This window comes from Catharus ustulatus, chromosome 14, assembly GCF_009819885.2.
Source record: "Catharus ustulatus isolate bCatUst1 chromosome 14, bCatUst1.pri.v2, whole genome shotgun sequence".
NCBI lineage: Eukaryota > Metazoa > Chordata > Aves > Passeriformes > Turdidae > Catharus > Catharus ustulatus.
The window spans coordinates 6,669,667-6,791,562 of record NC_046234.1 but is presented as its reverse complement, the minus strand read 5'-3'; the positions used below and the strand labels follow the sequence as shown (position 1 = coordinate 6,791,562).

At 43.7% G+C, this 121,896-nt stretch overlaps 3 protein-coding genes and 1 long non-coding RNA gene across 9 annotated transcripts; 1 reads left to right on the top strand and 3 right to left on the bottom strand.

The window, feature by feature from the left end:
• Window positions 1–1,634: 1,634 nt before the first annotated feature.
• On the bottom strand, window positions 1,635–36,864 carry ABCB7 (ATP binding cassette subfamily B member 7). Its single transcript, XM_033072590.1, has 16 exons — window positions 36,691–36,864; window positions 30,902–30,979; window positions 29,328–29,414; window positions 24,498–24,617; window positions 17,137–17,269; window positions 16,047–16,315; window positions 14,796–14,884; window positions 14,224–14,311; window positions 13,424–13,598; window positions 11,922–12,079; window positions 11,225–11,388; window positions 10,930–11,059; window positions 10,254–10,425; window positions 6,667–6,770; window positions 5,040–5,147; window positions 1,635–2,610 (listed from the first exon to the last, which is right to left on the bottom strand). Exons 1-16 carry the CDS (start codon window positions 36,862–36,864, stop codon window positions 2,392–2,394), a joined length of 2,268 nt encoding a protein of 755 aa, XP_032928481.1. The 3' UTR covers window positions 1,635–2,391.
• Window positions 36,865–40,997: 4,133 nt separating this feature from the next.
• UPRT (uracil phosphoribosyltransferase homolog) lies at window positions 40,998–56,158 on the top strand. Of its 6 annotated transcripts, none has more exons than XM_033072751.1 (8): window positions 40,998–41,126; window positions 41,778–41,897; window positions 49,180–49,222; window positions 52,760–52,829; window positions 53,815–53,877; window positions 54,136–54,297; window positions 54,967–55,065; window positions 55,766–56,158. In XM_033072751.1, exons 1-8 carry the CDS (start codon window positions 41,062–41,064, stop codon window positions 55,870–55,872), a joined length of 729 nt encoding a protein of 242 aa, XP_032928642.1. In that variant the 5' UTR covers window positions 40,998–41,061; the 3' UTR covers window positions 55,873–56,158. The 6 variants fall into 6 exon arrangements, with proteins under 6 accessions (XP_032928642.1, XP_032928643.1, XP_032928644.1 ...); XM_033072752.1 differs by having other exon boundaries at window positions 41,102–41,126; window positions 41,819–41,897; XM_033072753.1 differs by lacking the exon at window positions 40,998–41,126 and adding an exon at window positions 41,203–41,484.
• Window positions 49,485–53,806, bottom strand: LOC117003102. The gene is made up of 2 exons (XR_004419456.1): window positions 53,655–53,806; window positions 49,485–50,793 (listed from the first exon to the last, which is right to left on the bottom strand). It is a non-coding gene; the product is annotated as an uncharacterized LOC117003102 (long non-coding RNA).
• Window positions 56,159–57,041: 883 nt separating the features above from the next.
• On the bottom strand, window positions 57,042–77,059 carry ZDHHC15 (zinc finger DHHC-type palmitoyltransferase 15). Its single transcript, XM_033072748.1, has 12 exons — window positions 76,918–77,059; window positions 74,011–74,037; window positions 71,834–71,928; window positions 71,037–71,157; window positions 69,860–69,929; window positions 69,475–69,507; window positions 68,285–68,405; window positions 67,013–67,145; window positions 65,793–65,919; window positions 65,146–65,255; window positions 63,940–64,021; window positions 57,042–63,023 (listed from the first exon to the last, which is right to left on the bottom strand). Exons 1-11 carry the CDS (start codon window positions 77,057–77,059, stop codon window positions 63,978–63,980), a joined length of 1,023 nt encoding a protein of 340 aa, XP_032928639.1. The 3' UTR covers window positions 57,042–63,023; window positions 63,940–63,977.
• Between the last annotated feature and the right edge of the window lie 44,837 nt (window positions 77,060–121,896).

Sequence of the window (121,896 nt, the reverse complement as noted above, 5' to 3'; positions counted from 1 at the left end):
AAGATTTTAATTCTTAAATTCAACATGAAGAATTACACCAGGATAGCTCATGCTAAAGAGATGGTGAAGTTCCCTGGAGAGACAAGGTCTAAAAGCACAACCCTGCTGTGGTGGGATGACCCTGGCTGGATGCTGGGGAGAGAACACAACAAAAGGCTCTTGGGATGAGGCAGGGACAGGGAGGCACCACTCAGCAATTACTGTCATGGGCAGAACAGGCTCCACGTGGGGAAATTAACTTCATTTACTGTGAATTAGAAATGTGAGCTGGGGAATGAGAAAATAAAATCTTAAAACACCTTCCCAGGCTCAACTTCACTTCAGAATTCCCCCTCTCCTTCCAAGCAGTGCAGGAGGGCTGTGGTCACTCCAGCACCTTGTCCCTGCTGCTCCTTCCTCCTCATTCTGTTCCCCTGCCCCAGTGTGTCTTTTCCAGGTGTCCTCTTGCACAGGGTGCAGTCATCAGGAAAAGGCTGCTCCAGTGTGGGTCCCCCATGGGTCACAGCAAACCTGCTCCACCACAGGTACCTCCCTCCACAGGTCCTGCCAGGAGCCTGATCCACTGTAGGCATCTCCCAGGGTCAGAGCCTCCTCCGGGAACATCCCCCTGGCTCCAGCATGGATCCTTCCCAGGCTGCAGGAGGATCTCTGCTCCATCATGGATCCTTTCCAGCCTGCAGGAGGATCTCTGCTCCATCCATGACTCCTTCCCAGGCTGCAGGAGGATCTCTGCTCCATCATGGATCCTTTCCAGGCTGCAGGAAGATCTCTGCTCCATCCAGGGCTCCTTCCCAGGCTGCAGGAGGATCTCTGCTCCATCCATGACTCCTTCCCAGGCTGCAGGAGGATCTCTGCTCCATCCAGGGCTCCTTCCCAGACTGCAGGAGGATCCCTGCTCCATCCAGGGCTCCTTTCCAGACTGCAGGAGGATCTCTGCTCCAGCATGACTCCTTCCCAGGCTGCAGGAGGATCTCTGCTCCATCCAGGGCTCCTTTCCAGACTGCAGGAAGATCTCTGCTCCATCATGGATCCTTTCCAGACTGCAGGAGGATCTCTGCTCCATCCTGACTCCTTCCCAGACTGCAGGAGGATCTCTGCTCCATCCATGACTCCTTCCCATGCTGCAGGAGGATCTCTGCTCCATCCATGACTCCTTCCCAGGCTGCAGGAGGATCTCTGCTCCATCATGGATCCTTCCCAGGCTGCAGGAGGATCTCTGCTCCATCATAGACCCCCATGGGCTGCAGGGAATCTCAATTCCAGTGCCTGGAGCTGCTCCTGCCCCTCCTTCCCTTCTCTCATGTCTGCAGGGCTGTTGCTCTCCCATTCCCACTCCTCTCTCTGGCTGCAGTTTCTCTTGCACTTACAAGGCTTTTCCTCCCTTCCCAAATCTGTGATCCCAGCAGTTCATTGCCCTGTTGGTGATGTGCTCAGCCTTGCCTCTGCTGGACACAGGGGAAGCTTCTGGCACCTTCTCCCTGCAGCCCCCACCCAAACCCAAGACAGTCACAGTGTCCTGCAGATCCCAAAGACTGAGATTTCTTCCCACTGGAGAAGTTTTGGCTGTTGAAATGAGGAGATTATTATAGCAATGCTTTATCCAGGTCACTTTCTCATACATTAATGAGATAATAGAAATTTATGGATGTCTTTATTGAATCTTAATTGCTCCCTAAGACCATGACTGAACTAGAAAGAGTGAGTGCATTCTGCTTTGACTACTACAGCAGATGCTGAGGATACAGAATCCTGAACTCAGATTTTTCACTTAAAAATACTGTTAGTTTTTCTTTAGAATAATACCAATCCATTTCCTGATAGTGCAGTATGAAAGGTGCTTCTGAAAGGTGAGAGGGGTAATTCCAATATTTAGTTTGCTACTAGAAGCCTAATATTTTGTTGAGACTGTTCTTATTTTTTACAAGGAAGATTTTAAACCAGAACACCACTGAAGAATTTAAAAGGCATCTTCCTCACTAGCAAATGAGTTCAAATTGGCTCAATTACAATTAAAACATGACGCATTTATCAGCCATCAATGATGAGAAATAATGTAAATCAAGGACAAGTCTGTTTACAATTTAATAATCCACATCAGGCGACTACCAAGAGAATTTACCAATGCTTAAAAATTGCCATAAATTACACCCTTGGTTGGGAAGTTTAAAGTTTTTGAAAAAGCTCAGCTCTTGCAGATGCCACTGAATATTAAGAGATTCCTAAAGATGCAAAAATAGAACTCCTTTGGTTGAAATTATGTCCCTCTGTGAAACTGTAAAATCCAAAAACTGAAAAACCCAGAAGTTTTTGAATGCTGACTTAAAAACAAGAGCTGTTTTTCACTGTATTCTTGTGCAATATTAACCTGCTATACAAGATCCAGGATCCTATTCAGCATGAACAGTTCCCACAGCCTTTCACACTGTTAATAATTTCTTCTTCCAGCTTCTTCCTTTCCTCCTCTTTGGATGTGTGGTTATTTCTCTCCTCCCAGTTTGGGTGGTTGTGACTGTGGAGCACTTTGCTGCTCTGTGTGTGCCACATCTCATAGTAGAGATTGCTGGGATTTGCCAGGAGCTCCGCGTGCTTGCCACGTTCTGCGACTTTACCCTGCAAAACAAGGGCAGGAAGTGAGAAATGCACATTCCCAGGTCTTCAGGAATAGGCCAGCCATGGACCCAGTGTCACAGTATGGATTAGAGCAGTTATTAAAGAGAAGGAGCTTGAGACAGCAAGGAAAGACTGAATGCACAAGTGCACTCAGCAGCTGAAAACAAGGAGCTGTGCTCTTACACTGCAGGTGCCTTTTGTCCATCTGGACAAAATCTAAAGCCCACCAGGATGGAAGGTTTTACTATCTAAACAGGAGGAGTTATCTAAAGTAAACATGGACCTCTATATGAGGAGCAAGGTGTTCAACACTCCTGCAAAGGTCTCATGAATGTACCAAACTAAATCTGTATTTGTCTTTGCTCGGTAACAATCACACATGAAGGAGCTAAAAGAGAAGAGCAGACAGAGAGGGGTTTGTATTAGACAAGCCAAGCACATCTAAGATCAAATCCTGAAAACAATTAGTGCAAACTGTGCTTTTATGGTGCTCTGTAGCTCGTGCCACTGCAACCACCACCATGAAAACTGTGTGAGCAGTTCAGTTCTCTGGGCTGCTCTCAGGAGCAGAGATGATTTACTGACTATCAGCATGGAAAGGAAGAGTGGGAGAGAAGAATTCCAACCCTACAGAGAAATACCACCACTCTTCAAAAAATCCAACTCATTTTTCCCTTTGAGAGACACATTCACTGATTTCAAATTAACTAATATATAATTCATTCTGCAACTACTTTTCCTTCTGGGAAAGGATGGCATTATACAGACAACCACATGGATTTGATACCAGTTCTAAATTCTGATCTACAATTAAATCTACCTCCTTGTGACATCTGATGGACAAGCTGGGAAAAAAATTGAGTCTTGGCACTTAGTAATTGTGCCAGTGGAATCTGAACAAACATATACTTGATCAACAGAACTGGAGAATTTACTTAAATCCTTTAAGTGATTAATTTGGAGTAGAGAACAGGTTTTGAATTATGGCCTTTTTTTATAACTCTTGACCAATCCTCAAAAATGGAACTTCTCAGCTCCACAGCATCAGAATCTGTATCATTACTCCAATGTTTACTCACTCAGGAATGATTCTGATTTTACCTCAGCAAAGGAGCTGGAATTGTGATTCCATGACCACTGCTAAGCAAAAGCAGCCACAATGACCCTGTCTCATCCCTGCTCCTGAGCCTTATTTATCTGGCTGCTAACACATCAATCCTGCTGGGATGGCAGCAGCACTGCCTCCCTCATGCACAATTCCATCCTTCAGCAAAGGGAGCACCCTGGCTCCTTCACAGTTCGAGGCTGTGCTTTTATTTTTGATTTAACAGTTACACTACAACACAAAACACGCTCTTAGGAAGCTGTGAAAACTTGCATGGAAAACAAAAAGCTGCCAATTGCCTTGTGACACGTTACAAAATGTTTGTGAGATGCTTTAACGTGCACTTGTAGGAAGGATACACCTTAGGAGAGGGTTTTTCAGCAAAAGCTGAAAAAACAAAGCAGATCCAAACCAAGTAAAAACTCCATGGAACACTGCAAGGGATTTATACCACTACTTCAACCTGAGATTTATATAAAGCTGAGTTTTGTGTAGTAAATGTCACTATTTCATAAGATATGGTTCTAATTGTCCATGAAATCATTGAATGTACTGTAAGAAAAATTTATTTGCTTTTACACGTGTGTTTTAAGTCATTAACGACACCTATGAGCACAAGCTTATAAATAGCAACTGATAAAAATGAATGCAGAGATAAATTTAACATCTATTATCAGCAGATTAGAGCACTGTACTTCCAGCATTATGAGTTAAAAGAATAATTATGAATTCATCATAAGGACATTTGTTTATTTTAAATCTCTTGCCAGATGTGGATAATAGAGAAAAAATGGACTTTGGATGAGTATGAGGTAACAGCTGAACACTGATATTAGGGAATCAAATGTTGAAACATGTTGGTTTTTTTCTTAGAAAAGAAGCCCACAGAAAGGGACCAATCACACTTTTCTACAGGTACAACAGAGAATGGTGCTCAGATTTTTAGCATAATTAGTTCTATCTGCATGGAAATGGAACATGCTGTCCTCTCTCTTTCCACTGAGAGGAAAAAATGGATGTATGTGAAAAACACACATTGAGCAATGAGAGTGAAGCATAAATTGGGGAGACACATTAGGAAACTTCAACTGACAGAAGCAAAAAATTAGATTAAAAACATGCAACAGTAAGGCATAAAAATAACAACATACAAGACAGTCACACATGCCAAGCTTGGGCTGGAGTTTTCAAACATGGTTCATTTCCAAAGAAAAAACTTGCAGCAGCTTGGTGGGAGTGTAACAATTCAAACTGGACACACAGAGTCCCCTAAACCAAAGCCTGACATGATGTGACAGTCACAGAGCACCAGGTGAGCCCTCACCTTATCCAGCACGATGATCTCATCTGCATCCACCACTGTGGACAACCTGTGGGCAATGAAAATGGACGTCCGGTGCTTCACCATGTCCCTCATGGCTTTGAGAATGTTCTGCAAGATTGGAATAGACACAAACTCTTACATGCTCCTGAGTGACATGAGGAGAAATAAAATGCTGCTGGAAATATGCAAATTACTGTAAATAAGTTTTGAAAATCATCTCTGGTACTGCTACAGCTTCCCAATAACAAACAGCCACGAGTATGTACAGGAGAAACAGAGAAGTCCCAAACATGAAATCATCTGTGGTTTTGCTAAAGCCTCAACCTGAAAAAAAAGCTTGTATTCACAGAAAAACACAGCTATCCCCAGGGACAAAGGAAGAGAAGTGTCACTTCATTTCAGGAAAAACTTCCCCATGGAGCCATGCTACACAAGCAGCAAACAGCAGTAAAAGCATCTGAAAATAAGAACTCCTCGTGGTCGCAATATTAATGCTTTCCCATGACTGTTAAAGAAAAAGATCTCTCTCAGTGTTATGCCAATGTGGAACAAAGGCAAAGCAATTCTGAGAATTATCAGTCCAGTGTTTCCTTTGTGAGCTCTATGCCACCTTCCAAACCACAGCCCTGTGCAAGGAGCAATGACCAGGAATTTGTGCCCTCACTATCATAGGTGAAGTGTCCACTTTATTTCCCTGAAATTTTTTGTCAGAAAACATTTCCATTCCCAGGCATACTCTTGTGGAAAAGCCTCATTTTCATCTGCTGTCTTCCAAGTGCATTTCTACTGTACTCATTTCTACTCTTGTGATTTGCTTATGACTCTTGCATAGATACAGCAAAACAAGAGAGGAACAATCTGAGAGCTGAGTGTGACGTGGACATTTCTGGCCCACAAGGAAACTAAGCTACTTTTCAGTGCTGTGCCATATGGATGTACAGCTCATCCTCTGGATTCTTTGCATCAGGAAAATGAAAGTAATTTAGTGATTACAGGTCAATAAATTCACTCAATAATCTGCATAAGTGAACAGAGCTGTAGCTTAGCTCATTTTTGATGACATTAGTGTGGGAAATTACTGCTGGTGCTGAGAGTTTTGTGCTTAAGCAAAGATGTTGTTCTGAAGTCTGATGCAGCTCCTGTCACTGTGTCAGCACATCCATGTCACAGCCCTCCCTGTGGAATGAACACCACAAATGAACACCAGCATTGCAGGTCACAGCTACCTCACCTGCATCTGCTGCACTACAAACAAGGGGGGTTTGTCCTGCATTAGGTGCCAGCTATTTAGAAGGCTTTTTTGATGGATGCTTTTCAGATGGCATCTAAACACCTCCTGAAGTGGATTGGAAAGCTTCACTTCATGGCCACCTGCACCAGCCTCAAATGGGATTTCCAGAGTGGAAACAAAATATTCCAGAGATAGCTGATATCTCTCACTATCTCCAGGTAATGGACTGAGCACCTCTGCTCTGCTCTTTAGGCCAACAGCTTACACACAGCAGCTCTTAATAATACTGAGAAAACACTTGAAAAAGAACAGAGTTCTGAGAGGTAAAGAACATGGAGAAGTCAGAATCAAATATCATTGCATCACTAAAATTTTAGAATTTTTATGCCAATTTACCTCTTCTGTAATTGAATCTAAAGATGATGTGGCTTCATCATAGAGAAAAATATGTGGCTCCTTTAACATGGCTCTTGCAATTGCAACTCTTTGCTTTTCTCCTCCTGAATGAGGGGGAAAGAGGGGAAAAAAAGAAAAAAGATAAGGTTACAACTGTGATAGTCTAAATTCAACAGCAGACATGATTTTTGAGAGTTGGTTGTTGGTTTTTTTCCTTTTTTTAATAGACATCATAGTCACTGCTGACAAATGTCTGACATGTTACATAAGATAGCACACAAGTTCCTGCTCCCTGGTAAATTTAGTGATTCAAGATTGCTCATCCTTTTGAAAAAAGGACAAGAACTATTTTGTATCTGCTCCAAAGCAAGAGTCTGACACAGGTGAGTAACAATGCTGTGCAGTTACTCACTCTGTACACCTGGGAGTAGGAGCCCATTCACTTGGCTAAGCTCTGCTCCATCCAGTAACTCTGCACACACAAATCCAGCTTTCTCTCACCACTGCTCTGCCCACACCTGCTGTATTGGATTTCAGGCATCTTGCTCACACATTGTGTCTCTCAGGTCTCTCCTTGATATTCATCCAACTTCCCACCCCATAATGGAAATTTCACTCAAGAGCAGTTAATATTGTACTGCAAACCACCTTCAGCCTGGTGGTTTCTGATTATAACCCAGTTTCAGACTAGTTTCCTTCCTAAACAATTCTTACAGCCAACATCTACTCAAGAATAACTCAGGGCAACTTTTACAGACAGGAAAACAGGTGCATTTGGAACTTAAATCTGCAGAACATTTGGTATGCGACGCAAACACGTCACATTTGTGCACTTGTCCTCCTTTGTTTTATTCAAGACTTCAAAACATTACATTTAATACCATTATATTCTTGTTAATGTTCCATTCCTATCAGGAGAGAACATGCTTTCATAAACCATTTAAAAGGCTGGTGGAAATGCTGCAGTTCACTTTTTAAACTGTCTTTGGCAGAACTCAGGAGCAATTAGAACTGTATGATTTACTCGTCTGTTTTAGTGTGCTCTCCCTCCCTCCCCTGGACAGCACCTTCAAATCTCACAGCTTGACAACATCCATGTTTGAAAGACATTTCAGAAAGCAGACCCCTCATATTTGCAGCAGATCCACCTGTCTCATGCTGCTCCCCATTCACAGTACAGCAGCACAGTAATTGTTCCATTCACACAGTCAGGGATTTGGGGCTGTTGCAGCTCTGCCTCTTACACATCTATTAAACACTGATGTGGGTTCTACTTGGAACAACGCAAACAACTTGTTTTTCATTCTTTATTCTTGATGAATCAAACCTTGAGAACAGTAAGAACTGCATGAAATGCTACATCACCATTTACATTGGCAAATCTGTCACTGCAGCTAAAATCCTGTTTTTCCATTGTGCACATAAACTCCTGGATTTTAGAGAGAACCATTTCAATTCACACAGCTTTTACTCACCCTATTCCTGCCACAAAGTAAAAGAACAAATCAGGACTTGGTGCTCTCCTTAGACTTGAAGAAGCCTCACTCAACTTAAAAACCCCACAAACTGATTCTGAAATTAATCCAATACATATCTTTATAAGAATTTAGGGAGCCAATCTACTATTGAGAGAAATATAGATTCCATTTAGCAGTAGCTTTTAACAGAGCCACTGAAGAACTCAGAACCTTCCATTTGGTATCTCCAATCCTTTGAACAACGACAACATCTCTGAGAGCACTGGCCTGAGACTCTGTACCCTGGCTGCACGCATTTCTGAAGCTTGTCTACTACTGGGATTTGTCAATACTCACCTAATTGTTGTAAATAAGAAATTGAAGCTGTTCTTTCAGTGGCAGATGCTTACAGCTCAAAGGAATTCCACTGTCTTGCTCCTGAGTGTTTTACACACTCTTTATTCTTTAAATACAAACAAAGCAGAACACAATTCCCTTACCTTTCTCACCACCACCTTTGTGGAAACAGTGGCAGATGGGTGCTTGTGACCATCCCAGTGGCAGCACAAACTGAAGGATGGAGGAAAGGCAGAACCCATTTTCAGAAAGGCTCTATTACAGGAGTCTCAAGGTCAGAGGGAAACTCCAACAAACTCACACACAATGCTCCAGACTCAGAAAGGGGACACAGAATCCTTTAGGTTGGAAAAGCCCCACAGGACCATGGAGCCCAACTGTTCCCCCAGTCACCACTGACCCATGTCCCCAGGTGTCACATCCACATGGCTGTTAAATCCCTCCAGACATGAGGAGTCCATAACTGCCCTGAGAAGCCTGATCAAACCTTCGAGTGAAGAAATTTTTCCTAAAATCCAATCTAAACCTCAACATAAGGTTAAGCCTTTGAGAAATCTGGTCTAGTGAAAGATGCTCCTGCTCTCAGCAGGAGGGTTGGTCTAGATCATTTTTAGAAGGTTCCCTCCAACTGAAACCATTCTATTCTTCTATAAACACCAAGACATTTCAAACCTATTGTCAGTCAAATCCTTTCTAGCAATTACAAGTGTGGGGAGACAGGCAGCACAAGACAAATCTTTCATTGTTAGCACGATTCTCTTCAGTTCTGCCAGTACCTATTTAGCACCTTCTATTCCCTCACCCAGATCTGTGCTTCACATATTTTATTTCCCTTCTAGGTCTCTGCATAATCCCCTTCTGCAGCATGCACACTTTCTCCTGCATGCACGTTCTGTACAGGCTGTACCCTCTGATCCCCTGTTTCAAAGGCACCAGGACTCCTGACTGCAGCAGCTACAGAGAAAGAAACACCCCTGAGAGCTGTCTGTGTCTGCACCCACTGCATCCCTCAGCATGAGCAGGGCCCAAAGCACACCAGGTTCCCAATTCTAGTCCACTACCCAAACAGATCATGAGAAAAATCATTTTTACTTAGATGCACCTCCAGCCTCACTTATAACTCATTTAACACTATCCCCTGAAAATACTTTCCTTTTAATGTCTTGCAGACTACAGCTGTCTTAAACTGCAGCCCTTCACATTAATATTTAGTCTTTGCAGGTAGGTATTTTGGGCTCCTCTCTACAAGGATATTGAGGGGCTGGAGAGTGTCCAGAGAAGGGAATGGAGCTGGGGAAGGCTCTGGAATTTAAGTTCTATGAGGAGCAGCTGAGGGAACTGTGGAGACTCAGTCTGGAGAAAAGGAGGCTCAGGGGGGACCTGCTGGCTCTGCACAACTCCCTGACAGGAGGGGGCAGCCAGGTGGGGATCAGACTCTGCTTCCAGGGAACAGGGACAGGAGGAGAGGAAGTGACCTCAATCTGTTCCACAGGAGGTTCAGGTTGGATGATAGGAAGGATTTCTTCACTGAAGGGTCATGAATGGGAACAGGCTGCCCAGGGCAGTGGTGGAGTCACCATCCCTGGAGGTGCTCCAAGAAGGAGTGGATATGGCACTTGGTGACATGGTTTAGTCAAAGGCTGGACTTGATCTTGGAGATCTTCTCCCACCTTAATGATTCTGTGCTATGAGCTAAATAAGCTAAAAGCAAACCTGAGGATTAAACTCTGCATGGAAGGCAGCAAAAGGGATACAAAGAAGCTGGGAGCCAACCTGAGAGCTTGAGTCCTCGCTCCCCAACCTGGGTGTTGTAGCCATTGGGCATCCTGAGGATGGCATCGTGGATCCCTGCCAGCTTGGCCACTGCATACACCTCCTCTGCTGTGGCCTCTGTGTTGCCATAGAGCAGGTTGTAGTAGATGGTGTTATGGAAGAGAACAGCATCCTGCATTTGTGGGAAGCACATTTGAAATAAGAAACCATGAACAACAGCTTCAAAACTGTCCCCAGCCCGTGAAAGAATCACTACAGGATGGGTTGTATTTTTCTTTCTGCAGCCTGAAGGTAAAAGTGGTTGGGGAAATTTCTTTTCCCAAAAAAAGGGATTAATATATTTTGTGTCCTAAATATGTATGTCATGCATACTTTCACCACTTTGCTAACTCATTACGGGTGGTAATCAACTATAAAGCTAAATCACTTAAAGCTGCAGGCAGTTTCTCATGGGGAGGCTTAAACACATTTCAGAAATTGGATCTATATGGTGATGCATATAAAAACATAATATTTCCTGGGGGGAAAAAAGTCTAGTTCCTTTGAAAGTCACCATGAAACACCATTGCATTAGGACTGGCCTTCACTGAACCAGTGCCAGATACTGAGAATTTCTATCACAATAGCCTGGAATTACTGTTCCAATGGACTGTCATGGAGAGGAAACATGGAATACCTGAGGCACAACTCCTATTGCCTTTCTCAGACTTTCCAAACTGACATCTTGGATGTTCTGTCCAGCCACATAAATATTTCCTTTCTGAGGTTCATAGAAACGAAATAATAACCTCACAATGGTGCTTTTCCTGGAATTGAAAAGAATTGAAGTTAATGTTATGTCCTGCTTTGCCATTTACAATCTCCAGTTGGAACTGATGTACACATAAAATTAATAAAAAGCAAACACAAGCAGCACCACATTTAAGAAACTAAATTCTGCATTGATTGGCATATTTAGTCCATTTACCCACCCTGACCCACTACCTCCTACAATGGCCACTTTCTTTCCTGCAGGGACTTCAAAGGACAGTCCAGAAAGGACTTTGTGCCCCTCCAGGTACTCAAAATGCACATTGTCAAAGGCGATGGAAGCAGTCTGGGGGGTGATCTGCAGGGCTGGAGCCATCTCCTTGTCCTAGAAAAAGAAGAGTTCCACTTTATCTGCTGCCCACAAATTATCTCCATCACTTCAACAAGCTCAACAGTCACTTTCCCACCCCATCTCAGAAAAAGGCAACAGACACTTCAGCTCAGATATGTGGAAAATAATCATAATTTGTTGCACAAGTGACATTGGTTTGCTCCTCCTTTTCCCCAAAGGAGGTAAAAATTCCTGCTGTAAACACTCTGCCTCATAACTTCTTTTGCAATATATTCTGCATCATTAATTACCAATAAAAATTCAAGCACAAGGCATGAATACTTAAATTAAAAATTCCCAATACAAACACAGCTTCTATGAGGCAATTTTTGCTTCTCTGCAAGAAAATGAAAATCAACTGCTATTGCAGTAACTGCACTCAAAGAGGAGGCAGAACAGCAACCTCACACACAACAACTCTTTCATGAATAGAAATTAAACCTGGAAGATCAGAACACAGTGAAATGATTGCCACAAACAGCCCTGTTAAATGTTCAGATACTTTAGGAAAATAAACTACTACTTACTTTAATTTTGGTATCTACACTGAGAAGTGTAAACAAGGTATTCATGTCTATCAGTGCTTGTCTTGTCTCTCTGTACACTGTTCCCAGGAAGTTTAGGGGCAGAGAAAGCTGGAACAGCAATCCATTCACCATTACCAGATCTCCAACAGAAAGGCTGCCTTAAGACAAAAGGGGTGTGAGAGAATAAGGAGACTTCAAGGATTTTCCTTTTAGGATGCAACAAAAGAAAGAATCAAGTCAATCAAACTTCATTTCTTTTATCCCAGATGTTTAAGTAAGAAACAAAACCCCAGAACCCCTTCCCAGATTTTATACAGGGGTGCCTGAAGCGAATGGAAATGTTTGTGAGGATTTCACTTTTAAAAAATATATAATAGCACTGGCAAATAAGGCACATAGAACAGCAGATTGTAAAATCCACAGAGAGGGGTAAGAAGTTAAAAGGGGAGGAAATAATACATGGAAGCACAAATCAGGAAAGACAATCATAAGTACAATTACAGACAAATCCAAATGATAGAATTTGTCATGATCAAGAGAGAGCTTTCATGCTGTATATACCACAGAGCTGCTAAAACACACTGAGAACCTCTGGGCAGCTCAGTGTCAAACAGGCTGATCAAGGCAAAACTCAGGATGTCACAGCAGCTAAAGGTAAATGGCAGGTCAGTTCAGCTGAAACAGCCCCAAAAAGATGATTTAAAGCCATATTTCTACCATCCTGCTTCAAGCTATTCTAAATCTTCCCAAGAACAGCTATAAACTGCACCTACTGACTGATCTGTTCAGAGTAACCCTTCCCTGCCCTGGCATCTTTAAAAAGGGCAAAGCAGATGCAAGAAAGAGCACATGGTATAAAGGTCTGCCCTTCAAACACTTCTGGATGTTAACAGTCTTTAAAGCATCATTATTTTTACCCTAAAACCACCTTGCTTTAGCAAAGCTTTATCCCAATTCTGTATTTGAAGCTTGTACTGTGTCTTCCTAATCAAGTAGGCTTTAATTTATGTAGTAAATTAGACAAGTATAGTACAGATGGAAGCAACTCTTTTAATAATGTGCCCTTATTAATGTAAGGAAAGTGAATTATTGGTAACAAAACTACTGCAGACAAAGCACAGGGGTCTATGTACACTGAGTCTTGCCAACATGGGAAGGAAGAAGGGCAAAAAGAAAAGGTCTTTGTAGAATGTCCACAGAAATATTTTTATCTATGGAAGTGCCTTTAAAAAACTTCCTGAAGTGACATTTTCTTGGGATCTTTCTTTAACTGCTGAACTTTAATAATGTTTTTGATAAAGTCATAGTATGATTGAAAGAATGATATAATGGAATTAATACTTCAAGAAGCAGAAATATATAGACAAAACTTAAGCAAAACACTCTCACCAAAACCTCTCTAAATGAACTATCACATCAACCCTCAGTTAATTAAATCTAACATCTCTGTTATAGATCAACTGAGGCAAGACTCATTTTAGGCTCACAGACAGGTGAGTTACCTGCAATAATGCCCTGGCTGGCAAGCACCATGATGGCTGTTAAACCCACACTAAATATAGCACTCTGGCCAAAGTTGAGGAGAGCCAAAGTAGAGGTAGTCTTCAGGGAGGCGTTTTCATAGGTCTTCAGGAACTCATCATACCGTTGGGCTTCGTATTTTTCATTATTGAAATACTGCAATATAAACAAGAATGGTCAATGTGACAGTGACAAACATGTGGGACTGCTGAAGTGGCTGTAAAATGCAGGATGAACACAGAGTGCACTGACACACACAGAGCTCAGCTCCAACAGTTTTAACAACTGAAGGAAAGAATCACAGAATATCCTGAGTTGGAAGGGAGCCACAAGGATCATCCTGTGCCCAGGACACCCCAACAATCCCACCCTGTGCCTGACAGCATAAACACTCCTGGAGCTCGGGCACCTCAGGGCTGTGCCCATTCCCTGGGAGCCTGTTCAGTGCCACACCACCCTCTGGGGGAGGAAACCTTTCCCCAACAACCAACCTAAACCTCCTCTTCAAGACTAAGTTTACTCTTTGCAGAAATTGATGGTCAAGATGATTCAGCCATGAAAAGAACTTCTCACTCTTTATTAACAAAGAGATTTTTTTCCAGCCCCCACTAACAACCTTCCTGCTACTCTGTCAATGCCACGCACTACTCTTCAAATGAATAATGCTTAAAAATATGCTCTTGCTCCAAATATGCAGCCCTTTAAAGATGAATCTTATGACTCACTTCCCTAAGGCTGACAGAAGGAAGACAAAGAGCCTGGTAGTAAAGACTGGCCTTACCTTCACAGTCTCATAATTCAGGAGCGAGTCAATGGCAGCGTTACCGGCATCATTGTCAGCTTTGTTCATTTCTATCCGAAACTTAGTCCTGGGAAAGGAAGCTTTGATCCAGTCACTGCTGCCTTTGGATTTTAGCCTTTTCTATTTTTCAAATCCTGCACTGCATAAGTGTATAACTCTAAACTCCATACAGAGTGTTAGTTAACTGTCTTCACATTTTGGTCAGACAAAACAATCCCTCTAGGCCTGAAATCCAAGGCCACCCTACAGCCTCAGGACCCAAAAAAATTTGGGGGTAAATTAATTCATTGCCTAAAGCTGTAATTGGAGGATTAACCCCTGATATGTAAATGGACCAAACTTTTAATTTTCTGAAAAACTCATGACCATTGTCCTCTCCAAGGCTTTTGACTGCCCAAGGTGCAGCTGTTTGAACACTTTTAATAAATCCCCACTTTATTCTCTTAATCTTGTCTAGCCTCTGTTCCAGGCAGCCACTTCAAGGCATCATCACAAGTTGAGAGTGAAGCAGCAGAGCACCCTGAGGGCTGAGAGGGTAGGGCCTGCCTTACCTCCACTGGGTGATTCCTATGGTGAATGCTGCGTAGGCTCCCAGTGTCCCCAGAGTGACCAAAGCAAACTCAGCACCACATTTGTAATACTGGAAGATTTAAAAAATTTAAAAAAAAGAATTATCATCTCTTTCAAACTTCACTGGTGTCTCAGCTAAGCTATCCTAATTTTAAGACAAGAAATGACGGTCCCTCCCAACACAATCCCTGCTCTGAACAGCTTAAGGCTAAATAAAGGCTTAAACTCAAAAGGAAAGCAGCAAGAAGGATTTAGATGAAAAGATTGGAGCCAATAACCAAGAGCTAGTAAATATAATACTGCAAAGTTATTTTTCACATTATAAACACAAATGCTGCTGATGCTTGTGCTGTTTTCACTAATAAGTTATTTGTTTGCATGCTTTTTCAGTGGATTTTGAAAGAAAGCTGAAGCCTGTAGAAGAAATAAATGGCCTTGCAAAACAACTTAGGAAGCGTTTTCTGTACTTCAGGGCACATCAGGAAAGAAAAGCCCTAAGGAGGGTTTGGCTGACAGCCAGCCTGGTCTGCAACTTCCACTGGTTAGAAAATGTAACCCAACATCAACAGGCATTTCACTGTTCCATTCAAACTTGATTAACTCCTTCTAAAAAGGCCAATAAACAGAACAAGATCCCTTTTTTTTTATTTAGTCTGAGATACAAAATCAAGATTGAGATTTTTGCACCCAAGTAACACCCAAAGATCCTGACTTCAAAGACAGAAAGTGTGATTTATTTTATAGAAGTTTAAATTTCAAGGTATTAAGCTTAAAACCTTCCAGGAGAAGCCTGTTTTCCAAAAGCTAATTTTCACTTTGAAGTTCTGGATAAGTCCAGATCAGTATTCAGGAAAGAACCAATAAATATTCCCTCCTCTATCCTGAATGCACTAAACCACAACATTTTTACTCTGTTTACTCACTATACACTTGGGTATATTTGACACTGTGTGCACAATTTACTTTTCTAATTTCATTTTCCCAACAATTCTGAAGAAAAACATTAAAAACTGTCCACATCAATGCAACTGGTTAAGAGAGGCTTTAAATGTGAAAATAATTTCATATAAGCTTATTTAAAGCAACTGCTATTTGAAAACTATGGCTTGCTCTCTTTTACAGTAGTTGCTTTCACCTTGTAAATTCAATTATTATTATTAATATTCAGCAGGCTTTGCTAAGAGCATCACTCCTAAATGAGACACTTCCAATGATGATTAAACCACACTTACCAGAATTCCACTGACCAGAGCCACTTCAAACATGGTGGGTCCCAGGTTAAACACTAAAGCACTGAGGACAAAGCTGATGCCCCTGGTGCCTCTGTCGATGGTTTTTGACAGTGCTCCCGTTTGCCTGCTTAGATGGAAGGCCAGATCCAGGTTGTGAAGGTGCAGGAAAACATTCCTGGCAATCCTCCTGATTGAATTCTGAGCTACTTTCCCAAATACTGCATTTCTTGCTTCATTAAATAATGCTGCCCCAGCTCTTGAGATACCATCTAAAAAGGGATGAAAAAGTTTACAGAACGAAAATAATTATATTTTCAACTTCCCTTCATGCATGAAATTGCACTAGACTCATTCTTTATATATTTTTAACAATTTTAGTTCAAAGGTAATTTATACTTAATTGGCCCAAGCTTTATGCAATTTTTCATTTATAAACCATTGTGCACACATTTAAATCAGTTTCTTTTGCAGCTGGTTGTAAGAAAGTGCAGAATTCATAATCAAGAATAATTTCTATAAGCATTATTTCAGTTTTTAATTGGAAAGCAGAAGCAAGGTCAGGGAACAGACAGCAACACAGAGTAACTGAAATTATTACAACACTCTGAGGGCTGGAGTCCCTCTGCTCTGGGGGCTCTGGCAGAGCTGGGGGTGTTCACCTGGAGAGGAGAAAACTCCAGGGAGACCCCAGGCCCCTTCCAGGACCTAAAGGGGCTCCAGGAGAGCTGGGGAGGAACAAGGGATGGAGGGACAGGACACAGGGAATGGCTTCCCACTGCCAGAGGGCAGGGTTAGGTGGGATATACAGCAGGAATTCTTCTCTGTGAGGGTGGGCAGGCCCTGGCACAGGGAGCCCAGAGAAGCTGTGGCTGCCCCTGGATGTGTCCAAGGCCGGGCTGAGCAGGGCTTGGAGCACCCTGGGATGGCGGGAGGTGTCCCTGCCCTTTAAGGTCCCTCCCAGCCCAAAGCACTCCAGGATTCTGTGATTCACACCCAGCTGTGATGCCCAGCAGTGCAACGGGCAGGAGCTGTGCTGAGCCCCTCCCTCCCTGCCCACCCTGAACTCCCAGCAGGAGTTGGGAACACTCACAGCCCACCAGGACAGCAGTCGCCAGCGTGGCCACAGTGCTCGGGGCATCGCCGAGGTTCAGCACGTTCCCTGACACCTGGTTGAGGTTGTCCACTGCATATTTAAACATGAAGGGAACCAAAATATTCATGGCCTGAAAGCAAGAGCACAACAATTAGGCCATTTGCATTAAAATATGTATGAAGCATGACTTTTTTTTTTTTTTTTTCATAAAATTGCTCTACTGTTATATTTAGTCCTTAAGCACTCAGTGCAGGTGAGCTGGCTCTTTATTTCAAGCACAATGTTCTCCATTGTAAAATCCTTGCTGCTGGGGCTGCAGGGTTACTTTGTCTCTCTCACTGTTTCCTTCTAAATGGGGATTTCTATCCTCATTTAAACACCAAACTACACAGCCAAGGCCCTTGAAGTGAGGCTGAGCTCTCAGGACAGCATGGCAAGCCCAGGAAATGAATCAAGCAGCAGCCACTGCACGGCACACACAGTGCTACTAAACTGTGTCATCATCTGGAGCTGTTTGCTCTTTGTGATGCTGACAGTATTCAGTGTGAAGAAGCTCTGTCACACAGGAAACCACTCACCTGCACTTTGCTAAACACTGGGTCACTGGGATGGATTAATCCAAAACCCCAGGGAAATCAAAGAAAAGAAACCAACCCCTCCTTTGTCTCTGTTAATACTCCCCTAAAATTTAAATAATGCTTCCCATTTACAACATCACTCCAAACATTAGCTTGGTATCAGCATTAACCCTGGGTTTGGCACAGCACAAAAGACATTCTGTACACTCTATAAGACTACAAATTAATGTACAAATGTGAGTTTTCAAACAAAAAAGTCACATCCACCACCTATCACCCAGTGTGTCAACAGTGGTGGCCCCTCAAGATGGGAACACCCAAAGAAATGTCTATTAAACACACCAACTTCAGCAGTTTTTTTATTTGCACAACTGTAGCACAAGAAAATATGGAAAATCTCACAGAAAACAACATTCCTGAGTCTTGTTAATGCACCATTGCTACATTGCTCACTTATGCCAATAAAAAGGCAATTTACAGACAAACTTCATAAAATTAATTAGAATTTCTTAATTCAAATTGCTCCTAGTTGTTAAGATTTGAAAATAAGGACATAACTATTTTAGCAGTTGGACAAATATGTTATGACCTACAATCTTACTCACAGCAGATGTTAAAATACTTTACAGCAAGTTGACTTTGCTTAAAGTTGAGCTTCTCTTTTTTAGTATTTGGAAAAAACTTGTGGGTAGATGACAAATTATTTCACATGAGAAGAAACAAAAAACAGAAACCAGATTGATACAGATATTTCAGTTCTCTCCACCAAATGTTTTGGATACCCACTTAGATCTCAATTGTATTTAGGGACATCTGTCAGAGCTGAAAGCCCAGGGAAAAAACTGCAAATTAACTGGACAAAACTAGATTTTGAGAAAAAAGAGTGATAAAGTCATTCTTAAGTTCAGTCCAAGGGGGAAGAATTAGACTTCCAGAAGTTCTAATGACTGTCCAGTATCCAATATTCCCAGTTTTACAAAGTATGGCAAATAGTGGAAGGTAGAAACTTCACCAGGCAGAGTAACTGGAGTTTTGAAAATATTTTTGTAAATTACAGATTTAAAGAACAAAAATGTGAACTAATTTTTTTAATCTGTGCTGTAATTTTTTAGACAGTGTTTTAGGCTAAAGATTTAAATGCAAATGAGGAAGGAATTAATCTTCTCTTCTTCCCCCATGTGTTCCCTATGAAATACATTATAAAAAACACCTCAAAATTCTCAACACAGCATAATTCAGGTAACTCCTGAGAGGAGATACAGGAGATCTGAGGGCACCTGGGTGAGGTTAGTGCTGGTTTGTTAGTGACTGAAAAGAGAACAGCTGAAAGTTCAGGTCCTACTTCAAACATTGAACTTGTCCAGAGCAGCCTGAGAGTCCTCCAGCCACATTTTCCCTTCTAACAGGAGGGAACTGTGGAAATCCCAAATCCCTCTCCCTTCTCCAGTATAACCAAACAATTCCACTTTGCCTTCAGAGATACTGAAACTCCATTTTGGGGTGGCATTTTGTTCTTAATAAAGATGAATTTACTGCCTTGTGTGTTCCAGTGACAACCAACATGACAAAGTGCAGGTTTTCCTGGGAAAGACCTCTCAGGAGAAAATAAGAATATTGTAATGCAGATGGTCTTCATTTGCTGCAGATTCTCACAAATCTCTCTGCAGGGATTTTATTCCTCACTAGACTGTGCTACACTACAGGTAGTTTTGAAATAGAACTACAGATATATTTAAAGTCCATTTAAAGAAAAGAGATGTATTCTTTAAACTGCTGTTCTCCACTCACAATTAATTTAACTGGTAACAGCCTACAATTTTGCAGAAATGTCTTCTTTTACATCAATATAATTCTTCCCAATAGAGTTTTAAATGAAATTTAAAGCCTGGTCTCAGGTTATAGTTGTTCTGACTCCTGGAGGGTAAAGCTTGAATAAGAACAAGGCAGCACAGGATTGCATTTCATTAGCAATCAAGACAGTCTGCTTTCCAGTACTTTAAAAAGAAAAAAGTTAATCTTACAAAGTTTATAGCAAGAGATGAGAGGCCATTATTAGAAACAGGCCTTTCCTACCCAATTTGTTAAGTCAATGAGATCACGTTCTGAGTAATGGAAACAAAATTTCATCCCTCTGCATAAATTCACAGTTCTCTCTTTGTATTTGCTGGCACAGAACAAAAAGCTTTAAGCACACCTTGGTAGACCATGAAAATCTACCATGAAAAACAATTGTCTTACACAATATATCTGTACAGGCTTCCCTCCTCTGCCTAATGCCTGAAAGCTTGATAACAATTCCCATTAAAAAGACTCTTTTAATATGAATTTGTACATTTTCTATTCCTGGGTTTGAATTAATAGCTTATCCTTGCTTGAATTTATTGGAAAGCAAATACAGCATCCCATGAAATCATCCCAACTCAATTGCCCCCATTTAACAGCAGGCTGCCCTAGAATGAATCATGAGTAAATGAGTTTAAACATTTTTTTAATGACTGCACTGTTTTAAGCTGACAGTGCAATATCATCTTTATTCCCCCATGGGACTACACCACTTTCAAGGCAAACAGCCTTATCTTTCATTTTGCTCTTCCCAGCACTTTTTGTTTAATAAAGATGATGAATTAATGACAGGCTGAGCCCAAACAAGATAAAACTGGTCCACAGTGAAGTGTTCTTTTGCCAGTGATTCAGTGAGAAATGCTGGCATGAAGATGACTGAATTTATCTCTGGACCAATATAAACATACACATCCAACAGTTCCATTTGTGGAGATACACACAGAAATCTCCATCCCTTGTGGAGGCAAGAAGCTCCAAAATGTGCTCCAGATGAGGGAAGAAGCACCTGGCCTCATGGCTTCTTCAAATTTAATGATGATCTGAACTACACTTTCTCCAGTAGAAAAAAAACCCAGAGCAATTTTAAATACTTTTCATTTGAAACTCCTCAAAAAGCTAGCAATTTCTAAAGGTTTATTGCAATTATCTAACTCCATCTGAGCCCCTAGAAAGAGCTCAAAGACCAGGATCACAGGACCATGCTTCACTGATCACACAGATATCGTTATCTTCGCAAGCAGCAGAATTTGCAATTCAACCCTTGTGTCCTGCCTCCTTAGCCAACCATTCCTGCTCTGAAACTTCCAGAATTAGCAGTCAGTGGAAAAGCAGAGAGTCTGAAAGAATTCTTTGGCTCATGAATAACACATGCCTGGTCTGTGACCAGGAGGCCAAAACCCATTGCAGGCTGACAGAGGTGACAAGTGATTTTGTCATATTCATGTGTTTAATCCAGCTCCTCAGAAGTTTGAGCACTTTTTTCCTTGTGCCACAGAAGAAAAATGGAAGAAACAGAAAAGTTAGGAAGCATTTGCTATACATTCACCAGTAGAGAAGCAAAAAAAGGGGGGAGAACATGGAAAAAGAAAATCCAAATACGCAGAAGCTGAGCAGGCTGAGCCATGTGTCTGAAATAAAAGATAATGCCCTGTGTACTCCTCTCACCTGCCTTCCCCTTGCATCCTTCACATTGTGTACACACATCTAGATAGCCTATAAATATTTAAGGTAAAAATTTAAAAGAGTGTCATAATAATACAACAAATCTTGCCAGGAAGAAAAGACCTCAGTAGCCCTGGAGCAGACTCCATCCTGTCATAAAAAGCCATACTAACAGCTCGCTTTGAAGGCTCACAATACCACAGGCAGTTATGTGGAGACAAAAAGGAACCAAAAATCACAATAATTTGTTCAATGACAAGCAACTGGGCTCCACAAAAGGAGTCAAGACAGATTGTAACTTCAGGCTCTTCAGTAGCTGCACACAAACTAGCTTTTGTTTTGAAAGTGAATTTTACTGAACTGGAAGATTTTAAGAGACAAATTATTTCTCAAGCAGCAAAACAAGGAGAAATGAACTCCAGCTGTTTTGTGGGTAAGTAACCAAATTAAATTGGGGGTGTATTGCTTAAAATTTTCCCCCACAGCTGAGAATTTCATAACCTACCTGTCCTCTATGATTCCTTGGAGTTTTCAGAATAAAACTGAAACCACCTTACAGCCTTGTATTTTAACTGGAAACCTAAGAAATCTAGAGATATAAAACCTGAAAATCTTTGGTCAAACTGAAGGAGTTGACCAAAAGGCTACAGGAGTGTTTCTTTTGGGGGAAGGTGATTTGCAGCAGCCACCATGACCATACAGTTCTCTATGCAAACCCCCTCAGAATGAGGGGCCTTTAGACAAAATCCACAATGAGGATGTAAATCCTTCAGACACAGAATTCACTTTGTTCCATAGCGAACAAAGAAATCAGGCCTGGACTGCAGTGAGGAGAAAAACATGCTGGTGTTCCTGTGCTGACACAATTATATAGCAGAAAAACTTTAACTAACAGCTTGTGTGGTCTATGGAGTGCATTGTAATTAACCTCACAAGCAACCAGAACAAAGGGCTCCCAAATGGGATAATGAGGAAACCACACACAATTACACATGGTGCAGGAAAGATACAGGTAAACTACTTTGTACTGCATTTTCTCCAGGACAAAGTCACCTTTTGTGTGCTCTGGAAGGGCAGCAGATGTTCAGGGCTCAAGGATGTGACAGACTCACTACAGCCCTGGAATAAATTATTGCACATCACTTGTGTCACACTGACACACACTTAGTATGTGTGAAGTATAAAGCAATTCAAGAGAAGTTTTTCCCATAAAGGAAGAGTGAGCACAGCTCTTAAAATGAGGGGCAACTCCTCAATTTGCAGTTATCCAACACAGCTTTGTAATGACAGAACAAAACAATGAACAGGAGCAAAGGACTGATAGAAGATATCCATGAAATTTTTCACCCCTGCCAGTTATAATATATATTTTCCACAGAGAGATTGTTGTGTGTTTTCCCAGTGAAATCCTTGTTTGCTCAAACAAACATTCTCACAAAACACTTCTGCTTTAAGAAGCATCTCGTAAACCCTGGACAAAGCTCAACAGGTTTTCTGCTTTTCTTCTGAGAGTCTGCTCTGGACATCAAGGCTTCTGGGCTGCCTTGTACAAATGTAAAGTGGGAAACTTAGGAGAACACATAAGAGATCCAAACACCCAGTTACTTTCCCAAAGAGCAGTTCAATTATTTTCTGATGGGGGAAACATCCCTCTCTACCAGTAGAAATACAATAGCTCTTTTTTACACCAAATACAGAACTATTTCCAAGAGTCAAGGCACCTGGTCATCAATTTTGTTTTCTTAGTATCCCAGAAAGGTGAAACATCAATAAAACTTCTCAAAGGCAAAGTACAGTGCTGCCACATGCAGGATTAGAGGCTGGATTCACATTCCTCATCTTATTAATATAACACTACAAATTAGGGACTCGGGGAGTGAGGAGAAGAAAAAAAAACTTCAAGTATTTAAAAATTGCCTTCAGATTATTATTTACATTATTAATAAGAGTCTTTAAAAAGGAAGTGAGTTAGAATAATTTTCATATCCACCTGGTAGATCTACATCACAAAAACTCAAGGCATCTGCATTTTGAGCAGAGTTTCCCCCAGTTTTAAAATGCAGTGGAAAGCATTGCTGTGTGTTTTGTCCAGGCACAAAAAGGGGAAGCTCACTTGCACAGTCCAGCCATATTCTGCATGTCATCACCTGCATTATCAGCAACATCCTGAACTGCAGCACAACCCAAATATCTGCTGGAGACAGTACCCACAAGTACCTGAGAGATAAAAACCTCTTGAGAAAGCACTGAAGACCAGCAATTCTCCTTCAGCTCACAGAAATGAGCACATTTCTCTCCCAAGCACTCCTCTTTTAACACCTACGGAGCTGAAATTTGTTTCTTCTCTCTTTTCATAACATGGCAATGGTGCTGAGTGCTAATATTAGCCTTATGTTGGTTAAAATTGCTGTACTTAAAAGCAACCCAGCTGAGCTGTATGTCTCAATGGAATTCACAAAACTTCCTCCCAGTATTTTGCAATCATATATTTCTTTTTTTTATTATTTAAAACAAAAGGAAGCTAACATTTCCTCCTCTCAACTATTTCTACAAGGTTTGCACAGAATTTGAGTTATATCCCCTTTTAATCTGCAGAACACTTTTGCATGTCAAAATTTTTGAAAGAACAAATTAACACTAATGTTGTTGCAGGTAAGAATATGGAAGATCCTTTCACATAATGAAAATAAGAGCAATTCTCTATTTCATAATCAAAGACTATATGAAAAATCATTTGAATGAAAGCAGGGTTGTTTAATACAAAAGGTTATACAGCTTCTCTAATATTAGGACACCAGAGGAGTCCCTGAAATAATTTATTCCTCTGTTATCTCAGAGAAATATTAACAGACTGGAGCTCAAATCCCCTTTCCACAGCACAGCAAGACCTGTGAATGGGCACCACCACATTGATCAAGTTCAGGGTTGAGAATGGGCACAGAGCCTTGAAGAAATCCTAACAGCATCACACAAGAAGAGAAGAACAGCCATTAACTCCAATTTCCTGTGATTTCTGAGGTAAATAATTACCAGCAATGGAAAATCCTGGGCTAAACTAATGAGATCAAGAGAAACAAAAACTCTGGTTGTCATCATCAGCTCCCTAAACACGCATGTGGGTATTACCTACAGATACTCTGTTCCAAAACCCAAGCTATATATGCTCCTGTGAAAAACCCACATATCTTGAGTGTAAAAGCCCTTAAATAAAAAAGAAAATAATTCCTTGTAGAGATGAACAACAACTGGGAGAGCAGAAGAAGTATCTTTTGCTACCTTGGCACTTGCCAGGAAGCCCAGGGAAATGGCGACCCTGGCGCGCAGGTCGGGCCGGTCCTTGGGCCACACGTAGGACAGCATGGCCCGGATGATCTTCTTGGCATCGATCTCCTTCAGCTGGGGAAAGGACAAACAAAAGCACTGCGTTACAAAGAGACCCTGGGAAGTCAAATAACTTTAAATAAGAAAGGATTTTAAACATTTGGATCATTTCTGTATTTTATTTGGTAGAAAACAGACACTTGACAATGTCTGAGACGATGAACATTGTCTGCCTATGAACATTTCAAGTTTTTAGGTTTATATCCATGACATGCTGTTAAAATGTTCCACATTCTCCAGAGTGCAAGTCTGGCTGGCTGCAACTTGAACACAGAAAGCCAGAAATCCCCATCTTGAAATACTTCACAGAACAAACAAACTGACCCTTCCTTTTATCTCCTCAAGACTGCTGCACAAAATTCAAGGGCTTGCTACTTCTTTTTTGGAAGATGTTTTAAAATAGCTTAGAAACAACAGGAGAGAAATGCAAAAAACAAATTAACAAATTAACAAAATAACTAAGGCAAGAAGGAAGCCTGAAAGGTCCACAATAAACCTAAATAGTTGGGAGAACATTTCCTGACACTGGATAATGGGACTTCACAAGGCAGAAGATGTATATGGCTTAACTGATTCTATCAATTTTAAATGAATTCTCTCAAAATAGGTTCTCCTCCAAATCTCAGATTTTGCTCTAAGTAAGAGCATAATCCATTTACCAAGACAGCTTGAAAAACATTACTTTTTCTGTTTGGGTTTAAGTTTTGTTTTGGGATTATTTTTCTGTTGTTGGGTTTGGTTGCTGTACTTTTTTACATAGGTTATTTTCCAGATGGACACATGTCTATCACTGACACTTCTGATTATCCCACTGAATTATCCCATCTCAGGCTAAATTATCTGCAGCCTAAACCACATTTCCTAATTGAGAACAAGAGGATGTGCAGCAACACAGAGCACAAGTATCAACAATTCATTTTTCTGTGCTGGCTACACTGGGGTTAACTCGAAAGACACGAGGGTTATCTAAGACAGAAAGGAGGGCAGCAAGGCAGCTAATCTCTCCATTTCAGGCAATATTTTGTAGTGGGGGAGAGGGAGGGAAACAAAAAGCTACTGCACACCTTTCAAAGATGACTCTCATGCCAGAAGTCAGTAGGAACGGTGAGTATTGTAATAAATCTTAGTGAGGATAAACCAAATTAGAAAAGAAATTCTCTGTTAAGGTCTGGGGTGAATAAGCGAGAAAGGAGAGGTCTGTTAAAAGGTAAAATTGCTGAGGCAACCAGGGAAGCCAATCCTATAAAGGTAAGCTTTGAAAAGCACCAGGAAATTAATCTCAGTTTTTCTAGTTACAGCTTCAAGCAAAACCAAGGCATTTTGTCACTAACTGCAAATGTATTGGAACATTACACAGGATAAGCACATTTCAAACTACTTTTAAAAAATGGATATATGGAAGATTTGTCAGTGGAGAGAGGATGCAAAAGTGCCTCTGTTGTGTCCTACCCACTTAAAAGATGGAGATATCTGCTGCAGCATATACATGAATCTTTTCATTTGAGCCAAGGATATGCATAAAAAGCAGTTCAAACACGTGGAAAATATCTTTGATCACCACTTACAGGTTAAAAGGAAGTTAAAAAAAATGGGTACCACATCAACACAAAAGATACAAAAGTGCAATCGAGCAGTTCTAATTATATGTTGCTATTGGCTAGGCAGACTTTGCACAGAAAAGCTATTAAAAGGAACAAAATATATTGGCTGCAAACAAGGAATCTATTTCCTTTTTTCATGGCTCTGAACGGTGACAGAAGTAAATCCATTTAGAAAAAAGTCAGGAGGCAGCCACTCATTTGCCAAAGGCCTTGCAAAGGAACAAGAAGAAATATCAAAGGATGCAAAATGCACACATATTACATCAAAGTTTACCATGAAATAAATGTTACTGTTGTACAGAAACATGAGTTAAAAATTGTTTAAATATGCAAGTGGCAACATTAAGAATTAAAATGAGCAATCTGTTCAATGGACTCAGGCCCTTTTTTGATTCTCTGAGGTACATAAAAAGGTTAAGAGATGAATTTATTTTACCTCCTTTTAAATGGCAGTAATGTTTTACATTTTCTTTCAAGGTCTATTTCTACAGAAATGTAAGGGAATGGGAAGAAAAATACTATAAATCAAATACAGCAGGGAGCAAAGAAGGAAAGCCTTTTCCTCTTTTTGAATGCAGCATGTTTTTCAAACACATGATGCAATACTGAAGATTATTTGCAAACAAACAACCACTGACTAAGTTCCCATCCCTTCTACCCATCCCATCCAGGTTCTGGACCTTTTAAAATACCTAAAAAAAGGGGAAAAAAAGAAAGCCATAATTCTTCTTCACCATCTCCATGGTTATTGAGTACTGCAAGGCATTCACTGGGCTGACCCTGTCACTTGGTGGATAAAGCCAGTGCCAGGATGATGAGCTGTCACAAGTGGGATGCAAGAAAGTGGAAGTTTGACTTGAATTTAAGCTGTCACTGTTGATGAAGAGAGACAGACACAGTTCTGGCTCCCTGTGTGCTCCCTCAGGGAGCTCTATCATCCCTTCTATTGTACCAGCACAAGTTTTTTTCCCCCTGCATGAGATTCTTCTTCCAATCACCAGCAAAAAAAACCCAAAGCTGGTAAAGACCAGTTCTGATCTCAGTACTCAGCACAGCAGCCGCTGCTGTAAGTAAAAGTTATTTTTGAATTTTAAAAAGTGTAAGTTTCTCTAGTAGTTACATGTGAGATGAAAGTAATGTGCCCTTCACTCTGTTCTCATCCTTAGGATTCAGTTCTGTACCTGCAGAAGCTGCTATAAAAAGGGCAATTTAAAATGTCACTCCCAGAGTCAGAACGAACAGCCTGGTTTGTCAGGAAAAATCTGGAATAGAGAAAGGTGTAATAGAGCTGACAGGTATCTCACCTGCAGTTCTCCTGGAAGTGTAATCCTAGGGGGAAAAATGTGGTAAATTTGTATGGTATTTTTACAAGTGCATGTATACATGAGATACAGGAACAGCTGAGTATTTCCTTCCCTTCAGTTTTGCTGAGAAATTCCTAGCAAACCCAAAGCTACCCTGGTTTTTTCCACTCTTCACACATTTCACCTCTTCCACAGCTGGTTCTTGCTGTTTTCTCCTGAACAGCTGGTATTTGTTTAGTTAGACAACAGCCTGAACTGACCATGTCCTGTATTAACCACTTTGCAGGTGCATTTATTGGAATAAAGAGGTTAAGGGATTGACTTATACAGGAATAGCTGCAAGTAGTGCCTGAAGGGAAAATGCCAATGGAATTTTACACTGCCAACAAATTAAAATAATATCATCTGGCATGAAAATCCTTGGATAACATATTGCTAGTGAGTTTTAACATTAAGGAACATCCAACATCCCTTAAGGCTACTTGTGTTGTGGTAAACAGAACCTTCCATTTCCTTTCTGACCAGAGATAACCCTGGAATTCAAATATGTGAAAAAGAGAAGGAGAATCAGTTAGGTTTGAAGTCTGTTTTGCCCAGGAAATCTCTGAAAAGAGCTTATACCTGTTGCAAGGAGAGTCTTAAAATGAGTCTGAAGTTAACATTACATGCAGAGCCACTGGTACCACTGAGTGGGGATGGCCAATTATTTTGTTTCCTCCTGTGCCTCATGCAGAAAAGATCACAGATGTTTTACTAAAACAAGCTGGCTACACCTCAGGATATGAAATTCCCTCTTACTATAAAACACACACCTCTCCTGACTTCTACCTGTAACACAAAGAGGTCTGGATTCAATGAAGGGACAACTCTCAGATGAAAACTTGAAAGAAAATCCTAAATTGAATTCTTCCATTTCTTTACAACTGAGGTTGTAGGAGAGACATCCTCAGAAGAGTTAAACCAGCAAAGCAGCCCTGAAAGACCTGGATTCTGAAACTGAAAATTCCGTTTGCCATCAATGTGCTCTTCACTAATTTTAGGGAAGATTCCACCCAGGTTTGAACAAGTTATAACCATTCACACAGAATGACTCTGCAAATACACAAAGCAGCAGAAATAAGTGTGCCCAGGAAATGAGAAGATGGGAGTTGTGTAAACTCAAGAGCATTGATTTGGCAATTTTAATCACACAGTTGATACTGCCCTGTTTTAACCAAAAGTTTGCCTCATCTTCTGATTGTAATCATTTGGGTCTAATAAAAGATCCTGCTTCTCCTTATACACCATCATCATTAATGTTCTTCCTGAATAGAAATACAGTCAAAATATACCAGATGCATTGCCATTAATTCCAAGTAAAAATACACACAGTTTAATTGCTCCTCTCCATTCCCATTTCAAGTGTGATTTTACCAACTGATGCAATAACCCATGAGCTGATTTCTACCATCCTGTCTGCCAAGTCACAGGGAAATATCAATCACAAACAAGATCAACAAACCAGTGAATGACAAGAAAACATATTTTCCATCAAAATAATCTATTCCAGGCCAACTTCAAGGGAGTGTGTAACAGTAAAATGGTGTTTTTCAAAAAGTAAATAAAGCCCTTCAACACCATTAGCACAAAGATTTGGTGATTTAAGAGCTAGCAAGTCTACATTGACAATTTAACAGTATCTACTACAATATTTATATATCTACCAAGAGAATTTTGGATGAATTGTTGCTTGAGGTCTTCAGTTTTCAGGTTTAGTTTTTTTTGGGGGGAAGATGACATTTTTTTAATTTAAAAAACAATAATAATTGAGCAAGTTTTACCCCTTCCTTTGGATCTGTGTGAAGCCCTCCACCAGCATGGCCATGCCAACACATCCTCTTCTCTATCAGCTGCCACCTGGGCAGGATCTGTGTGAAATGAAAAGTCAGTTTGAGAGAACCTCAGGAAACAGGCACATAAAAGCCAGCAAAGAGAACTACTGAACTGTTTTGCTTCCCTCATCACCAAACAGTTCAAACTTGTTTTAATAAAAGATCTTACCTCCCTCCAGAAACCTTGCCTTGCTTAAGAAAACAGTAATAAAAAAGGGATATAATAATCCTAGCAGCAAAGAGCAGGTTCCAAGCAGCCAGGAGGGCAATATAACAGATCCTTAAATACTGAAAATGAACTGAAGAACACAGAAAAACCTTGAGGTTTTGGGGGATAACCATACTGAGGCACATTAATATGTAAAGTGGAACACATTTAAGCAATAATACTCTGTCCATTCATGTAAGAGTAACTTTACTTGAGGGCAAAATAAATAGATAAATGTGCTTCACACTTGTCTTTCCCACCAGGATGGGAACAGGCACAAGTCATCCCATTCCAGAGGCCCTGCTGCAACCCATGTACAGGGGCAATTTGGAAAAGAACCTGCTTGTTAAAAAACAAATGCTCAGTTCTCTTAGAATGTGGCCAAGATTCCCTGGAGAAAATGACTGAATTTATTTTTGCATGTAGATGTACTAAAAAATAACAACTCACTACCACCAGGCATCTTTCCAAGTTCAAAGTGCCTGCCACAAACAATGGACCTGTTAAAGCCTTTCAGAAAAGAATCTGCTTTTTGTTTAAAAGATTTGTTACATGTTGACAACTTACAGGTTGAAGTTATGTAAAAGCTTCTCAGCAATCTTATTTTATGTGTGCTGGTTGATAGCAGACCCCAGGGTTTCCCAAATCAAAATGTCACTTCTCACATTTTAAAGAAAAACATTATTAAAAAAAAACAATCTAAGCAGATTTCATGCTTGGAAGTCACAAAGACCCTCAAAAGATTTTAGCTACTTAAGTCAGTTATGAGTGGTTATTATTTTATAATTACAAACAAAAAAGAAAAGCAAGACAAATAAATTTCTCAGCTTCATTCAAATAGGTGTGTTACTCAGAAATGTGTCAGGGAAAATTGCATCTTCCCTGTGTCTGCACTGGTTTTAAGGCAAGCAGACCTCACAGGAGTAAGAGCTGACATCCTGGCACTCAATGATGAAGAGATTCTACAACTTAAGCAGAATTTTGAAGGAATAAAGCCCTACATATTGAAGGAAAATGCAGATTGTCCTACCTGGCTGCTCCTTACCTGGCTCTTTTCTGTGCTTACTAAATGAATCTAAATATCACCACACAAAGCCTACACTTTTCAGAACTCTTTTTTGAAGTTATTGTGTTATCATTCGTTTGCAGAGATTCAAAAACACTTCTAGGGACAGAAATGTAAGTTGCCATTTAACTTCAGAACCGTAAATAGTGAAATTTAAAAAAATAAAAGTAACAGCAGTCTAAACTCAAAGATACCCCAAGGGTTTAAGTTTCTCACCACCTGCAAGTAGAAAGAACCATTTATACCCACCTCTGAATGCTCCAATAATGGCCTTGAATAATTTCCTCCCAGACTGTGCCATAATCTTTGCCTGCAGATTGGTGGAATCTGCAGAATAAAACAGGAGGGGGAAAAGAAATAAACGAGAAATGAAAACAGAGTCATGCAGAACATGCACTTCACATTCAGAGAATGTTCATCTAGTTTATGTAAACAAGCATAACACGAAAAAAAGGCAGATGGCTTTGTTTTTTAACAACTGACCACAGAAAAAGAAAATTGGTGGGGAGCAGCTGTAAAATAAATTACATTCACACATCAGAAATGCTCAGTGACAATGAACTGAATTTCCCTTCCCTGAATCCCCACTCTCATCAGACTTTGTTTCTTCTGTACAACAAAAGCCCAGTTTTCCCTTTCCTCTCATTTTAATTTTCTCCCAGGTTGTCTTCTGAATTCTTTCAAATAGTCTTTTGTCCTGTTTTTCATTAAGAAATGTTATTTTTATGCTTATAGGTTCTGCCATTCCCAATTCCTCTTAGCTCAGCTCATGCCATGCTTGTCTCCAGAAGGCAAATCAAAGCCACAGCTTTTGCCTGGAAAGCACTGGGACAGTGAGAAAGTGGAGCAGGGCTGGCAACAAGTTTTAGGTGATCAGGACACAAAATATCCAACATTCACAGATCCTTCAATGCACCTTAACCTGTAATACACAGCTGGCACCAACTGTACCATGCTCTACACGTTACCTTGCAAAGCAATCCATATTTTTATGTTTCAAAAGGCCAAAACAGTTTTAAAGAACAATTTCTTTTCCTCAGAAGGACTGGCTGGCAGTGCTACCCCATGGTAAAGCACAGAGACCTGCCCTGGTTAGCACTGATGGTTCCACATGGGCTCTGACACTCCAATCTTTCACTGCTCTGTTACAACATTAACCATATCCCTCACTCCATAAAACAATCACAACAACAGCAAAAGAGCTGCTCACCAGCCCACAGCAAAGGACACACAGAAAAAAAAAAAAAAAAAAATTTGATCATAAAAAGGGTAATTTTGACCTTGACAAACAGCAGCACCATTATATATCTTATACCTTGCCTTAAACAAGCTTTCCTTCCTAAGATCCATATCTCAAGGAATAATTTCATGAGTCATTTCAAAGAATATTAAAACCATTTCTCCACAAGTCATCACATGGACCTGCTATTCCAAACATTTCTATTATATGACATTACATACAAAGAGTGAACATCATAATTACACATTTTGCATTCAGCAGAGCTAACTGGTCTGGGTGAACCATCCTGAAATTTCCAAGACCTGGGTTAAACAAAGGAGTTGCATTTCTAAAGCATTTCCCTGTGGATTCACTCATAACTCCACAGCTTTGTGTCAGCACAGAGGATTCCATCTAAAGCAAGACACTTTTCAGGAATGGTGACAGTGTCACAAACAGAAAATATAATGGAAAATTATGATGTTTCAGCAGTATTGGAAAGTAGCTAATTACTGGTGCCCACAGCACATCATAAAAATGTTTTACTAAAATCCACCTCTTTTGACCTAGAGTTCTCAGAGTTCACTTCTGACTGAAATATGAAGCAAACAACATTACAGAAACAACTTCTACTGAAACACCAGCAGATTTGGTCTCAATTACTGCATTAGATTGATAGCCTGATTTCTTGCCTGAAGCTATGAACTGCCACGGGGTTAAGACAGCAAAAACATTAAAGGTTTTGCACAAGATACACAGAAAAACTTGTTCTTATTTTCAGTCTCGAGCCTGGAAGACTGAAGGTTTCAATCCTCTCTCAAGCTCCTGCTAAAAACAAATCTGAGCAAAGAAACAAAGAGTTAAACAAGGTGAACAATTTCCTCCACTGGTAATTCCTCTGACAGCAAAACTGCCCAAATGAGAGGGGCTGAAGCTTTCCCTGCCATCTCCACACATCCTGCAGGAACACCTGGGACTCTACTTTCTCTCACCAGGGCTCCCAAGACTAAGACTACAAAGAAAAGCCATCCTGGAATCTAGTCACAACACACAAAAGAAGCAGGTTATTGTTTTAAAGAACCAAGAGCAAGTCCTGCTCATTTCAGAATTTAAGAAATAATGTAGAGAACTCGAATTCTGGCATTTCCTAACTCCTAATGCCTGACTCTGCACCATTATGTTCTTTTAATGTATTTTTGGATATGATTTATAAACTCTAAAGGATGAAACAGATGTCTAGTACTGATTGCACATGGAAGTCATGTTGTTAAAGTGTCATGACTGTGGGTAGTAGTTTAAATACTACAAATGCAAACAAACAACAGGGATTAAACACATTTGTGCAAGGTCAAACCCACACTTAGAAGCTCTCTCTGGAATATGATACCTTGTGTTCCAGATATGTTGCACTCATCTCATGGGGATTTTTTTAAAAAAACTAACAGTAAAGCTAACTGAAGGTGGGATTCAAGTTTCTGTGCAGCATTTAAGTCCCACAGTTAATCCTGCTGAGTTTACAAGGCAAGAAAAACGATGAATAGGAAAGAGTGGAGAAAAATGAGAAAAAAAGGTGAAAATATTCTGGTATAAAGATAGGCTAAACTGTCACCAGTATGAATAACATAAACTTAACTGGAGCTACATTTAACAGGGCCAATGTGCAATTGCTCTGACACTTGGACGGATGTGTACAGAGCAAAGGAAGGGACCTCAAAGCTCATCCATAAAGACACCTTCCATCACACCAGGCTGCTCCAAGCCCATCCAAGCTGCCCTTGGACACTTCCAGGGATGGAGCATCCTTCCTCACAGCAATTTTAGTCACCCATTTTTATAGGCAGACAGATGGGATTGCTGCTCTGCTCAGCAGCAGCACCTCCTCTCTAACGGGATTTTGAAAATTCAGGGAATTTCAAACAGCCCCTAACAAAGCAGGTATTTGCCAGTGAGGATTGCTGACTGCCAGAGACTGTCCAGCTGCACCTTCAGAGTACAAAGAAGAGAATTTAGCAATGCACAAAAACACATTAAATAAACAATAAACACAGAACAGACCAAGCTTCAGGTGAAAATTAATAAATAAAAAAGCAAGGTAAAATACAAATATATGTAACAAAAATACCTGAAACTTCTCTTGCAACCCTTTCCAGAGCAAGGGATATTATTAAGTTATGCAGAAGAACAAGCTCTTTATCACTGGCAGCTGGAAGGGCAAGATAATGGAAGGGAAAAGTCTCTATTTTGTACCGTTACAGTTACAATAATGTTCACAGCCCTGCTCTCTACAACTGCCAAAGTTCTCCCCCACAGAAACTCCTCAGTGTATTTCTTTGCTTATAAAGATTCCTAGGAAAAGAATTATCCTTAGTTAAGGGTTGTTTGACCATTCCAGTAAAAAGCTATTTTCTTTCCATTTAGCTGATTTAACTAATTTTTAAATTTATTTAATTTCTATACTTACAATGAATAGAATTTGCCATTGCTTTTACTTTGGATACAGGCAAACTTCTAAAAAAAAAAAAAAAAAGCCCAAAAAACCAAAAGACAAACCCACAAGTTTCCCAGAAAAGAAACCAAAAAACAACAGCAATTGTTCAGTTACACATGAAAGTTTATCAAGCCAAGGTGCCAGCTCCTACTCAGCAGAGATTCCAAATTACAAACACAAGTTTTAACATGATGAACCCCTGCCTGCTCCAGCCACAGGAGGGTGAACTGAAGGAGCTGTGCTTATGGAAATACAAACTGATCTCAAATAGAAAAAAAAAAAAAGAGGCCTGATCCCAGTTCCACAATATTTATGAAATCTGTTTTTCCCCTCCATAAATTTAGCTTTTTTCCTCTCCAGGATACAAATGTTACATGGCTTAGTATTCAGAAAAGCAAGACTCTAATCAAAACTACTGAAAAATATTAAGTGTGAGGGGGGAAAATAAAGGTTTGAATCTGTGATGCAACAGCACCCAAACAACTCTACTGTATTTGACTGTCATGGTACCAAGTGCCATAAAAAATACATATATTATAATGAATATTTTATAAATACATACATGTATACATACAGTTAGGTTTACAATTAATTGTAAGCTTAAAAAACAATTACAATGGACATGAGAATATGAAGAGAGGAGAGCAAGTACCACATGAATGGAAAGCAGAGTAGAAGGATGACAGCCAAATCCTTTAAATCAACTTTTTAAACTTTGCTCTCAGAGCTTCTTCCTTCCTTTCATCCCATTTTTCCTCAAGAGTTAAGCTATGGCTATGTTTACCAGCCTGACCTGTAACAGGCACAACTCTGACTGACCCAGTCCTGCTGCCACAAACCTCTGCTGTTTGTGTAATTACACCAATTAAAGCAGAACTGTGTGAGGAGTTCATTCCCAGTTGGGGTTTTACCCCAGCAGTGAGGAGCTCTGGTGTAACTGAGCCACAGCAGCTGTGTCCCTCTGTAAAGTCCTCATTGTCAGGACAACACATCTTCCTCTGTCAGCAAATTTAATTAAATGTTTGAAAAGCCATGCCCCAAAATTTTGAAGGGCATTATAACCAAAAAGTCCAGAACACTTAAGTCTGAGCCTCCTGTCAGAGTTTTTGTTTAATAAAATAAATGCTCGTGCACTTCATGAATTCTAATTTTCAGCCAAATAGCACTTGATGTAAAAGTGAAAATTCATTACCAGATCATTAAGAATGCATTCACTGACCACTTTCTAACACAGAAGTGCCTAGAAACCAAAAAGCCAAAGAGATGAACACATTTATATATCCTACAGATGTAGTATTAGCGTTCCAGTTCAGGAAATCTAGTGCAAATCCACACTTAGTGACACATGGCAATTAGAACTGATCAGCAGGGACTGGCATTTCTCACATGAAAATAAAGTCATTCAAAAGGAAAGCAGGAAGATAATTAACACTTCTATTCATCACCATGATAACATTGCTGTTTGTTCCCTAACAACTGAAATACCTCTCCAGGAACAACAGACAATACTGAGTATTCAGGTATATTTTAATGTATGCAAGTACATGGGTAAAATATTTGATTTGCATCAACTTTAACACTCAGCCTCTCACACAGGTTTCAAAATTAAAACCTCCAAAATTTACTCTTGCAGTCCTGCTCATCTCATCTAATAATATAAAGTTTACTGTAGTCGCTGACAGAATTCTGCCTGTCAGGAAAAACTAATCGAGGCGGGTGACAAAAAAAAAGTTACTCATAAACAGCAGTAATCTGAGGCGATAAAAACGTTTATTACCAAACAGAATTACAAGCTGAGAGTTTATGAAAGCTCATTCCCTCAGTCTTTGGGATACACTTCCTTCAGCCACTTTGAAAAATCCACGTGAATAACTGAAAGCTGCACTTAGCTTGAGATTAAGTACTCAATACTTTACTTGTAATTAAAAACAATTCACTGGAACACATTACAGCCTTCCATAGCTGACAGAAAGTATTCCAACTCCAATTACCTGCCAGCGGGAATTATTCGCTGTACAGGCATTTAGCACCCGTTCAAACCGATGCTTTTAACGCTTGTCCCCACAGAGACCCCACGACACCGCCGGCCCCTCCGCGCGGGTCGCGGCCTCCGGGAGCCCCCGGTGCCCCCGCGTCCCCCGGGAGCCGATACCGGCAAGGCAAGGACGAACCGGGCGGTGCTCGCAGAGCCGGCGGAACAGCGCTGCGGGCACCGCGCCCTCTCAGCCCCTCCCCGCTCACCCCTCAGCCCCCGGCGCCCTCTCAGCTCCTCCTCGCCCACCCCTCAGCCCCTCGCCGGCCGCTCTCCCGCCCCGGCGCCCCCACACACACCTGTGCGCTCTCCGGGACGGCTCGAGCGCGCCGCCGCCCGCTCCCCACCGCCCCTCCGGAGAAGCAAGCGACGGCGGCGGCGGGCGGCGGGCGCAGCAGGGCCAGGGCGAGCAGCAGCCGCCGCTTGCGGGAGGCTGCGGCCGCCAGGCCCCGCTGTGCCCCCAGCACCGCCATCTTGCCAGGGCCGGGGCGCAGGGGATTATGGGACGGCGGCGGACCCGCGCGAAGGGCGGGGCGGGGAGGGTCTGGCCGCCCTGAGGGGAAGGTGGCGCGCAGTGCTGTGGTGGGGGCCGGGTTCGGCTGCTCTCAGAGTTGTCGTGGCGGAGCCCCGAGGAAGGCTGCCCTGAGACCCATCGTGGCGGACAGGGAGGGGCCTCCCCCTTGCGTTCTGTAAGAAGGGCTGCCCTCCACTATGGTGCCCCGAGATGGGCAGCTTTGAGCACCACCATAGCACTCTGACAGGGGCTGCCCTCAGATCCACCATGGCACTCTGGGAAGAGCTGCCCTCATTTCCCATGGTGCCACGAAAGGAGACATTCTGAACCATGGTGCCCTGAGGGGGCAGCCCGGAGTGCCACCATGGCATCCAGCGCAGGGCAGCCCTCAGCCCTGCCATGGCACCCAGAGCAGGGCAGCCCTCAGCCTCACCATGGCACCCAGAGCAGGGAAGCCCTCAGCCCCACCATGGTGCCCAGAGAGGGGCTGCCCTGAGTCCTGGTGTTGCACTCTCAGAGGGGCTGCCCTTTGCCCCATCATGGAGCGCAGAGATGAGCAGCCCTCAGCCCCACTCTGGTGTCTCAGGAGGGGCTGCCCTGAGTGCCACCATGGCTCCCAAAGAGGCCACAGCCCCACCAAAGCATGCAGTGAGAGGGGCTGCTCTCACTCTTTCCATGGTACCTAGAGGGGGACAGGCACATCCCTGCAGAGCTGGGAATGAACCAGGCCATTCTGAACCATGCCCCTCTCAGAAGGCTCCTGTTCTGACTGTGCAGATAAAAGCCTTCTCTTTGAGACATTGCACTGTTGGAATATGGGTGTCCTCAGCACAACCCACACAGCTACAGGCATCACTCATGTTGGTCAGCAGCTCTGTCACTTCATACAGGCTGCTGGTAGCACTCCCACATTTTGTCCTGATGCAGCTGGACACTGACATTGCTGCAGACAGAAAAAGGTGCTCCAGCTGACACACAGTCCCTCTGGATTTTGGGTACCCCACAGAGCAGCTGCCCAGGCAGTTTCCTTGTCTGGGGCACAGATACACCCTGGCCTGCAGCACCATGAAGGAGCACAGGCCAGAGGGGAAGGTGTGGATGGCACACGGGATGATTCATCTCCGCACAGACCTAATCCTGTATTCCACACCCTTCCCAGGGTTAAGTTCTGAGCTACTTCAGAGGCCTCCTCCAGCCCACACAGCTCAGCCGTAGTTCCTTTGAGCCAGAATAATGCAGCAATAGTACGGTTCCTAATTAAACACCCACTTAGAAGACAGAGCTATGCCATGGATTACATTTCCAATGGCCTATATACTCCCATGTGATCGGCATGCAGAGCTGTCAGAAGGCTGTAACTCTGTGTGGCATTTCTAATCACACAAAGATTTCTTCAAAGCTACCAGAGCTTGACTGCTGACGCTCTTGCCTTGAGGGAGAGTTGTAAGCTCATTTGCAGGGGAGAAAGACAGACAGACAGACAGAAAGGAAGAGGACAATTGGCTTAAAGTCGATTTTTAATGAGGCAGGATTTTTCTAGTCTGCGCTTTGATACGCAACTTTGCTCCTGACCAGGATCCACTTCAAACGACAGAGGCGACATTTCTCTGGCACTAATCTAATTCTTCATCATAATTGCATTTGGAAGAGCTGGGTCTGAACAGTGCCGCCCCGTGGCATCATTCAGAGGGATAAACAGGAATTCTGGGCTTCTGGCTCCCATACATCCACTTCCTTCCCTATGCTCTGCTCTACGAGAAAATTTGACCAGGCAAAACGGGATAATCACAATTCTGTCTGGGATAGCCTGGACACACAGGCTGGCCAACATGGCAGCATCTTTTGAGTGATTTCAAATGTTTCTGCAATTTTCCCACATGCACTGGTGCGATGGTTTCAGCTACGGTGTTTGTGTGCACATGTGGTGGTTGATCCAACATGCAGCACAGGCTCTCAGCCCTGTGAAATGTGTCCAGAGTTTAGACCATGTCAAGTTCTTTGGACACATGCTCAATGGAACATCCTGCACATGGATAACAGAACTCTGCACTGGGGTATCACAGCATCTCACTGCTCCAATGCCTCTAAGAGAGACTTACAAATCACTCAGCAAACCTTTATTGTCAAACCTCACAATCCCTGCAGCATCTCAGCCTTGTCATTGTTTGACAACGTACCATTTTAATTTTTCCACATGTAATATATTTGATATGAGTATTCTCCCTGCAAATTTTACTTTAGCTGCTCTTCCTTCTTTAATAACTTTCCCATGCTACTGGCTTTATTTTCTCCTGCTAATATTTCAGTCTTGTTTCCAGTTCTGATCTTCTCTTTCTCTCTTTGATGCCACTTTATTTATGTTATCCCAGATTACTGATACCTGTACAAGGCACTGCACAAACCCTAAGAGAGACCCAGAGTGAAAAGAGCCCACATTCCTGTAGTAGTTACAACCTCTATCCCAGAGTGACTGAACCAAGAGAACAGAGCTCATGATAGAGACACAGAAAGCCAACAGAGGAGTTTTATGAACTTACACTGTTTAAAGTAGCTCACCACAAAATAAATATCTATTTCTCTGCAGATTTAGCTGTGGAAGCAGAGGATCTCCTTGGAGACAGACAAATCAATGCCTGCTCCAGAGCTGGCACTCTGGAAAGATGACAGAAGCAGCTCAGTTGAAGAAATAGAAGCTCTGGGAATGGAAATAACACAAAGGAGATTTGTGAATAGAATCCTAAAAGATACCTGATCTGGACTTTTTCCAGGAGCTGTGTAGACAACAGACCAGGGCCTGAGAACAAGGTCAGTGTACTAAATGAGAACATGTTAGTTTTTTGGCTAGAAAAGTTTACAGAAGCAGCTCAGCAACAGAAATACAACACCCATCTTGTGGAGGTGAAATAACATTTTATTTAGAGTTTCTTGAAGTTCTTAGTTTCTTTCTCATTAAAGGTGCTTAATATGATTCTAGCTCTGTAATGAATTTCACTTCTAGCAACACGTACTTCTTTCATCCAGCTGTAAAAAGCAGAGAACAATTTAATAAAGACTATTTGTAGAAGTAAGATTTATAATTAATAATATTCCTATAAAATGAAAAGAATCAACACTGAATTCCAGATAATCAGTATGCCAAAGGGAGACTGAAACCTGTATTCTGTATGGTAACATTGACAGTTCCAGCTGTGGCAGGCATCAGCCTAAAAGAAAGTCCCTCAGGGCTGTGGCAATCAAAATCAATTCAGGAGTCAGGCTAGAGGGAAAAGAAAAGTGTCAATATTCAAACATCATTTACAATCAATGGTATTGGAAGGGTATGAACACAAGGAGAGGAATGCTTCAAGGAAGTATATGAAGCAAGAGGGAAAATTAATGAGGATAAAGTAATGCAAAGAAAATAAAAATAGAAAAACAGGACAAGGTTGGGAGCAGATAGAAACTCATGTTCAGAGGTGTAAAATAATTTTGACAAGTAGATTGTGTGCTGAAAGGCACAGTGCTCTTGGAGATAGCAACTGTTGCACTTGTTTCTAGAAAAATATGAACTATTAGTCCTCAGACCCTGCATTTAAGAACTGAACAGCTGCACACACTTTGGAAATGCAGTATGAATTACATCTCACCGTCAATTTAAAAAGTAGCATAAAAGAGCTGTATTTTAAAATGCTTTGATTGTGTTACAAAAATGGTACGTCCAGTTGTTGTCACTGAAAATGTGGTCAGGCATAGGAAGGGGTTACCCAGGACAGTGGTGGAGTTACCATCCTTTAAAGTGTTCAAGAAACAGCTGAATGTGGCACATCCACACAGAGCAGATGCATCCAACCTTGCCCAGGTCAGGGATTTACTGCCTGGGAGAAGATCAAACCTACTGAGAACCCACAGCAGTTTGTGACTCTGTCATGTCCTGATCCCTTTGCCTTCTCCAGGTTTTGTTCCAGCCTGTGCTCTGGCTCACTGCAAATACACCAGGCCAAGCTTGAGACTTTTTGGTTCTTACTGGTTGATTTTCTTCTTCCCTTTTATTTTTTTTTTCTTTCTCCCCTGCTAATCCAGTCACCTCCCCTGCAGTGGCCAAGGTTCCATTCCTGCCAAGGGAACGAGGGCACACAGAGCCTTCTGTCCACAGAGCACTCGCCTTGGCCAGGCACAAATGGGAGCTTTTCTTTCCTCCTGTTCAGAAGGCACCAATAATGAGGTGTTTGGCCATGGAAACCGGTAAGAGAAATGCACAATTTAAAGGGAGATTTACAATATAAAGTTGAAATGCTGGGAGGAAGGTGGGGGGAGAAATGAAGGAATAGACAGAGACAGGTTTGGGCGTCTGAGAGCCTGTTAGCAGCACAGTTTAATGTGAGCAGGGGAGCCTCAGGGGCTGTGACCCTGCTGGAACTGCCTGACCTGAGGAAGGAGATTTTTAGCCTTGTGAGGCAGGGCTGGCTGTCTTTTGGGTGTCTGGTGGAGCAAGGAGCCTGTCAAGGGATGGAGGAGCCTGGAAACTGCTCTGGGACCCTCCTCACCTTCGGTCCTTCCACAGCTCTGTCAGGCACGTTGGAAATTTGTCTTTCCCTGTGAGGTCAGGGACAGCCTTGGGCATCTCTGGGTGTGTCTGGAACATCAGGGAAAAGAGAAGGTGTGGAGTAAACATCAACTCTGCTCCTGCAGCTGCTCTGCGACAGCACTCGGGGAGGGGATGCGAACAGCCAGGGACACTGGGGGAGACTCTGCAGCTGGGGCTCAGCCTGGACTGCTGGTTTGGGTGGGCTGGGATGGTTTTCTGCAAAGCTGTAAGGCTTGTGAGGTGTGCCAGAGAGGAAAGGAGAAATTCAGCATGTGCAGGTCGTGCTTCCAGCTCTGTTTGTTCTTCAGGAATAACTTCAGCCTCAGTAAGGAGGAGTCACTGTTTGCAGGCTCAGTGTTATTTCCCACAGCACACTGTTGTTTTAGAATTGCACACCAGGACCTGGGAAGGAGAGAGATGGTGAAAAGGTGAGTCCCTGTCTTTCTTCTCTGATACAGTTTCTCTTTTTTAAAGGCACTTTTCTGAAAAGAAAGGCTTTTAAACATATATACTACTGCTACATGTCTATATTCCTCTCTCATTTTAGAGAGTCTGTGCAGAAAGCTACATGAATGAATTGAGCTTTGCACTTTTAAGAATTGCGGTATTGCTGCCAGCAAATTTCTTATGCTCTTTTTTTTGTTTGTTTTTTTTTTTTTTAAAGGATGTAAGGAATCAGAAATGACACAAATATATCCCTACCTGAACCTTCCTGGTGGTTAAAATTGGAGAGGATTTCCCAAACCTGAGTTCTAACACAAACATCCCCTAGGGTTTTTTGTACATCCTCTTGTTCCTGTCCAGAGTTGTCCTGTGCAGAGAATTCTAACCAGGTGTGGGGTTCATTGGGCTGTATGTAAACCCACAGGCAGGGCTGAGGTGGCTCCTGAGGTTTGTAAAGGAATTAAATAGCACAGAACTGCCAGCTCTGATTGCCTTGGCAGACAAGACCCAGACAGGAGGAACGAGCTGCTGCCTCTGTGACCCACTGAGCTGTGGGACCAACCTTCAAACAGTTCCAAAAATCGGAGCTGTGCTTCTCCTTGGCCCACAGGAAGGCTTGGAGTGGGAAGCAGAGCCACCAGTTCTGTTCCCTTTCAGCCACTAAGGGGAGCTGCTTCTTGGCAGATCTGGTTGTGTGATCCAGGGCTTTGAAACCCCCCAAACTGGTCGTGCTCATTGTGTTACAACCACTGTGTGCTGCACGAATCCTGATTTCAACTTTGCTTTTGTCCTCCAGGGTGAATAACTGCATTGGATTTTCTAACTACAAATTCTTTCTACTGTTCTTAGCCTATTCTTTGTTGTATTGCTTGTATATTGCTGCAACAGTCTTCAAGTATTTCATTAAGTATTGGACAGTAAGTCATGCAATCCGGTTCCTTTTTCATCTCCTGTCAGTCTCGTGGGCTTTAGTGACTCTCGCTGCACTCCCTCAGGCAGTGGAGGGGCTGCATTTTCCTGGGAGGTGTTTCCTGGGTCCTTTGGGAGTCCATCTCCTGTTAGATGTCCAAAATGCACAAAGCAAGAAGCCAGCAGCCTTCAGGAATTTCAGACTAGATTACTTTCTGGCAGAGAGGTTCTATACTTTCCTGCCTTGGGTTTGCATGGGTGTCCCTTGGAAAGTTTGGCATTGATGCACAAGATGCCGGCAATGATTTCCTGAAAAGAAAAAAACAGGTCTAAAAACGTTGTTCATTTTCTAACCCTCATAGGCCTCCTTTTTCTATTTTAAAACTGTGTGAACCAAAGGACGTTTTTATGCATCTCCCGGGAGCTGTCCCGGAGCGGGCAGGGCCGGGGCGGGGCCGGGGCAGGGCTGGGCCAGGGCTGGTGCCGCTCCCGCCCCCGCGCTGCGCTCCCGCCGCGGGGCTGAGCGGCGGCGCCGGCCGCCAATGGAGCGCGGGCGGCGGGCGCGCTTCCCCCGCCCCGGCGGCGCGCACGGGGGCGCGGCCCCGGCGCATGGAGGCGATGCCCTGCCAGAACCAGCGCCTCGGCCCGCGGCCGCAGGATGAGCCACCGACAGCCGCCACCACCAGCACGGCCACGGCGAGCGGCGGCTCCCGGCTGATCCGCTTCGCCGAGCCCAGCGAGGACAGCGGCTGCCCCAGCCCGGACAGCAGCAGTAGCAGCAGCAACGGGGTGGTGGCGGCGCCGCCGGTGCCCGCCGAGGAGGGAGGCGCTCCGGCCATCGGGCCGCAGCTGAAGCTGCTGCCCATGAACGACCAGCTGCGGGAGCTGCAGACCATCATCAGGGACAAGTGAGCGCGCCGGGCCGGGCCGGGCCGGGCCGCGCGGGTTGGGGAGGAGCCGCGGCGGGCCGGGGACACGGAGGGGGATCATCGCCTGTCACTCCATCCCTCGCGCTCCCGGGGAGCTCTCAGCCGGACCCTGTGCCGGCTGCCCGGCACCGCCGGAGGATGCTCGGCGGGTGCTGCCGGGCTGTCCCTGCCGGCCCGGGGGCCGAGCCGCCGTGCCGCGTGTGCCCGGCGGAACGCGCGGGCCGGTGCGGCCATGTCTGGTGACGCGGCCCGAGGGCAGGGCCGGGCCGGGCAGTGCCCGCCCCGCGCCCCAGGCCGGGCTGCGCTCCCGGGGGTCCGGGCCCAGCTCCGCGGGGCTGCCGGGGGCTGGCACAGCGCCTCGGCGAGGCTTTAAACCCTCACGGACTTGGACCGTCCCTGATGGAGGTTTTTGCTCACCTCCGCCCTGCGGGCGGCTGGGAGCTTGCATGCCACATCATCAGCACGAGGAGCGTGCGGTACCGTGGTGTGTAAAGCTCTAGAGAAAGGAGGCTGTACCTTCCAGGGCGGGCCCGGCAGCACCTGGGACTCGTTACCTCTCTCTGGGGATCGTGTCCCGCGGGCAGGATGGGACGGGGAGCCCTGCCCAGGCTCTCACTGCAGACAGCTGCCAGCACCATGTTCCACACAGCTCAGGTGTTGAACACGTCCCTCCCACGGGTCTCGTTTGTAGCTGTGCTTCTTCAGCACTGGGATGGTGGTGGTGGAAAGTATTAAATATAGCATGCAATGTAAGACAAGCTTCAGCAGCATCCATCTAGTTATTAAAAACCACTGGTTTGCAGGAACCATTCTCAAAAAGGTGTGAAATCAAGCCTATCAATAGAGTGATCAGGTTCTAAATAAAACCCTCTCTTCCTGTGACACAGTAGCTGACATCTGCAATCAGTCATTGCAGAGACACCATTCCTTGCTGTGTTTCACATCTGTCCATCTGCATAGTCCACATTTTGCTATTTTCTGGCTCTTGGGGCTTTATAGCTAACAGCAATATGCAAAACTGATCAGCATTTCTCAAAGTCAATACATCCATTAATTTTATTAACTTAGCTGAGCCTCCTTATCTTAAACTAGTTTGTGGAGGATTTTTCTTAATTTTCAAATTGTGGGAAAAACAAAACCTGGCAGCAGGAGCAGCAAAGGCAGTGCAGTCTTGATGTGAGGAGGGCACACGGAAGATTTCCGCAGGTGACAACTCCCACGTGGCAGCTTCTCTGGAGCAGAAAAGGAAGCTGGGAGTGGGATAAGCAGAGAGAGAATCCAAACCAGGCTTGGTGATAGCCTGTGAAAGGTTTTGAGGTTGGTGAAAACCATATAGTTTTGATGTCTAGACAAATACTAGCAGTGGCTTTATTATTATTGTTGTACACAAGTTTTGACCTCTTTCAAATACATTTAAGATGTTTCTGGTTACAGTGAGCTTATCCAGAAAGCAGCAGCTGTGATTTTAACTTGAAGGACATTTTTCAGAATGACATCAGCTTCATTGCACAAGACTTTGGTAAGAGGAAGTCTTGAATAGGACTTTTAAACAGTGAATTACTCAGAGCAGCTGCAACAATCGCAGACTGTACTTTATTCTGAGTGGGATGTTGTCCTGAAGTGGGAAGGACCTGTCACTTCCAAGCTCCCTTCCCAACCAGTGAGGAAAATCGGGCAGCAGCCTGCTCAGAAGGGTTGGCTTTGTAGGTAAGGACAGTAGGGAAACATTATTTTTGTGTTCTGTCTCAGGAATTCAGCTGCAACTCATTAGGAGACCTCAGACTGGCCTATTTTAGTGCCTGTCATTCAGAAAGGTGCTGAAGGGAGAGGAGGATTTTTAAGGTACTGGTCATGAACCTTTCCCTGGGCAGCTGCAGTCTGCCCTAAGACAGCTCTGTAGCTACTGTAGCATCCAAACCAGGTGCTAAAAGAAACTCTTCCTCCTCAGAACTGTGTTTGTAAACTGGCAGCCATGTGGGTCAGAGCAGCTACTGGTCAAAAAGTCCAATTTAAGCTGATAGAGGGACAGTGTTTGGGAAGAGGGAGAAGCTGTCATCTACAGGCAGTTAGAGCCCTGTCATTTAGACTTTTTGGATTAAAAAAGAACAGGTAACACCTTAACTCAAGGAAAATATTTAGATTCCTTAACGCTGCAGAGGGTGGATGTTCCAAATACAGCAATACCTGAAAATGGCAGACATTAAAGGCAAGCTCCTGGGGAGTGAGAAATGGAAGAAAAGTAGGGGAAAAACCCAGTCAATTTGGGACTATTACTGTAAGTGAGAAAGGGGTAAATACTCAGATAGGTAATCCCAGTGAACTGGGATGCAGCTAAGAATGGTCAGGCCAGCTGCAGAAGACTTTGGGGACTCTATTTTGTCCATAGCATGTGCTGCTCAGAGAAGTGGAAAGCTCTTGTTCCTGAGAGGATTCAGAGAAAGAAATTATGGCCTTTCAATTGGTATTACTATAAAGAAAAACTTACCTTCATGTGGCTGGTCATGGTGTCCCATGGGATTCAGAGGTGCCCGGCTGGATCAGGGATGTCCTGGTAAGACTAAACTGGCACTTTGGCTTCCTTAAAATGAACAAGAACTTGTTCTGTGTGCCAGGGAGATGGATAGATCATCTCAACTTCACTGTGCCTGGGTTTCCTCATTTTCCCTCAGGCTTTTCACTTTTCTGCTCAGCAATGCTTGATGGGGGCAGGTGCCTTTTATACTGAGTGGGATATGAACCTCAAGTGCTCTAATGGGATGTGAACTGATGCACTGAAGTACTGAACATTCTAGAACAGTTACAGTCTCTTTACAAGGAGCGGATGATCTCAGGGTAATTTCTAGCCTCACAGATGAGAACCAGGGATCTGGAAGCTGCAGTGATGTGTTCATATAGAAGCAAATTCATTAGCTCAGGTTGGCAGTATCATTTTAACTCATGATTTAACAAGTGATATGATTTAAATCCAGCTACTTTAAGGTTCTTGTGTCTGTTGGGTGAGATCACTCTGTGGTATTTTGCTAAAGCTTCTTGTTCCCTAAGGAACAGAAGTGATAACATAGAAATGCAGATGGCAGAGTGGTTGGGTGTGCAGTCCTGGCTGCTGCACAGAGCAGAGGATTCAGGATTGAGGAGGGGGATTCAGGAGTGGGTAACTCACCTGTGCTGGGTAAGGACAACTGCTGCAGGCAGGGAGGGGTGGGATCCCTCTGCATCCCAGCCTTGGCATGAAGAAATTAAGGGCTGCAGTCCATGAAATAGTGAAGTGCTGCAGGGAGAACGTGGACCTGTTCCCAGCTACATCATCTCCCTGAATGCCAACAGCTCATCCAGCCTTCAGTTTTCTTAAAAACCTTTTACAAATCCTGTGTAGGGAAGTGGCTTTTTTTCAGCCTGGCCCTCACCCTGGGCCTCTCTCAACAAGTTCTGTGAGGTAATGAAAGAAACAGGAATTGCTGAAGCCCCCATACCTGCAGACCTGACAGTGTTTGTCACTAGTACCAAGTGCTAAAGCAGGAGAAAACCCTGCAGCTACTTTATATTACAATACAGTCCCAAAAAAAACATTTCTTCTCACCTCCTAAGACCATGACATCAGCCACGCTCCCCTGCCTTCAGAAACTCATTTATATTGTGTAACACAATGTTCCTGTTTCTTGTTACTTGATGAAGCAGCTAAGACAATTTCTAATTTGACATGAATCATTACTTCATGTATTTCTATCTGGTATTTAAGGAGAACATTACAGTGTTTTCACATAAGCCCTTTTTATTCTGCCCCCTGGCAATTCTGACAGGATGTGAGGTTTGAGATGTGGTCACAGCTTTCCAGCTGCCCCTGTACACGAGGTCTGACATTTTCTGTATTACTGTTATTTGTGTGCACTGTGGTTTTCTGTTGCCCTTTCCTTCTCATAAACCAGGTATGACCAATGAAGGGTGTTCAGTGAACTGTGCAGAGGAACATATGTGCCTCTGCAAACACAGAGGAGTTGGTTTAAAGCCTCATAATTTGCATTAATAACTCAGAATGTTCACTCTAAACACTTTATCACTTTGCAGCCAAAACTGTGGTCTGGACATTGTTAAGTCTGTTTTACAACTATTTGTGAAATTCAGCTAAATTTTCTGAAATGCCAGTCTGGAAAAACCTAGATATGCCACTTAGCTACTTCCCTCTTTTAAAAACACTTATCTACACCACAGACAGAAGTATGAAACTTTCCAAAAACCTTCATAAATCAGGTCATAGAATTGTCTGGATTTGGGGTTGGTTTTTTTTTTTTTCAGTTTTGGGGCCTTTTTGAACATTGCCTATCTAGTTGATGTCAAAATACCAGAAGGTTAGGAATATCTTGGCATTACTAGAAAGAAGGAAACAATAAAAGCAACCAGTATTTTAACAGTGTGTTATTAGCACAAGGAAAGAAACTAGATTAAGTTAATGCTCTTTTAAAGCCTCTTTTTTTAAAATGGGAAATAAGTGACTGGTTCCCAAGCAATGAGCAGGCAAACCTTTTGACTTTCCTTCATGTAAGCATGAGGTGTCTCAGGATCTTGGGGATTAAATACAAAATGGTGTTTAAGGAGACATGCAGAGTATCAGAGTTTGAAACCATGAGAGGGATTAATAGAACATTCCATTTAAAAGTACCTCTTACTGTGTTGGTGCTGTGTCTGAGCATTTTCAAGGCTACTCTCCTGTGAGTGTTGGCTCCTTGATTAGGATGTGTCCTATTCTGGTGTAGTGAGAGTTGCTCTTGGTATGGGAAGCAAGGTGTTAAAGCTGCTTCCAAAATTCAGGCTTTTAACCTTTCATTTTGCCTTCTGAAGGGGCCAGAAGCCACTCAGGCACCCGAGCAAAAGGTTGTACCCAAATTAATAAGAGGCAGAGAGGTGTTTTCATGGGAATGCTCGTTAATCCCTGCTCAGTTTAACCTCACATTCACTGCTCTAATCACACTCAGCGAATTCCAGATAAGATAAGATGTATCTCCTGCTTATCAGGTGTGTTGTCAGCCCTGGGTTGAGGATCTGCATGGTCATTGTCCCACAGTTTCTGACTGACTGGAGGACAGGCAAGCAAAGATCAGTTGCTCAGAGCTGCAGGAAATGCAGGAATATCTGAGCTCAGGAGGTGTTTTGGAACTGAGCTGGAACAGCAGTACCATGGGAGCCCTACAGAACATCATCCCCTTGGGTTTAATTGCTGCTGGTACAGAGCAGCAGCTCTGCCAAACCCCAGAGCTGGGTCACTGCATCTCTGCCACCAGCCAGGAAACCCTTGGTGCAGAACCTCTGGGATAAATTTAGAATATGATAGGAGACTTGTCTCTGAACTGCTTGGAATATTGTATTTAATACTGTACTTAAACAATGTTTTTAAAGTAATTCCCCAAGTTAAAATGTAAATTATCACCTTTTTCAGGAAATCCAGCAGAGGAGACTTCGTATTTTCTGCTGATCGTCTGGTAAGTGAAGAATTTCTTCTTGACATTGTACTTTACAACTTTTCCATAAAATGGGTCTTTCAGAACACAGGAAAGGTGGTGTGACAGCAGCTTTTGTACCCAAAGGAAATTGCTGTGTGACAATAGCTTTCTCTATAGGGACTTCTGTTCACTGTTTCATCTCAATGGCTTCCAGAAACCATGGTGTTACCAGACACAGCTACTTGAGGACAAAGAACTGCAGTAATAAGAGAATTCTGTTCAAAAACAGATGCACAGAGGGTGCAGATAATTGAGTTTTATTTTGAAGCAGCACTTTTGATGTTGTGAACAGAGCAGTACAATTTCTTACAGCCTAGATGTTACCAGTTGCTTGCATGCAGAAGTGCTCCTGGCACTTGCTATGTATTAGATTAGTAGCTCTGGGTGCATCCACATGGAGAATTTGTCTGTAGCCATATGGTGGTTACTGGCAGGGACAAAGCAATTTGAAGTTTTCACATGTTTTAGTAAGTCAGAACAAAATCTGCTGGGAGTGCTGCCTTTATCTCATTTAAATTACAAGCTTAAAGAAAACCCCAGCACTTGCTACCACACACACACACTTGTGTCCACAAGGGTGTTTGCTTTTTGCAAATCCACTCTCATTAACAGAGGGAAGTGTTTTTCCCCTTCCAGCATAGTCCAGAGACCATTCACAGTTACAGCCACAGCAGACAGGTTTCCTGTGATGAGCCCAATCTTAATCCAGGCTTGCTCAGGTTTAGATATGGCCACCTAAGATTGTAACTGCAGTGCTTTTTATCTTCATGGCTTTCCACTTTCCCCCCTACTTTCCCCTTTTTGATGTTTCCTGCATTCCAGTACCTTATTGTGATAAACCTTTTCCTGTGTACCTTCTCACCTTTCCTGGGTGTCCTGCCCTGTTCTGAGGCAAGCATTGATTTTTTTTTCCCCCTCTCATTGCTGGAAACTGCAGATCCAGGCAGTGAGTTCAGGTCCTTGCACTAGTGTCCTCTATGGGCACAGCCAGACAGTCTCTGTGTGCTGGTCCTGCAGCTCCTTGCACAGAACCTGCTGCTCTGTTTTCCATTTTGTAGGAGGAATTTTGCACAAAAGAATTTGTAGGACTCTCATTTTCTGAATGTTTTTCCTAGGTGTGACAAAGAACAGTTATAATTTCATGTGGGATTTGGTCTCTACAAAACTTGGCAAGGTGCAAACAGTTATGATTTGCCACGTTTTCCACCCAGAGAGCAAACAGAGTTTAATGGCAAGAGGCAATGCATGAATAAAAGTGTGGGATTATAGGGGAAGAAAATACACCTTGTTACAATGAGAAAATGAGAATGAAGTTTGCTCCTACCTTGGCAGCTGTTGGGGCAGTGTCTCCAGAGGGAGAGGTCTTAAGGAGGGATTCTAAAGGTGTTGGATTTCTGGTGGTGCAGTTTTTTCTTCTGGCAGCTTGTTTCACATATAAGGGGATGACACAAAGGAAATGTTTGAAGGTCCTTGTGAGAGAAAGGAGTTAATGGGTGGTTGAGGTTGGCAGGAAGTGTCTGAAAGCCACTGCCAGGACTGTGATCCTGAAGCTGAAAGAAGTGAGGTTAAAGTCATGAGGAGGAAGGACCAAGACAAACCTGTGTGGTGTTTGTGAAGGAGGAGAAGCAGCTGGGGGAAGCAGGCCCTGGCATGGGAGTGGCACTGGGGACAGCTGGAACTCAGGGCAGGTGGTGGGAAGGACACAGAGCTCCTCTCAGGGCAGGAGCTCCCCCTGATCTCTGCACCCACTGTGGAGGCACTGAACAATTATCACAGTGCTGGTGCTTTGCAGCAGAAAGCACATTTTTGGGAGGTCATTGGAGGCCTGAGGTGGAGCCAGGAATTCATTTCTCAGCCCTAGCAGCAGCTCCCTGTGTAACACTGGCCAGGTCACTTCACCTTTCTGCCCACCTGCCTCTTTCAGGGGGTTTGAAATGCTGGGCTGCAAAGAGCTGTACAGACACAGAGGATGTTCTGCCTCTTGAGCTTCCAAAAAGGCCACAAATAATGGGTTAGAGGATTTTCTGCTTAGACTCTTCTACCTTGGGACCAAAGCTCTACTTCCTGTTTCATGTGGGGCTGTAATAAAACTGGTTTTATCTTCTAAGCAATGGCAGCCACCTCTCTGGGAGAGGAGCAGCTGGTTCTTGGGGCTCGAGAGAAAAGAGGAGGAAATTAATCCCTGAGTGTGGAGGTGGCAGAAAGCACAGTGCAAAAATAAATATTTTATCAACACTGACAGGTTTGCAAAGAATCCTTCCAGCCTTTGTGTAAAACACTGATAAGTGCAGGGAGATCACACAGATTATTTGACCATAAGACCTTCACTGGATTACTCTAAACTTTTGGCAGATTATGTGGAGCAATGTCAGCACTACAGCAAGATGAAAAAAGCTTTTCTTCTAAACCTGGCAAATAGGTTGGCTTTTTTTTTGGTGAATTAAGTTCAAAACCATAAAATTGGGTACAAACGTCCCAGAAACTGACCACAACCTCTGAGTGTGGGTGCCACAAACACAGCTCTAGGAAGAAAAAGTTGTACTAAAATGACTGAAAATACCTTGAAGGAGAGATTATAAACGTAAGGGACCATTTCTAGCAGAGGCTGCTTTTGTACCAGGAACTAGGGCAGATGGAAGGACAAGAAAAACCTTCTAGGCTGCCCTGTTTCTGGAATAAGAACTGTCTGAGGTGAGCAGTACCTGCTTCTTCCCAAGAGCATTGCCTCACTTCTGCCATCCCACAGAGAATTTTGAATAATCATCATTTTTTAGTTAAAGCTCTTGCTTGGCAGTAACTTTCCTTGAGCAGTTCTGCCTGTGAATCTTTGGCTCACGAACAGAGAGAATTCTCACATCTTTAATACCCAGAGCTTCCTTCAGGACAATCATTTTGGGTGCAGATGGATGTGTTTTGTCCTTTGCAGGGCAGCACCAGGGGAGGGCTGAGGGGCTCATGAGCCCCTCCAAAAGTGCAGGGATTGGCAGAGCTCCACATGGACACCAGAGCTGGCAGGGGCTGGGAGATGAAGGTGATGGAGATTCCTACACCTGCTGACTTGTCTTTGGGCACTGGTGGTGTGTGTGCATTGCTGCAGCTTCTGGGGCTCTTCTGGCAGCCCAGCTGCAGTTTAGTCCCAGAAACAGAGATGTGAAAACAGAGCCTGGCTGAGGGGGAGCTTCCCCTTTCCCTCACCAGGATTTCCTGTCAGCAAATGAAGTTGCATTGGTGCCTCACTCATCTGTTGAGAATAATTTGTCTGTGAAGCCTCTGCCTGCCAGAGGTGAATAAAGTCAATTTTATGGTTGCTTATGAGCCCCTCTTCCACCTTTATTCTGCAATGCCTTTGTTTGTTTTGTGGCCAAAAGGTCTCTAAATTCAGTCCCTAATTGCCGTTAAAGAGACCCTTTTAGACCCTTAGGGCTGACCCAGTCCTTGTCACTATTACTGCCATGCAGTGCCTTATCTCCAGAGATAACAATCCCTTTAAGCTGACCCATGTCTTTGGTTCCACAGATCAGACTCGTGGTTGAAGAGGGACTGAATCAGCTGCCCTACACAGAATGTACTGTGACCACTCCAACAGGTATGTGGGAAATCACCTTGGCCTGGGTAGGACTGGAAGTGGAACTGATATCAAAATACACAGAATACAAGAGTTACAGAATATCCTGAGGTGGAAGGGACTCAGAGGATCAGTGAGTCCAACTGCTTCTCAGAGAACTGCCTGAAACTGAATCCTGCAACATGCAGATGGTCTGAACTCTGACAGACTTGGTGCCACAAGCACTTGCCTGGGGAGCTCTGAGCAGGGCAGAGCACAGAGTGAGTGCCCCTGCTGCGTTAAAAAGCTACAAGGCACATAACACAGCTGAGCAAAACAGTCAACATTGCCATTTCACTTAGGATTAAATTGGACTTGCAAAACCATGATGGAAACGTACCTGAGTATGTGCAAGATCAGTTCACCTGCCCACACCACAGCCTTGAATTAAAACTGATGACATTTCACATGCAGAGTAAGGACAAAGTACTCAGAACAAGCAGTTTCGCCTTATCAGCCTAAATTTGGCCCTGCAGCTGTGGCCAGCTGGGAGTGAGGATGAGCAGGAAAGGAAAAGTGGCTATGTTGGCACTAGAGAAAACCATTGCAGGAGTTGTTCTTGCTGTCAGCTGTAAATATCTGTAAGGTTACAGATACTCATGTGTACAGTACTCAGAGGCAACTGCTGAGTGCATCAGCAGGTTGGGGGGAACTACTCAGCTCTGTGGTGTGATCCACAGCATACCTGGGAGCAGCTGAGTCCTGTTCTCCTGCAGTAAAACATTGGTGTGGCTTTACTTGCACTTAGAGAAATGATGGACTGCAAACCCTCAACTGTGGAACCAGAATTCAGGCACCATCCCTTACCTGTGCTCCTTTTGACCTCAGACAGCAGCTGCTTCACCTCTTGAGCATTGGTGTCACATCTGTTCCCATCAGTCAGTGACACATCCAGGACCATCTCTCTGTTCAGAGAAGGCAGAAGGGAGCAGCCCCTGTTGCTGAGCTCTGCTTTCTTTCCTCACAGGACACAAGTATGAAGGAGTCCGGTTTGAAAAGGGAAACTGCGGGGTCAGCATCATGAGAAGTGGTAGGTGGTGCTGCCTGCTGAGAGAACACACATTAAATGCTTTGGTCTGCCCACTTGAGACTGTCCATTTGGAGACTATCCCTTTGGGAACTGTGTCCATATGGGGACTGTTCATTTGGACTGTCCATTTGGGGACTGTCCCTTTGGGATTGTCCATTTGGGACTGTCCCTCTGGGACTGTCCCCCTCCCTGCAGCCCCTTGCCCCCAGCCCTGTCTCAGTGTCACCAGTGCTGCTGTGCCTGTGCTGCTCCTTGCAGGGGAGGCCATGGAGCAGGGCCTGCGGGACTGCTGCAGATCCATCCGCATCGGGAAAATCCTGATCCAGAGCGACGAGGAGACGCAGCGAGCCAAGGTGTACTACGCCAAGTTCCCCCCTGACATCTACAGGAGGAAAGTGCTGCTCATGTACCCGATCCTGAGTGAGTGGCTGCCACCAGCACGGACAGCCAGACCGCTCTGAACGCTCAGTGCCAGTGCTGAGAGAAAATTTCCACATTCAGGGGCTTTGATTGGGTTTTCTGCTGGGTTTGGGTGGCAGAGGAGGGAACTGCTCAGGCTGTGCCAGGACTCAGGTGACAGGGGACACAATTGCTCAGGCTGTGCCAGGACTCAGGTGACAGGGGACAGAAGTGCTCAGGCTGTGCCAGGACTCAGGTGACAGGGGACAGAACTGCTCAGGCTGTGCCAGTACACACATTACTCAGCTGCACCAGTGTGAATGCAGAGCAAATCGTTTGGGCATGGCTGCTTTGGGAGAAAGGCTGAGATTAAGACTTGATATAAATTTAATTTTATGAATTTTGCCATGGGAAAAGACAAAACAGTGTTTTTCTTATTCTGAGACATTTCTAGATTAATATTCTAAGGAGTTTGTTGAGATGAGGTCACTTGTCCATTCCAAGTTCTGCCATTAGGAGCCCAGCATTTTCTCCAAGGAGCACATGCAGAGGTGATGCCTTTCCAGTGGGAAAGGACACAATCACCATGCAGTCACACCAACTGTACCACAGGTATTCTCAGACAGCTTAGGACAGGTTCATCAACCAGGGCAAAACCCCTAAACCCTCTGCCCCTCTCTGCCCTCTCAGGTACTGGGAACACAGTCATTGAAGCTGTCAAAGTGCTCGTGGAACACGGGGTCCAGCCCAGTGTCATCATCCTGCTCAGCCTCTTCTCCACACCCCATGGTGAGTGGGAGTGAGCACAGCTGGGTCTGCAGGGGACAGTGACATCAGTCCCACATGGGACAGGCACTGCTGTGCCTCTGCCATGGCAGCGTCGCTTTGCTCAGAGCAGCTTTGGGGTTTTTTGGCCGAATTGTAAAACTGAGAGAACAGCACTGTGTATGGTGTGGGCAGTGAGGAGGGAACAGAATGGCAAAACTGCAGATGGGAGAGTGTTCCTAAAAGCAGGAGTTTGCAGCACTGCCAGGGCCATGGCTCAGAGCAGTGCCAGGCCAGCTGCTGTCAGCACCAGAGCACCAGGACTGGGAGCTGAATGGAGCTATAGAACTGGCCTGGCTGCAGGTTAAAGGTAAAAGGGGATCTAAATGAGGAACATTTGCCTCTCTGGGAGGAAAATGTTGTGTGTTGTATTAGAAATTGGCCATGGCAGAAATCATGATCAAAAACCTGAGCTGAACTGCAGAGCAGCCTGTGACCACTTTAATTGGGAGTGTGTGTAAGGGAAAGGCAGTTCCCAAGAAGAAAACCCCAAAAGAGCAATCCCCTAAAGTGAGGCAGTTTTCCTTATCGAGGGTTAGCTAAGACAGGAACAGGAAGAGGAGACAGAAGCAAAGAGCCTGACTTACTTTTGGAGTGCTGCTGATCATGATTTGACATGGGCTGAAGCACTGTAATCATTCTTGCCTTTGCTGTCTCTTCCAAGGTGCCAAATCCATCATCCAGGAATTCCCAGAAATCACCATTTTAACTACAGAAGTGCATCCTGTTGCACCAACACACTTTGGACAGAAGTATTTTGGGACAGACTGACAGTCTTGGAACAACTGGATATGACTCTGGCATTACAAGAGGTTTTTTTACATTTTATTACTGTTGAGTTGGTCGAGGGCATGTTTAAAAACCTTTTTGGCCAACTAACTTAGGGTAGTGCTGGCCTGAACAGGGATCAGGTACAGTGACCAAGCACTCCGGTTACACGGTCAAGCATCTCCATGTTGTGGTTCTGTAATTGCCACACTCTGCTTTAACCTATTTATTCTTCTCCAGCCTGTCCGTGGCCACCTGCAAGAGCAAAATAAACCCAACTAAACCCCAAGGGAGTGTCCTTCATTTCTAGGGTCACTTGGCCTCACTCCAGCTACAGCCACTCCCAGTGCTTCCAAATCTCAGGGTGCACTTGGACCTCAGTGTCCTCCTGAGCAGCCACGTGGATGTTTGCTCTTTGGCTGATGGCCAAGAACCAACATGCAACTCTTGCAATTTTGCTCTGCAGACATTATTCTCAGATAGTCAAACACCCCTGCTTGTCTTGCTCAAGGGTCCTGAATCAAGATTCCTGTTGCAGCACAGCTGCAAACTGGGTGGGAATTGGGGGTGGGAGCAGCACTGCCTGTGGAAATTCTACACATACAGAATTTGGGAGTTCTAAGAGACAAAACTTGTGCCTGCATCAGTCTCACCAACCCTTTAAATGACAAGAAAACTACAGCAAAAAGCTGGAACTCTATTTCTAGTCCTGTTCACAGAGCACCAGAGCCAGAAGACAAGCATGGCCCTCAGGGCTCAGCAGCCTTTCCAAAGCCTCAGGGCACTCATTGTTTGGGTCACATTAAACATCAATCTGCAGCCAAATCCCTTCTTTCTTTAAATCCCCTGGCATCAAGTACACCATACCCAGCTGGCCAGTACCTCCCTTTAGTGTAACTGGGGAAATCCATAAATACAATATAAACCATTATTTTAAAATATAACCATATTCTACACCTGCAGGATTAGGGAATGTTGTCTCAAGTAGTGGCCTTACCTCATGAAGTAAGTGGAGTGCTGAGGTCTGGACTGCCTCCACCAATGAATGTTTTTATCACAGATAAAGAACCTTCCCTATTCCAAGCAGTAATTCCAATTAATTAAAGTTGTGTAACACTTCCAGAGAGGGAATGTTTAGACTGAGCACAGGAAATAACCATTCACAAGTCTAATGAATTAACCAAAAATGGTTTTAATGCAGTCCTTGCCTGCAGTGCAGTATAAACCATAATAAAAAACAACAAAGCAGAACAAACAGGATATTCAGCTGTAGAAACTGTACAAACACTTGGAAAATGGAACTCCACAGAGCATCAGCATAGTCAGAACATTGGTCTGACAGTAAAAACGAGTACCCAGAGCTTTTGTAAAAACCCATTTGATATCAAAAGTCTCAATGCCAGCAGCAGCAGCATTAAATTCCTGAACACAACACCCCAAAAGTGGGCAGCAGTCCCAGTGTGACATTCCTTGGAAAATAATTACTTCCCATTGAATTGGGGGGGAGGGATGTGTATTAATCCACCAGTTCTGACTGGAACAACTGCCAGCCCCAGGCCATGCTGGGTTCCTAAAAAGCAGCTGGATGCAATCCACTCCAGGGGATTGCTGCCCAATTCTGTCAGCTCTATCCATCAGGAGTGGCAGAGGGAGCTCCCAAAGGGATCCCCCTGACCCACAGCAGCCCCTGCAGGGGGGATTCTGCTCCAGCCCCCTGGCTTTTCTGGGAGGAGGTAAAACCATTAAACCCTCCTGATATATTGACAACACAATGGCTCTGCCATTCTCTGATCCTGAGATTTAGCTCATCTTTGTACCTTTGAGGGACCCATTTGCACCACAAATAGCATTTTCAGATGAGGAGCAGCCATCTGAGCAGGTAGATAATAAATTTATAAAATAACAAGACCTTTCCTACTTGTGTTCCTAACCCAAGTTCCCTGCTCCAACAATGGATTTGGAATCACTCTGGAGCAGCTCTTTGAGTGCAGCAGGAAGCCACTCCATAGTGTAGTTAATTCCAAAAAAGGATGGAGTTCAATCAGAACAGAGGAACAGGTTCCACCTCCTCACCCCAGCTCTCAGTCACAGCCTTGTCCCTCCTCCCTCCCAGGGTAGGTCACCTGCAGCAGTCCATGACATCAGCAGCATTCTGGGGACTTCTGGGACACATCCTGGAGGCTCCTGAATCCTCCAGAAAAACGCTGGGAGGAAATAATACATCAACACTTTCACTTGGGCTTCTGTTTCTCTTACAGAGGGAAGTGCTGAGGAAGGGCTGCACACACCTTCCCTAGCTTACAAAGCAGAGGGGGAGGCCGATTTTCTTGAGTTTCAGGCTTCCTGTGGGATTTACAGATTTTTAACGGAATTTAGTTTTTTTTTTTTTAACAAGGGCTGTTACCCACTGAAGTTTTACAAATGCTGCTGTAAATCTTAAAACCTCATACAGAAAAAAATAGTATTTAAGGAGCATGCAGGCATGAGCAACTTACAGGCTTGTATTTGAAATGTAAACTTAAATTTTATTTCACAAGGTTTACATCCCAAATGGAAGCTGGAGAATGAAGAAATGAGGCTTTTAGGAAAGAGAAAATGCAGGAAGTGGGATCCTGCTCAAAGCAAAGCCAGCTGGGCCTGATGATGGGAACCACAAACCAATACCTGACCAACACAGAGATTAATTACAAATAAAATACATGGCACAACTGCATAAAATGACACCTACTCACCTTCACAGTACCCCAAAAACCAGCACAAGCAGCTCAAAGCTGAAAATACTTAACTACATGTTCAGGAGGAAGAGGGAAGACTCAAAGTGGGATGGAAAAAGGACAAGACACTAAAAGCCTGCAGCAGTGGGTGTGAGCTCAGTGTGTGTGACCAGGGCAGGGAATGCAGCACTAGGCAGGAAGAGCCCATGGCAGAGCCAGGGCAGGCCTGACAGAGCAGGCTGGGATGTAAACAGCCCCTCTGCCAGGCAAACACCTTCAGTCATCTGTTCACAATGAGTTTAGGTTTGCAGGTGTTCTGTAATGAAGCAGAAGCTGATAGAATTGGAAAAATATCAATAAAATTGAGGTATTTTCAAGTACTATGGATCCATTTCAGAAATCTATACCACAGGAGTCACTGAAACGGAAACGTGACCCTTTTGAGTGAATCAATTCTGGCTTAATAAACAAAGTCAGCAGTGGCTCCTTCCCCTGCTAATGAAACCCTTCCATGAGTGCACCAGCTCTGCACTGAGTACCTGCTCAGCAGAGTAACTGCACAGAGTAACTGCTCAGTACATCATTCTTCATAGCTAAATTCAGGGAATAAATAATAATTGAAAATTTTTCCCCTTGACATTTTACATTCATATCATATTACAGACTTTATGCATCAAGTTGTGCTTTCAGTCCAGACCAGCATCTAGAACTACAGAGCTGCAGCTGGTGTGGGTTTTGCTGAATCCATTCCTGTTTGTCTCAGGAAGCAAACATTCATTGCATAGAGCGATTTGGAAGCTTCCTGATTCTCACCAGTGACTGCACCCCACACACACTGGGTACAGCCTCCTCAAACATGCTCCCTGCTTGAAGGAAAACAAGATCATCCTACTCCAAAAATTTCCTACTCAGCAAGAGAAACCTGGCAGTGCAGTGAGGGTTGCACAAGTCCTGGTTCCTTGGGCAGGACCCGCTGGCCCAGGACTGGACTTAGGACAATTGCACACAGACAAACATCAGTATGATGCTCAGGTTTTTGTACCTGAATGTAAATGGGAGAGAAGGGGGAGAGGTGAGGAGGTGCCTGTTAGTGGTCAGTTATTGTAGAGGATGAGTCCAGGAGTAGAGGGATAACAATGGAGACATCACAGTGAAGTCCAACAAAAGCATTCCCTCCTTTCCCACGGTGACATCACTTGGCAAAGTTGCTCAGGGCTGAGAAGGCTGCAGTGTAGATCCAATGCTAAGCAGAGAAAGCAGCCCCTGGAGGGGATTGAGACAGTTCTCTTGCTGCCTCCACACTGCTCCAGGCTGGAGTGGAACACCTTCAACAACTCCTACAGTCACACCACTGACATCAGCACCAGAACTGAGACTCAAACCTTAATAATTCTCCAGGTTCTCTGCATGGAACTGCATCTACACACCCAGAGAGGGACAGTGAACACTGGTGACAGCTCCAGTGGGAACAGTTTGGCTGCTCCTGGCACATGGAGGGCTCAGGGTGTGCCTGGAATGCTGGGACAGCAGCACAGGCAGTGTGAGACACACACAGGATGAACTGGGATCACTGGCAGCTCCAGAGCTGCAGTACCCGGGGTGTTGATGGGATGAATCCCACTCCTGGAATGCTGGGATGGAGGGGGCAGGCAGGGCAGGTAGGGGGGAGGTTTGATGACACAGCCCTTACAGTCAGTGATGATGGTGGAGAGCTTCTGGAGGAGGATCAGGGCATGGAAAACAAAGGAGATGCTGCAGTGGGTTACCCCTGAAAAGCCACCTGCAGGTTAAAAATAACTGCCACACACTGGGCTGAATATTCTCTGACACCTGTAGCAGTGACCACAGCAGCCTGAGGAACTTCTGTTTTCCAGTGCATTTACTCAGCATAAAAGGACAAAAAACAGGGGTAAAATATGGAAATCACCTTAAGTGAGCAGAAGGGAACAAAATGGAGCTGCTCACTCAGACATGTGGGGTTTTCCTGTTTTGTTCTGTCTCATTTTGCACAACTTTTGTTTTGTTTTGTTTTTGTTTCACATTTCATGAAGCCTTCCAGCATCTGATGTGTGGATATTGAGAAGTGGCTCTGCAGTGATAAACTTTGTATTGTTTCTACCTGGACAAGAGTTTGTTGCAACCATGGGAGGGTGAGCTGCTTTGAAGGAAAGGGAGGAGATGACCATAATTAATTACAAGAAAAGTGACTGAATAAAAGTTACTTGGGAACATTTAAAACTCTTTCTCAATCTGAGCTTGGTACCTGTGCCATCACAAACATACCTGGCTTAATGTTAGAAGACAAAACCTGATTTTCTATACTCCCTCATGAGCAGTGCAGCAGCAGGAGTTCTGCTGCTGCCTGGCACAGAAACAACTCAAATAATGGCAGGGCTGCAATCAGAACCAAATCCAGGAAGGGCACAAGAACCTGCTCAGAAAACTGGGAAAATACACTGCAGCTAACAGGATGAAACAAAAAGTCACCACATCATCTTCCTGGTTTTATATACAAGGAATTTCAAGTTTTTAAAGGCACAAATAGCACCTCTGTAGGTGCTAAATTCTGGCTGTGTTTAGCTGCCATCATCCTCTCAAGTTCTCCCCCTCCAGAGCACATTTTGCCAGGAATGAGGGGATTAATTCAGCTGCCACCCTGCATCACACACAGCACAAGGTCCAACACCAGATTTACATTAGAAATGCAGCTTTAGATTGACAGCAAAAACCCTTCCAGCACTCAGCAGCCGTTTGGTGACACAGCCACTCAACAGATGGGGCTCAGGTGGCTGAAGCAGGAACGTTTCCAGTGTTCAGGGCCACCCTGAGGAGAGACACAAACCCACACGAGCCTGGGCCAGCCCACCTTGGCCCCTCACAGCCAAATCCAGCAGTGAAACATCAGAGAGGTCAGCACTGCCTGCTCCACACAAACTGCAGAGGCTGAGGGACAAAATTCCTGCCCACAGGGCACAGTCAGCCAGGAGTTAAACACCTTCTCTTAGGGAAGGAACCCTCTGCAAGGCTCTTCTGGGCTCACAAACATTCCCTGTGGCAGCAGCAGCAGAGGAACACAGGAAAAAGGGGTTTAGTCTGTAGGCAAAGCCTCCATCACCAAACTCCTCAGCTCCTTTCTCCTGACACGCACAGCTGCTCCTGCAGTCACTGCCAACACCAGTGGGCTGATGAACAAACACAAAAACAGGATAGAAAATGGTACTAATGATCTTAGAGGCAGTACACTGATACTTCTAGCATGCACCTAATTCAAACAAGAATGATGGACTGGGCTGAACCATGCAGATTTAAAAAAAAGGACTCGGGTCTAGAAAAATGTCCATAATCCAGCCAGCCAAGTCTCAGCTCCACTCCCCAGCACAAAAACAGGGACACACCCGTTGGACTGGAAATGCAGCAAAATGCAGAAACAAATCTGAACACCTCTTAGTGCAGAAAGCCCTGAAGCCAGTCAGTGCACTGAGCTGGGAAGAAGTCTGAAAAAATTCAATATATCAATCGTGTCTTCAGCATTTTGGGGTCCAAGCAACCCCTGTGGAGCGTGAACTCCAAACACGACTCTTGGAGCCACACTTTCAGTGCACATTTCGAATTCACATCTTCCTTTCTGACTCCATGAACACACAAATCTCCATCAAACACTGATCCAGGAATGATACTTTAGTCCTAGGAATTAATGCAAACTGGACTGTCTGAAGTTCCCTTTTGCATTTTAGGAGCCTGCAAGTAGGATGCAAAAGCACTATAACCCTAACTTCTAAGACAATAATACCCTCCTAAAATAAAGTTCTACAAAAATCTATGGCCACAATATTCTTGAATCTTGATACTGGCAATGTGAATATTTTATTTTCATTCACAGCTGCACATGTACATGTGCATGTTCAGCACTTTTGCTTTCAACACTCCTAAATCCAGCTACCAATTTAGTGCCAGATTTAACTGGGTCTGCCTTGCATTGAGCTGAACTGATTCAGAATTAAAACACATTAGAAAATGCCACTTGTCAGGGAAGGTTGGAGAATCAGCCTCAAAATAAATAACCATCCCCAAGAATATTATGGCTTGGAAGCATTTCAAGAGCTCGAGTCCCTGATGTTTGCAAAATGGAAAGGCCTTTGGAAACGCACTCGCATCAACATTTTTACCTCTTTTGAATAAAAAATATATAGTATTTATAAAATAAAGAGAGCAGGCCAAAGAAGATTGGCCAGAATCACTCTGTAAAATTGTTCTGTTAACTCTGTAACTTAAACTTATGAAGCCTTGGGACATCTGGACAGCAGGATTCCTGGAGAAGAATGCAGATTCCCATCAGACAGTACTTCAGGATGTTTTCTCATCTTGAAGATCCACCTGTTTTCTGCCCCTCAAAACTGAAGTCCTTGCCAAGAGAAGGGATGTTGGCTCCTGAGAGGGAAGCTGAAATTTAAAGAAATACAAATGTGCAACCATAGCACTGCTGTTATGAGGATTGAGGGTTGATCTGGGCTTTGGGAGTCATTTTAAAGCCATGAACAACAGAAAATGCTGATTTTGCCTGCCCTGGTGGGATGGCAGGATGCAACCCTCACTGCTGACAGGAAAACACTCTGGGGGTTTTTCCTTAGTGGAACAAGGTGGACTCCTACAATGTGCCAGAAGCCACACCACAGTTACTGACTGCCCTGGAACTGGGAGGGGCAAACTCCACCTGGCAATTCCAGCTCCTGCCAGAGGGACAGCAGAGGATGCTCCTGGAATCCCCTGGGACAAGCACACTGTGTCCTCACTGCCTGCAGCTCCTGGAGCAGGATGTGTGTGGGGCCTCTCCCCTGTCCTCCAAGTGAGAACAGGAGGCAGAGCAGGGAATGTTCTGGAAGCAGCACCTGCCCCAGCTGTTGTGGGACCCACCTTTTCCATGGGGACAGAAAGCCTGGAGAAGAGTGACAGCTGATGTGACATTACAAGGCACTTCCTTGTATTCCCAGCTGCAGCTTGGCTGTGCTCAGCTCTGTTTAACTCTGCAGCTGCACCTTCCCACATCTCCCATGGAGCCCAGAATTTCCATCCTGTCACTGTCCAAGCAGTGCAAGGGCTGTTCCTGCCATGTTTCCCAGAGGAGCTGCAGGGCTGGTGTGCTCCCCTTCACAGAGTGCTGGTGGCTCTGGTGTCACCTGTGCCAGCCCCCAGCCCAGGGCCACTGAGAGCCTCTGCTTCCTCTCAGGGCCCCTTGAACAAGGGATTTCTGGGCAAGCTGGAGAAATATTTTTCTGCTAAAGCCCAAACCTGTTCAACATCAGCTCCCCACTCCCTGCAGAGCAGTGGTTTTGAGGGAAACAGAGAAAGGAGCACTGACCTTTCTGATCCAGCTTTCACCACTGTGTTTTCACACTGCTATGTCTCCCTTTCTATGGCAAGGGATGAGGCTTCACTAGAACCTGGGAAAACCAAAGCAGTTAGAGGTAAGTAAATCTGGTTTTCTCCCTGAGAATACATTTTTCACTAAGCTTGGGATTGTGTTTTTAAGGATAATTACAAACAAAAATAGACAACCACTTGTCAGAGAGAACTGAGCAGCTGTTTTTAACTGACATTACTCTATTATTGGCTTTATTTATTTCATAACCAAGTCACAAGCTTTAAAGCCACAAAGACAAATGAAGGTCTTAGAGTTTTAATGGAACATTTCAGGTTTTTCTGGTTAGACATTTTTACTGGTTTACCTTGATTGTGTAAGAGAGAATCTAAATATTTCAGTTGAAAGGACCACAGTGATCATCCAGTTCAACTGCCTGGAAATATCAGTTATTTTACAAGCACTATAAACTGGGAGACTTCATATAAGCTCCAGACCATAATCTGATCTAGCCAAAAACCACCTCACTGTCACTGTTTTCGTATGGAAGAATTAATTATTTATTCAGAGAACTTCAAGTTTGTAAAAATTGGAAGAAGCTCTGACTCATTCCTAAAGGAGTTATTTTAAGCATCATTAAAAATTCACAGGAATGCCATAATTTGCTATTTTAAAAGGCAATCTTGTTGGTTTTAAAACTCATTTGTATTAACCTTGTGTAAGTACCAAAATGTACAGAACCAACCAGGGAGAGCAGGTAAACTGAGTCTGGTAATAAAGGTGGACAAAGTATAAAGCAGCTTCCTAAATGTATCCCTGCACTCAGGTGGTTTGCACACCTGTTTTCACACACTCTCAGAGGATAAATACACTTAAAAAATCTAAATATTCTCCTTCTTGCAGGCACCACTTTATGTCCCAAATAACTGTGCTGCATGCAGCAGCATTTACATGTAAATACTCTCAGTTTGTGGCAACTTCAGATTCTCTAACTCTTGAAACACCCTCTAAGTTCATTCAATTGCAAGTAGAGAGTTGCTAAAAAAAAAGAAACAATTGTTTCCAAAGCAGAGCTTATTTTTAGTCTGTGCTCCTTAATCAAGTCAGAGTTACCCAGGGACTTAAACAACACAGGTTTTTTTATTTGATTAGCTCTTATAATTCAGCTATTGGCCACTGTAGGTCATGACAAACTCATTTCCTTACCCTGAGGCTCTTCATCGATTCCATCCTCTTCCCACTGCTCCTCATTTGTCAGGAGAGGGTTCCGAGCTTCACTCAAGGTTCTCATTGGGAAAAAATGTCCATCCCCCTGGCTGCATGGAGAAAGGCACAGAGCAAGTGGCTTGAAAATATGACAATTTCTCTACATTTTTTCTGCAAAGTTTCCTGTTGCCAGTATTTCCCAGGTTTACTTAAAATCGTCTTTAAGCTTGGAGAAGTATCATGTTTATATCTTTCATTTTGGTTTTCTAATTTTTTTCAAGGTCTCTGGAGTACAAAAGTTGAAACTCGTGGCCTGGAACCAAGTAATTTTTAGTAGAAGGTAGATGTGCTAATTTTATCAAATAATTTGAATACAGGGAAAAAACCCTGCAAAATTAACTTGTGGACAGTTAGAAACGACAGAACTAAGGAAAACATTTATGCAAAAGAGGCAATTAATAAGTTTAAATTTTATCCATTTATCCCACAGAATCTTAAGGGCAGAAATCTCACCTGTGTTTGACTGACACCCAACAGAAAATGGCTCTTACTGAAAGACACATAAAACCCCCACTTTCCTGTGACCTGCACCTGTACACAAAGTGTGAAAAACTGTAATTTTATCAGCTTTTAGCTGGGTTACTTACCTAGAAGCAATAGGCAGCAACCAGAGCTTTTTTTCTTCCCCAAACACTTGCTGGAGATTCTTCACAAAGCCAAGATTGAATCCATTTTTATCTGGGCCATTTTGAAACACTGGAGCTGAGAAAGCCTCTGCAAACAGAGGCAATTTCAGTGGAAAAAAAATGAAAATCAAAGCCAAACACTCTGAAATGGGGTTGTGCATCTTGTAACCATCTAAAGACAATGTGATTTAATGGATTATAGAGACACAGCACTACCAAGTTTCAAAATAATGTTTTTTCCATTTTGCAAAGCCTGTAAAAACTTTCCAGAGAATGGAGTTAAAAGATCTTTCTGTGGGATTTGATGAAATTCAGAGGGTAAAAGTTTCTAAAAAAACCTCTGCAGAATGAAGGAGGTTGGTCTTCATTGCATTTTCCAGAAGTGGCACTGAAGATTTAAATCATCGCATTCATGAATGTTATAATGAACAAGCACTGGGGACAAACAAATGCAAATAAACTCTGGCTTCTGTGAGGCATAAAATTAAGAAAAAGAGAGGAGACAAGAACCTTGAGTGCCCTAGGAACAGTTTGATCTCCCTTCTCAGCTGCTGCACAGGTCTGATGTTTTGGGATACATAAGGTTCAGTGCCCCATGAAATGACTTTTGAAGTAAATAACTTGATAAAACCAGAATATTTGCTCACTTTTGACAGTATCTGTTTTGTTAGCAAACTTTATCCCAAAAGCTTTGAAAGTCTAACATTTATCTGAGGAAAGGCAAAGAAATTCTGGGCAAATTATAGTATTTTAGATAATAATTTCTTTGGTTTTACAGTCACAACTTCTTTGCCTGTATCAGTAAAGATGGACACTGTTTCCCAAGCTCACCAAGCTGGCTGGGGACACCCCAGCACAGGAACATAATAAAGCATTATTCCTGAAAAGCTTCACTCATTTCACAGCAAATGTAGTTTTGCATATGCATAACACTTATAATTGGACTGCTACACTTTGAGGCTCTGGTTTCCCTAACAAAGCTTTTGTCACACCAGCTAATAAATGCAGCTCATTTGCAGTGACAAATTTCTGCAGCTTGTACCAAGATCTTAAATCTTCCTCCCCTCATAAAGCAACAGGAATGTACAGAAATAGAACAAATGCCTTTTTTCTTCTTTTTTTTTTCTTCTTACAGCACCTTTAGTGTGTCTTACTAGAAGGAACAGACAGAAGAGCCTTACCTAGAGTGGATCTGTTCCTGCTGACGAGCCAGCAGTGGTAGCCAAACAGAAACATGAGGCTTACAAAGAACATGATGGCCACAAAGAGAAGGAAAAGGATGTGAAATTTGGAACGCCCATTGGTCAGCTCACCCTGCAAGGGAAAGTAACACAGAACAAGTGATAGGAGAAAATTAAATATGGAAATTATTGGTACTTAGAAATATAATTCTAAAACTCCTACTGGGAGTTCTCAAACTTTTACAGACAAAAATCAATCTTACTATAAAAAGCAAAAAGAGACAAAGAAATGAATGTGGTTCATTTCCCCTCCTGTACCTGAGCACAAAGAGTGGGGGGTGTTATTAACTCTTGGTATGGCTCAGAGCCAGCCCAGCACAGCTGCCCAGGTGGGCATGAGGAACACCCTGTGCCCATGAGCAGGCAGGAGCTCTGGAAGCCCTGTTTAAGTTCTGCTGAGTTTCCTGTGCATACATTAAAATTCTGCACCTTGCTCAATGTAAACCCAGAGAAACCTGCCCTCCACATCTGCAGCTATCAGGGAGTGTTAGAACTGAGCACAGATGGATGGGGGAAAGTTTAAAAGCCAGGTGGGACCTTCCAAGCAGAAGAAAGGCTCCTTTCCCTCTGCAGCACAGCCAGGTGCCAGAGGTGCCCAGCAGTGACACAGGCAGGCTCTGGGGACCTCCAGGGCTCAGGGTGTGCCTTGCTGAGTGTGGGGAACAATTAGTTCACAGCAAAGGTACTTAAACACAAACATACAGAGTTATTGAGCAGAGGGGACAGAAATACAGGCCAGTGTCTTACTGGAGCTGTCAGCTGGCCTTAGCTGCATAGACACAACCAGCAGTAACTACTTAAAAGCCTCCTTTGCTTCACTCAGTTTTAAAATAGAAAAAGGAGGCCTATGAGGGTTAGAAAAGGAACAACATTTTCAGATCTGTTTTTTTTCTTTCCAGTTACTATATATACAAATCATTGCCAATATCTTGCACATCAATGCCAAACTTTCCAAGGGACACCCATGCAAACCCAAGGCAGGAAAGTATAGAACCTCTCTGCCAGGAAATAATCTAATCTGAAATTCCTGAAGGCTCCCAGCTTCTTGCTTTGTGCATTTTGGACATCTAACAGGAGATGGACTCCCAAAGGACCCAGGAAACACCTCCCAGGAAAATGCAGCCCCTCCACTTCCTGAGGGAGTGCACAGAGAGTCACTAAAGCCCACGAGACTGACAGGAGACGAAAAAGGAACCGGATTGCATGACTTACTGTCCAATACTTAATGAAATACTTGAAGACTGTTGCAGCAATATACAAGCAATACAACAAAGAATAGGCTAAGAACAGTAGAAAGAATTTGTAGTTAGAAAATCCAATGCAGTTATTCACCCTGGAGGACAAAAGCAAAGTTGAAATCAGGATTTGTGCAGCACACGGTGGTTGTAACACAATGAGCACGACCAGTTTGGGGGGTTTCAAAGCCCTGGATCACACAACCAGATCTGCCAAGAAGCAGCTCCCCTTAGTGGCTGAAAGGGAACAGAACTGGTGGCTCTGCTTCCCACTCCAAGCCTTCCTGTGGGCCAAGGAGAAGCACAGCTCCGATTTTTGGAACTGTTTGAAGGTTGGTCCCACAGCTCAGTGGGTCACAGAGGCAGCAGCTCGTTCCTCCTGTCTGGGTCTTGTCTGCCAAGGCAATCAGAGCTGGCAGTTCTGTGCTATTTAATTCCTTTACAAACCTCGGGAGCCACCTCAGCCCTGCCTGTGGGTTTACATACAGCCCAATGAACCCCACACCTGGTTAGAATTCTCTGCACAGGACAACTCTGGACAGGAACAAGAGGATGTACAAAAAACCCTAGGGGATGTTTGTGTTAGAACCCAGGTTTGGGAAATCCTCTCCAATTTTAATCACCGGGAAGGTTCAGGTAGGGAAATGTTTGTGTTGTTTCTGAATTCTTAAATCTTCCCTTTTTTTAAAAAAAAAAAGGAGGAATTTAAGAAGTTTAGTGGCAGAAATTCTGAAAGGTGTAAAGCTCAATTATTCCATGCAGCTTTCTGCACAGACTGTCTCTGACCAACATCAGTTCAGAAACAATCAATGTGCAAATGTTGTTATTGGAAGCACCCCAAGTGCAGCTGAAACGCAGAGAGCCCAAAGGAAAGGCTAAGCTGGAGTTCCTTTCAAATTTGAATAATAGTTAATAAGTGAATTAGCAGTTGGGGTTTAAATTTTATCAATATAACAGCATTTTTATACATGGGTTATGGAGCAAACATGAATGATTTGTTAAAATTTCATTTCAGGCATTTTCAAAGTGCAATTATTTTATAAGTTTCCCAAACTAAAGAGATGGATGGCCTAAAATGTGAGAGGCATACAGACATGAGAGGCATACAGAAATATATCTAAGTAGCCTTTCCTTTTAGAAAACCACAAACCAGTAGCTAGGACATACCATGGACAGTGATGATCCATTTTTAGCACACACCTGCATAAGGACAAAAAATAAAAACAGAATATTTTTAATTGGTATTTCATTACCCATGCAGATCAACAGCAAAACTTGGATTTTTGTGAGGTTCCTACATGATAGACACTCAAAATGCTGCTGTCTCTAATTTTTTTGAGGTAGATATCATTTTAAGATGGAACATTTCTTAGTGTTTGAAGACCAATGATTGTCCTTGGTGCTTGTGTAGATAAAGAGACTTGAGAATGACCTGTGCCTAGAGCACTGCTGGTTGCAGCTGGAACAGAGACCCTGGGGAATCTTTTTGAGTAAAAACACATTGAAGGAGCAGCCAACTCCCAGAACCTTGTGAAGGAAACCCAAGACTTACATGGCACAAACAGAGCAATGGTGACAACGATCAGGTTTGATCAGCTGGCATCTGTCACAGAACCGGATCCCTGGAATTAGAGACAAATCAACACAAAACAATGGAAAAGTGCTCTTTTTTTCCATGTGTTAGTTGATACTGTGCTCATTTCCCAATTATTCTTTTTCTTTCCTCTAGCACTTCAGCAGGTTACCTGGTGTTTGTTGCCAGGTCACAATCAGGTAAGCAACACTCATAATTCTGATGGAGACTTGCAGATGGGGAAACAATCAGTGAAAGCATAAAATCACAGAACCATGCAATGGCTTTGGGTTGGCAGGGACTCTAAAGTTCATCTTACTTCACCCCTTGCCATGGGCAGGGACACCTCCCACTATCCCAGGCTGCTCCAAGCCCTGTCCAACCTGGCCTTGGGCACTTCCAGGAATCCAGGGGCAGCCACAGCTTCTCTGGGCAACCTGCGCCAGGGCCTCCCCACCCTCACAGGAAGGAATTCCTTCCCAACATCTATCCCAAACCTACTCTAACCCATACAGTCAAGTTGAAAAGTGACAAACCAAAGCTGCACACTTGCATCCACATTTACTCAAATTACCTACACTTCATTTTGATAATTCCCTATTTACTCCAGTTCTCTATTTCAAAATTATTTGCCTTGCCTGACAGAAACGAGCAGGTCAGAGCCTCCAATATGAAGACAGACTTCTTTAAGGTGTAAGGGGAGTGCAGCAGGCATTTAATTACTGAATACAGTCCAGAAAACAGAAGTATGTCCTGCATCCCTAAGCTAGACTCCATTGTAAGTAAAAATTATCACAGATTTGGTTATTCTATTGCTATTTCTAAATACAGACAGCACATGTGGGCTTTTGGACTGTAAATCCAAGGGGTAACATCTTGCTTCTCAAAGGCAGCACCTGGCACTGCACTGAATTAGAGGGTTCAAGGTTTTTTCTGTTTTCCCTGAGAGCAGGAGTCAGTGGGTGCCTGGGAATGCTGTTGCTCAGCAGCTGCTGTGCTGTGTGGGGTGGATTTGGTCAGCAGGACCCTCTGAGCACCAGCCTGTGCTGCTGTGCTGTGTGGGGTGGATTTGGTCAGCAGGACCCTCTGAGCACCAGCCTGTGCTGCTGTGCTGTGTGGGGTGGATTTGGGGCCATGGGCTCTGTGCTGAGCTCACCTCCATTCCCTGTCCTCGTGTACACCGGCAGTTTCCTGGCGATCTCGGCGAGGATTTGCCGCTGCACCTCCGGCCTCTCCTCGTTCTCGTAGCGCTCCTGGTCAGCGTAGGACATGTGGAACTGCAAACAGAAGGCACCAGGGGAGCAGCCACCCATGGGGAGCATTGCAAATACAGGTGGGCATTGCAAATACAGGTGAGTTTGGAAACGTTTTTAGCTCCCACTCCTGAGATGAATGTGGTGGGAAATGTGGTTGTTAGGAAGACAAAGGGAGGTAGTGAGTGCTGAGAGCCAGAATACTGAGAGACACATCAATAAGAAATGAAAAAGTGAAATTAAGGCTCATAAAACAACTTACTAGAATTGTTCCTATTGCTGCCTTGGATGAATACCATTACTCACCTTTAAAACACATTCTCACCTCTTTAGTGAGCAAGAACCTTTATATTTTTAAATTTTTAGAACTGGAATTAGTTGTTATTTATAAATTTAGATTCTTGTAATCAGGATCAGAGCAAGGCTGTGTATATTTGGAGTGCCACATAAATATTGACCTCATTCTGCTGCTTCAAACTGAGTGTTTTATTACAGTATTTCATAAAGAGGTAAAACAAAATGTGAAAAAAATAAATCTACTAAATCCAAGCAACATGACAAAGTAAACATTTGGTTGAAAAGAATAAAAACACATTTGCCTCTCACTCTCCTGTCCAAATCAACTAGAATGAAGGATTTTTGAGTTCTTTAACATCTTTGCTTTTGTTTTGCAAGGAATAAAAGATGTTGGCTCTCTTACCTTTTTGCCTGGTTGTATTGGGAGAGTGAAAACAGACTTCCAATACGTCCACACAAAGAGCACAAAGAGAATATGGAATACTACAAGATAGGCCACTAAAAACAAAATGAGAAAAGAAAAAACAGAAACAGAGCAATGACTTCTTAAGCAAAAGTTTCATCCATGATGGGCATAATTCAGAATTTTTACAAATATGTAAAAAAAAAAAAAAGGAAAAGACAGATGTCCATCCAGTGCCACCCTCATGGCTCAGGGTCAGCAGCACCCCAGAGCTCAGGGGTGACCAATCTCAGAGTCTCCCCTGCTACACCTGATTCCATTCTGTGGGTGAGGAAGATGCAGCTGCCAGGGAATTGTCCCACAGGGCAGGTGACAATGCCATATCCTGGGAATGACAGGATTCCTGGCTCTTCCCCACATCCCAGGCACAAACCCAGCAGAGCTGGCTGGTGCTGAGCAGTGTAAAGCTGAATTTTGCAATGCTCCAGCACCTCCCAGAATTTGGGTTCAGTTGCTACTAAAAGCAGTGGGAAGCAGAGTGTGCAGTGCCCACTCCTGCCCCACATTCTTCTTGTGAGAGCAGAGAGAAATATGAGCTTTACATCAGCAGAAAAAGCCAAATTTCTTATTAAACACCTTTTACATTTGCCACAGTTGATACAATAAATCAGGAAAACTTCCCTCAAATTGAGCAAAATAGGGCTTGTGATTACTGAGGAAGAATTGCAAACCAGCAGCATGTGAAACCAGCCTGTGTCAGAGCAGTCTTAGCTCAACCTGCAAACTTCATTCCAAACTTTGGCATTAGCAGGCATTCCATGCACAGGGAGCCAAAGGAGCCATCCTTCAGCTGCACAGACTACTTGCCATTAAGACATGATCAAAGTTACAGGATAGTTTTATTTAAACACATCATTTCATTGCAATAACAATCTCATTTCCCCCATTTCGTTTAGGCTTCAAATTCTAGAAAATAAGATTAAAAAAACTACTTGGAAAGAGAAATCTAAAATTCAAGCACTTCTTAATTATGTCAAAATACTTCCTGTGTGAAAATTGGTAAAAAAGGCCAAATGCATCAGTGAGACTTTCTAACGAGATGGCAAATGATGGGACACATCTCACAGGGATGTGATGGACTGTGGGAAGGAGCTGTGAGTCACAACTAAGTCATTCTCATGCTCCAAGCTGGTTTGAGATGTTATCCTTACACTCCAGGTGGAGCTGAGCCATTTTTAATTAATCTGGAAGGAGAGCAATCTTTCAACAGGTTTAATTTTGTTGATCATCCTAGCAGCACATTAGAGGAAGGTGACCTGGAGATGCACTGGCAGATTAGGCAATCATTAACTTTCTTCTGCTGAGTAGTCAGTAACATCCTGCCTTCTGCAGTTTCTCTGTAGCAATTTCAAACATTAGAACTGCTCTACAGGGGAAAGAGAATTTACTGGATGCAGCAATCTGGAGGATCTTTAAATGTCAGCTGGCACTGTTCTTCATGGAACAGCTTACACTACACCTACTTCTGTCCTTCAGAACCCCTGAGGAAGAAAGTCACCAAGACAACACCTGGATTAACCAAAAGCATCAAAAGCGCCGCCAGGAAAGAAGGAGAGAATATTAAAATAGCCACTGACTCCTTATTCTTAGAACATGGCCATTACCTCCACCAACACATGGGTCTGAAGAGTGTCACTGAGCAATCCTACTGTGTTGTGACTCAGGATCTGTTAGTGGGCACAGCACTGGGAGAAAGAACTGCCAAAAATAGCTGTCAGTGACAGATCAAACAGAACAGTGAAAAAAGCCAGGTGGGCTGCAGATGGGAACTAGTATTTGCTGTTTGGCTTGTAAAATCAGCTCTAGAAATGTGAAAGGGAAGGGGAGAAGAGGCATGTGGGTGTGCACAGACACACACAGCTTTTCCTGAAAGAGTCACAGGGATCAAAGCCTTTCCATGTTCTGCCCAGACTGTGGCTGAACTGAACATTTCCCAATGCACCCAGAAGGTGCAGCATGCTGAATACCTCAGGAGGGTGCAACTACAGCAAGGAAACACTGAAAGAGGATGTACCTTTAAAAAGAATGACAGCAAATACTTCTGATATTTCAGCCAGAATATTTGTGAGTCCTTTTACACGAGAGTTGAATGGCAAATGATAAATTATCACACATACCTTTCTCCACAGGGTTGCTCACAGTCACTGGAAAAGAAAAAAATAACGTGTGTCCAGAGAGGAAATATGAATCCCAGAGAAATCTGTGACAATTAACATTTCTATGTGAAATACAGCCATTTTAGGAAAAATGTTCAAATTCAGGAGGCAAAGAGAGAACCCACAGTTCAGCATCAAACCAAAAGCATCTGTAACAACTCTTCACTCACGCACACACCCACAGCAAGATGTTACTGTGCTCTGTTTTCCCTGCTTATAAAATATATTCTGTATATTTTGCATTGGAGATATGACAAAAGCAATCCTCTGGTGGCAATGAGAAGATCACCAAGGCTCCACTAGCACCTGTCCAAGCTGCACCTCTGTGCATTCACCACATATTTGCAGCTGTTTTCTGTTGGTCTCCAGGTGGTCTTGACCCTCCACTGTAAGCACTGCGCTTACACACATTTCTGCATCAGCAGGATTAAAAAGTTATAAATTTCTCAGCTTTGGCCAAGTCAGCAACTGCAATGACTTCATTGTTTTTACGTTTCCTACCAGCAGAAATTTTACAACCCCTTCTTACTTCACCATAATGAGAGAAAAGCCCCTACTAACAGAAGCCCTTTGAGCAGCCAGCAAAAGATGCATTGTCCAATGCCTTCTTGGAGTGACTATTTGAAAATCCATTATTTTAAAAGCCAGTATCTAGGTTTAACAGAAGAGACAAGGACAGCTTTCTTGAACTGAAAACAGAGAGTTCTGTGATATTTTGACAGAGCATTGCTTGGAAGACAAAGCTCTGTGACACACAGCAATGCAGATGAAAAAATAAACTGAATCTTTGCTGTGTCTCTGCCCACTCAATTTCAGGTAAACAAGACTGTTAGGAAACCTTTAATTTTTCCTTTGGTTTGCTGCCAATCAAGCTATGATGAGCTTTTCACAAACATTTCCTGGCTCCCTCCTGACCACACCTACAGCAGGGCCTTGCTAAGGATTTTACCTGAGAAAAGAGCACAAGCACAGATGATACAAAAGGTTCTGTGGCAGGATCATTGTTGTCACTGTGGCAGCAACCACCAGCCAAACAAGAACTGAGGCCTCCTCCTGTGACTCACTGGCCACCCCAGGCACTGAGAGCTCAAACCCAGCATCAGGAGATGCCTCCCAGACATCACCCCCACAGCACTTGCAGAGCTGGGCACAGCTGAAAATGCAAACCAAGATTCCAGACAAAGCATTCACTATTTACAGGCTCACAGCAGCTGAGAAGAGGCAGCCAGCTCAGCAAGCCTGGCTGTGTCAGAAATGTGGAGGGAGACAATGTCCTGCTTGGCAAGTAACAGCACAGGCCAACAGTTCATGCTCAAATCCTGAAATAATCCAGTCATTTCAACTTCTCCACACATAAACTCCTCCACACACAAATAAAAAAGATGAGAGAGAAATGGGGCAAAAAAACCCACGTGGGTGTGGGGAAATGAATGATTTTAAGCTGTGATTCCGGCAGTGAGCTGAGCTCCTGCCAGCTGAACCAGCACTTGCAGAGCAACACAGCCCCATCCAAACCTCACTCAAATCACCTGAGTTTCCTCTGGCAGCTGCACCGAGACCTGGGATCAGCCCGTGTTCAGAATTGCTGAAGTTGCACAGCGCATTTCAAAAGACTGACAGCATTTCAGGAAAATACTCCACATTTTTTGTCATGTGTTCTAATGACAGTTACATGCCCCTCAGAGATATCATCCTATGTGAATTCTTGAAAGAAACAGCCCACAATCCCAGAGATGGGATAAATGTGATGAAGTGTTTGGGGGCTTTGCCAAGCTGCTGATTAAAACAGAGCAAAGAAGCTGCATTTCATCCTAGTTCCCATCGAGAAAAAATAACAGATCTTACTGCACTGCCACCCCTAACAAAACCTGATTTATGTTTGCTGTGCAGCACCAGGAACATCTCAAACGATCCTTTCTGGGACCTTTGCTTTCGTTTATTTGCCCTGCTCTGTCCTGAGCAGCCCCATCTCCTCACAATTTCACAAACCCAAGCTTCCCGCTCTTCTCTCCACCAGACCTGGCAACTCTTTCTTTCTAGTAGCACACTAAACCAGAAATAACAAACATTAGAAAGTTTGCAACTTACTATACAGTTAAATTGTTACATTAAACATACAATTACTAGCCAGCATAAAAACTTCCTCTTCTAAAATGTAGTGGTTTCGTGCTACTGTAATAACTCCAGCCTGAGTGCGATTTCATGTAACCTATTTCTTTTCGGAATATAAACATAAAACGATTGTAAAGCAGGGCACAGACTGACGTTTGTGTCTGTTCGGCTCATAAATCGCATCTGGACGTTATCAAATCACAACAACGCTGGCTTTCACAGAGGGATCACTCTCCCAGCCCTCTCAAACGTCACCTCCCTGCTGACAGGGACTCAAAACAAGGGCTCATGACCAACACACACACACAAACACAGCCCGGCCGGGGCACAACCCTGTGGGAAACAGAGCAGCACGCCCTAAACCCCCTCATTAACCCCGTAAAGGACTCGACTCGTACTCAAGTGTTTCTCCCTGTGCACGGATCATTGCCGGGATCGGAGCCTCGGGACACCGCGGGCACCTGGGCGGGAGCGCGGCCCCGTCACAGCGCGGACACGGCAGGGGGATGAGGAGAGGATGAGGAGAGGATGAGGAGAACGAGGAGGAAGTGGAGAAGGCGAGAAAGAGGAGGAGGAGGGAAAGAGGAAGGGGAGAAGGAGCAGGAAGAGGAGAAGGAGCAGGAAGAGGAGGAGAAGGAGTAGGGGAATGGTCCGAAGCCCCCGGCCCGCCGCGCCCCCCGCCCGCAGCTCCGCGGGGGCCCCGGCAGCGCTGAGGCGCGGCCCGGGGCGGACGGACGGGCGTGGCTGGGCGCTCACCGAGGCAGAGCTCGCAGACGTATCCGTAGTAGGACCAGAGCAGGAGCAGCGCGATGAGCAGCACGGGCAGCCAGGCGAAGGCGCGGCGGCAGCAGCGCAGCCCCCGCCACAGCGCCATCCCGCCGCCCTCAGCGCGGCGCATCGGCGCGCGGCTGTGCGGGCTGGCGCGGGGCCGGCGCGCGCTCGGCGCTCGGCTGAGCGGCCTGCGCGCAGCAGCGCCCCCTGGCGGGGCGGGCGGGCAGTGCCGCTTGGGCCGGGTCCCACACGAGGGGCATTTACTGCAAACGCGCTTTTCCCTCAGGATCCGCCCCACTCCGGGCTCTGCGCTGCTGCCGAGGGCGGGAGGTGATGGTGCCCCTCTGCTCAGCGCTGTGGGGCACACCTGGGGCTCTGTGTGCCGCTCCGGGCTCCGCAGCACAGCGCATCCCGGGCTGCCGAGGTGATGGCGGAGCTGGAGCGTCCCTGAGGGGAAGGCTGAGGGAGCTGGGGCTCAGCAGCTTCGGGAGGAGACGGCTCATTAATAAATATCTAAAAGGAGATGGCAGAGGATGCACCAGGCTCTGCTCTGGGGGCCCAGCAATGGCATTAGAGGAACGGGCAGGAACTGATGCTCAGAAGTTCCAGCTGGATGTCAGGAAAACTTCCCTGGGCAGTGCCCAGCCCTGAACAGAGAGACCAGAGAGGGGCTGGAGTCCCCTCCCCGGGGATATTCCGGAGCTGCCTGCACACAATCCTGGCCCTGTGCTCTGGATGGCTCTGCTGGAGCAGGGAGGTGGCACCAGATGGACCCACTGTGTCCCCCCGTCCTGCCCCATCCTGGATCTGATCACTGTCCTGTCCTCTGCACAGACCAGAGCTTGGCAGTGCTCTCCAATTCCCTCAGCACACACCTAGGACTATGTAAATATACATACATAAATATTACATATATACAAACACTCATCTACAAGTGAATATATATGTAATGTTCACTTATTACTATGGAATATCCATGGGAGGATCAGATTCCAGACAACTCATGGAACAAAAGGAGTGCCCTCTAAAACATGGCATTTAATGTACATAAAAGAAAACAAAAGAACTCCCCTACCCCAGACTGCTCCACAACTCCTACTCTCAGTGATTTGAGTTGCAGCTCCATTAATTAACTCCACTTTATCAGGTCTGGTCAGAAAATTAGTTTTCTCATCAAGACAATTACTTGTCTGACAGAATGTTCTTCTGACAAACCCCTGGTGTAATTTGTGACACTTTCTGGTCACCTCTTTGTTCAGCAAGGTTTTTTTCCCCCTCAGAATTTGTTCTAAAACTTCCCTTATTGGGAATCCTTTTCTCTTTTTGGGTACAGACACCACATTTGCCATTCTCCTGCCCAGATCAACCAATTAAGGCATCAGCCACAAATCCTCAGACCACACCTGTAATTACATATTTAGTTCTCTCAATATTTTAAGATGGATATGATTGACACTTGTTTTTTGGGGGTTTTTTTTGTTGTTTTTTTTCCCAAAAATCTGTTCATTACTAAGGTGACAGCTGTCTTAACCTCTCTTTACCCTGCTCAGGCTATACAATCAGTATTATCCTCTTCTCCAGACTACTAAATTCGTTCTTTAATATAAAACCTGAACTTTTTGGCACTTGTTTTAATTTTCTGTGTGTGGTTGAATTGAGCCAAGATTTTGGGTAGCCCCTGCTGTAACAAAAGTGCTTTGCAGATAAGATAACAAAGATAGGTTGGCCTGAGCTGCATGTAACCCAAAACTAGAAATTTATATTTATTTATATATATATATATATTAAAAACCTCCTCCCAGGACATTCAATAAAGGAATTTAGAACACTCAAAGTTTTGAGGGTTTAGGAGAAGATGTGAGTGCCCCCCTTGCTTTCCCTCCTTTCCCCCTGTGTAAGTGCTGAGAAGGAATATTTCTGCCAGCAACACATTTTATAATCTGTAAGATTTAAAAATCTTTCTTGTGAGTTAAACCACTCCCTGAAGCAACTCACAGAATCTCTTCTCCTGAGATAGTTGGGATGAACAGCACATCCATGGGACATTTTTCCTGCTTGTTCCTGTAAAGCAGGAAGGCACCTTCCCAACAGACAGCAAAAGTGAGCAGCCTGTGTCAGATAAAGCCTCTGCAAATAAAGTTAAAACTTTTTCTTCTGTTCAACAGCCAGTTTTTCTGTGTGCTCTAAGGCCCACATGGATTACCCTCAAAATTCTTTTGTTTCCTGGGCTTCCAGAGGAGACTTAGTTACACAAACATGAGCTCATCTGAGGTAAGATTCCCAAATACAGCTCTTTAAAACCGAACAATCAGGTGAGCTTAAATCTTGTGATTCTTAGGATGTGTTTCTGCACTTGTGGTTCTGCTGGTAGCTCCCCATTTGAAAAAGCTGGAGTGAGATACAAGTGGGATAAGGCACCTCATGCCCTTTCCAGATATCAACACTGCAGGTGTTATTCAAAATAAATATTGAATCTAAATTGACCTTCAGCCAGTTGTAAAAGTAGAGAAAAACCTCACTGGCTGTGCAGCCTCATTGGACTCCACAGAAACTACAACAGTGGGATTATCCTAAATAACATCCCTATCTTTAAATTTAACCCTGACCTTAGCAGTTTCCTGCTAAGACCCATTTTACACAACTTTAAACAGGGAGACTTCTGCAGAGATCAGGAAGCTGTGACTGCATCCATGGTGTAATTACACTGTTCAAAATTACTGGCACAGACTGGAGGAAAAAACCCAAGTTCCAGCAGCTTTAGGGTAATTTAAATGAAGTTCATCATCACTGGCTTTTCTTGAAAAACAAATTGTTGGGTGCTTAAAGAAAGGAAGATGGTGGTGACTCACCAGGGGCAGAGACACTGGGCATCAGGGAACACGTCATCCCCAAGAGCTGAACACCACAGCAGCTAAGATGGTTCTGGCATTGGTCCAAAACCAGCTAAAATAAATCAGGAAACAGTAGAAATCAGGAAAGAAATACCAGTTTTTACAATTGCAGAAAAATCCCACATGTACCAATTTCAATGAGATGCTCTTTCCTGTGAGAAAATGCTTTTAAAAAAATCAGTCATGGTAAAAAATGTTCAATTGTCTCATCCTGTAAAAAAAAAACACAACTGGAAAATGCAGTTTGTCTTTGTAGTGCTGAATGTGAAACTGTGCCTGGATTACTGTCTGAATTTCAAAATTATGTTCTGATCCAGAAAACTGAAGTTGCACAAGTTACTTCCCCACTGTTGATTTCCAAATCTTGCTTGAGCTCGTAACACGTGGGCCTTGAATCTTTGAGAAAAGTCAGCTACAAACTGCAGGGAGACAAACCTTGGGCAGAGCCAACTTTTCAAACGATTCTGAAGCCAGGGTGTTGTGGGTTGGCGAGGTTTAGAAATTTTTTCCCATTATTATGTTAAGCTAGCCGGGATGGCTCTCCTATTAGCCGTTAAGAGCTGGAGACCAAGGACTACTTGAAGCAATGATGGCCCATTAGGGAAAGGTGGAGTCCTGCTTTTGTCTTCGGCAAGTAAGAGGACACTGGGGGTAGGAGAACTACACAGCTCGCCGGCCGAACTGGAGGAGAGAGGTTCCGTTTCTCCTGTTGGGATCAGGCTTCTTGGATTTGGACTGCTAAAGTTTTCTGCTTCCTCTGAACAACTGGGAACTGGGACGCCCACGGTGAGCAGAGTTTCCTTCCTCTCACCCTTTTCTTCCACCTGGGGTGGTGAAGCTACCTCGCCCCCTCCCCTGCCCCTGCAGCAGCCGCGACTAAGAAGCCGCCCGCCCTGGTCCATCGGAGAGTCATCGGTGACTGACAAAGGGACTGGGACTGAATTCCATTCTGTTCTGTCACTGTTTTTTTTTCTTTCGTATAGCTGATGCTGTTTTTGTTTGTCTTATAAATATTTCAGTAAAGAACTGTTATTCCCAACCTATACCTTTTTAGTGCCTGCGAGTTCCTGAATTCCCTTTCCCTGGCAATACTGTCCCTTTAAACCGGGACAGATTTTGGCGCCCAACGTGGGGCAGGAGGTTAAGGAATAACAGTTCTTCGGTTGCCTGAGACTGGTTTTTTTTTTGTGTGTGCTAGCAACATGTGGTCCAGTTTAATCTGGTTTGGGCTGCACGTGTTCATACATGTATATCTCCCATTTGCAAACCCTTACATAAGCATGGGCCCTGTAACTAAGGCTACTGTAACTGTTATCGAACTTGCTTTATGGGTTGATAAGGTGAGGAATTCATGGATTTTTAACTTCCTTTGGACGGCGGGTACATGGATTCAGGGATACCACACACTAAATGCATGTTTTTGGGATTACTTTAATAATGGCACCTACTGTGAGGGAATAACACCAGGGGAAATTTTCTCCCAACCCCTCACCCAAATTTTTGGGTCTACCCCACCAGTTTTTGAAGGGTTCAGATTTCCTCTGAATGCTAATGATATCGTACAGTGGCTGGTGTTACTGATAGGCTTGTCCTATTTAACATTAAGAGATAACGGGGGATTGAGCTGGATAACAACTCTGATACCTACTCCAGGAAATAGGGATGCTGCCCCAGAGCCTGACCCTGCCCCAAAGACTAGGGATGCGGCCACAGAGACTGACCCTGCCCCAGAGACTAGGGATGCTGCCACAGAGCCTGACCCTGTCCCAGAGACTAGGGATGCTGCCACAGAGCCTGACCCTGCCCCAGAGACCAGGGATGCTGCCACAGAGCCTGACCCTGCCCCAAAGACTAGGGATGCTGCCCCAGAGCCTGACCCTGCCCCAAAGACTAGGGATGCTGCCCCAGAGCCTGACCCTGCCCCACAGCCCATCTCAGAAAGAAACCACCCGGAGTGGGTGGGGCTTCTAGTGAAGCAGATGAGTGAGATGGGCCAGATGATGAAGGAGTACCTCTCCCCAGCTGGTGACAAGCCCTGCCATAAAGGGGGAGAATCCAGTGATGCTGTAGTGGAACCCCTAGGTGTTACATCTGCCCAGGGTCCAGCTGAATTGCAAGGGCACTCACAGCCAGCAGCAGTCGCCCCTGTAGAAACTAGGAAGTCTAAAATGAAAGCAAGGCACCTAGACAAAGAGGACCAGAGAGGAGGGCCCTCACAACCAGCAGGGGAGCCAGAGGTTGAAATCATCACTGAGTCCCTGTCTTATGAAAATCTCCGCAATCTGCGGAAAGATATTGCACGACGGGGCCGGGAGGCTTTGACAACTTGGTTACTTCGGGTCTGGGACCTTATGGGTACAGGTGTGCACTTGGATGGTACAGAGGCAAGGAATTTGGGATCCTTGTCCCAGGACTCAGGTGTGGACCAAATATTCGTAAGGGAGCCAGGCCCACTTCCCCTCTGGGAGCGGCTTTTAATGAGTGTAAGAGAGAGGTTTGTCAACAAAGAAAGAATGCAGGAGTACCATAATAGAATGCATTGGAAAACCGTTGAGGAAGGGATTCAACAGTTGAGAGAGGTGGCGGTACTGGAGGTACTCTTTGGGAGGGATGGACAGCATGACAATGACCCTGACAAGGTCAGGTGCACAGGTCACATGCTGTGGAACCTGGCAAACCGAGGGCCATCTCAATACACCACCTTCATTGCAATGATTAATGCTGATGAGCACCGAGAAACAGTGAGCTCTGTTGCTAACAAGCTTAGGGATTTTCACAGTATGATGAATGGCGTAGTGCAGGCCCAGGTTTCTTCCGTGGTCCAGGAGATGAGGGGGATGAGGGAGGAGATCAGGGAGGTGAGGGGCATGAGAGGTGACATAAGTGAGATGAGGGAGGAGATCAGGAAGATCAAGGCAGCACCAGTGCGAGCCTCGTACCCCAAGGTTACAGCCCCACGCCCCTCAGCTAGTGGAAAAGGGTACACCCCACGAGCTGACCTATGGTTTTTCCTGCGTGACCATGGGGAAGACATGGGAAAATGGGACGGGAAACCCACTTCTGTCTTGGCAGCACGGGTGCGTCAACTCAGGGAGGGAAATGCTAACCGAGGGAGCTACACTAAAGTGAAGGTAGCCTCAACCTCCCATGACCAAGGTGCTGGGCATTACAGAAGGGAAGATGATCTGTCAGACCCACTTGAAGGAACCTCCACTATGTATGTTCAGGAAAGGAATAATAGCCAGGGCTAGAGGGGCCCTGCCTCTAGCCAGGGAGAGGCACGGGATAACAGAGTCTATTGGATGGTGTGGGTCCGATGGCCTGGCACATCAGAACCACAAGAATACAGGGTATTAGTTGATACTGGTTCACAATGCACCCTAATACCATCAGAACATGTGGGGGAAGAGCGTGTTTCCATTGTTGGGGTGACGGGGGGATCACAGGAATTGTCTTTGCTGGAAGCTGAGGTGAGCCTGACAGGAGAGGGGTGGCAGAAACATCCGATTGTAACTGGCCCAGAGGCACCGCCCATTCTAGGCATAGATTTTCTCAGGAGTGGCTACTACAAAGACCCAAAGGGATACAGATGGGCTTTTGGAATAGCTGCTGTAGTGGCAGAGGGCATTAAGCAGTTGAACACCTTGCCTGGACTGTCAGAAAACCCATCTGCAGTGGGACTCCTGAAGGTGGAAGAGCAACAAGTGCCAATTGCCACCTCAACAGTGCACCGCCGGCAGTACCGGACGAATCGAGATGCTGTGATCCCCATCCACAAGATGATCCGTGAGCTGGAGAGCCAAGGGGTGGTCAGCAAAACCCACTCACCCTTCAACAGCCCCATCTGGCCCGTGCGCAAGTCTGATGGAGAATGGAGATTGACTGTGGACTATCGTGCGTTGAACGAAGTGACTCTACCACTGAGCGCTGCCGTGCCGGACATGCTGGAGCTCCAGTACGAGCTGGAGTCCAAGGCAGCAAGGTGGTATGCCACCATTGACATTGCCAACGCATTTTTCTCCATTCCCCTGGCAGCAGAGTGCAGGCCTCAGTTTGCCTTTACATGGAGGGGCGTGCAGTACACCTGGAATCGTCTGCCCCAGGGGTGGAAACACAGCCCCACCATCTGTCATGGACTGATCCAGGCTGCACTGGAAAAGGGTGAGGCTCCAGAACACCTGCAATACATAGATGACATCATTGTGTGGGGGAACACGGCAGTGGAGGTATTTGAGAAAGGAGAAAAGATCATACAGATTCTGCTGAGAGCCGGCTTTGCCATTAAAAAGAGCAAAGTCAAAGGACCTGCCCGAGAGATCCAGTTCCTGGGAGTAAAGTGGCAAGATGGACGGCGCCAGATCCCCACTGAGGTCATCAATAAGATCACCGCAATGTCCCCACCAACCAGCAAGAAGGAAACACAAGCTTTCCTAGGTGCCATAGGCTTTTGGAGAATGCACATTCCTGAGTACAGCCAGATTGTGAGCCCTCTCTACCTGGTCACCCGTAAGAAGAACGATTTCCACTGGGGTGCTGAGCAACAGCAAGCCTTTGCCCAGATCAAGCAGGAGATCGCTCATGCAGTGGCCCTTGGCCCAGTCAGGACGGGACCAGAGGTAAAGAATGTGCTTTATTCTGCAGCCGGGAACCATGGCTTGTCCTGGAGCCTTTGGCAGAAGGTGCCTGGGGAGACTCGAGGCCGACCTCTGGGATTCTGGAGCCGGAGCTACAGAGGGTCTGAAGCCAACTACACTCCCACAGAGAAGGAGATCTTGGCTGCCTATGAGGGAGTCCAAGCTGCCTCAGAGGTGATTGGGACGGAAGCACAACTCCTCCTGGCACCCCGACTACCAGTGCTGGGGTGGATGTTCAAAGGAAAGGTTCCCTCTACCCACCACGCCACCGACGCCACATGGAGCAAGTGGATTGCCCTCATCACGCAACGCGCCCGCATCGGAAACCCAAATCGCCCTGGGATTTTGGAGATAATTACGAACTGGCCAGAAGGTGAAAATTTTGGTCTCGCCGATGATGAGGAGCAAGAACAAGTGAGCCGCGCTGAGGAAGCCCCACCGTATAACCAACTGCCAGCAGATGAAACATGCTACGCTCTTTTCACCGACGGCTCCTGCCGCGTCGTGGGGATGAACCGGAAGTGGAAAGCCGCCGTATGGAGCCCCACACGACAGGTTGCACAAGCTACTGAAGGAGAAGGTGGATCAAGTCAATTTGCTGAACTCAAAGCTGTTCAGCTGGCCCTGGACATTGCTGAAAGAGAGAAGTGGCCAAAGCTCTACCTTTATACTGACTCGTGGATGGTAGCCAATGCTCTGTGGGGTTGGCTGGAAAGGTGGAAAAAGGCAAACTGGCAACGTAGGGGAAAACCAATCTGGGCTGCCGACGAGTGGAAAGACATTGCCACCCGGGTAGAGAAGCTACCTGTGAAAGTTCGTCACGTGGATGCCCATGTCCCCAAGAGTCGGGCTAATGAGGAACACCAACACAACGAGCAGGTTGATCAGGCCTCAAAGATAGAGGTGTCACAAATAGACCTGGATTGGCAACACAAGGGAGAATTGTTCCTGGCTCGATGGGCCCATGACGCCTCAGGTCATCAGGGCAGAGATGCCACATATAAGTGGGCACGAGACCGAGGGGTGGATCTAACCATGGACAGTATCTCTCAAGTCATCCATGACTGTGATACGTGCGCTGCCATCAAACAGGCCAAGCGAGTGAAGCCCCTCTGGTATGGTGGGCGTTGGTCCAAATATAAGTACGGAGAGGCCTGGCAGATTGACTATATCACACTGCCTCAGACCCGCCAAGGCAAGCGCTACGTGCTGACCATGGTGGAAGCCACCACCGGATGGTTGGAGACCTACCCTGTGCCTCATGCCACTGCTCGGAACACCATCCTGGGCCTTGAGAAACAGGTCCTTTGGAGGCATGGTACCCCTGAGAGAATTGAGTCAGACAACGGGACTCATTTCAAGAACAGCCTCATAAACAGCTGGGCTAGGGAACACGGCATTGAGTGGGTGTACCATATCCCCTACCATGCACCTGCAGCTGGGAAGGTCGAACGGTGCAATGGCCTGCTTAAAACCACCTTGAAGGCACTTGGTGGGGGGACTTTCAAGAACTGGGAAAGTAATCTACCAAAGGCCACGTGGTTAGTGAATACCCGAGGTTCCACTAACCGAGCAGGCCCTGCCCAATCTGAGCTCTTGGGAACACCAGATGGGGATAAGGTTCCAGTGGTACACATGAGAGGTATGCTAGGGAAAACTGTTTGGGTAAACTCTGCCTCCAGCAAAGACAATCCTGTCCGTGGGGTGGTTTTTGCTCAAGGACCAGGTTGTACCTGGTGGGTGATGCAAAAGGATGGAGAAACCCGATGCATACCCCAAGGAGACCTTGTTCTGGGGTGAACTACCTATGATACTGTGTCTGTAACTGCATGTATGTATGTAATTTAAAGGTTCTAATTTAATGTAGTATGTTAGCATGGAAAAAATTTGGGGTGGATAATGTTGTGGGTTGGCGAGGTTTAGAAATTTTTTCCCATTATTATGTTAAGCTAGCCGGGATGGCTCTCCTATTAGCCGTTAAGAGCTGGAGACCAAGGACTACTTGAAGCAATGATGGCCCATTAGGGAAAGGTGGAGTCCTGCTTTTGTCTTCGGCAAGTAAGAGGACACTGGGGGTAGGAGAACTACACAGCTCGCCGGCCGAACTGGAGGAGAGAGGTTCCGTTTCTCCTGTTGGGATCAGGCTTCTTGGATTTGGACTGCTAAAGTTTTCTGCTTCCTCTGAACAACTGGGAACTGGGACGCCCACGGTGAGCAGAGTTTCCTTCCTCTCACCCTTTTCTTCCACCTGGGGTGGTGAAGCTACCTCGCCCCCTCCCCTGCCCCTGCAGCAGCCGCGACTAAGAAGCCGCCCGCCCTGGTCCATCGGAGAGTCATCGGTGACTGACAAAGGGACTGGGACTGAATTCCATTCTGTTCTGTCACTGTTTTTTTTTCTTTCGTATAGCTGATGCTGTTTTTGTTTGTCTTATAAATATTTCAGTAAAGAACTGTTATTCCCAACCTATACCTTTTTAGTGCCTGCGAGTTCCTGAATTCCCTTTCCCTGGCAATACTGTCCCTTTAAACCGGGACACAGGGCATGTAAAATAAAGGTGTGACCCAATTGTCAGACATATTTTTATTTGGGGTAGGTTACACGTGGTTTTGCTTATCAGTGACAGAGATCCAAGAAGATTTGATAATCCATGAGCTAAAATGGGAACTAAACCCAATCCTGGCTGGCTCCTGAGCTCCTGCTGAGCTAAAAAAACTTGTGAGCCCCAAGGCTGGCCCATTTTTGTCCTTTGTTGTAGGAAAACACAGCAACCCTCCCTATCTCAAGCCCATCTTGGCCTATCACACACCGTACTTGTAGGTAAGGAGATAAATCTAATCTAAACTGCTAAATGTTATCATATCAGATTTGGGCTTTCTATCAAAAATGCTGCACCCCAGCTCGTGCAGAGGAGCCAGGCAGAGCTTTCCTAGAACATGCAGTGAGGATTGGTACCGACCTAGGAGCAAGCTGTATTTTTGTTATAAGCGTTAAGAACTCTGCACTACGTGGGATAAGCCACCACATTTACACCTTAACACCTTCCCAGAAACCCCAGGAAAAGTTATTTTTTGTTATTTCAGCAGGATTTGGCAGCTCTGTATTGAGACTCCTGCATTTCACAAGAGTTTGTGCACACACACACAATGGTCCTGCCATTCCTTTATCCACATAACCTGTGGATACTTCCTTGCAGTAAATTAGGACACTGCCAGAACATACTCATGTAAATCAGAAGAGCTCTAATGAAGGTGGAGCTCTGTTTGAACATTCAGTTTTAGGATTTCAGCTCTCAGACAAAAGTTAGATGTAGACAATTATCCTCCCATCAATTTTAAACCAAAGTGGATTGACTTTTTTCCTTCAGCTTTTTTTGTCCTTCCCAGCAGTACCAGCCCTGCCAAGCTGCACACGGGGTGTTGTTTGCTCTTAGTCACCACCTGCATCTGCTCACTCCCGTTTCTCATTTGTCCCATCCCCCACTGGAACATTTTATCCTAATTTAACATGGAAATACGGGCAGGATATATGGAGAGTGCAACAGGGTCTGACAGCACAGATTGCAATTAAAGCTGTTTAAAATAGCACAAAACCGTTAATTGCCACCGAGTGAAAAATTGGCCATTTGCAGCAGAATTGTTCTCATTATTACATAGTTTGAAAGGATTTGTAAGGATTTAGGGACATTCAGGGAGCAAGTGCTGGCACCATTAGAGGGTGCTGGAGTCCACACAATCCCAATCCACATCCAGCTCTAGAGCTGCTCTTTCTCCACAGGGACAGGAGAGTCTCAGAAAGACAAATCTGAGGATGAAAAACCATAATCTTGTTTAGTCACGTGTATAAGCCTTGCCCAAATATCGACTGAAGTATTTCCCTGCAGCTATTGTCTTCATAGACTCCACAAAGATTCATGTCTGATCAAATGCACTTCTAAGGTAGATTTGGGTTAAAAGTGCCATGAAATACCATAAGCCTGACATTTCCTAAATTCTTCATTTTTCACTCTAAACAACATCCTTCTAATAAGACAGCTGATATATATATATTTTCATATTTTTTAAACACAAAATATTAACACAAATAAAATTCTACAGACCTGCAGCCAACCTGTCTTACTCATCCCTCCTCTTCTCCTGGGATCACCAAGTGAATCCTGAATTTTTCTCACAGACATTTGCTATTTGACATTGGATTAACCATGGTAGTTGGCACTAACTGACTCTACTGACCTGACAGAGGGGTCTTTTTCCTTTGACTCTGTGAAGATAAAAGACCTTCCTCAAACAGTGCTCTCAGAGGAGAGATGTGGAGAGAAACTCTACATTCAGGGAGGTTCCTCTGTGATGTCTTAAATCTCTGTCTTTTCAGGCAAAGGAGTCATTGTCCCACCTGGCTCCCTCAAGGGAAGGAATGGGATGATTGCTGGGACAAACCCTGGATTGTTACAGTGGTTAAGAGTCTTGGAATCACAGATTTTAGGTTGGAAATGACATTTAAGGTTGTTGAGTCCCACCAGTCTCAGGTGAGTGTGTACTCCTACTCCTCTAGGTGATACCACCCTGTGTCCCTGAAATGTTTGTGCACAGAAAACCCCTCGAGGGGAACACAAACAAGAGAAAAATGCTGCTTTCCAGTGGTTTCAATCAGTGCAGCTCTCTAAAAAAAGCAGGAACCTTTCCCAAGTCCCAGGGCTCCACCAGCCCAGAGCCCTGCTGCAATCCTTGACTTGGCTCCCACAGAAATGGCAGCAGTGTCTGATGGAATCAATATGACAGAAATCTGGTCTTTTTGACTCAGTTCTCCCATGGATCCCATCCTTACACATCTGTGAGCACTGCACCAGGATACCCAGTGTCTGGTTTCTGAAACAGCTACCTTCTAGAATTAGTTTTTTTTAATCTGTGTCTTTTTTAAACATTCCCTGGTATCCTTTTTCCCTCACATTACTGACTTTTGAAAGCAGATAAACACACTCCCAGCCAATTCATTATTTCCTTATCTTTTAAAATAACACACTGTGGAGTTTGCAGTCCTCTGAGTGTGGTGAAGCTTCAGCAAAACTTTTCAAAAATTAAGTCTATGCCGTCTTTCAAGAATGAGATGTACACAGTAACATGATTTCTAAGAGTTGTGTTTTAAGCCATAAAAATAAATATGCAGTCTCAGAGATGCAGAGAAGAAAATGACATCTTTGTAACCTCACCACGTTTTGTAAATTGATTTTTTTTTTTTTTTTTTTTTTTTTTTTTTTTTTTGCAAATCTTGGTTTTCTTTGTACCTGGTGGCTGCAATTTCAGAGTTGAACAGCAGTGCTGAGTGCAGCCAGGCAGCATATGCCACGTGTAATTTTTTAATTTCCTGATAGCAGCCATTCTTACAGGCACAATAGCAGGTTTGTTTATTTTTTGTTCTTCATCAGCCCTTTTATTAACATTGTTAGATCTCCTGACTGCACCTGGCTGGGCAGTGACTGAGCAAAATGGCATCTTTGCCCTGGGCTCTTGGAGGGTGCATATGGATGGGGAAAGCAGCAGATAATATGGATGCAAATTTCAAATTACTGGTTTTATCCCCCAGGCACTGAAGGAGGAAAAATCTCAAGGAAATCGGGAGAACAACGTGGCTTTGAGTTTCTACTCAAGGTATAGACTTGAAAACACTGCTTGTGGTCCTTGCAGGATTGTCCTTTGCAAAATAATGAAACCTAAATGTATTTCAGTGAGGAGAACCTGCACCCTGTGGCTGAAAGCTCAGGCCTGAGGCAGAGCTGGGTTTACCAGGAGAGCCTGAGGAAGAGCCTGACAGGAGCAGGACACCAGAAATCCAAGCCCATGGTGCTGCTGCTGAGCCTGCTGAGGATCCCTGGCACAGAACTCCCTCATTTGGACTAATCAGGGTGAGGAGGAGCTGTCCTTAATGAACCAAGGGAGGCATTTTCAGCATTTGACTCAAGTTCTCTTGCCTACAGAACCACTCACATGGAAAAAGCAACTGTCTTTTTCTATTTATGTAATTTTGCCTTATCTTACTGGAGTTTTCTTTCTTCTCTAAAGGGTTTCACACTGGTAACTCCCCCATGCCCCACAGGACAGAGCTGGTATGACTCCAGCAGTTCACTGCTCTTCAGCCTCTGAGAGTACAACACAAACTGAACCTTCTGAGCTGATTCCTGAGCTTTTGCACTTTCCAAGGAGCAGCAGTGTCCATTCCTTCAGTACAATGATAAGTGCTGCAGAAGTTTCTCAAACATCCTGCTACTCCTCCACTAGCATTAAAGAGAAATAAGCTTTGGCTTTAGGCACTTTTTAAAAATCAATGCCATCATTACTGACAATGGATTTTCTTATTCCTTTTTTCACAGATCCATGACCATGTCCTGGAGAATGCTCCACTCTCATTCACATCTGAGGTTTCTTCCAAGCTTCAGAACCTGTGTTAGTCTGGTAATCAGTTTGAAGAGAGAATTAATTAAATTGGATTGCTAGAATGAATTCCACAATACCCAGGGAAGTCTGATATTTGTAATCAACTATGGAACTGTTGCTAGGACACTGGAATTGTTGATTTTTTGGAAAAAAGATCTATTCAAATATTTGCCTGTCTAAAGCTATGAATCCAAGATATACAAAAGTTTAGCTGGTCCTGTGAACAATTTTTTAGTGGTTTCATTTATAATATATTAACTCCTGACTCATAAAACATATGGAAAAGCCCACAAGAATCTACTACTACACATGTAAGATATATTCCTAAAGAGAAACAAGTTATTGCTGATGAATTGTTAATTCCATGACCTTTTTCCTCTGCTGCCCTATCCCAGCAGCAAGGACACACAGAAGACAATTAATATCTATTAAAAATGTTAGATTTAGTTTGCACATCTGATAATAACACATCATCTCCCACAGCATAAAAAGATTTATAACACTGAAATATAAAGGACTTGGTGATGGAGCTTGTACCCACCTTAGCCAGAATACCTGCACCAAAATTCAGTGTTTACCCTCACAGTTTTACCAAGTTCTTTTTCTCAGTTTCCTACCTGTGGCCCCATGAAAAAAACCCTGAACAGTTCTACTCCCTCTCCAAAGCTCAACTTCAATTACTTTCAGAAAGTTTTCTCATCCTTAATTGTCATTTATCCAAGTTATAATTGTTTAATCCTTTAATCTCTTGTCAATCATGACAATCTTCCCCTCTGTTTTTCTTTTCACAGTGTTCAACCACCCCATCAGTGACAGACAGACCCCAGCATGACTGTGGTGCACACAGGGAAACATTTTCTAGTGGGAGTCACCTCAGAATGTGTCTCCTCCACTGTCCTCAGCAGACTCTGCACTGCTCCATCCATAGTATTCCAATGGATGACTTGTTCATTTTACTGCATTTTAGAGATAACCTCCATCTTCTTCATTATTATTTTGCCTTCAGTTCAATACATTTCCTTTGCTTTCATTGTCTGATAGAGACTTTGGGGTAGAGAAATCCACAACTAATGAGGTGCAACAATCAGAAGAAAAGACCACGTTATCCACATGGCTTTATTTCTAAACTTATTTTTAAATTGTCAGAAAGTTGGTGAAAGTTGGTTGCACATAAAGTGAATCCCAAAACCATTATTTAAGTCTTCACCTCTGTTTCTCCATCACTCTTTCCCCCGTTCTTATTTCATTAATGAGATATTAAAGATTTGGTGAGTATTGTGTAATTTAAATTGTTCTCTATTCCTAGCACATGATTTCTCTGAGCTGCCATGGGATCTGTCTTAACTTCAGCAAATTCTATTCACTGGGATACAACTGAGTCCATCAGCGATGAATGTTTTGTTCTCATTGTTCTGAATCTCCAATAAATCCATTTCACACAAAACTAGGACACTTTCAAATACCTGACATTGTCCCTTTTAGCCTTTAATGTACAAAAAGATATAATAATGGTGCAGTGACTGCTGCTGGTTAAACCCACCTTTGCCAGCCCACATCCCTTTTCTCCTGCCTTACATGAGCTCCAACTCCTCTAAACTGTGACTACGATGGGTGTTGGGAATTATGGCTGATGACCCTGAGAAAAAATGCAATTTATTGTCAATTGTCCATTCTAATCTGTGGGAAAAACAAAATACTTTTCTTGAAGTGCTGTGTGAAAAAAACAAGTTTTGGCCCCAAAAATTGGGAACATAATCTAACCACTCGCTTTGCTCTTCCCTCGCAGCGCCGATGAGCCCCCAGAGTGCTCATAAATATTGGCAGAGCAAAGGAGGCAGGGCTTTGCCAGCTCTGTTCCTGCTCACTTGTAGTTAGTGTTTTTAACATAGCAATACATAACAACGCCCTTAATGCTGTTCCTTGGAACTTCAGCCTGAAATTCTGTTTCAACTCGCTGAGGTCCTAGGACATGGAGATCAGCTGGAGATATTGCTGCCAGAAAATAGTTAATGCATGTGCTGGTAGACCCCAGGAAGGGGGGCCTCTGCATTTCAAACAGCTGCTCTTCAACTGGAGCAGGAGGAGAGGAAAAAAAAAGAGGGTTTGCACTTTCCAGTTTTATTCACTTTTGTTCCATGTACATCAGTGAGATTTGCATTTAAATGTAGAGTTCAAGGTACCAGAGTTCTAAAGTTCCTATAAAACCAGTTTTTGTGTCTGCACCAAGCTCTGTTCAGACTGAGATGTACATGGAAGGAAGAACCTGACACACACTGCAGACATATCCTCCTAAGGCATCTCAGAAGGCTTTGCTTTCAATAATTAATTTGTGGCCAGTTCATTATTACATTGAAATCTAAAATGTCATTTCAGCTCGATTGATTTTTACCTCTTTGTCTGGACACTTTCCAGATTTACACTCAGGTTTTTGAAAGAGAAGCCCCGTGAGTGAAGAAATGAGATGGAAGTGGAGATACAGAACTTATTTTATCCCCATGGTTACATCAGTCATAATTTCTGATCTTCTCAGCCCCTGATTTCCTTCCCAGCCATCAGTTTTACTTGTCAAGTCTGTTCCTGACATTTGTATCAGGGCACAGTTTGCTTCCTTACACTTTCTGCTAGGACCCCACATATTTTGGGATAGCTGAAGAGAACAGAGGCAGTAGCTGTACCACAGATGACAGCAGGAACCTGAGTGCATTGAGTGGAAGTTTGTGAGATGCTGACTGCTACAGAAACAGCACAAATCCCAGCCCAGACCTGGGTCCTCAGCACATCAAATCACAACTTGTATGTGTAAAGCACTGGACTACTCAGGCTTGATGTGTTGTTCAGGACCACAGCCCATTCATGGGATATTATCCTGTTTTCCACCCTTGGAGCTTGGTTGAAGTTCCTTCTCCTAACAAAACCTTTTCATCCCAAATTGAAACCATGGCTAATGCAGCCTTCTGAACCTCTAATGAGATGTGGCTGTGGGAATCCTCAAGACCAGTGAGTTTGAATCTTAAAACATATTTGTGTTTATGTAGAGGAAATATGAGAAAGCATATTTTGACTAATGGTATCACCCCAGAGAGAAACACACTTGTTATAAATATGTTCCATTGCAGTTGCTGGAAATCTAACAAAATTGCCATAAACAGGACTTACATCAATGTTTCTGCTTGACCTTTCTGGGAGAATAAAAGTACCTTCTGGGAATGCAAAACAAATGAATTTTTTGGAAACAAAATGAGTAACACAGCCCTTCCTCTTTATAAAATGGAGCCCTGATATAGCTGCTGCTTAGTAACAGCTCCTCCAAACGAGCCATAAAACACCAGATGTAAAGGTGTGCACGTGTGCGGCTCCACTCCAGGCTCTGATGCAAAACTCAGAAACACTCACGCTGAGGGCAGAAGAACTGGAGATTTTAGATGAATTGCAGTTTCCAAATGAGAACCATACCCTCCCAGCCATGGATAAGCTGTGCAATCACCTCCCCTGCCGTGGGTTCTGCTGGGTGATGTGGTGGGGCTGTGACAGATGTTGCATCCCATCTCCCAGTTAGCTCTCTTCTGCATTTTCCCCTTAGGGAAAAGATGTCCTGTCTGGCACTGAAAACCTGCTAGAAATAGTGTGATAAAAACCCATGTGTTTGGAGAATGTGGTTAACCTACAAAAACAATTATCAGCACCAGAGAAATTGAATATATTTAATAGGATCAGACTGAGATACTTAATGCAAATAATAGTCAGTGTTTCTGCCCATAATTAAATATCACAGATAAATGTAAATGCAGAACTGAACTAGCACTAAGAAAATTGTACTTTTCCCCTTCAGGCACTAGTCCAAATAACCTGTAAAATTGAATTAATTATCATGATCCATGGAATTCTGAGTTGGAAGGGACCCACAAGGATCATCGAATCCAGCCCCTGAGATCCAGATTAAAGCACTTTATAATACCTTATACAAATAGCTAAAAAGACTCTTTAGTACTGCTACCAAATCCCATTTTTTATATCCATTCCTAGCAGCAGATGCAGAATGTTCACATAAAGAATGCCATCAGCCTACAAGTGTAACAGAGCTCTTGGGGACTCCTCATTTCTGTAACCAGTGGCCACTGAAGCAGTTTGGTCCCCTCCTCAGCCCCTCTCATTGGTGAAATCAGAAACTTGAATCCTTCTTTGCAAAATAAAGTCCCTCATACAGTTTCTTCTAAAGTAAGGACACAATTTAAACCCATTTGGAATTTCTGATGCATCTGTTACCCAACAATCACAAAAAAAGATGATACTGAGATCACCACGTTTGTCTTGCAGAGTCTGACAAAGCAAAGTGAGCAACTCCCTGCCCCACACCCAGAGCACCCTGAGCAGATCCTGCTTTGGCAGGGTGGGTTTGCAGCCAGCCCAGAGCAGATCCTGCTTTGGCAGGGTGGGTTTGCAGCCAGCCCAGAGCCTGCCAGCCACACCACAGCTCCAGTGCAGCTCTTCCTCAGTGCCTGCTGCAGTTGGCAGAATCAAAGGCTGACTCTCACCCCCTCCAGAGCAAAACCCCATCCTTCACACAAGTCATGCACTGGTGAAGGGGTTCACAGCAGAGCTTGTGCAACCCCTACCCAACACACGCTGTTCAGATTTTCCAAAGCCATCAGTAGATAGAGTCATTCCTGCTCACCCCATCCTACAGCTCCCCTCTCCTTCCTCTTTCTCTGCACATCCACATGTTAAAATTAAGTGGGTCTTAACAGGTCCATAAGTGGGATATACCCAAGTGTTTCCAATTTACCCTCAGTGAACTTGAATGGAAAACATTTGAAAATGAAATTCTGGGTGAAATCTCACAGCACTGCTGCAGCATATGGAGCCAATTTCAAATAGCACTTTGATAATGTCATGATCTGTTAGAAAGTGTTCACCTTATACCAAAGATATTACAAACTCAGTTGCCTCACTCAGTGTATCTTCATCTTATGATCCATAAGAAAGCTATTTAGTGGATTGTGAAATATGAACTTTGGCCAGAGCTAATTTAAGAGAGATCGTTACACTAGTGATGGTGCAGCTTGTTTCTTCTGTGAGTTTTATATTATTCAACTGTTCACAGCTAGTAAATTCACATCTAATAAGCTGCAAAAGTTATCAGATGAAGCACAGCCCATTGTAATCCCCACATGAAGCAAATAACTGATAAAAAAATTAGTTCCAGCATGTGTTACAAATATTTTTGCAAACAGCATCTGATAAAGGAATTGGCTTGATTAGCAGCTAACTCCTTCACTCAATGGAGAAAATGCAAGAATGTGTTCTATCTCTACAGGCCACAGTATTTCTTAAGGGCTGATGAGGAAAAAAAATAGACTTAACTGGAAACAAAAGCACAAATAGACCACATCTCCTGGCAGGCACAGATCTTGGCACTGGGAATGCAGTGGTGGGAATATGCTGAAATAGAAGGGATTTGCAGGATGTGAGGCACAGGCAAAAAGGAATTTGTGTAATGACAACTTTGTGAAAGAAAGGAGTAAATTTACCCCCCACCTTTTGAGACAGAGCAAGAGCCAGTGACTCCCATCACGAGTCCAACTCCTGGCTCTGTCCAAGGGCTGGCCCAGGAAACAGGGCAGATGTAAACACAAATCTGTGCTGGGGTTGGGCAGGGAGGGTGCTGTGGAGCTGGGACTTGCCCGTGCTCCTCAGGAGATCCTCCAGTGTGTAAACAGCACTTCAGAGACCTCACAGGAACAAACAGCAGCAAGCAGGAGCTTACACAGAGCACCAGGAAGGATGCTCAAGGATGGATCTGAGAAAGGTTAAATCATTCAGAACAGGGTGCCCAGCAGTTGTCTGGGCTAAAGGTGTCTTAGAACATCCCCCACATGCAGGGATTGCTCCAAGCACTGAGCAGATTCAGGGCAAGGCACCAGGTATGTGTAAACCAGGTAAATGTGCTGAGAATGAGCACTGAACTATCAGTGCTGAGTCCTGGAAACTTCACTCAGTTTCTACCTTGCTTTCACAAACTTTCACTGTTGTTGGAGGCAGCTGGAATAAGAATAAAGAAAGGTATTTCTAGTTTTAACCCTCAGGAAATCAGTGTTAAGCCTTGTACTAGGGACAGCCTCATACACCAGAGATGGCAGAAATTGTGTTCAGATTTTCTTTCCCTTTCTCTAAGTCTGCCCTGAGCAAGGCCAGAGGTTTCTCAGGTATCAGAAGGAGCAGCTCCTTTCCTCTGCCTCCTTGCTCCTTCACTCCAGCAGCAATTCCTCTGCCTCTGAAGCCTGTCAGCTCTTCTTGCCAAAGAGAAAGGAATGACAAAAGCATTCAAAGGAAAAGAAAAACAGAGAGATCCCAAGCCTCATGTGTGACATAAAGCAAACAATTCACATGATCTTTATTTTTGTAACCCTCGTCCTCCTCTCACCCTCATGCCTGTTGTTATCACTCAGCATGTTATTGTTATTACTTCAAATTTGTTTTTAAAAGTGCCTATCCAGTGCTGGAGGTGCCTGAATACACACTGAAAATATACAAAACATATGTCCAGCTTAGGCCCTGTGTTCCCTGAGGAAGGGCTGGTATCCCTGCAGTGCACTCAGCACACTTATGGCATGAACAAATTATGAACAATAATAATAAAGAATAACTTGTGCCTATTTATCTGTTTGGTCTATGAAACTGATCTGTCAATGACCCTGAAAACTCTCGGTGACACACTCTGTGGTGGAGTTAAAACCAAGTTGCTCTTTCCATTAATTTTTTTCCAAAAGCTTGAGTCAAAATCCCAGGGTAGGTGACACAGGGCGACCCTCCTGCTTTTGATGTGAATGGGAAAGGATTTGTCTTTTTATATCAAAGCTAGCTGGGAAGAGGAGGTGGGTGGCCATGAAAGGGAAAAGCCATGAAATTATCTCCATTGGTTTATAAGAAACAGCCATTCGATGGGATTTTGGGAGGGGGAAACCTCGTGAAAAATGTGCTGGTGTGATTCCTCTGGAGACCAGCACATCTGAGCCAAGGCTGGGATGGAGCAGGGGGGGCAGGAGAAGTTCTTCCCTTAATTGAGAACACACTTGTTTGCAGAGTTCAATGTCGGGAACTCCAACATTGTTTTGAAAAGACAGAGCACTGTGTAGGTGTCGGAATTCAGAGGAGGCAGAACAAAACCGGGTGGAAAAAGGCAGCTGTGATGATTTAAGTCTCTGAACACCTTCAGCCGGTTCCCTTCCTGTGCCCCACCAAGCAGCCCTGCCTTTGGCTGGGCTGGGAGAGGCAGCCCTAGTTCCTCCTGACCTTCTCCAGCTCCTTCTTCCTCCTGCAGCCACCTCCTGCTACCCAGCCTGGTCCCCTGGGCTTCCACAGCCCCTTCCTGGGCTGCTGCTGGAGCACAGAACAGACTGGGACAGGCAGCTCTAAAAACCAAAAAGCCCTTTACAAATCCAGGTGATTTTCATTACTAGAACATTTCTATAGATTGGTGGGAATCCTGTCAGAAGACAGAATCCTTGGAGAGAGGCTGAAGGTCATTATCATCCTCACAGGTTTCAAAGTTCAGTTGCTGCTGCTCTGGTGCAATGACAGCTTTGTGTTCCTGCTTTTGAGATCAACAGGTGAAGACAAGGTAGCTCTGCAGAACTCAGACCAGATTAGATTTACCTAAATATCACCTTTATATACTAGATGTATTTTAAAATGCATTGCAACACTTGAACAGAGCAAAAGGGTGCAAGAAATGAGACTTTTGCTCAAAGGTCATAATATTCCTATAAATTCCTATTATAATCAAGAAACTAATTTACCTAAATCGAGGTATTAAATTAGCATTTGTTGTAAACACATGATTGTTATTGAAAGCCAATTATACTGCCCAGGTAAAGCCAGTCCTAATGACCAAGTATGCCTGAGCCAACTCAACTGGTGTTGCATATAATTCTGATAAAAATATTCTATAATAACTCTATAATTATAATTCTGTAATTGTTTTCCCCTAAAATATGTTGTTTTGCCCACTCAACAGTTATTTTCTCTTTACAGAAAGTAAACTGTCTTTTGTCATAGCTGACCTGGCAGCAGACCAATGCCACAGAACTTCTGACTTAGAGAGAGACAAGCAGGTACCTCTGTGATAGAGGATAAAAGACACAAGGCAGACAGCCACGATCAGGCTGATGTGATGAATTCTTGTGCCTGAGTCTCTTTATCTCATTTTTTATGTCTTGGCTACCTTTAGTAAGAAAGGTGGTTCTTTCTCCCCATTATAGCACAGTTTCACTTCAATTTTATCAGAGGGATTCAGCCAGAAGAGAGAAAATAGGAAGGAGAACTTTCTGACTGAGAGGATAATTAGCAGAGTTTTACCTAATAAATGACTAAAGCTCCTAAAAGTCTCAGCTGGGGTGAGCCAGCAGAATACCAAGGGCTCAGGGACAGACCATTTTCTGTACAACACTGAAGGACAAGAAATTCATCAATGTCTGTGCTTTAATCACCCCTTGGGAATGGCAGCAGGTTCCTGGAGCTGGGTCACAAACCAGCACCTCTGCCATCAGCACAGCCTCTGATCTCGTGCAGACACTTCTTGCCAACCCAAGACACCAAACCCCACTTTCATTTAATTATTATAACCACACTACTGTGAATCTTAAAATTCACAGGGAGATTTTATTTTTGCTTTATCTTAAATGTTGCCATGCAGGTAGGGGAAATACTGTGGTACCCAAAGACCTGTTACAACTAGTTCTCAGCTAATATCATCCATATATTTAGAAATAAAAAGCAGTATCAAATTTCTGATACAAATATTCATCTAGCTAAATAGTTGGGAGAAAAGGCTCGATTATTTAGTTAAATGCAGCTTCTGGTATTGTCTTGAGGGTTGGTTTGGCTTGGAATCAAATTAGTTTTTCAGATTTAAAAACTCTAACTTTCAGTCCTAAAGCTGACATGTTTGCCCATCTCTTAAAACCACTAATTTATGTTCTATCGGTTAAAGGGCCAGGGTGTAAACAAGTTCAATGATTTTTTAAGTTTGAATCTAAAAGCAGAAAACATCTCACAATGTTTTTTTAGGCAACTCAGTAATATTTAGCATAACTGCTTGTTTCAAACAGTGCATTCGTGTAATGGAAAAAATAGGAAGAAATTACATTTATGCCTGATCTGATTGCAAATGCTCTTGTTTTGCTCTGATACAGGAATCAGATAGAGGTGCTGCTCTACTGACATTTATTAGGAGGTTATCAGTGTACCCAGGCTGTGGAGAGAGGGGATGAAGTCAAGAAACTTCATCCAAACTTGTGGTATTTCAGCTCTGAATTTCTCATCCCCTTAGGGGTGAGGCTGAAGGATATTGAATCTGGATCTAGTTCTCAATTTTGTGGCTTGGTCTCTTTTCCAGTTCCCGCAGAAACATGTTCATCAAGATCTCCTGACATTTCTCTGCATTTTTTTCTTTCTTTCGGTGATAATTTGAAGCAAGCCCTGCCCTTTCCCCCATAACATTGTGCTTTTTACATCCCTGCAGCATGTAAATACTAAAAAATGCAAGCATAGCAACTCAGCAAAATACATAGAAACAAATGTTAGCAGAGCAGCCTTTTTTCCACGATTTTATAGGAGTTCCACAGAGCTGGGATTGCACACACAAACCAGAGCAGAGTTACACATAAACCAGAGAGTTCCTGTCCTGGTGAACAAAACCTCTGTGGTTCTGAGCACTGACATTACTGGATAGGAGATTTCAGTGCCTTCCCACTAATGAATCATTCTGCAACAGTGGGTCTGTGTGCAATGCTAATTATGGTGATTACAGAACTCAATGCCTTGGGAATGTGGGTAAAAGCTTCATGGAAATGGGTAGTTTGACTCCTAAAAGATTACCAGTCCTTTAAAAATTGCTTCAATAAAAGGAAAATGTGGACGAAAAAATAGGCTCCTTTCCAAAAGATGGAATCAAAGCCCTGATACCTTTTATCATTGTTTCATCGTAGCTAATAAAACTTCCGTAATTACCCGAGGACACTGAAGCCTTTTATCTGTGATGAGTGACACAGCGTTGTGTGTCTGGAGTCACAAAGGTAAATACAATACATGCCTGTGACAGCATCTCGGGAAACAAAAATAAACACAGATCCAGTTACAGATGAATACTGCCATAATCCTAAAATTGTAATTTCCCCTTCCAAGCTGTGCACCTTCCCAACCACCAAAACCACCACCGACCCTTCTACTTTAGCTCCTACCCAAGCTCCTGCAGAAAGCATCCTCCAAAAAACCCTTTTTGTGTGTGTGTTTAACCACTAAAGTAGCCTCAAAATTTAATCAAAAGCCTCTGCTTTAATCAGTGATCACCTTCCACTCCAGGCTCACAAGAACAGAGAGCATTCCTCTGTAACGAGCCTCCCTCCTGAAAAATGAGGGATTGTGTAGACACTGGAGGCTGAAATTCTCCCAATTTGCCCCAAGGGATGCCAAGTGCAGCTCAGACAAGTACAAAGGGAACCTGTTCTTGCTGCTTTTCAACTGTGGCCCTGCTTAAATTGCCCCGGGGGTTTCAAGTTTCATTCTCCTAAGGTTACTGTCTCAGGCTTTTCTGTAGAAAACATTAAGGATGTAGGCCTTGCTTTAAACCAATTTCCCTGGGAATAAGACTGGGCTCATAATCTTACAGTAACAACTCACATGTTTGGTATTGTCCCTTTTCCATGCATGAATCACACAGCCAGGTCTTTAGAAAGAGCTCCTAATTTAATTTATTGAGATATATACACACACATAAACACACACATAGCCATGGAATGAAGGCAAAATCAAATAAAACCAGCACTTCATACTGCACAAAGACTTATAATCTTAAAATTTCATGTTATTCTTAGACTTTTCATTAAAATTCTTGCCACAATCTTCGAAGGCACAAGCCAGTAACAGATCTTGTGCAGGAGGATCATTTGATCCACTGTTGAAATGCTGCCACTTCAGAATGGAACAGAGCATCTGGTTTACACATTAGAATAGTTGGGGACATGAAATGAAGGTTCTTATAACCACCTGAAGCAGTAAAGGAAAATGTAGGTAAAAGGAATTTTAATTAGCTGAATCCCTGCAGCAAGAGCCCTGGGAACACTGATGGATAAAGCTCTACTGCTGTTTTGACTCTTCTGACAAGCCCCAAAATCATTTCATCTTGCCTCTAAAAGATGTTCTCACCTAGCTGAGCTGAAGACCAAGTCTCTTGAGGCTGTGGAACAGAGCCAGGTTTAAGGAGGGACGAGTGAGAGCTGTGCTGTGCTGGCCGTGGTGGCTGAGCTGGATCCCATGTGTGGCTCAGGGACACCACGGCCTTTCTCACTCTGATTCTTTTTAAAAGAAAAATGAAGCATTTGTGAGACAAAACTGATTTGCAAGGGTGGGCAGGTGCAGACTGTTGTTTCCCTGCCCTCCCTCCTGTGTTTTGACAGACCCAGTCTCTCTCCCCCTGAACACATCGATCCCATAAGAGATCCCCTAACTCCAATTGGAAAAGGCTGCTGTTCCCAGCATGGGAGAAGATGAAGAAAAAATGACACCCCAGCCTGCTCTGTCACCACACAGAGATGATAAATCCTGCCTGGGGTGATCTGAGACATTTCATACAGTCCCCAGCAAATTCAGCTGGATCCCTGGGCCCTCACTGGCACTTGCACCGTGTCCCAGCCAAATAAATTGAATATTGCCAGCACGGCCTCTCACCCAGCAGATGTGCAGCTATCACTGCTGCTGCAGATACAATATAATCCATGTGCAGGGGATGACTACAATTTAATTTACACCAGTTGTAGCACAGAAATCTAAGCCACCACACAGAGCTGAAATCATGGGATGGTGCCATCTGTATGTAATTGTCAGGGTTACGTTTTCCATTACATTTTCTGCTGGAGGAAGGGGAGGATATACAACTGGGTAGCAATCATAACAGTCAGGGCTTGCAAAATATCAGTCAGAAATCACACTTTGGTTTGCTAAAGGGGTGATTTGCATTTCATTCTGACACGTCAGAATGGTCTATTTCTAAACAATGTCAGAGTAAATGAGACGAAATTCAATTTTTATTCCAAATATTGTAAAGCAATAGGCCAAACAGATGGACAGGTATGGCATTACTTCATCTGTGGCATGCTAAGCTTGGCCATGGGCCTGCAGAGCACAAATGTTTCAGCAGTCCTCAGGGGTTAACAGGCAGCACGCTCAGCGAGGCCCAGAAATTAAAAGATTTAGCAATTGTTGCTTTTTTACTTTAACCCTGCAAGAGGCTGCTTGGCTGGGAGAGCAGCTAGCTAGACCAATCAGCTTGGCATTTTAAAAGGAAAACTTCACAAAATATCATTGCAACAGCTGAAAAACAACCCAAAATATGTTAGGCCTGAAATGATTTCTTCTCCTGCATGTGTTTTCTTGGAAAGTGAACACTTGAAAAGACGCTGAATACTCCGTATAGATAAATGATTATTATATAAAGGCTCTGCCAAGTCTTTAATCTGTTTGCATGCCCCAAAGAATGCTCTAGGAGATTACAACTAATACTGAGGATGCATTTCCATGAGTATTTTCTGTAGCATCAAAGCCACCCACAAAAGATCCTGATGGACTCCACACCATCTTCCCCTTCACACCCCACATGCCCTTGTCCTGCTGTTCACCTCTGAAGCACCAAGTTCCCTGAACCTCTGCTAAAACCCAGCCTTGAACAGAGTGATTTCCTGCCAGAATGGCATCAACTCCTGCAAGGGAGTTCTACACAGGGATCTGCAGAAAAAAATAATTTAAAAGTACATTTCTGCTGTGTATATTTATCTAACAGTTGTGAGTTGTGCTGGTGAAGCCAATAATTTTCCAGGCCCCTCTAAAGTTTGCCCAGGTTTTGTGAGGACAATTTTTTTCCTGTGAGCACTTTTCTGTAAAACCTCGGGTTTGCATCTGGTCTTTGCATTTGTAGCCAGAAAAGGGGGAAAAGGAAAAACTACCCAAGTGCACAAACCATGTGCTACAAACTGCCTGTGCTGTTTGACATAAAGACTCTGGGATAGTCCAAAACAGGGATTAATTTCTTCGAAACTCTGACCTCTGACAATCCCCTCAGGTCTGGAAATACCAACACTCCAGGAGAGAAAAGTTCTGCAAAGCATTCACAGCCCAAAATCACAACATACCTGTCCTGCACGTCACTCTCTGATGTCTGTCAAGATAAGCACTGTGGCCAATGTGCTCTTGGAGTTAGAAAAGTCTACAATAAACACTTTTACAAACATTTGCCCATCCATCACTCCTCAGAACAAAATCGCTGGCAAAACTGTTGGCAACAAGACCTTGATGGATAAGGGCAGGATGCCCTTCCAGTGAAATCCAAGAATTTTAGTTTAATTCTTTCAACTATTGAAGTGGCTTTTTTAAGCAATTGATGCTCATGAGACACTACAGAAAAATAATAGTTGTTATGTTTAGGTTAAAAAATTATTAAACACCCTCCTAGACTCATATATAAAGGTAGACAACCCTAAACAGCTCAGGCCTACAGCATGTAAGGGTTAAGCTCCTGTCCCCTTAATGTTTGGTTGTTAAATGCTTCCAGAGAGCCTGGAACTACAACTGGGCACTGCACACTCCAAGCTAACTGGCAGACAAGTGTTGCTTTAGGCTTAGAAATGCTGTCTTTTCACTCCTGGGACCTGGGTTTATTCCAGCTTAATCCAGCTACAAATTGTTGTCTTGCAGAGCCTGCAGCTTCTTTCAAATGCTTCCCTCCTCCTCGTAGCCTATAATTACCAGCAATTACCATTCTTGTTTACCAGGGGCCCTTTCTGAGTGGTGTCAATGCATGTGTGTTTGTGGAAGAGATGGAGCCTTTATGAAAAGCTGCATGAGCTGACCCAATGCTCTTGGGAAGGATAAGACAAATTGGCATGGAAAACTGAGAGATCTGAATCATCTGAAGGGGAGTTGAGTATTCACACAAAGCACAAAAATAAAATATCTGGGTTTGCTTCATTTCTTTGGAAGACCTACCACAGAGTTGTTTCCCCCACCTGATGTAAATAATTGTTTCTGCAATGCTCAGCCATTCAGAGGCTGTTGTGCTGGAGCAGTTGCTGGATGATAAAGTACTTTGGAGATAAGTTTATATAAAGAGAAATTAGACCTATCCTGCCAGAATAGTGACTCAGCCTAATGTGTGAGTTTATAGGCTGCTCTGGTCTTGAAAATCATCCTTCAAGTCTTGGCAGCAAGCACCAGGTGAACATTGTGTTCTTCACATGGAGCATCAAGTTTCTGGGGCTTTGGCTGTCTGGAACACGTGCTTGGAGAGGTGCTGCTGCACGGGCAATTAAACCCTGCTCTGCCTGCAGCAGCAAAGCCCTCTGCTGAGTTTCTGGGCTGTTTGGTGCCTCCAGCAGCTGCAAAGATCCTTCAGAAATTACCCCAACTCTGAGGAGATGCTGCATTTCCCAAGAGCATGATGTAAGAGGAGCTGGGAGTGCTGCCAGATGAGAGGCAGGATAGAATGAGGGTGTCTCTGACACACACCAAGCAAGACTCACAGGAGAGAGCTGGCTGCATGAGCCACAGCTCCAGGGAGACTGGGGACAATGATGAGGAGCTGGCTGGCACCAGGAGCCTGCTGGGGACACCTGGCCAGCAAAACATGAGTGCAGGAGCGGAGGAGAGCAGATGCTGCAGAGCCAAAGCAGTCCTGTCAATGCTTGCGACACTCTCACAATCCTGTTCCCTCAATGGAAGTGCTGCCTCATAGATTTTGTCATCTAAGATAGTAAAATGTGTCCTCTGCTCATGGCTCAGCATCTCCTGCAGGCCAACAGGGTGAGTTCTGTGTCAATAACAAAAACAGGCAGTGACAGAGGAGAATTCTCAAATTAATGAGTAGAAGAAGGTGAAGCAACTTTTCTGCTTCGTGAACTTATACCTGTCCTATATTTAAACTCCTGTTTGTCTTTCAAGTAACAAACCAGAGGCTGATAAAACCACTGTAGGAGTGTGGCAATGAATCATTTTCTGTGACTCTCTATATTGAAGATTTTCCTTCCTATAAAATCTCAGTACCTGAGACCCCAAAACTCTGGTGACTGAAAAAAGGGAATAAATCCAGCCACATGTGACTGGAGACAATGCCCAAGTACATTAAACTAAATTAGTGCCCCAGCAGCTCCCCACTGTCCCTAATAGCAGCACTGGGATGCTCAGACCTGTCTGCAGCCATTGCACCTCCCTGGCATCAGTCTATTGCTTTTTATAAAATTCCCTTTTTCCTGAAGGCCTAGGAACCCCTCTTCAGTGCTCCTCTGCCCCTACTGCTTCTGGTAAAGGAAATAATAAATTGGACTCTGTGAACTACAGAAATGCTTTACTTACCAAGTCAAGGAGAAACTTTTAATTTCTCCTACATATCAATTCATGCTGCTGTTCCTATTTTCCTTCCTTTTGTCCTCACCTATGAGCTACATGTAACCCTGCCAGTACCAGTTCTTGAACCTCATCTGAGCAAGCTTCCCTGAGCTGCAGAAAGGCAGAAATGCAGCAACTGGAAGATCACAAGATCACAAGTCAAAGCAGCAGGTGCTGAACCCCCTGACAGTGATTAATGCCCACACTGAGAACAACTGGGCTCTTTTACGACCCTAGTGCATATTATCAACAATAATACTAATTTTTAATTTACAGTAGTCCAGAAAAAGGCCCTCTCATCCCTTTAATGTACAAGACAAGACAAAAACATCCACAAGAAAAGCAGCAATTTGGATCAGTAGAATTTCAGAGCCTGCTCCAACACCCTTTGCTCACATGACATGAGACTCCTTTGCAAGAATATTTGACATGGTTAAGCAGTTAGGTTGTGAAGCCCTTTAAAAAGTTTGACTCTTTGCAGAATCAAAAAAATTTTGGGGGTTCTGCCACAAATTTTGAATGAATCCATGCATTGTGCCCACACCAAAGGCTCACCATGGATCCATCTACAAGTCCATGAGAATTCCTTTGTCCCTTATTTCTTATTGTCTTGAGGCACAATCAAAGGTCAGTTTGAGATGAACTGTTTATCTACAGCTTGGTTTGGGGTTTGAACCATGTGAATGTTTTCAGACATGGAGGCATAAAGCAAGCTCTGAAGAAAATATTTCATTCAAGTCATGAGGGGAGATAACGTAATGAGTTTAAAAATGTTGCACTGCAATTTAAAGATTAGAAAAACGTAGCTGTGAGACATTCACTGAAATAACAACAGGAACGCTAATAATAACAAAAAATAATAATAACAAGGACACAAATGGGAATGCCAGTGTGCATGTAGGAAAACATTACCAAGCCACAGAGTAGCAACCCAAAAATTTGAAACAGAAGAAGAAAAAAAGCTCTAGATCTGTAGCAATATTTGGCAAGCAGAACTTGGCACTTTGGACTCAACATGCTTTTCTAGTTAAGAGTGCAAACTCCACTATTTGTACCAGAGGGGGATGACTCTTTGGGATGCAGCTGGAGGGAGACTGAGACTCTCCTGAACAGCCATATGGGTTTTCAAGTCTGCTTGAGAAAAAAGCATTTTCCTGGCTTAAATAATCTCATCTCGTCTCTCCTGCCCCTTCTCTGAATCTTCCCTACTCTTATTTTTCTCTTGGCCAAAGGGAGAACTCTGGGGAGAGGTTGAGACAACAGCTTAGCCCAGTCGTTGTCACTTGGCCACTCAGTGCCTTCCAGACACTCCAGTTCCAAAAGAACAGGTCGCTGCTGCCTCACAAAGAGTTATTGCAGCACAGCACCCTCCTCACCCAGAGTTCACTGACTCCCATCCGTCTCTCAGAGGCCACCAATCAGATAACCATGAAAACATCCCATGTTCCAATTTTTAAGTGCCCCAGAACTGTGGCTTTGTCTTTTGAGCTTGAGTACATTTCAGGTTGTAAAGAGCTTTTTCAGCTGTAGGTGGAAGATGCAATAGAAGGTGAAGTAATTCTATTTTTCAAGTTTGGGGTGTAGGTGAATCCAATTACAAAGCAGAAAATTCAGCTGTGATTCAGTCATTACAAAACCCTATAGCAAATGCCCAGGAGGGGACTCATCATCCACCAGCGTTGTGGTGAAAGCACGAAACACCCCAAGAAACAAACTGGGCAACTGCTCCAATCATAAAAAGGAGAAAACCTAATGGGAGTTTAATAAAATAACATAATCTCAGCAGCAGAACGACTGAGGTGTTTCATAGGCGAATGTGATGCTAAAACCACCCTTCCCCAGCCTCAAGAAAAACCGTGCGCTGCAGCAGCGCTGAGAACTCGCTGCAGTGGATTTTCCAGAGTGCAGAGAGCCAAGAATAATATAACATCACCAGGCAGACTTCAAAGGCCTGCTCCTCCACTCACTCGCTGCTCCTGTGCATCCCTCCGGTGCCAAAGCACACAGGGATCGCAGGGCTCTGCTCAGCAGCTGCTCGGGATGTTTGACACATTTCCCAAACTCTTACAGCACTTGTAAAAGAACTTTCCAATAGAGGCAGTGCTTTGACCGTAGCATTTACAAGAACCAAAGATAAAAACAAGAGGGAGTTTTGTTTATTGATTGACTGACACAATTTGCAGATATTTCCTGGAAAAAGGCATCGCTGTAATTGTGCAGATTATTTTCCTGTGGGACTGCAGATGTTCACAGAAGTACAAGGGAAGACTTATTGCTCTAGTAGGGAGTAAAGTCATTTTGGGAACCATCTACAGATAATGACAACAAAGACTCACTAACTCAGTGCATTAATTACTTCATGAGCTTCAGGTTGGCAAAGCTGAAAGCATCCTAATTTAAGATCAACTCTGTTTTCAGAGACAATAAATTCATGCTCCATCTACAAAGACTTTAAGAAGTGAGAACACTTGGTATCACACTGTGTGAGCAGCATATTGGCAGAATAAAGATTTCCAATCAAAGCTGAAGACCCAAACATACAGAGGCGTAGCTGAAATCCTCAACTCCTGTGCTAGACCTGTAAGTACCAAATTTTCCCCAGGTTTAATGGTGTGGGGTGTGGAGGGCTGGGCAAGGGTGGCAGTGGGGTCACAGGGCTCTGGGTGCTGCCTCTGGCAGCCAGGATTTCAGAGTGAGGTCACTGCAAACCCACAAATACATGGGTTTTGATTTGCAGGTTTTTAACAGAGTCCAAAACTTAAACCAGATATGAGTTAAGATCATGAATTTTCATCTGAGTTGCTATTACTATTTTTAGTTTATCAAGTTTTAGAAATGTGTCTGAAACTGTGTGGGAAAGAAAAGGGCTAGAACCCCTAACCTAAAAAAATACCATGAGCACAACCAGGGCCAACTGATGTTTTGCAGCCTCCTGTGGCTGCCTAATGAATCAGGGCTGAATTCACAATCAGGAGCAGATATCACAGCCAGGTCACTGCCACACAGTTTGGATGGACATGAAACAATCACCCTCATCATCCTCATCACCCAACCCCAAATATCCCATGGCACTACCTGCTCAGATAATTGGATGGGAAGCAGCTTGCATTAGACTGGAGCTGATTTTTTTTTTCCAGTTTAATAAAAGGTACCATCAAAAACTCATTCTCACCCACAAATGCCACACATAGCCAGCAGCATGAGCTGGCAGGGGTGCTGGAGATTAGCTGTGCTCCCAGAAGGCAGCACTTCCAAATATTCCATTTAGGCCACTGAGGTCACACCAGTCCTTATGTTCCCTGACAACAAAACTGGGGTGAGGGAAACTGATCTTGGATCTTGTTTTGGTTCATTTTGGCTGTTTTGCCCATTTTCATAGGGGTTTATAACTTGGCAGTAACCTTGGGAGCTCTGGGTTGCATGTAACAGATTAAAGGCAGAAAACACATTTGCTGAACAGAAGTTCACCAAGGATAACATCTTTTAATATTAAAGCCACCGATAAAAAGTGAAATGCAATAAATAATAGAAGCCATATGAGCTGAGGTTAAAAACCAGGGTCCTTGAAGGTGCCCTGATGTTCAACACTTGAGAGTTTTCCCACCAGCTCTGCCACTGGTGTTTTTTATTCATCAGTTTCCCTCAGCTGTAAAACACAAAGTGGTTCTCATGCTATGAAACTGTTCTGTATTTAATAGGTTACAGGGTTTAAAATGCTTTAAACTTGTAAGCCATGTACATACAGCACTGAGGCACTTTCAGTTTTAAATAGACAATAACTGACATTCATTTCATGTGTGACAACTTCCAGTGGCATTTTAGAGAAACCAAACCACTGAAGGCATCAAGCCTTGAGGGACAACTAAGAGCTTGTAGCATGAACCAGTGTGATTAGGAATAAGCATCTGACCTCTGCTATATTGTTAGGGGTTTTCTGAGAACAAATAGTTTTATCAAGCACAGCACAACACAGTTGTGTGGCTAAAATTCACATTGATCCTTCAGCTTGCTCAGACAAGTGATGGGCCAGGTGCTGTTTGCAGTTACTGCTCCTGAAACACCTTTGAAGGAGCTGCTCAAGTGCTAAAATATTTCCCACTCCTGTCAAGAGGGCAAGAGAAGAGAAGCAGCTCCAGACAAGAGGCTTTTGAACTTTAGAAGGTGCCTTCAAAAACACCAGGAGCTGTGATCATCCTTTCCTGAGTGGGACCACAGACTGCAGCACCAGGATGTGCTCACTGCTGACCCTGTTCTTTCCATGCTGTGATCTCCTCAGAACTTTGAAATCTCAAAACCCTGCTCTCAGTCTAACAAATAACTCCAAGTGATCCCAGAGCCTTCTGACACCTGGCCTTTAAAGCCTTCCTTTCTCTTTAGGTGCTTTGGAGTTGATAATTTATAGCTTTCCCTGCCCTAAACATCTCCTGGGTGTCCAGGTTCTCTGGTTTTTTAAAATTAACCTGTTCTGAAGTGTGTTTTTGATGGTATTCCTTCTGCAAGTGTACATTAGTGCCTTATGTGTAGATAAATAATGATTTTACTTCAAACAGAAAATTCAAACCCTGTATACTTGAGATAAAACTTGCCTCCAAAATTAATTTTCTACACATGTCCAGCTGGAATTTCACTTTCTTCACACAGTGTGCTTTAGCATAATAGACACTAAAACAATTATTTATACCACAGACTGGAATTGCTTGGGTAGAACAATGAGAATCTTTTTAAAAACATGTTTTTAAAGATAAAGCCAACTAGCTTTTCGGCTCCAAATTTAGGTTTTGCAATAAAAGACATTCTACAAAACATTATACCTTTGGAAATGCTTTAAAGAAATAAATTGAATTTAGAAAGTTCATAGTTATTTTTGTGAAGGGAAATGTGGTGGGGAGTTTGGATTCAAGATCGCACGACATTGTAAGTCTTGGAATACTTGGAATTCTTGAAAGACTGTGGAATTTCCAGAGGACTAAAAGCAAGCTGGTGGTGTGCCAGTTTTCTAAAAAGGGTAGGTTGGACAGTCTGGCAAAGACAGCCTGGTCAGCCTCACTTCCCAGACAAGAAAATGTAGGGATAACAGCACATGTTTCAAACCCTGCAGCCCCAAGATGATTTATAAATAATCCAAATCAATAGAGGTTCACAGAAAACTATTTTGGCTGAACGTCAGCAAAAGCTGCTTATTGAGAAGTGAGAAAGACAAAATCAACATGGTAGATATTAAAGAGGATTTAAAAATGGTTAAATGGCATTTGTCTGCATTTAAATGGGGAGTCAGAAATGTACCTGCCTACTGAATCTCAAAGTAATTGTGAGACTGCACTAACACATTCTATTGTTAACTGGAAAAAACAAACAATAAACATTGAGTGCAAAGAACATGGTGGGAGGAGAAGGTGGGAAGGGATTGGTCACGGGGTGTGACCTGCACCACGTGGGAAGCTGAGCAACAGCAGCAGCCCCAGTGCAGCCAAATCTCAGTGCCAGACACTGAGCCCCCAGCCCTCCTGCAGCACTTCCCTCTGCTCCACAGCCGCTCCAGATCCTCTGCAGGGACCCCACTGGATAACCCAGTAATCAAGAACTCCCAAAGGTGGAATATCCCGGGTGGGAAGTGTGGTTACATCACCTCTGGGTGCAGGTACCACCCCAAAATTTGGTATCGACAAAATCTGCCTTGATCTCAATTCAGTTTGATTCAGGATGAAAAACTAAATTTGTTCAGGGTAAAGAGGTCTAGGAGCAACATTGGTTTAACTTCTTAAGGAGAGGATTCTGTGCTAACTTTTTTGGTAACTAAAAAATTAGAAGAAATCCAAGAAGAGGAACATTTCAGTCTAGAGACAAGAATGCTTTTAAGTCCAGTGGCACAAATACAGAGTAGGAGTTAAGGAGCAAATTTAGACACTCTGGTTACCAACTGTTGGAATAAGTGAAGACAGACTGTGATGAATCAGTGGAAACTGTAAGATCAGGATTCTTCCTGTTCAATGGGGATTAAACCTCGTGATCCATAACTGATGTACGTGACCACAGGAGCCCACTTTTGACTACAATCTTTATGACCTGTAAGTCTCCAGATAATATCACCTTCCCAAATCTAACAAATGGCAGAAATGCACAATCCAGCCACATCAGAAGAGCAGGGGAAACAGGGCAGAGGCATCAAGGCTGGCATGGTTATACTGCATTTATTACTGTGGAACCTCCCCGTGTGTACACGGAACTGCTCTGTGCCATCAAAGCCAACCCAGTCAGAGCAGCTTTTATTGTCAACATTTGAGCAAAATAAAATTTGATATTACCTTCAAGAAAAAACAACATGACATGATTTAAATATTCATATTTTAGTAATACTCAATGTTTTTATTACTAACACATGCAAAGAAAATACTGCAATGTTTATGCGAATATCACATGCTTTAATAAACGGTGATAGAAGTTCATATTTGTGTTCATTCTTGTCTCTAGAACAAACCTTCTGTGACCTTTCTGGGATGCAGAGCATTTTAGACCAGTGTTTATAAAGTTCACAGTTGCCTAACAGCTTTGAGCTGGTATGAAGGCACATGGTGCAGAACAGGGACTTTATAAATTTTTATGAAAGATCAAAAGAAAAGAGGAAAAAAGCCAGCACCAAACAGGCACACACATAATAGCAAATAACAAGGCTGAAGCTGGTGTGACCAACACTAACCCAAGGGCTTGGATGTTGAACTCTTGCTCTGAGTGCCCAGAGAGGATGGAGTGAGGACCCTAAATTGGAATTTCCTGGCTGTCGTCAGCTCTGTTACAACCGTAACTTGTTTCAACATGTTTTCAGCTTTTAAATTTTTTCCCTCCTCCTCCTTAATATAGTCTAAACTAGACATAAAATGGAAAAAATGTACTATTTCCACTGAGCACTGATGCCTTTGACATCTGCTTCCAAGTGTTATTCATCACCACACAGCGCAACAATCTGAGAGCAAGTACAAGGTACCTTTCGGAAAAAGTGAGTCCCTGGGACTGCTTCTCATAACAAAGCCTCCCTTTCCCCAAGGAACTGCAGCTCTTGGATGTTCACAAAAGAAAAGCACCACAGCCCACCTGCAGTCCTGCAAGCAGTAGCATTAGCCCTGTTGACTTTAGGGTCAACCCTCCCAGCTCACAGAGGGCAGAGGGGATGTTCCTCACTCCCTTTTTTCAAGCATAGTTTCCAGTAATTTTTTTTTTATCTACTCCCATCTCACAGTGGCATAATTTTATGCTCATGACAACTTTTACATACAAAAAGAGAATTTTTGAAAGGATGAAGGTCCTGATGAGCATCTCAGTCACGAACCAGATGGCTTTGGGAAATTAACTTTGTACTGCAAAAATAAACTACAGAAGACATCTACAATTGAGAGTTTGGGTTCCATCCCTACAGAATAGGGTTACCAATCCCAACTCTTTACATGGAAAGTACTGATGAAAATGCAGCAATAAAAAATCTGGGGCTAATCTCACCAGCAGGTTGCCATCTAAAACACTGGGCTGAGTTAGAAAGGATTCAGATAACTGCCATGCTATTGCTATAGCAAAATGAAGGGAAAAAATGCCAGTTTTACTGGGAATAGAGGAACAATGGTTGAGCAAAATCACAATTACAGTTAATTTTTTTCTGTATCAAAAATTCTTTGCAGAGTATAATAAGATGGGTATTAATGGATCCCTTTCCAGGTCTTTTCTGTTTTGCTAGATAAATTTGAAATAACCAGCAGCTGGAATTGGTTCCGTTGATATTGGTCCATCATGGCTCCATCAAGAAGGAACTGTTTATAGCTAACACTGTTCTCCCTTTGAAATCTCCTCTATTTTCATACAAACTGAATTGTCCTTTGTTGAGTGCAGGCAATTAAGGATGATTCACATGAAAAAAGAAAGATCTGACTCTGCACAATTATTTTTTCTCTTGAAGACAATACTTGATTGCATGCTAATTCTAAGCACCATTTCAAAGGGGTAAATGGCAGGAAAATTAAGGTTACAGTCATGTTTGTCATTGATTTTTACTCTCTGTACAGAGTTGTGATTTCATGAAGTTTCTGGCTTCATATTTTGATAGCAAAAGCAGGGAAGTGCAGGAAGAGATGTGGATCTCCTTTGTCATAGGCAGTACACTGAAACCAAGGATGTTCAAGGGGGATTTTTATTTCTCCATTAAATACAAAGTAACACAAACAAGTGACAGCAATTACCCCAGGTCATTTCATAGCTCCTCACCTGCTGATGTGCACAGCAGTGAAATGAATTTGGACAATTTCTGGGACTAGTCATAAGTCAAGCCCCAAGGCTGTGAACAGCTCGCTGCTCTGGTTTCACACCAGTCCTGTGAGGGACACTCACACAAGCTGCGCTGCCAAGACCTCAGCCAAGGGCTACACAAATCCAACCAGTTATGCTCAATGTCACTCTTTTGAAAGAATCTGGGCTCTGACCTGGGGTGCAAATTAACTTCAGCATGATCTCTACAAAGTGTTGACATGGAGACATTACTTAATTCTTGTACAGCAAGGGTGACTTGTATGGATCATTTAGGACTGTCAAAACAAACTGTGCTGTGACTAAGGGCTTGCTCCATGTGAGCTGTGCTTGCAGGATCAAGTTCTTGGGGAAGAAACCAGGAGCCTGTTGCTCATATGTCTGGGGAACAGGTCCATTTCAAATCCTCCAACACAAAAATAGTGAGCTTTTTCAAGAAGAAAATATTGCATAAATGTTTTAAAAAGAAATAAAAGCGAGGGTGTTGTAACAAAGTGGTTTTAGCTGCACTCTGAGGTGAACAGACTGGTCAAACAGAACAACAGCAACCACCTGTGCCAGTGCTCATTGTAGGGATTCATTCTCCTTTGTAATAATTTTGAAATGAAGCAGTTTATTTATCTGTATTTGCTCTCCACTCAGGAATAACAACTCCCTGTGCTGACAAATTCAAGTGTATTCCATTAGTCCTGGTGCTGTTCTGACAGAGTGGCTGAATTCAGAACAAGCTGCAGGGCAGGGACAGGTGCTTAAGGACAAGTACTGGAGTCAACACTGAAAACTTTGATATTTTAAAGGGCAGAAACAGGAGGATTTCAGCTTTTGCAGTGAGCAGCAGAAGGTTTCTCCTCTCCCATAGCAAACACAACTCTCCTGCTATCAGTTTCCAGGCAAACACCTGTGAGTAAAGCTCATTCTGAAGCACTGATAAAAGATTTTTCTAGAAGACCTCTCCAGGTTTGAGTAGAAGAAAGAAGGTGCTTGGCAAGGTGGCTAAACATGGCAGTACACAGAACAGACTGGGAATTGGCATTTTTAGCGAATATCAACAAAAATTTTGGATCTAAATCCTCAGATAACTCACTTTGGTTTAGGGCACATTTCAAGGAGTAGGGGGAAAATTCAAATAAATAAGTAAATAAAAAATTTGGACCAGACTGGCTGGTTGATGGGATGTTTTGCTTTTTTTCCAGAAGACCCAGGTTGATGATGACTCTTTGGCAGTGGAGCACCTCATCTCAAACACAACTCTGCATTAAATCCTCCAAACAAGACATTGCAGTGGCTTGAAATGCCCCTTGGGACACATGTGTGCATCACACCCTGGGCCAGCCTACAAAGGCCAAAATTCCCCTCTAGCTGTACACAGAGAGTAGGGAGATATTTGCTAGAAATAATTGCATTTTACTTGTTGAGTGTCCTCCTGGTTTTGATACCTTTAAGATGTCAGCTCCTACTGCACAGTTCTGTTATACAGGTCAGTGAGTTCCTGATGGATACAGCACAGATCTAACAATAGTCTTTGTTTCCTGTCCTAAGACAAAGTGAACATCTTTCTGCACTATTGAGTTTCCTGTGTAGCACAGTTGGACAAAAATGAAAACTTCCTTCAGTTGCCTTTTAATGGAAATGTGATGTTTCATTTCTGCATAGACTCGTTATATTATCCACAGAAAATGGAGCTCACCCCCAGATGTGGGGCTAGAACAGCTCTACACAATTTTATCAGGTGTTTATCTCAACAGGATTTTGCAATCTACCACAACACTCTCCTTAAAGAATCTCTTCCAGTGAACAACTATCAGCATTTTAACAAGTTCCACAAATGTTAAACACTGGAATTCTCTTACCTGCTGGTTTCTATTCTGTTTCTTTGCTTAGGGCAGTGTGTTCCCTGCCTTCCTCTTACAAACACAGCTCAGCCATCACTCTCTAAAGCACACATCCCACAGTGCTTCAGCAGCTCCTCAGAGGTCACTCAGAACCAGATTTCTGACCTGTGTTCTTCTCAGGTCACTTGCTGGTCCATTAATATTTTTTTGTCATGAATATTTTTCATATTTATGACAGCTCTCTGCCAGAGAGAAATGCCAAAACAGCAGTAAACATGTTGTATGTCTATTAAATGGCTCTGCTGTTGATAAACCCCCAGTGTAATCTGCTCCTTTCTTGCAATAGACTAAAGATCATTTAACTTGCACAAATCAGTGTTTTACTATCATCCTTTCTGTCTTTGCTTCATGCTTTTTAGAGAACTTCAAGTTCTCCATCAGTTACTATTTTGAATTGGTTGGAAGTCCTTCTCTACCCCAGCAGCCCAGGGGTCAGCAATTCTCCAAACTGCATCCTGTTTTTACTCTGGAATATGGTGGTACAAAGAGTCCTGTGACCAAAACTGCCCCTGACACCTCACACAGAGCAGCTCTGCAGAGAGCAGGGCTAAACCCAGGGTCTACTTTTCACATAGGCAATGAGAGATCTGCTACTCATAGCTCCAAAATACTCTCAAGTACATCAGAAGAGACTTGAGGGTGTTTGTGAACTACAATGTCAAGGACTAAGTTTGTGTGCTTTTGAAAAACCTGGGAAATTAGGAACAGGAGCACCATTATCTTCTTTAGCCATCTAAACCCTTTCCAAAGTTTTCTGAACAGTTTTGTTCTGCCTTTAAATAGAAAAAGAAAAAAGAAAGAATTTCACTGTTCCTTTGCCCAGTACATAGTGTGAGTATTACTGCATTTCTGTCCCCTTCCCCTGGAGTGGGCACAGCAACATCTGGGATGCAAAAAGGGAAAACCAACTGTGTCCTTTCTGCTGTACCTATCCACTGCTGCTAGACCAAAAAATCCTCTGTTGAGACAGAGGAAAAGTGGAGGTTTTGCTTGGGATGACATTAGAGGGATAAACAAAAGGCAAACCATCCCCAAGTGCAGCTGAACAGCTCTCTTAAATTCGTGGTGCAGCCCTTTAATCAGAAAACAGCTGGAATGGAAAATCTGATATTTCTTGGCAGTCTGAGTTACATTTTCTTCTCACTGGTGAAAAGTATGACCCTGAGGGTTTATAATTAAGCAATAATTAATCAGGCATACAAGCACCTCAGCAAATGACACAAAGCTTCAACATCTCTAGACATTCCTCCACTTCTCTCTGCTTTATCCAAAATACACTGTGAAAACCAGACTCCAGAGCTGAAGATGGAGAGGCTGCCAGGTGAGCCAGGGAAGTGCACAGCAGCACCCAACAATAGCACTGCCACATGTGAGCATTGCTGCTCTCCAGCCCATCCACGAGGGGAAGGGTCACACAGACAATGGCTTAGGAAGATTTTGCAGTTGAAGGATTTGACAAGGACAGTGACAAAGAGAGGTGCCCCAGAAACCAGATTCAAATAGGACACCTTTGTTCAAGCTTTAATTCTGTCTGCAATGAAGGAAGAGCTGCCTGCACAGTCTGGAGCTGAACCTTTCCAGAGATGAAGAGTTCTAGCTCTTGGAACAAGCTACCAAACAAAAAAAAAACCCCTTCAAATTTTCACTCAGATTAACCATTGCTTTGAATGATAAAATATTCAAACTCTTCAAAATCCCTCTTCCATTTCTTGGCACTGCATCCCCATCCCACTTAGAGCAGTGACAGATGGAACTTTTTTGTAGCATTGTCTTTTCTACCTTTTCCTATAACATTTCCATATTACCTTTTACAAGAGAGACCCACAGACAGAGGAGGAGAGTGCAGGTGCAGTTAAACCCTCCATGCTTCTGTTGTGCAGGGACTTTCCATTACCTCTAATTTCCATTGTTCTGCAGTGAAAACAACCAGGCCCACTTGGAATGGGCAGCCTGGGAGCTGGAGCAGTGGCCTGAGGTTGGACTGTTTTCAAGTACAAAGTCAGATCTTTTCTAGAAATTGCTGTTTCTAACTGTTAAGTGGCTTTTGCCACCTCTCAGAAGTTTTGGTGATCTCCTCTGCTGATTTATTTATGATCTTGGTGCTTTCTTTTAAGAGGTGAGGACACAGAGTCTGAAACAAACATTTTTCATTCTCGAGTCCTGATGAGATTTGAAATCACAGAAAGGCTGTGATATATAATAATCCAGATAATTATTTGGATTTCACCCTTTGCAAGGAAATTCTGTATTGCCATTTGCATCCCAAGAGGAGCAGCTGGGAAAGAGAAATGACAAAGACTGTCCTTGCTCTGATTACCAAATTTTCTGGCTCCAACACAGCATGGGCCCAGGTTCTTAAATTAGTTGGCATCCACTGAAAATGGTCTAAGAGCTCTCTATTTTTCTGGCAGATTATCAGACAATGACAGAACTTCATCTAGAGGCTTTTTTCTGTAATTACCAATTCTTCAGAATCAATGCTAGTGCTGGTGTGGTCTCACTCCTTCATTGACAGTAATGACAGCAGGGTGGGCACCAACCTCCCTGGTACACATGAGAGCCCAGGGAAAGCTCTGACTCAAAAACCACTTCATGGAACATCTTTTGGCTCATGCTCACACGATAAATACCACCAGGTAAAGTGCACTGAGACCATCTCTGGAGGCAGAAATTGCTCCTGTAAATCCTGTGCCTATAGAGCAGGTACCACACTGATAACCAGTTGCTCTCTGGAGCCTCTGGGATGATCATCCTTCAAACCAGACACAGGTATCAGCTCTTGGGCCTGCCAGCTACAGATAAGGAGTTTGAAAATGAAATTCTTCCCTCTTCTACAGGTGTTACAGGACAATTAAGCCAAAATAAAGGTGGTTAGGGAAGATACTCCACCCTTCCAACTCATATGAATACTTACACCACACCATTTCCTCACTAGAGCTGCCTCAAGCAAGAAAAGGTGTGAGCAACACACAGAGCTTTCTACAAATTGCAACAGAGACAACTGCTATGGAATATTTACAGAAAATGTCCTTATTTTAGGTAAGTCTGGTGGCATGAGAAGATCTTTGCTAAAACCCAGATTATCCTCATCAAAATAGCCAGGAAATTCCCAGTTCCATGCAGTCAGGACCAGCTCATCAGTTGTTTCACACTGGTGAAGTGCTGGGCACTACAGAAGCATTTTCTGCCTGTGCCTGTGCCCTGAGCTGGCAATAACCACACTGCAAACGAGAGGGTGACAAATTTGACTGGTGTCACATCGTGTTTTTACACCAAGCATTTCATTCCAACACTCACAAATGACTCCAGTGCCACTGAAACAGAACCACTCTCGTGGCAGACAGTGGCAACTAAAAACACATCATCCAACGTCTGAGGGAAATAAAACCTTGGCAAAGATAATGTTGTCAAAACTCCATTTCTGTGAAAACTGCTCTGGGAACTTTCAAGTGCATTTCAAGTACACACAAGTATTTTCAATTTATGTAGTTTCAACTACATAAAGCAGAGACAAGACCTCAAGATTCAAGTTTAAAATTTCCTTCTTCACTCCTCATCCTAACAAGCCACACTTTCCTTTGGAATAAAAGGAATAATATTCAATTTATACTTTATCTTCTCAAATTCAGTGTTGAGATGAGCTGTACATCAAGTTGAGGAGGAACTAATGGTATTTTCTAAATATTTGAATAGCTGCAGGTAGGATTTATCCCAGAGAGAGGTGGGAATAACCAAATTGTTTCTTGGTCACTGGTGTGAATACATAGCAGGAGCACTGAAGCAGATGTGTACAATCAGCCTTTTGGACAAAGCTCTGATATAAGGAACTGCACCCACAGGCATGTGCAGAAGTGAAAATATAACCCTGCCATCTGAAAATGAATCAAAGTATATAATTATGCTATAGGCTGGATCTGGAAGAATATTTGGGAACAAAAAGCAAATTGGCTGAAAGATGCATCTTGAAAGGAAAAGAGGAGGGAGTGTCAGGATAACAAAATAAAGTGTTTTGAGTTTTATTGTCATACTTTTGCTTTGAGCTCGACATAAAGAGGATTAGGTCACTTAGGAATAGAACATTTATTGTGAGTTTATTGGAAAACAACTTGAGATGCCCAAAAATTCTTCAATTCTTCTATTCGATCATCCCACCCACTGCACCCCGTGGAGTCAAATCTGGGTATCAGGGAGCACATCTGTGGTTAATAATTAGCCAATAATTCTCTTTTTAGTGAGAAAACAACCTGCTGACAAAGCCTTTTGGAGAATATGGAAAAGGGGAATTAACACTCATTGAGTAAAAATCTTCAGCTCTTTCCTAGTGCACATTCTGTTGGAAGAAGTAATGTTGAATTATTATCTCTACTTGGTCACAGAAGAGCACAAACAAAAACCAAAGAGACTCCAGGAAACAAGATCCCCCTTTTCCATACACTGGATGTGCTGGGATTGCACTGGGGCTGCTGCTTTGGACAGCTGGGAACACTTTGCAGGGCTGAGACTTCTCACTCTCAACTCTTGTCTTCCCCGTAGCTAAGTGGTGATCAGGGCAGAAAATGTTTCTTTGGGGGGTATCTGCTGAAAATATCAAATATGAACAACATTTACAGCCATTACAATGTGCCTTTTGCAACTTCAGCCTTATCCAGTTCCCTTAAGTTGCCAAGAAATGCCATTAAAATTTGGCAGAGGCAGAGAAGAAGCACTCAAGTGCCAAGCCTTGTGTTCGTGGCTCTTGGGGAGGGCACTGGGGCTGCTCTGCCCTGCTTTGTGATGACAGAAATCCACTGACAGCAGGGACATTCTTCCTCACTTCCACTGAGTCAAAACAGGTTTAAATTAAATTTGCAGCACAAGCAAATTTCCCCCTTTCTGTGGTGGATCACCCCTTAGAAGTTTTGTTGATTACTTTGAAGAAATGTTAGAAGCAGAAAACTCAATTCCCTAATGCAAAATGGGGTGCTACCAGCAGTCTTTTTGTCTTTTTTTTGCCATAAAATCAAATGTATTTAAAAATGTTGGTGGTCCCTGTGCAGGTTTCAGCAGATTTGAGAGGCCTGACCATTGTGAGCAGCCTGTTCTCATCCATCTGCAGCCTCTGCAATGACAGAGCTGTGGGGAGGGATTTAAACACAAGCCCACACAGCAGCAATGAAGGTGGCACTTATGGAATAAACAGAAATTTGTGACTGAAAATGAGAGGAAATTCTATCTCAATTCCTTTTCTAATCAGTTCAAGACTATTACAGGCTAGGAATTAAATGCTGCTGGCTGAAATGTGTGTTTTCTATAGCTGAAATCAAAGAGTTTTCAATATAAATCAAGATATAGCTACTTAATCTGTAGCAAATAACTTCTATAAAACAAGATGTACAAATTAGAATGTAGCAAGATGACACAATAAAATCC

Excerpts from the sequence above, each read along its gene's own strand:
- ABCB7 (XM_033072590.1), bottom strand. The coding sequence starts at position 36,864 with ATGGCGGTGCTGGGGGCACAGCGGGGCCTGGCGGCCGCAGCCTCCCGC. Across the intron at positions 29,415-30,901 it reads CATTATTGGAGCATTCAGAG|ATCCTGCCCAGGTGGCAGCT; the intron begins GTGGGTATAAAT and ends CATTTCACACAG. Across the intron at positions 14,312-14,795 it reads ATAGGAATCACCCAGTGGAG|GACTAAGTTTCGGATAGAAA; the intron begins GTAAGGCAGGCC and ends TTCCTTTCCCAG.
- UPRT (XM_033072749.1), top strand. The coding sequence starts at position 43,432 with ATGGAGGCGATGCCCTGCCAGAACCAGCGCCTCGGCCCGCGGCCGCAG. Across the intron at positions 43,731-49,179 it reads CAGACCATCATCAGGGACAA|GAAATCCAGCAGAGGAGACT; the intron begins GTGAGCGCGCCG and ends CACCTTTTTCAG. Across the intron at positions 54,298-54,966 it reads GCTCATGTACCCGATCCTGA|GTACTGGGAACACAGTCATT; the intron begins GTGAGTGGCTGC and ends CTGCCCTCTCAG.
- ZDHHC15 (XM_033072748.1), bottom strand. The coding sequence starts at position 77,059 with ATGCGCCGCGCTGAGGGCGGCGGGATGGCGCTGTGGCGGGGGCTGCGC. Across the intron at positions 71,158-71,833 it reads CAATACAACCAGGCAAAAAG|TTCCACATGTCCTACGCTGA; the intron begins GTAAGAGAGCCA and ends TTCTGTTTGCAG. Across the intron at positions 69,508-69,859 it reads CATTGCTCTGTTTGTGCCAT|GTGTGTGCTAAAAATGGATC; the intron begins GTAAGTCTTGGG and ends GTCCTTATGCAG.